At 42.2% G+C, this 144,179-nt stretch overlaps 1 protein-coding gene across 1 annotated transcript; it reads right to left on the reverse strand.

Moving 5' to 3' along the window:
* Window positions 1-11,735: 11,735 nt before the first annotated feature.
* On the reverse strand, window positions 11,736-67,180 carry LOC133026852 (cadherin-12-like). The gene is made up of 11 exons (XM_061093830.1): window positions 66,935-67,180; window positions 52,429-52,723; window positions 48,608-48,727; window positions 46,003-46,170; window positions 42,950-43,137; window positions 30,385-30,638; window positions 25,402-25,538; window positions 21,543-21,664; window positions 18,077-18,197; window positions 16,068-16,319; window positions 11,736-12,244 (listed from the first exon to the last, which is right to left on the reverse strand). The coding sequence occupies exons 1-11, from the start codon at window positions 67,178-67,180 to the stop codon at window positions 11,736-11,738; spliced, it is 2,412 nt and encodes an 803-aa protein (XP_060949813.1).
* Window positions 67,181-144,179: the final 76,999 nt, after the last annotated feature.

Here is a 144,179-nt window from a genome sequence, read left to right on the forward strand (position 1 = left end):
TTCAAACGAGGTCGATGTGAAAAGGCCTGTGATGGGAATTTTGTATTTAGACATGTTTATATGTAACAGATTACATTTATATAGAAAGAAGTTTACTGAAAGATGTATTTCTGTGATTCAAGGCTGTAAGTCAAGGGAGTCGCTAATCACACAACAGGGGTCACTGAAGGAGATGATGCTTCAGAGGCTCTGGGGTGTGACAGACCAGAGACGGGGGTCTTTGGAAAACAGGTTTACAGGCAAGAGCCTCTGTTGAGTCTGAGCAGAATCAACATGCCATTGTGCTGTAAAACTTCAAGGTAGATCATTTGTAGATTGAGGGAGACCAGTTGTCTGGTCTTCCTGTCACGACATGGAGAGAGCTGATAGGTCTGCTGTATTCTGATGTGAAAGGAGGGGTCAAACTTGTATAAATGTATGCATTTCCCATTGTTCATTGCATTTGCTTGAATCTGTCTGTGATGATAGCAGTGTCCCCAGCCGCAGCTGGGTTAAAGAATTAAACTTCCAGATTGAGAATTATTTGCTTGTCCTTGTATGAAAATATTCCATTACAGTCCTTAAGGTTAAATCTCGTGATGCTCTTTAAAGACTTCATGGTGTCAAACATCAAGTTATTAAAATAATTGACCTATAATAACTCTTCTCTACATTTCAATGAGTTAATCCACTGTCTCATGTGATCACTGGTTTCAGCGCCTGTGTGTGTGTGCTGGTGGAGTGGACGGACGAAATGTTAACCCAACACGCTGATTCTGTTTTAATGTGAACCAACCAGAGGAGCAGGTGAATCCAGTGAAGCGGACACGTGAACCAGTGGAGCGCTCGTGGTTCGATACCTCTCGTCCCACCAGACGTTATGAGATCATCGGCTCCGGTGCGGTCGTCCATCACGAGACCGGCTGGTTAGTTTCACCCGAGCGATCTAACCAGCTAACTTCGATTTCTCCCATCCAGTCCAGAGTGAGACTAATACGCTCTGAGCCAAAATCAAAAGGTTTTTTCCTTCACTTCAGTTTGTGTAAAGGTCTCAAACGCCATTTAAAAAAAATGATATATGTTTCATTATGAGATGATCCGAGCAGGTGTTATTTAAATATAAATATCACCTGACTGTGAGTGTGATCGATTTCTCTGCTGACTCGGACGAAAGTGAAAAGACAAAGGCTTCAGTCGCAGCTCAGCTTTGGGATCGGACACGAGGAGGAGACAGAGAAAGAGATGAGATCATCATACCCAGGATTTCTTTTCATTACGTGGCTTCGCTGCTCCTGATATCACCTGGATCACCTGAGCTGTGAGGGAAGATATCACCTCCCTCTCTGCTCTCTATTATTCAGCTACGAGCTACGTGTGGATAGAGAAGAGATGCAGCTGTTAATAGAATCTAAGGTGACGCCTGCAGCTACATATCGTTAAGGTGATAATCAACTAGGTGAAATATAAACAATACAATCACACGCTTGAAATAATTAACAGTTGTTAATTTGAAAAGCTAAAAATAAAGTTTAAATAATTATCCGAGTTCTGATTAAGTTTCTTACAGAGTGAGTTTTTTTACTCGTTCATGAGCTGGAGAACAAACTCGTGTCTGATGAGTTCAACGTGACTGAAATGTTCATTTATAATCATGGGAAATATTTAAGAGCGTGTGTATATGTTCTATAAAAAGACATCAACGTTTTATTTCCATCTGCTTGTGTTATTCTGAGCTGCAGCGAGAGAATATCCGAGTGACAACGGCGACGCTGTCAGGAATCAAAGAGTCTTTAATTCAATTAAAATGAAGTTAAAATAATTACTGTGCATTTATTTATTATTCATCCTTTTGTTAGCACGAATCAGAGCCAACGCTGGAAGCTTCAAACAGTTCAACGGATCCGTGAGAGAAAAATCAATTATCTTTAGTATTGATCAGTTGATTGTGAACACATGGATTCTTACTGTGGTGATCCAGCGATCTGATTGGTCGTTAGTGGGGCTGTTAACGAGCTTGATTGTCTGTTGTACCACGGCAGAATGTGAAAATCCACAAGTTCCCCAAACGCACCTTAAAAATCCAACACAGATAACAATAATAACAGTTATAAGAACAATTGCAAATATTATATTTAAATAAAATCACAAAAAATAAGACCCAGAGTAAAACCAAAGCTTAACAATTTGTTATTTGATAATACAAAAATAAGTTTATCTCAGAAAACTGCCTCTGATTCTTACTTTGCTTGTTTCTTAAATCAAACGTTTGTGTTTACCGAAGAGACGGGACAAAGATTCTTGTCAACGCTTCAGTCCCAGAAATCATGAAAACATAATTACTGTTATCAAATCGTTGGTGGACGTCACATGTCACGTCTCCACTGTGAAAAACAAACCTGTCACGTCTCTGGATGAGAACTGGAGAAGTCGAGCTTCACAACACGTGCGTGCATTTACTTATTTTCAATTTCAGTCTGTATTACTGCTATTTCTGATGTATTGGTGTTTATGATTACAGTGATATATATATATGCGTAATATTGATATTATTTTATAAAACACTAGATCCTGTAGTCAGAGAGCACTTAACTCTTATTTACAGCAATAAATATAAACACTGATCTAAGTGTTGACTTTATTATAATATTACTGTATCCACATGCATTAGATTCTAGACAATTTAACCATTCAGTCCATTTTTCCATCAGTATTAATGCATTATTGAGATTTTTGTCAATAACTGTCAAATATGATTTATCATAGATGAGGATGAATAAAATACTTTTCAAGAGTCTCAGGTTTACTAACAAAATATTGCAGCTGCATTTCTTTTCGGTGTCTAATTATGATCATGAAATTACTTTATACCAAAAGTTTCCCTCTTCTCAACCTGATTTAACTTTATTAATACAGAACTGTACACACAAAAACAATTGACTTTAGCTCCTTTCTATTAAAGGAAAACATTTAATCAAAAGCAACAAGACAACCTTAATCTTTAATTTTGATTTGACACTTGAAAGTTTCCGTGAAAGTTAAATAAATGTGAAGCAGGAGGAAGAAAAATTCCAGAGAACTGAAGAGAGTTCCTCTTCACTCGGTCTGGGTTCGGGGGGGCAGACAACAGCCTCCGGCCAAACGACCCCGGGTCTCTCACGGTGGAATAAGGAGCCGGGAGGTCAGAGATGTGAGAAGTGACTGAGACATTTCATATTTTGAAGACAAATAGGAATCTGGACGTGTTTAGACTCATGTTCCAGGATTGTGAAGCAGAAGGAGAATAAATAAGTGGAATATTTATCACCTCTTGTTATTTTTTCCTGCTGCACGACATGCGTCCCCTGAGGGAAACCATCCCTGCCTGTTTATATTCCCAGACCGGGCTGGAACGTCCATTAGCTCGGGGCGTCTGACCGTTTCACCCGGAGCTGAGTGGAGGAGCCCAAGGTGGCGTTTCACAGGGATAATCATAGGCGTCATTACACCCTATTATAATAGAAATATTATTTTGGTTGTTTCTCTATAGAGCTGGTGTTTGCTCAGTGGACGTGGACATCAGCAAATACACAGCATGTTGTTAATCGGTGTCTTCACACAAAGAATTGTGTAATATCACTTTCAAAACATCATTACCATGACGATTGTGATCGAGGTTCTTCATCCATCTTTTAAAGAGGCAGTTCAATAAATGCAATCTGCCTCCATTACGTTTTATTTCATCATCTCCATCATATTACTTCAAATCTTCTTTTCAATCTCTGGCAGTTTGAATATTGACGTGAATCAATAGCACGTCTGCCTGTGGCAGGAGATGAAATTAAAACGTCCAGAAGACTTGGAAATATGAACCTGCAGGAAACAAACAGAAGAGAATACACTTCTCTACTGAAGCAGCTGAACAGCTGAATTCACTGTGATAGCCACACACAAGTTATTCCTTCACCAGGGAGGTTTGTCTTCGCTCCTTTCAACTGGTTTGTTTGTTGTTCAGCAGAATGATGCAACACTTACTTCACAGATTTTTCACAAAACCTGGTGAAAGATTGAGACATGGGCCCAGAAAGATCCAGACAAGGCAGCTTGACTGAGTTCAAGGTTTGTTCTCTGCCAGGGGCCATTCCAGTTATTATTATTATTATTAGATGATCATAGATAAAGAAAAATAATGCATAAGACAAATAAATGATCTCAAGGCATCAAGCAAGAGGAGAAATCCACTGAGTTTCACATAAAGAGATTTGATTGAGATCCTCTGCCTCAGAGTAATCACAGGAATATGTATTGTTCATTTGCAGAATGTGGTGAACAAGAAGTTATGTTTTTTCCTCTCTGAGATACTTTGGGTGTATTTATTGCATCTTTATGTTTTTTCTTCTGATCCAGATAATTATTTGGATCCACATTTGGATCCTTCTCTTGAAGGTTTGTGTAAATGTTTGGTTAGATTTATTTTCTGGTGTCTCGTTGAGGAGAAGATCATTGTTTTGGTTCAAGATAATTACTGAGTTAAGGCTAGAGTAATAATGTTGATGGTTTAAAGATAGTAACGTTTAGTGGAGGCTGCTCCCGTCGGTGTTTCGACTGGAATCAACAAATTCCAATATTCCCAGCCAGCGTTATTAAAACAGCATCGTTAAAGGCTCATGCAGCTTCAGCAGAGAAACATTCTCTGTGTGGGAGCTTTTCAGAAAACTGCTCAATTTCACAGATCTGTGGTCAAATCTTGTCGAGGGATCTGTCTCGTCCACGCTGAATCCTTCACTGTCTCAGGGAGAATCTGAGAGACGCTCTGCTAAACTCAATAAGCTCTCAGCAGATCCACGTCCGAACTGGAGCTTCGGTAACGAGAGTTCCCACAAACCTCCAGCACCGATAATGAGGCCAACTGGTGTTCACAGCAGTTAACGCTGTGGTTTGCCCTCGGTTAATTTTTCACACATGAGTAAGTTGTTACTGGATCTGAGCATCTGCCTCCTCCGAGCCACAGCACCTTCATTCTGGGTTTGTTTGTAATAGTTTCTGCAGATTACTTTTTACCAATATGTCCATAAGCAGCGGTGCAGATGTTAGAGAGCTGCCCTTTGAATCCTCTTGGAGCTGAACATGTTGGAATGAACTGATTCAGGCGTGTTGATGTAGATCCTGAGCTTCATCTTGTACTTTATCAGGACTTTTCAGGGTTTGAGAGCAAAGCAGCACGCCGGAGTCCCTCCAACCGGAAAGATTAAAAGATGTAATGAATGAGATGATGACTGCAGACAGAGAATAACTTCTTCTTTACCTTTTTTAATAGAAATTGCACATTTGTATCTCACCAGGCGGTTCAACATGTTTTGTTTTGTTTCTATATCCTCGAATAAGTAATTAAAACCAAACTTTACCCCAAAAGTTATTAAATCTTAAATCGGTCTGATAAAAACTAGATGAAATAACTGAAACCGCCCAATTTTTTTACCTCTATTTTCACTTTTCAGTTTTGTCCCATCAACGAACATGGAGGAGGTGGCGACACAAGTCTTTAACCAGCCACCAGGGGGCGAGGTCATCACGTTTTGGGGAGAAAATATCACCCTTAACTCTTAAAGTCAGAGGAAAAATAAGTAGATTAACGGCAAACGATTATTTGAGGCTTTTCCTGTGTTACTGTAACATTTCCTCAAGCGTTGCATGAACACATCCGCAGAGTGGGAACCTTTCATTTCCCCCGGTGGAAGTAAAGTGAACAACGTGCAAAGTGGAAACAATTTACCCTTTTTTGCTGTTGATGAGGACCAACTATTCTGTAATCACATCCAGTGAAACCCGTCAAACTAGCTTCTCTCCCTCGTCAGTAACACTTTTTAAACCCGAGGAGACTCATACGTTTCATATCTGTGATTTATTCAGATAAACAGAAGCAGAACTGTGAGATAATTGTTTCCGAGCTGAGGTAAGAGGCAGATGTTACTGGAGGAACTCAGCTGATTCTGTTTTTGCTTCTTATTGTCGTCCTCTGTGTGAATGAATGGTGCATAGAACTGAGCTAGTGAGGTATTTCATGTTTAATGCATTTGTTTCCAGTCCCGTCCGTCACCTGCAGCCGTAACATCCAGGAACCACAGACGAGTACGGGAGGCGGGGCTTACATTCTGACACACAACACTGTCTGTTGCTTGGTAAATCACAAATATCGCTAAAGCAAACTTTTTTATCTGAAACATTTTGTATTCAGGTCTTATTTACCTCTGTTTTGTTTTATTTTCCTCTGTCTCCACATTTCTTCGTCCTGACAAAAAAAGCAACTTGTCTTGTCTTTGTGTTTGAAATGTGCAAAACAAATAAACTTGCCTTGTCTGGTTCTGTCTGTGTAAATATTTGTTTCCCCAGATATTGAAATAATAACTCTGTGTGTAGGTTTCAAGGAAAGAAAGCAATAAGTGCTGCGATGGGAGGTGATACATTTCAAAATGACATAATCTGTCTTGTGTTCAGTTCTTTGACTCTGGAAGTCGCTTGTGAAGACTGTGGAAGCGTCACAGCTTATTTAGGTTTAAGCTTTAAAACTGCATCTTTAGGAATAAGTTATGATGATTTGAAGTCTACGTCCATTTTTATACAAAGTCTATGAATAAGTCATTATAAGAGCTCTGTGTTTTTACAGGAGGAATCGTCTCTAAATCTCCTAAATGTCTTCTCAGCCATTGGATGAGCTGAAGATATAAGACTTAAAGAAACAATCATTTTCCATCACTGGCGAGCAGCAACAAGTTGGAAAACAAAGACAAAACATCCGAGCAGAACGATAAATACATTTTTCTACACATGGGCTTTAAAAAGTTTAAGGATGGATTTAAAACTGAAGTTTGATGTAATTCCTTCAAAGGGAAAACACGATGCTTCTTATCCTCTCGCTGCCTCTTTCCCCCGGTTCCCTTCAGATATTACTGTGTTCCGGAGCTGCCACGTCTTAAAGTGATTTCCCAGTAAATGAGCTGCTCCTGCACCTCGGCTGAGAAGTGTCATCGCTGGCTTTTGAATCACAAAGGAAATAGAATGGGACCTAATTTCCCCCCCGTCTTCACATGAACAACAATGCATCAGAAAACACATTCAGCACCGACAATTTTCCTTCACATCACACGACACAAACACAACAAAAACGTAATTTCAAGCGCCTTAAAAATACAAAACCTAATATCCATATGTAACAGATTCAGAGAAATGCAATATAATATCCTACAAAATGTCTATATATCTCCTTATATGTATAGTAAATACACAGCAGGGGCCTCTCCAAACTGCCTAAAATGTAAAACTATTTTAGGGACAAGATTTCACTGCCTCTGGGAATGTGAAAAGATTCAACGGTTTTGGCAAAACGTATGCGATGAGGTTGGTGAGATAATTAAACAGAAAATACAGCCTAATCCAATATTATGTTTATTGGGTTATATTCCTGAATCACTAAGACCACATAAGAACACTGTACATTTTCTGCTTATGTTGGGCCGGAAGGCTGTTATGACCAAATGGGTAGGAGATGAACCTCCTTCAATATATCTATGGAAGTCTCTGATGTTAGATTATATTTCTCTGGAAAGACTAAGATTTCATATCAACGGTTAGAATGACCTTTTTACAGCTAAGTTTGATAAAGTGGTGAGGTACCTGGGAGCTCGGACTGCAACTGCCTGAAATGTAAGACCTATTTAGGACTTTTGAGATCATTGCTGTAGATGTATTTTGGATTTGCTACATATTTCATATAATCTGTATGTACTGTGCTGGACTGTTATAATTTCTGAAAATGTTCAATAAAAAGAATGCTAAAAAAAAAAAAAAAAATACAAAACCTTTTCTGTTGTTTAGCATTAGATTGACACCATCTACCTGTACCTAATAAACTGGCATCTGGGTGCAAATCGCTCGTTATCATCCCTGTACGTGCGTTAGCTAACGTCTTGCTCGTCGCTCGACGCTCAGTAAACATGTTCCTGGAGAGCTTCGGTGTTCACTTGCACGCCGGCGTCTCCTGGGAACTCACCGCTGCTCCTGCATAATTAACGGGTTGACAAAGGTTAGTGGCCACGAGTGTTTGCAGCTTTGCGCCCGGAAATCAGCACGCCGCCGCCAAGCGAGCCTGTCAGCTTAGGGAGCAGGCGGCAGCAGCGGTGACAGCTTTATTTTCACATGCATAAACACTCTGAGGAAAGAACCTTAGACGCAGCATAATACAAAGTGACTGGTTTTAATTAAAGCGCCCATATGTATCAGCGGCGTAATCCCTAACCGAGCTGGTACACCAGGATTCATCAGCCACGGAGGCAGATTCCTGAGAACTCATAACAAAGAGGGGTCTTTCTATGTCGTGCGTTCGTTCATTTCCCTCTAAACAGATTGTGAAGTGTCTGCAACAATAGGACGTTTGATTCCGAAGGCGAAGTGACAACTCGTCTTTGTCTTTGGATTGTGACAGCGCCGCTCGCTCAGACTCGTGTCAGTCAGGGAAAAAATCCAAAAAGCAAACATTTCACAATCAGAACAATAACTTCTTTGAAATTCTGACGTTTCTATCGATGGATACTGGAAGACGAAGGAGATTTCACTGGGAGTCTTTAGTTTTAGTGGAGCGGTAAACAAGCTGGAGAGCAAAGTGAACAATGAGAGAGGACAGGGCTGCTCGCTGGAGCACGACGGGTTGAACCGGATCCAACACAAACACTTCTCCTTTAGCCCTGGTGTGTAGTAGCGGTGGCTCCTCCCGCAAACGCTGCCAGGTCACTCGTGTTTACGCATTGGCCGACCCCCATTCCCCCCCCCCCCCCCGTTGGTGCCGATGTCTCTGTTTGGTCTGTCGAAGCGGCCAAGTGCCACTAGACTGAATCATAAAGTGCAGTGGAAACAGGGTGTTTGGGGAAACAGCAGGAGGAGGGGGGGGGGGGTAGTGATCACATCCTCTTGTTGTAACGAGTTGTTTTCATCAAAATGAACCGTAACGACCACAAAGCGCAGCAAAGGATGATGGGACGTTGGAGAAATAAATATGAAACTAAATGAGAATCAGGCATTTTTCGAGGAAAGTTGTTCAAGTTCCAAATCAAATCTGTTTCCAATTCACCGTGTGGATGTTTGACTTGTTTACAGGATGGTTAGCTCGGCTGCCTTAGAAATCTTATCACCACTTATCTTCACATTGGAAAACTTGTTTCGTGCAACACTTCCCTGAGCCTTATTGCCTTATTGTCGCCTGTTTTAATAACTGTATGTTTGTCATCGTTGCTTGTTTTTAAGGTTTTCTTTCTTTCCACTTTGTTAGATTATAAGAATCTACTCTCTTCCATTGTGTTATATTCTAAAGCAGCATTATTACAACTTTTCTTACAAGCTTAACAACAGAAAATGGTCTTAAAAGACTGAACAAGTTCACTGGACCTGTGGACTCGCTGGCAGATACCAACTGTTTGATGACCGCCGACCTGGGTTCAAGTGTAGAAGAACATGATGTTGATTAGAAGGTATAATTACAATCTATGAAGTAAACATCATCATTTAAATAACGTTTTATTCTGAAAAAGGTCAATATTAGGGTTATTATTTTCCATGTAAGTGTGGTAATAGTCTGTTTCCTCATTTATTCATAGTTAAAATCAACATCCTCCCCATGAACTTTCTTTCAAACAGGTTTTGTTGCACTCAAGCATCATTTAACTCCATTATTCTGCATCATCTGTTCAGTCCATAGTTCTAACTGCAGGTCTGGACTCAGCTGCAGACTGAAGGTGTGGAGGTAAACTGATGTCCATTCTTTCCTGCTGCTGCCTACAAGGGTCATAAATTACCTGATGACCATTCCAACAGATCAGCGCACATTTACCGGAGCTCGGCCTTGAGGTCCACCTGTAAAAGGTGATAGAGAGAGACAGAGGGGGGGGGGGGGGGTGGCGGTCCGGGCTCTGCTTTGTGTGTCACTGGCTTTCATCCAGACCTTCCATTACGTCGTCAGCAGACCGTGGCCACAGAGGTTTCAGCGCCACTCTATTCAACCACTGTGGAAATTGGGCACATTTCGGTTCCTTACCGGAGCTTCACTGTGACTCTGAAGAAACAATTTTGGCAGAATCTGGAAACACTTTCTCTCCGAGGTCTTTTATTCACTGATTTGCTGAGGATTCTCTCCCCGTCAGGCGGGTCGCAGCGAGCATTCGGTCGGATTTGGTCGGAAGAAAGTGAAGTAAACAGTGTGTGATTCGATGGGAGAGAGTTTTATAAGAATTCTATTTCGTCTGCCGATTAACTTTTGTAGGTCTGGAGCTGTGTGACCCAAATTAGAGGAGTTAAACATTTGAAGAAGACGATAATCGCACTCAGTAGATGGCTCAACTCTGCTAAGGCCAAACTGCACCAAATTTCACAAACGTACAAACATCAGTCCTCTAAATACGTCTGGTTTTATTCAGTTTTTATCAAGTATCATGAATTTATTCCCTGGTAAATATGAATATGTAGAAAAACATCTCATCTCTTGACCAACACATTCTAATGAATTCTTCTTTGACTCATTCTGCATCTTTCCCTGATGTGGTGTGGAAATGGCCCCCGGTACTTTTGTATATTTGTGTCTAAATACAAACAAACAAACCAACAATTAAATGGATAGGGCTGAAAACAAGGGAGAGAAGTGTCCACACTCATGTCAACTCTTTGGAGATGACAAATGCTTTTTTCCATTCCAAGGATCCCACAGGTGGAATCATCTTAGACCATCATATCTCAGGTTTTATTGTTCACAGGTGACTAAGCTAACATGCTAGAGCTGCAGGAAATTAATGATACAACGGTAAAGATGAGACGAGCTGGTGAGACAACTGGGGAAATCCTCCAAATCGTCAAAGTGAATCATGTGAATCCAGAACCGCATTTTGTCCAAGTGTGGTTTATTTAAGAAAACAGTGTTTTAATACACGACCGAACTGCAGTATTTAGCCCTAATTAGTCTTTTTACATCTCTAGTACAAGTCTATTCACATGACCCACCTATAACAGAAACATACACTTTCATGTGGGCCTTGATTAATTACAAAATTACTCGAGTGTCTCCAAAAATAAAAAAAATTACAGATTGATGACTGAGAGATAAATAGATAAATATACACACAAAAATAATAAATCTAATCCAACTCAATCGGCCAATAAATAAATAGAACAATAAATAACATTCAAAAACATCTTTGGCCAAAACTCAGGCCACTTCATCGCCCACCCCCCCCGCGACTGGGTATTGGTGGACGCCCGGGCCAATCACAGCACAGAACTGTCAATCAGCTTCATCCCCTCTGGGGTTCTAAGGAGCAACACTGGATATGTGGCATGAAATAGCAAGTGAAAGAACAATTATATCGAGGCACTTATAAGGATGTTGTAGGACATTTCCGTGTGTATGCGTCCCCCCCCCCCAACAGGAAACCAGATGTGAGACGAGAAACAGCTTCGAGAGAGAGAGAGAGAGACAGAGAGAGAGAGAAGATGGAACGTTGGTTTTGCTCGACTCGTCCTCGCGTTCCCTTGTTTTTTAGTTTTTTTACAATTTTGGGACTGAGCATGTTAAATAAAAACAGAAATCAGTGAGCTGGAGAAAATATGAAAAACAGATAACATGGGAGGAAAACAATGCTGAAACCTCTGTGTGCGTGTGTGTGTGTCTGTGTGTGTGTGTGTGTGTGTGTGTTCAACCAAAAGAACCGTCGTTACATATTTGCTCGTCAAGTCTGTGGACGACCTCAGTGAGTCTCTGTGGTCGTTGAGTCCGACCGAGTTTCCGACTGGTCCCCAAATATTCCCGCCAAAGTCTTGAAGCGCGGCCCCCAGTCGTTGAGGTAGTCGTAGTCCTCCTCCAGCTCCACGGCCAGCGACTCGATGGAGCTCAGCGACTCGGCCACGGAGCCGCCGCCCTCGTAGGCGTACGTGGCCAGCGAGTCGTAGGGGGGGGCGGAGTTGTCCCTGTCGTGCTCCGTGAGACGCTGGTGGATGAAGTCCCGGATGTCGGCGCTGTCCTTGGAGACGGGCGGCCGGGGGTCTCGCTTCAGCTCGGGTTTGACGTCCCTGCGGAACAGGTTCTCCTTGACCACCTTGGGGTTGCGGAGCGTCCCCATGTCGAAGGCGTGCGTGTCCTCCTCGCCGCCGCCCTCGTCGTCGTAGTGGATGACGTTGTCCCGGATGTCCTCCTTGGACGACATGAGGGTCTCCTTCTTCTTCTGCCGCCTCAGGCCCACGTACAGGACCACGATCACTGAGGGGGGACAGATCCAGAGAACTACATGTTAGACCTCTGTCGAATAAATCACTGTAGACAACAACCTGTGAGGAGGGAAGACGTGAAACCCGGTCCAGATGTTCACGTCTCCCTCGGGCTGACGTGGAAATGCTCTGGTCATCCCTCAACATTTAATCATCGGGTCAGAATAAATTACCTTTCCAGTTCTTTAGCGTACAACGACGTAAACTAATCACATTCCCATCAGCCTCAGCTGCGCCTTGTTAAAACCCAATTAGCAAACGTTGGATGGTGAACGTGTTGAATGTCAGCGTGTTTACATTTCCATGTGGTCGTCGGTAAGTGAGTTAGCACGCTGGTATTAGCAATTAGCTCAAAGCAACAACTGCATCTTACATGTTACATGTTATTTAGCTGACGCTTTTGTCCAGAGCAACTTACATTTTTTTTAAGTACACTCAACATTGATGAGGGGCCATTTAGGGGTTCAGTATCTTGCCAAGGACACTTTGGCATGCAGATGGGGAAGAGTGGGGAATGAACTGGCAACCTTCTTGTTGGAGAACGCCCACTCTACCCCCTAGGCCACACCGCCTGTATCTGTACCTAAAGCCTCATATAGTCATGGCTCATGAATCCTCTTGACCACGACCTGATGTGGTTTTATACTGAGACGCCTTCAGGATGAGGTTGTGTGTTCAGATCACTCAGGACAGATGTTGATACAAGGTCTGAGTCCTGTTTCCACATCTAGATTACATAACACCTATGATTTAACATTAACTCAGTTATATACGGCTTCTCTTTGATAAACACGATCAAATAAAGTCCGTTGAAACAATAGTTCTGCAGTTTGCAACCTAGATACCTGAAATAGAAGGGAAACAAAACAGTAGGTTTAATTGCTTTGATGGCACAATGCAAATAATTGTGCAGTGGCAGCAATACACAACTACACACACACACACACACACACACACACACACACACACACACACACACACACACACAGGAGCTGTAACCACCACTGGGGGCTGAGTTCTTACCCAGAGCAACAGTTTACTGCTTTAGCACGCAGCCCTTCAGGGGTTGCGTGAGGTTCTGCATATTCTTTAGGCACCAAGCTCCACTGTGTGATTTCCAACACATAACGTAACAATAAATCTCCTCCTCTCCCTTTCTCCTGTCAGTGCAATCTGTCTCCCTCCGTCTATCTCCCCCTGTGCCTCTCTCACCGTCTCCTCGGTGAAGAATAATGTAAAATATGTGTTTTTCCCCCTCTGGGTTTTTAATATTCGGTTCCACGGGGGAGGAAGAGCAATGGCCGGGGTAAAGCTGGAGTCATTCAAATGAAAGAGTCCAATAAATACATTCAGATGGAGAAAAATAACTCTTGAGCAGGTCTCCTACTTTCATCCTCCCTTCTTTCCGTCACTCCATCCTTCACTGTGATTGTATCTACCTGTGTGTGGAGGGAAAGTGTGTCAGCTCCCCCTAGTGGTTTCCAGGCAGACTTCACCAGCTCAGACTGGAGGTCACAGTGGCTGAGCAGCTCGTCAGCAGCCAGGACACATCGGTGTGAAAGGAACCCGCCGAGCAGATGAAAGTCTCTGTGACGCTCTGTTTCATTCACCTCATCGTTTGTGTGCTACAGGAGAACGACGACAACTGGGTCGTCCTGACAAATCCTGCACAGGAACTAAGTGGCTCTATGCAAATGTTCCTCCGTGTGAGGCCTGCTGCTCGGCGCCACTCTCCTTCCCGGGGACAGCGTGTCGGCTCGACCCCAGGGTGCGAGTCGACTTGAAGCTTTGAAAACATTTCCCTTTTTCCTCAGATGAAGTGAGAACACAGACTGTGTGCGTTTCTGTTTCCCAGCTCGTTAAACACAATGAAACAGAAGCTGATATTTCATATGAATGTGAATGAAAAGAGGATTAATGCTGAAGCACAGTCGCAGCTGCTTGGATGAGTCTTTTTAAGCCATATATTAGCGGCAGAGAGCAAAGTAATTACAGCTCAATTCAAAGGTCACGGCCACCCTTGACTTCCACTGTAAAATGAGAACTTCTTTAACAACCGACCATCCCACATTCATAATTTAGAGAATGACGCCATAAACCTACATTTACTTCTTCCCCTGCTATGCAGATGAGCTCGGACATTAATGGCGAGGAATTAAAGAGGAGTTTTACAACTATGACCTTGTGGGAAATGCCCAGTAAAAGCCTGGGAAGCGGCCACAGGGCAGAAAAATGGGATTTACTTTATGGAGCCAAGCGACCCTCCCTCCATTTTCAAATGTCCAAAATCATATGGGCTCAGTAATTAATTGCGGACCCTCCCAGGGAGATGCCGGCCAACTCTGCTGCTGAGCTCAGTGTGTGTGGATTCAGATTCTGCCAGGAAGGGCAACACATTTGAAGCGTGACTAAATGAAAATTCATCTGCAATTTAAATACTAACAGCTTTTTAGGGGAGTTGAGCTCCATGATTTTACAATAAATTTAAAATTTCACATTTAAAGCTAATCAACATTTTAAAAGCTGCTCCAAGGACTAATCTACGAATTCTAAGAATTTCTGTTTGTATGTGGCTCTGATCCTTTTATCAGCCTTACACTTGGCATGTGTATTGTTATGGCCCTGAGGAAGTGAAATATCAAATATTGTAAGATTTGGAGACATGATACCTTCAATATTATCAACAGGTGACCAGCGCTCTGTAGAATTAACCAGTGATGTAGTTGACAGAACAGCAACAACTTATCGTCTGACTTCTGCATCTGAGTCAAGCTTCACTGAACTTTGAATACTTTGAAAAAGAGGAGAATGCACAATACAGTCCTGGTAATTAAAAGATATACTTTAAGCCAGGAGCTGTAGGGTTCTCTGTGTGCTGGGATTAGGGTTGCAAAATTCCGGGAATATTCAAAGTTGGAAACTTTCCATGGGAATTAACGGGAATATACGGGAATTAACGGGAATTAACGGGAATTAACGGGAATATACGGGAATATACGGGAATTAACGGGAATAAACGGGAATAAACTGGAAATGTTGTGGGTAATTTCTACTAACTGTATTTACCTTTTCATATACAGACATAAATATAAACATTTTGTTTTGTCATAGGCTGATTTGAGCCCTGAGGAAACTTTGGGCACTTGACTATATGCTTCTGCATCGTTGTGTCATTCTTAACATAGGTCTTTGCACAGTATTTGCAAATGTACACAGCCTTTCCTTCTACATTAGATGGGGTGAAATGTCCTCACACATGAGAGAGTGCACGTGGCATTGTTCTGTAGAATAAGATGAGAAAAAAGTTTGTAAAAAAACACTAGTGCAATGCCAGAGATATAAATAGTTAGCCAAACAATTGGAATCATCTGTAACATATTTTACAATTGATGGATAAATGAATGGAAATAGGCTAGATGAACAGATGAACAATCCTCAATCAGCATGCTAATATATTTTCCCCAGTAATATCATGGAAACTTACCTGACTAGTCCTGCACACTACAGCAGGCCTCAATAGCCCTGCTGTAGAGTGAAGCATGCTGGGAGTTATCTGTGCATGTGATGGAAGAATGCACAGTGGAGGGTTGAAACTCAACGTTCCATACATCTTTAAAATAGAGTTTTGAATGATGTTTTTATTGCTCAGCGTCTAATTTGCGTATTTTTTTTTTTTTTTAAATTCCCAAAATTCCCGAGCTAAACTTCCCATGGAAAGTTTCCGGAAATTTACCAGAAACTTTCCACCCCTTTGCAACCCTAGCTGTGATACTGAAACCAGGAATGTTTACAAGCCCGGAGGCGACAGCTCTCACCTAACAGGATGATGATACAGAGAAGGATGGCGATCAGAGCGCCGGTGCTCAGACCCACGGGCAGGAAGATGGCCTCGGCGCTGCAGGTCAACAGGGATCCGTCGGATTCGCACCCACACACGCGGATGGTCAGGGTGCCTGTGCTGCTCTTGGGCGGGTAGCCATTATCCTCAATCACCACGGGGAGGAAGTAGATCTCCTGCAAACGCCGTCTGAAGCCGTTCCGCTTCGTTACGATTCCAGCCGTGTTATCTGGAGGAAGGAAAAAGGGGGAGAAGGTTTTTTCCTTAGAAACGAATGCAGTGTTAGATTAAAAGACTTTTGCAGATTTGTGAGCGGAGGCCCAAAGTGCCGCAGCGAGCGCTTAGTCCTTGATCTGTGCAGGTTAGAGGCCGATCAGACCAAAGCAACAGAACCCTCTCCGCCCTGCATCGCCTCACATCAGTCAGATGTGATCCCCCTGAGCTACATTACAAGTCCGTGGGTCCGAGAGCGAGAAGAGATAAAACTTTTAAAATGTCTGATGACTCTTTACGTTTGATACGAGCTTCTGTGAATGCGATGAGGAACTGCAACATATCAAAGCCTCGGCTCATCAAAGCTCTCGCCACTTTTACACCACTTATCTCAAACGCTGATGGAGCCGAATCACACGCAGAACATCATTCTCTGAAACACTGCAAAGCCTTTTTCCATCTGCGTGCACGGTGAGAGAGAACTACTTATGTTGTTATTCCGCTATCTGCTGGTGCAGGCGGCATCGCTCCGGAGAAACAGCAGTTTAGCCATGATAGATAAAAGATAAACACACACAGACACACGCACACACACACAGGGAGGAACTTGGGGAGACAGCCTCAGGTGAGTGGAAGGCGAGTGGAATAGAGGTCGACAATGCGAGCGAGAGAGAGAGAGGGAACGTGTCGGGTTGAACCTGCCGGGTTCTGCCGGGTTACAGCGAGCCTGTCTGACCTCTGTCGGGTGGAGTTTGTTCCGCTGACGAACCCCTGGCTCGTGTTCCTGACAGGAGGTCAGGCGCAGGGCACACCTCGCATGTTGTGCACAACTGAGATTTGTTTTTTTGTTTTGCTTGTGCTTCCCGCTCCCTCTCTTGCCCAAACCTGTCCAGCGTGCCCGGAGTGGAGTTTGTATTTCCTGTCCATGCCGATCACATCTCGCTCTGTATCTGCAGAGTGTACTCGCAGTCCCCCCCCCCCCCCCCCCCGGGAGTCAAGGAACCGCAAGACACTGTGTCCAAGAGGTAAAAGTGGATCAGAGTTCACGCATTCGATTCCCGGGCCTCGTCTCGCCACGTCTCACTTCTCATTAATCAATCTCTCTGGTGAGACTTCAAAGGGTTTGGCTGGTGCACACCGCAGAGTTCCATAAAAAACATAAAAATCATAAAAACCGCTGCATGTGGTAGAGATATTTTTAGACGTGAAACTGAAACCTGCCACTCTTGTTGCTCAGGTAACAAGCTGTTGATGAGAATTACTGTTGGCTGATGGATAGTGAACAAATTACACAAATATCTATTTATAGTTAGCGAAAGACTAGCTCTTTATAAAGTGATATTTCAATTTTATAATAGATTATTTTAAAATATACATCATATTCACACATAAAACTCATTTTCCGACTTCTTCTTAACATAACTTATCATTTTACATCATATGATGAGGAACAATTCCCTGATCAGTAACATCTGTAGATTAAGCATTGATATTTGTGAACATATTTTGGAAAATGTGTGTTTTGGAACATATTCCTCTCGTCCTTGATTTTTTGAATCAGCTCCAACAGCTACAAACTTTGTTTTCCCAGAATGCACGGCTCCACCAGCGTGCAGGTACAGATTTTGAATCCTGACAATCATATTGTTTCAATTGTGTAGGTGATGTTGCTACATGAACTGTCAGAGGTGAAATCTTCAACTCTCTACTTTACTGTTTCACTCTTCACTGATTCTCCACCTCAGCTGCTGTCAGATTGAGAGAAAAACTTACTTCCAAAGTCTCGGATGGTGAAATTCTTGTTGCTTTTGAAATCTTCCTTTGGCGATTTGAAGGAGAAATGTTGTCCAGACGGCGGGAGATCCTGGTCTCTGGCACCAAAGATTTGAATCACCTGTTGAAATAAGAACGAGACGAAAATTAGATTTTAAATTGGCCCTCGTCTCACTTGAGATCCTGTCAGACTTAAAACCTCTTCCTCTAGTGAGAACTTTTTGTTCTAAGTAGATTTTGCAGGGCAGTTTGTTCCTGAAGAAAAAGTGAAAAAGTTTCAACACAGACGTGGAGTTATAAACTACTCCTGACCCGACTGCCTGTCAGAGCTGTCGGCGCGGAAACGAGTCAGTGAACTGTTCTCTCTCTCTCTATCTCCGGATATACAGTCACTTGATTGATAACTGGTTGAAATCTCCGGATGAACCCGACTCCCGGTGTGATGGATTAAACTCATCTCCAGCGGCTGGAGCTTGTTCAGGAGTCGAGAACAGAAAACTGTTGTTTCTATTTGACGTCTGCTCTAAGCCACAGAGCGACCCACAACAACAGAAGAGAGCAGATGTGATTAATCCCACAACAAACTGGATCTCTGTGTGAAAATGGGTTTATTGAAACAACACCCGGCCGACTCCACACTTCTTCCCGGCGCTCGGCTCAGACTGCTGATTCAGCCGCCGCTGCACCAGACTGCTGACGGCCTTTTACACTTTCTTCCATTTCCCCAAAGGTTCTTTGAGCTTTTTCTGGATCTGTCTCTCCGGCCCAGCTGTGCTAACCCGTCTGCTCTTCACCTTCTCGCTGGGCTTGACCTCCTGCAGACCTGATCCCCCCCCCCCCCCGCCCGGCCCCCCGGATCCCCCCCCGGTACAAGGGGCCAACTCATCAGCCCTCCTGCCCGGTTCCATTAACCCCACCATGTCGCTCCGTGCCTCTCTCACCCCTCTCTGTATTTGAATGAGATTCCCTGAAGGGGAGAGAACGTGACACCAGGTGAGATGAGTGTTTGTTGTTCCCCCCCCCTCCCCCCCCGCGGCAGATGTACACTTCACAATATTGATTTCCTTGCAACGAAATTAGCTTTGTGATGAATAAATCTACAGCAACAATTACGCTTCCGTGTAATCTGTCAAACTTGTTTTTTTTAGTAAATCAATTCTGTCAGAAATAAATAACCAAAACCCCATTGGACTTCACCACAGCCCATAAATCAAAATTGCATGTTTTCTGTTTGTCCCAGCGGAGGAGCAGTTAAGTTGCATCCAATAAAACTGCAGCGCCTCACTCATCATAACCATGTTTACCAACCCACATTCCCTGTTTAATATATTCTACAATAAACACTCAACCGGTGAACATATCAAATCTCTATATACGACACTGGCTCCTATTGTAAAACATATTAAGCAGCTTTCAAAACAACAATAATTGTTGTATTTTTGAATTTCTATATAAATTATCAACATCTTTTATAAAGGATTGTGTATTTTCCCTCCCACTTAACGTGTTTCTCATCTCCTCCCATCACAAGTGGAGCTGCTCCGGCTGCAGCTGCTTATTATCTTCCTGCTATTGTGCACGTGAAATGGTTTGAAGCTTCTTCCTCTCTCGCACTCAGCCGCATTGTAAGTCAAGCTAGATAAGGGCGCCAGCTAAATGGCCTCAATGTAAATGCAATTATTCCAACATAACAAGCTGACTCAGCTGGTTGGCATTCCAATGTGGCATTTTGAAAAAGGCAAAGGAAACAGAGTGAAGAGCACATGATAGCACTGCTGCTCCTTAGTGTAGAAATCCACTGTACTAAGTGCTGGGTTTTCTTTGTGGGAATTTTTTCTCATTTCACACTTGACCAGTTGACTTGTCGGGTCGCTAAATACGGAAAATAAAATAAAATAAATTATAAAATAAGGAAATATTCTACTGTATCTCTGGTAGGTTTTAAAAATCTTGCTTTTTATCCAATTTTGTTGTTGTAGATCAGTTAAAAAGACTTAGAAGTTGTTCAAACATCAGAATTTGTTTCCAATATTCAGCAGGAAACGTTTAAAACGTTAAGAGTTCTAAACAGAGTTTGGTGGATTTATTACAGCTGCAGCTCTTTCAGGTTCAGGAAGCAGAGGATCATGGGTAATCTCCATGTTTCACTGCAGAGGGCGCTGATGCTCAGTAAAAGTTAGTCCCACACTCTTTCCACACATTTCCACAACAACAGTGAATTAAATCTCAGTCCATCTATGATCTTGTGCTGCAGCAGGAGCCTCAGAAACACGTGGTTTGTGTGTTTTTCTGCAGCGACAGTGAAGAAAACCATTAAGGGAGAAAGGTGAAGGATTTTTACAGGAGAGGATCTGCAATTCTTCAACATCCACCAGCTGTGCACAACACCTGGAGGCATCACGCTGTGGAAACACTGCAGGAAAGAGTACACTCAGCACCGGAGGGCAAGAGAGGAGAGAGGAGATAGAAAGCTGGAGATTAGAGAGAGGGAGTAGGAAATAGGACAGAGGATGGAGGAGAGAAGGCGGTGACTTATAAACACGAGAGACATATTGTGTGATAATAACAGCTGAACCCGATATAAGGTGGTTGTTGTCTGTCACTGATTCTGCCTTTGTCTTTGTGTAATTATTGTATTTTTCTAAATGTGTTAACAACGTGTATTTTTCTGCACGTGGGGAATAGGAACAGGTAAAACAGCTGAGTGGATTCAATCCTTCAGCTCATCGATAGAGAACTTGTCTTTGTCCTTCAGCATCAAATTAGCCTCTTCCCTTTCTTCTAAGACTCGACCTTGACGGCCGGGAAATACGGCAAATTCACAGGAAGACAGTGACGCCTCCAGACAGGAGGGCGCCGCCGTCACGGGCGAGAAACACGCCGCGTGTGATGAGGATTCGACAGAGATTTGATTGACTGCCAAAGGAGCTGCTCCCTCGCTACGCTAAGTGCATATAGATGCTAGTTAATGGGCTAATTTACAGGCACAGGTGGTTTACAATGCACACGCCGCATCTCGAATACATCATGGGCAATGTGCTCCAGGTTGCTGATATGCAAAGTGCCGCTGCGCTGTGTGATTGCCTCTCCTGCAGAATCCAAGTATATGACACAATCAGTGGGAGATGTAGATTTGTGCAAAAAACCCTTGAAAAACCAAAAAGGTTTTTATTCAAGCGACCTTGTGTTAAAACGGTGAAACCCGACCCTCTGTGAGGTGTCGATATCAAACCCTAATGGTTTGTGTTTACAGAGAAGAATCAGCTGTTTCCTGCTCAGGTGTAAACAAGGTTCTTTGCCAGCGTTTACATGAATCAACACCTCGCAGATTCAATTTAACACCTTCCCCGTGGATTTCAACAGGCACCTTGAAGCCACCTCGGCTCAGCGAGAGGACAAACAAACAACTCGGATCGACGGCCGTCAACTCGCCGAACACATCAACAGGTGTAAATGCAAACGTTACCTGTCCCATTTTAGCATTTTCACACACGAAGGTCTCGTAAGGACTGGAGAGTTCAGGCGGGAACTCGTTGATGTCCAGGACGTGGACGGTGACGGCCACTCGACTGGTCAGGACCGGGCTGTCTGGAAGAGAAACACACAAAACAGATTCAGGTAATCACATTTTTACAGGTTGGGATTGGACTGAGTTTCAGGAATGCTTGTTTCTATTTTACAGCACTGACATCATGTGGATTTCTTGAGTACTAACACCTCATGAGCTGAAGAAGGGTTATGGTTATGGTTGAGACTCCATAGCTTTACTTCATTCAGTTCAGTTATGAAAAATTCATTTTAAAAACACCAGACAATTTTGTGTGACATTAACAATTATGTCTCTCCCAATTCTGACTTCTTACATTATTGTTAAAACTAGGGCTGGGCAAGTTAACTCATTTCAATCGAGTTAACTCAAGTGATGAGTTAACTCGATTAATTATTTTATCTCGCATTAGGTTGGATTATTTATTGTTTTATTGTGAAAGTCAGGCTTTTATTTTGTGAAAGTCTGTTGCTGACTGCTGCAGAACAGGAAAAAAGAAGATAATTGGCGGATAAACAATCGAGTTAACTCATCACTTGAGTTAACTCGATTAAAACGAGTTAACTTGCACAGCCCTAGTTAAAACATCTTCTACCAGTGGTTAAAGTGGTCTTCCTGCCCTGGCGTCCAATCGGATCCTCTCTCTAACCCTAACCCTGTCAGCATCTGGTCAAACACTAGATCTGGATCCTGTCGCTGTGAACACTGCTCTCTGCTGTTTTTACGACGCTTTCGATTAACGATGAAAAGGAGAATTAAATAAAAACAAACATAAATGCATCCCATGGGTTGCCTACAAATAAAGCAGCCCACCACACCCACGTTATGGAATATGGCTCCACGGAGAGAATCACTTCTTTTTCCTCTGCTTCTGTTATGGGTACTAGCCATAAGATGTGCAGCCCATATTAATTATAGCGTAAAGGCCCCCTTGAGAGGGACTCGCTTGAATCCAGGGTTATTTTTTACAGTGTTTCCTCACTGCAGGGGCCGAGTGGGGAAATGTTCTTTTTATGTGGGAAGCCCGAGTAAAGGTAAACTTTATGGATCCGATGTGGGAATAGGCTTTTCTCTGCGGCAGGGGGCTTTATGTGCACTTATTTGTGTGAGTGCACATGTGCGTGGGTGCGAAGGTTTTGTGTGTAGTCGGCTGTTTGAATAGAATGCAGGGGAGGGGAGCCGGGGGGGGGGGCGGAGGGGGGGGGGGGGGTCTTTGGAGTCGTCTCAAGGGGATTGGAGACGCAGCCACAGCTCAGTTAGTAACCTGTCTCTGACCTTGATGGAGCAGGCAATCTTCCCACAGAGGTAAGAAATGACACTGAGCATGGGATTTGCTGCTTGGCACGGACTGAACTACTAACACCGGTGCTTCGCCAGCGGAAAAACTGATATTTTCTGTCAGCGAGGTCCTGAAGACTTTGGCCTTTCAAAAAAAAAAAAACTGCAGCCACTTCAAATCGGCCACATTAATGAAATCTAAGTCCTGGAAACAGACATTCGTCATCTCTTCCTCCTCGTCTCATCGTTATCAACTGTTGCCTGACTCCCAGTGCATCATGGGTGATTTGTGTTTCAGCCCACTAGATGGAGCAATGGCATCGTGGTTATATCCAGATCTGATGAGCGTGACCATCTCAGCCCAGGAACACATGCTCTGTTTACTTCACTAAAGCAGAATCCTGCATTGCTTACTCGAGCTGTCGGGCCATAAAGTTCTCTGCCTTATACGGCTTTAATGTTGGATATACATTTTGAGTAACATGATTTTTAATTAAAAAACCTCACTCCACTATAAAGTCTGCTGCAAAACAGAGATATACAGATTCCTAGTGGAAGATAATCCAGTGAAAATGCAGCTCTAAGTAAGAAATAAAAAACTCACAACGTAAATGTTAAGTGTGAAATTAAATCAGCTGCTGCAAATAGATGGAAAGTGTGTTTCCTCATCGCCTCCTGCCAAGGTTATTATTGCATTAAATAGATCTTCCTCTTTCTTTGACTCCTAAAAAACTGCCGGTGGGTTTAAATGCCCCCAAAAAAAAAAAGCCGGAGCGTTAATCTGGCCCCGGCTCTTCTTTAACAAGCCTTCTGCTGTGCAGCGTGTCCCGGGGGAGCAACACACACACTGCTCGCATTCTGCTGCATGACTGCGGTGTCGAGCGATGACCGCACAAATCTCCCCGGCTTTGTGTCGGTGAAGAGTCTCCAACTCAGGTGTTGTGCTAATCACGGCTCGGGAGGGGGGGGGAAAGAGAGACGGAGAATGTCATCAGACGTCTGGTATTGTTGGATGTTTCCTTCCTGGGTCTTTGTGCCGGGGAATAAAAGGTGTGGGAGGATAAATGTTGAAACAGAAAAAAGCAGCAAGGACAAACGGCGGATGCAGACACAGGTCAGATCCTGAGGTCTGCAGTAATTTGTTGTGTATTGAAAACTGCTGCCAAGTGAGGCTGCTCCAGAAGACTGTGTGTGTGTGTGTGTGTGTGTGCGTGACCTCTCTTCATTCAAACAATGCATTATTTGGACGGGCATCTTTGTTTTAGCATATATCGATGTTCTTCATGGTTCAAAAGCCGAATAACAGTCAGCGACGATAACACAATGTATCACAGAGGAGCCGTAACAACAATCCAATACTCGGAACACACAAGTTCTGCCAAATCTCACTCAAGGTCACAAACACATTTGAACTGAGTAGTTGCGACTCCAACCCTGGAGTCGGTTTTATCTGCACCAGTGCAACCATTACTTTTTTTTTTAAACACTGGCTCTGGATGGGTTTTGTCTTTTCTTTTCTGTCTCTAGACAAACATCAGTCCTTGGTGAGGAGACGCAGAAAGGTTGTTCTACTGACTTTGGGAAAAGAAAGGCGATAAGAATGCGGCGAGGCGGAGGTGTAGGTGTGCTTCCTGCGTCACGTATGATCGGCTGAACGTGGGATAACCTTGTAAAACCTCCTCCTTCTTCTTTTCACTTTATCTCCTCCTCACATTCTATGGCACTTGTACACATGAGGCACACAACGAAACAACACAAACACACACACACACACACACATTGAAAACAAAATGAGCATGTCACGGCCATGACCTTGAGGGGAAGTGAGTAACATCAGTTTCCAAGGCGACAATGACTGGAGTTTTTAACGGGCTATATTTCACAGTCGATCCTAATGAATATACAGCGTGGGTAATTTTGATTGAGCACCAGCCTGCCTCTGGGATAATGACTTTGACGGTTCTTAGCGGATTTGATGACTTGATGACGATGGATTTGCTTATTTATCCGGAAATTTGCTCCACTTCCTTCATAAAAACGTAATTAGCTTGATGACATGTCTTAGAGCCACGGCTCCACATTAGCTCGCTCCTCTCCGGCTCGGGCGCAAAGCGACACGCTGCGACTCCATCGCGGCTGCATCTGCCGGGGCTGTAAAAACTCTGAAAGGTTCCCGTCTTTACTGCAGTGTAAGTAAAAGTTGAATCTGGCAAAGGGGGGGGAGCTCCCTCCCGATGCCAATGTCATCAAACGTGTTGAGAAAAAGGGCAGTTAAAAAACGAAAACAGAGTTGGCGAGTGTGCTGGAGGAGAAAATGTCCTGGAGATACATTCCTCCGGGGGAGTCATCATGGTTTATAGGCATCTATAAACCTTTCCGGGAAAAATGGGATTGAGTATTGACTTGAGTAAAAGTGAGTTAAATCCTTCACACAGATTATGGCCGGGTGACGGACGCTGACACCTGCGTGAATCACAATCAATCCCGGTGTCATACTCACTGAGTTTGGTGGCCACGATGGAGATGTTGTGCTGGGCGATGGTCTCTCGGTCCAGTTGCTCGTTGGTGGAAATCGTCCCTTCCACCGGATCGATGTCGAAGTAGCTGTCCATGTCGCTCTTCCAGTCGATGGAATACCTGGGGACAAATAATCTGTTTGTTTAATGGCATTCGTACCCAACGTAAACCGGAGGATTTAACCACCGTGATCTCGCCCCCTCCCTCCCCAGAGCTCATGAATTAGATGTAATATAATGTTGGCACAGCCTTCATTACTCATTCCGAATGGTCATTTCTAGAAAATGTGCTGAGGATCGCATATACATTCCAATCTCGTAATGGGGCACATGTACTTTGGCGATGCTGAGCAAACGCTTTTTTCTTTGGGAGCATAAATGAATTTTAGGCACTTTTTTGAAACCATATCAATCTCTCTCAGATCCAAAGGCTTGAGACGCTCGGCTCGGCGTCTGAGAACAGAGGGTGAGACGTCCTCTCCTCTGTGGGACAAGTCTCTGGTCGTGTCCACAGCGGCTCTGAGTGCAAACTGAGACACAGAAGAGATCTGAAACCAAACGGCGTGCCACTGACAGCGCCATTCATCACGCCATGCTACTTGAACTTAAAAGGCGATTTTTCATTAATAATTTTGTTGTCATCATCGGTGGCGCTGCCGAAGGGGAAAAGAATATGTTGTTGTCTTTTATGGGAGCTTCACAGGGAAGGTCAGGGGTTGGGGGTTCGGTGCCTTGCTCCTGGACGATAATTAATTTCTCATGGGCTTGAGGCTCGAGTCTTTCAAATCAAGAACAGACGCCATTCTGCCATTTGATCTTAAAAAGGCTATTTCTGGTTAATATTTATCACGCTTGTTTTTGAGCACAGTAGAAACTGGACTCGGGCTTCTGGAGGAAGATGCCTCATGTTCATTCAGATCCCTCTTCAGGAGAAATACTTTAGCAGCTTTTCGTTCCGTCAAATTTTCTGTTTCAATTCAGATTTGTCCACGTCCGCTCTTTAACGCCGAGCAGCGTGCAGCCTGGAAGCGAACATGATCGTGTCCAAATAGTTTAGTGAGAGTCTCTTTGATAAATCGTGCAGCCAAACTCCCCATCAAGAGTTCAAGAGATCAATGGCTTGCAGTTTTTTCCTCGGGGCAAAACTCTGGCTTTTTTTTGGGGGTTATTGGAGTCAAGCTGCTCCTGATGTACACGTTCACAGCCGGTGTGGCCCGGGCCTCTTAACCGGAATATTAAAGGCTGAATCACAAACACTGTGTGGGTGAACGTTTTTGATATTTCCCTCTAACAAGACAACAAACCCCAGCGGCTCACTCTGCTCTCAGGCTAAATGTCAAAGTGTTTTTACATCTACCTTCTGATTCCACAAATGTCTGCATGTGTGTCTCTGTGTGTGGAATAAACATCTAACAAACCAGTTCTTTAATCGGCTTCACACTCGATACCTTCAATTTAAATACTTTAATACATTTTCTCAGCTAAACTGCAGCAGTGGTCCACAAATAAACGCCACATAATTTTGATAAATTTATGTTTTTGTTGTTTTTGCCGGTGCCTCTATAGCAGGTTGTCTTCAAAGTAAAAGCTCAGTGTTTGTTTGCTGCTGTAATGCTTCAAACCGAGCAGGATTACAAAGCTTTTATTTGGAAATGTTTGAAGACTGTACCGGTTGTTAATCAGACTGGAAATAGCTGAATGCAATGTTTGAAAAAAAAGAAAACCACACAAAATTCAGTTACAATTTATAAAAACATTGACTGCAGTTGAGATAAACCACGTAGGATGCACACAGACTGTATTGTACAAGTGTTCGATGTCGACTCCCAAATGGCAAACAATAATTCTGCAGCTGCACAGGACAAGAGGACAGAACATTACCACCAGGTTTACAAAGGGACACTGCACCAGTTCAAGCTTCCATTAAACAGAACAGTGCTCACCAGCAGCTGTGAGAAAGACGTCACACATCTACAGGCTCCGGACTAAAAGCTGCACACATATTAATTAGTGTTATCTCCTGCTCTGGACCACATTGATGTTAATTCAATCCAGCGACCGTAACACACAAAGCAGGAGGTCGTTTAAGAGAAAGAGACGACACATGTGAGTTTATTTGCCACAGTTATTGATTTTTCGGAGTTGAAGGTTCTGCCTCCGAGCCTTTACAGCCCCGGGACATTGTGGCTCTTCAGGGTTTTTTCCTTCTTCTTCACGTGATTTGTGATATTACCATTTTAGACCGAGGCCAAAAGTGCAGTGTTTAAAACCCATTCAAACTCGGGGAAGCTCCATAGAAACGTCCAACAATGCAGTATTCATGATGCCCTTTTGTCTCCCCGGAGATAACTCGGCACTATACCGCTAAATAGCAGAATCAGTAGAGTCTAAAGTCTAAAAGCATAATTCCCTATGCATGATGGGTCATTGGGTCTATTGTTCTGCAGTGAAGAATGCACGGCTGCTCTCTGAAGGCACACAAATGAACAATGTCAGCTGTGATATTGATGAATATTTAAAGTGCTGGAGACAAAGTGGGGATCCGCAGAGTGGAGGGCTATAAGCTTTTTGTTGAACAAATATCTGCCTTTTTCCATTCTTTTGTTGTCTCCGGAATAAAATATTCATAATAAAACAACTGCGTGCAACAGGTATCTTTGCCATTTGCGTTTGCGCTCCGGCAATACATCTTCCAGGAGCCATTAGCACAAAGCAATCTGCCCCCGCAACAGCAGCTAATAGATTTTAAAAACAAAAGGCTCCTCATTCATTTTTTAATGCACTTCCTTTGTCTTTTGGAAAGACAGGCTATTGTTATCTCAGGTTTAATATCAGGATAGCATGCATGTGCGTGTGTTTGTATGTATTTGTGAGGTAAGGTGCACAGTAACACACACAGATATTGGAAATGACTCGGCCTCAGTATAAATCAGGTGTTGATCAAGGCGTGTCAGATCTATAACATGAAGTAATGATGTTTGAATGTCTCACTGGATAAATACCAACTACAGACCGGTCTGTTTTTAAACATGTGTGTTATACATCAAGGCAGGGGAGCTGGAGCAAAATCACAGCTAACACTGGGTGAGAGAAAACCCAGTGACCCCCACTGCACCACTGGGCTGCCCACGTTTATTTTCATGTGCAATATACAAATTAAGAAGTACAGAAAGCGTGTTTCACTTCCTTTGCTCCTGTGTGGCTACAAATCCACGGCTTCCACTTCTTATCAGCTCTCACGCTCTGTTTAGATTCTATCTCTACGAAACGATGTGGTTTCAATGAGAGAAAAAGGTTTGTGGTGTGCACAATTGAGGACATCCCGCTCTTAATTTAGTTGATCTCAACAACAAAGCTGGAGAACAGAACTCCGACAAGATCGTCTTAGATCCATCTCACTTCTCTGAAAAGCCAAACAACACCACAGCACAGTGCTGTATAGTTCCTAGTCTTAATAAGAAGAGGAACTAAAGAATATATAATTATCATCCCAATAAAGACTGTGTATTAGAACACAGTGTAGACAATAAATCTTAAAAAAGCTTCAAAGACTGAAGCAAGACAACCAACCATTTGTTAAAATGATTAAAAGAATGTGTGTAATTTAAGATAGGATGCAGAAATTGATTAAAAATACATTAGAGGTTAAGCGGAAGTTTTTAACTCTATAAAGTCTCTGTTTTAAGGACTTAAATAATAAAAGTTATGCGAGTTCCCATCGCACCACAAATTAAAAAGAGATGTCACAGCTGCAGCTAAAGAACAGTTTGAATGAATTTGAAAAGCAGGTTTAATACAGTTTGTATCATTTGTCAAACTGAAGCCAGATATCAACTGCACTCTCATGCAGATTCTCATTTTCACAGTGAATACATCAGGTGCAGATATGTAAATACAGGAGCACTAATAACGTTGGTGATATTCTCTGATGCGTGACATCACCAACAGCTCCTGACCTGTGAAGACATGACGCCAGCAGGATTCTACATGACAATGTCAAATGTTCTACATAGATTGATTAGTCCTCCAGCTGATGAGTAAAACTGGCAATACTCTCCAGATTAAAGCCACGATGACATTGATGAATGGAGACTGAGACGTTGATGAATGGATTAGAGTTCTCGAACTTTCAATCACTGGTTTCATTATCGCAGTGCTTTGCTCTTAAGCTCTTTTGTCCTCGCGGGAGTAACCAGGGAGATTTGGTTGAACGGTAAAGTCTCTCGAGATGAAGATGTGCTTTCAGTTCCAGACCCACTTCATTCTCCAGAAGTTTTTATTAGCCACTGTGGATTATATAAAAATGATTTACATAACCCCTGCTTAAATAAACTTGGTTTGACCAACTTTGGATCACAGAGACCTGCAGCTTGTCTCTTTATTCCGATGCTGATCCCTGTGAACTGGACAGGATTCAAGCAGCAACAAGCCCACAACACAATCAGACTTTTCAAAACTCAGTTGGTATAGTTGGTATAAAGTTTTAGTGGAAGATATTCAACAAATAATTAAACAACTTTACTGGGATTTTTCATGTTCGGCTCCTCTGTGAAAGTCCATAATGAGAACGGACTTGAAAAATCCACTGAAACTGCAGATGAATCTTTTAAGATTGAAAATGAATGAAATATGTTTTCCTGCCAGAAGAAAAGATTTTGATGTGTCTCTGCTTCTCGTCAAGCTTTTGTAAAATTTCAACAGTTTTAAACTTTAAAAGGAGATTTAGTTTCCTGCTGAATAGAAACTTAATGTTAAAAATCCGACCTTTGCTGCTGTGGTTTAATAAAACCAACGAAACCTAAGCAATTTCACATTCAACAAAAAAGATTTATGATTATTCTTCTCATGAATAAGATGTAGAAAACCTGACTGAATGCTTTTCCAACAGGTGTGGGTCTGTGTGTGTGTGTGTCTGTCTGTGTGTTGTGTGTGCAGTGATTATTTCAGAGAGAAGAGTTTAACTTTACCTGACTGGACTGCTGCTGGCATCTAAGTCCTGTGCCGTCACCGCTCCGATGATGGTGCCTGCGGGTGTGTCCTCATGCACATCCATCACATACGAAGGCTTATTGAACACCGGGGGCTCATCCACATCCAAAACGTTAATCTTCACGGTTGCTGTGTCTTTGAAGGCCCCAAAGCTCTGGAAACGCGGATCCAGATGAGCATTGGTGGCATCTACTTTAAAGGTGTACGCCTTCTTGCTTTCGTAGTCCAGGGGCTGCAGAGAAACAACAAAGGGGAGAACAGTTAGAGTTTGTTTCACGTCGACAGTTTATTCCTCGAATCATAATCGTGTCACAGCGTAGAAACGTGTCAGCAGCACTCCTGCCGTAATTCACTTCTCTCTGAAGTGCTCGTCCCGTACCAGAGAAGAGCTCTTGAGGAAACACTGTAACTGAATAAGAGCATCAGTGTTGACTGCTGTTATTCCAGCTCTTGCAGGGATGAGTAACTGCGATCAGATGTCAGCCGCGGCGTATCCGACAAATTCCAGGATTTGGGTGATTTCCAATGTTTACGTTCTCTGCACAAATCACATTGTTCTCAGCTGAGTGAAGAGCAGGAACAAAAGAGGAGGAGAAGACACGTGGGGGAGAACAACCGGAAATGTGACATCACAGCTGATGGTTATTGTGTAAACGGAGGTGAACAGCAGAGCCGGGCCTGATGCATGAGAGACTCCCGGTAGGTCCTGACCAGGTTAATGTTTTAACCCCCGACACAGTGAGGAAGTCAAGCCGGTGTTTACATGGTTCAGCAGAACCTGAACCTCCGTACAAGAGTTCCTCAGACAACAGCTCGGGGGGGGGGGGGGAGGTGCGTTCTACCGCTTCAAGCGCCTGACATATCAGCTCAGGGTCAATTAGTCAGAAAGCACGGGGAGGCGTTGGCAGCCTCGGCGTGTTCGGGCGCTGAGCTCTAAACATCCGACAGCAGTGACACCTGTGCTCGTGCTGCTGCCCGTCTCCTGCCCGCTCACGTGTGACCGAGCCCACTTGGCGAGCTCGCAGTCGGCCACGCTCCACCGGCCCCGGAGTCACATGAGAGACGTTCCGTTTGCTGTATTTCAAATTGACTAACATGTTAGCGCCACGGCAGCAATGCTATCTCTCTGCCCCAGGACTCGGGCTCGCCTGGCACGTTGCTCCGGAAGACACAACGTGCAAACAGCTGGTGATAGAGCTACGACATGAGCTCGAGCAAAAGAGACGGCGAGTGTGAGATGAGAGAGAGAAAAGTCGTTTTTCTGCTGCAAGATAAATACGACCAATCATCTGTCCAAATTAAATGCACATGAATTAGCTGTGTAATTAGAGTCCAACTACTAGAAATGATCAGAGACGCTGCAGTCATGATTTCACAGGGACAGCAGATGCTTCTCGAGCCCTCAGTGTCTCTCATCCATCGCCATGGTTTCACCGTCTCTCCGCAGCAGCAGGTGTCCGTTAAAAGGAAAAAAAGGGGAAAAGCGAGTGCTATGTGAAGGCGAGCCAATCTGAAACCAATCACTGACCATCAGACAGCGTGATTGGTTTGATTACAGTGCGCCAGATGCAACTGGCCGAGCGCGGCTCTGAGATCCTTCAACAGGAAACACACTCTGTCCCTTTCAATCTCGCCCAAGAAGTGACAACACCGAGAGAAGAGTGAGGCTCCGGTACGGATAGTGACTTCAGTCTGGGGGCGCCGTTCGAATTGATGATCCCTACATTAAAACTCTCCCCGCCAAGCGACACCTACAAAGTGGATGAAAAACACACGGCAGTCATTATTTCAGGTGTTTCCAAACTCCCTGCTGGTTCCCGTGAAGAGCTGGAGCTCGGCATCAAGAGAAATCCAATATATTTCGTGTCGCAAAGTTTTAGAGACTCCAACGAACGCATCAATCGATTTGGAGTTTTCAAAAGCACTTTGGAAAAGTGAGGAAGGTAAATAAATGCCTGAATAGCAGGAAGTGATGCAGGCTACATCACGCCATGCTCAGATTAGCACGTTTAGACAGACGTGCACGGCTCAGCTGGAACACACGCACAGGTGGAGAAGGAGGAGGGAAGGCGATGGCGAGGAGGCGGACAGCAGGAGGTGAACACCAAGCTTCATTAGATACGAGTCTCACCGGGGACGAGGCGAAGCTGCTCTCCATCTCAACATGCTGCATCACCACAATTAGGAACAAGGCCCAAACTCTCGCCCTCTGTAACTGTCTAATTTCCACGTAGTCCTCGGCTTTGTGAAGACTTGAGGAGTGTGCGGCTGTTTCCACACAGAGCACAACACAGCTCGGACAGAAGTGCCCCTCAGCAAGAAAAGCAGGAGTCCCGGAGTTCCAGCTGACAAATAATTATGTGCGAGAAAAAGCAAATGCCTTCATTTGAAATAATTGGGCTTGATAAGTAATGTAGAGGTGCAGGCAAGTTCAGCAACATTAAAACTGTAAGTTTGAAAAGAGTTTTAGTTTTAACACACAGCTAACTAATTAAAAGTATTTGATCACATGCCCACAAAGCAAAATATATCATCTCTTTTTACCTAATTAGCTATGACATAAACTAAAAATAAAATAACAGATGTGCTCAAAGTCAAGACGTCAACTACACAATGAGCTGTTTCTACTGTCAACAACAAGCTGGTGATTCAGGTTGTTATTGAACTTAGAAATTGCTGCCGATAGAAACTAATTAACGCGGCTACGACAGGAGCGAGCTCGTAAAACAGAGAAGCGTTTGATCCAAGTGAACTGTGGATTGGAAAAAAGCCGCAAATGGGTCAATTTTCTTAATCACGCTGGTTATCCTAAGAGAATTAATTTAATTGGTGGATATGTAATTGCATCCACGAGGAGATAATGATGTCTTTGTCTGTGTTTGTTTGTTTGTTCGCAGTATTACGCAGTTACTACACAACCGGGCTGGAGCATGACCGGAGGAAGAACTTTGGTGCTGATCCAGGATTTGATTTTAAAATGAATTCCACTAAAGAAAACATCACAAATACATGAATGTTGACTTCTCAGTGTTGATTCAACTAAATCAGCAAACCCAGGACAGACTCTTCTTTCTTTAGCTCCCCCAATGTGGCCACCAGGGGGCCGGACTAGCATCTGAGTGAAATGATCATCCACACTTTGAGGGTCTCCAGACCTTTTGTCAGGTAAATTCCTCGATGAATCCATCACTACACGGCCGCTCATTATAATATTTACTTAGCTCTTTTGATTTATTTATCCAGTCTCGTACAGGCTACAGTATTTCATCAGCACTGAAAGGATGTGTTAAACAGGTGATCATTAATTTACAGCAGAGAAAGGAGACGACATCGCAGGAACAAATTGGAGCTCATTTTCCCAGCAGACGGAGGAGGGAGCGGCCCCCCCGACACCGGAGGAGCGCTGCGTGGACCACCACATGATTAAATGTCCTGCAAATCCCTCAGATTAATTCACATACTCCGATTTGGGGCTGCAAAACAAAACACAAAACTGTGGCGTGCCTGGCTGCCTTTCCAATATGTCTGAGATGCAGGACGGCCCAAGTGAGTGTCTGGGCTATGTGTTGTTAAATAGGAATGAAATGAGGCCAGGAGGGGGGGTAATGAGAAACTCCCAGTTAATGAGAAGACGTGCTAATGTGTCAACACTTGACTTGAGGATCAAATCCGATCCGGGGGCCATAGGGGAAATTTCCTGGAAGGGAGAAACTGGTCATTCCTCCTCCGACTGCACGGATCATTTCTCCTTTTTCTCCCCTCGTCACTGGAGATGCCCTAGTTACACAGAACCACTCTCACCCTGTATGCACACATATGTTCCTCTTAAACGCGTCGCAGACACATGTGCATGTTTCCAATTGCCCGTTTGAAGTGTCTCATTACGGCCTCCGGTTGTTATGCACATCTTCTAGGCTGCGGCGGACACAACAAGGAAGTGCAGCAACTGTAGGATGTGTGAGGAGGACAGAGCGAGTTCCTCTCATGTCAGTGCTGCTGCTCTTCAACATCACAACAGAACGCACTTGAAATTCTAGACATGGTGCGGCGCCCTTTGATATGTAAATGTGCACCTTCATTGCACTGCCAGTGATACTGAATGAAGGAACTTTTTTTTTTTTTTTTTTCCTGCTGCCAATTGAACCTGTTATATTCCAAGGGAATTTTGTTAATACAGGACAGGGGGACTAATCAATGCATGGCGGTCTCGCAGGTACAGTTTTACACTTCACACGTCCGGGGCGTGGCCACGTCCTCGTGTGCATGTGGAACGAGGGAGGAGCCTGTTGAGGATTTATAGTGAGGTATAATAATAAGAGCAAATCCATGGACTACGTGTCTCACTTGAAACCTCACCGTCCCTGCCTCACTGCCGTCTCTCCTCTCAGTCCAAAGTGTTCGTTGCATCTGTTTGTTTCTTTCCAGCCTGGTGGTTATTTTGGGGGATGGGTGGTGGGGGGGGGAAGCAGGCTGATATGCATATTTAATAAGTTCTCAGTGTGTTTGTGTTCACTTGAGTAGCACAATAGCACAGTTCGATATTCTCCTCAAACCACTGATACGGGGAACGGTCTTCTACCAACACCCACGGGCCAATCCGTGTGTTTGTGCTGAACCTGGTATTACCTGAAGAGGCTGGTGATTAAAACAGAGGGGGGGGGGGGGGGTTGCAAAAACACCGCAAATGTTGTTTAATCTGTGATGCGCAGGGCGGCCTTAAATCCATTTAACCACAGTATTATATATTTACAATACAACTTATGAATCATTAACACCCCCTCACACCATTTATCCTCCTGAGAGCAAATCAAAGCTCAGCAGAAACATGCCTGGAATATCTCGCACGTTTCTAATTGCGGCCGCCCGTAAGCCCAAACCTATTTTCTCCGAGCAGAAGCTTTTTGGACGTGTCTGGTCGCTTAATATCCGGCGCGAGGGCGAAACCTCTTGATCCCACATGACAGCAGCCATCATCGGGGGGGCTGCAGATTTGCCTGTTGGGGCGCAGTAAAGCTCTAATAGTCCGAACAACGCCCCCGATAAGCTCAAGTCATTATTTCTGGGATGCAAAGCTGCCACAGTGAGAGAATTTCTCTGAGATTTTCCCCGAGATAGGCAATTATAACTCCGGTGGTGTGAGTCCGGACTAATATCAGTGGTGTGAATGAAGGACGTCTCTATAAGGTCAGTGGAGTCGCTGACTGACAGTTTGAGCCTCGGCCAATCAGAAGGAGGGATAAAGACCTCTGGCGGCCGGACTGACCACGGAGCACAATGAGCTCATCATGAGAAGAGAAAAGCTCACAAGCCCCGGAGAGTCATTTCATGTCCCTCTTAATACTCTCGCTTTATTGTGCTGCCATCAGTCACATGGGTTTGTGTCCTCGGCCGCCTCCGAGCATCTCCATCACGCCAGTGCTCACCACAGTGGAATGCCATCGGGGGGGGGGCCTGGCCGGCAGCCTTGGCGTTGGGGGGGCGACTGTGAGAGACTCACTCTGCCACTCGTTATAGGACCGAGAGTTCACCGAGGGATGAGCCCCGAGACACCGGTTTAATCTATTACACCCTCGCCTCCTCGGGCCACCAGGGGGACGTCACTTCATCGACTCGGCCTCCTCTTTGTCCCTCTCTCTCTCTCTCTCTCTTTTTCTACTCTTTTGCTGTCCTTCTCCCACACTCTCTCCCCGCTCGGTTGCTTGGTGACGTGTTATTCCTCTGCGCCGGGCACCTGGAGCTCCTGCTGCTCCGGTGTATTGTTCCTGTCTTCCCTCCTTCGTTTGACTCCTTTTCACACCGAGGCCTAAAATAACTAATTTCGCCTCCCGCTGGAACATTCAGCTCCATAATCAATAGATTAGTTTCAACTCCCGTCTGTGAGCGAGACTCGAGAGTCGCTATCATGCCGCTGGATGAGCTCGGAGATAGAAGGGCTATCAGTTTTTAAGATGTAATATCCTGCAATTACCCCGTGGCAATATGGAGATCACATATGAGTTCCAGAGACTTTCTCGAGGTAAGGACGTCTGGAGATCTCGGAACGGCTCATGTAGCAACACAACAGCCCTTTGTGTTCTTTAGTATTCAGCCAACATGCCTCAGCTTGCTCTGGCCTTCAGTCAAGTTCCCTTGGTCCATTCATTACTTTTGTCATTTGGCCATTACTTCTTTCTTTTTCCCTCTTACTTCCTGGTAGTATCTCATCAGGACTGAAAAGCCCGTAACAGCCTCCATTCTCTGAGATGATTTACTGTTCAAACAGCCCAGTAATGACATTTCTGATAGAGAAATTAAACTGCAGTCACTGTCTGGTTTTAGTGAAATTAAGTCCTTAATTGATGGCAGGAAGGATGAAAAGCTTTCTCGCCTCAACACTGCCAATGGCTGTGACTTTGAGGGGAGGGGAGGGGGGAGAGGGAGTGGGAGTCTGAGGCAATCCAGACAATTAGTTGCATATATTTTCCATGCAAATGTTTATCAGTTTGTCACTCTGTTGGTGACGAGCTCTTTTCTTAAATGTCACCCAGCACCGCGGCATTAATCACCTACTGTGCTGCTCCTGGAAAGTGGAAGAAATGTCACCTTATGCAAGACGGATGAATCACTGGATAGTTATTTTAGACCCTTACCTCCTTTTAAAATCAGTTTCCAGTGGAAAACCAGTTATGTACCTCGAAAAACTTCGACCTGATCATGAGTCAGATATTTAACAACAGAATATGTTTTTGCATTAGTAGACTTGCTCAATAAATCTGTTCTGAGCCCCTCACACATCAATTCATTGAAAAACAGGTTGTACAATGTAAACACCTCAACAACCAACATAAATACCATGGCAACCACTTTGTCAACCTTGTTAAATTGATTATAGCTCTTATGGACCTAAAGTCCTTTCTGTCGTACGTCTCATTTTATCCAAATATGATATTTACCCACATTTACATCCAGTATAATGTATAAACTCATATTTTTGTACATGTATTGACAACACAACAACATGTCCTTGGTTTTGCTTAATGAGATCTCAGTGTGTCTTATGTGCTTTCACACACGTACAACATATGTTCAGGTGTTAAGACCATTGTGTTCAAGTGCATGTGCACAGCTAGAGACAGTTACCTTCTCCAATCAACATCGAGTATGCGACTCCATAGCAACCGCTGTGATCACAGTGGTACTGTAACGCCTTAGCAACAAAGATGGAAATAACCTCATGTCACATTTTTTTACAATTTGACGCCTTCTATTCGACCATTTTAAGTATAAATACAATTCTAATTTCTTTAATTGCACTCCAGCTGCTTTACTATTCATTTCTTTTTTCTTATGTAACTATTTAAATTGTATAGAAATGTTCTTTTGTTTTGTTGTTTGTTGCTTTTGCATTTTGTCATGTTGTGTAGAAACAATTGCCTTGTTGTTGAAATGTGCTGAATGAATAAAGTACTATTAGTCAAGCAAATATAACTTTTCCTTCAGAGTAAATACACAGATGTAGATATGTATGTGTCAGTTTGTAGAATACAAGTCCCTCACACGTCTCTACATTGTTATTTGAATGCCTGTGACACTGTGGGCCGACGGGTTCGGAGGCAGAGCCAGAGGTCTGCAGCAAACGCTCTTTATTTAATGCACTGTGCAGCGCCGGGGGCATTGTGAAGTGAGGGAGTGAGAGATAGTCATGTTTTAAAATGGGATCCCCTGAATGTGAGCCAGCCGGCGTTACACGCTGTCATCAAACAATGCTCCTCATTCAGACTCGGGAGGAGCAAATTTCAATTACGCATATCTTCCATCTCTGACTCTCCCCAGAGGAGGTAAATAAACATGCAAAAGGGACAAACAGCGTTTAATACGACAAACAATTTCCTTTAACGCAACCCAAGGTTATCGTTCCGGGCCCACTCAAGGTGAGGGAGTTCTCTCGCTCGCCCTGCACCGCCTGTACGGCGCCGTTTGAATCCAGCCGTGTGCGTCCACGTGCTCTTTCATGTACTGTACGTCGCTCTGTGTGTGTGCACTTTTTGTCTGCACCATTTCCCGGGGAATTCATCGGTGGATTTACCTATTGTCTGGAATAATCTTGTGTTTTGCAGACGGGCTGAGCAAACACCCTCCATGCCTCCGTGCCTCTCCTCTCTCTCCTCTCTCCCCTTCTGTGGCGGCAGACTGGGAAACAGACGATCATCCTTTGAACCCATTACTCAGCCTGATCCTCTTATCATAACCAACCTTCCTGGAGTCTCTAATTTGGGGTCTGCCAAATTCTGCTCTGTGTACAATGTGGCTTTCGTCTCTTTCCTCCTGTGTGTTGTTTCGTTTCTATCAACGTACATGTGTGTGTGCGTGAGGGAGGCAAGTCAAAAGAAACAGAGAGAAAGAGAGAAAGAGAGGGGGAGAGAAAGACTGTCTGCACACATTTGCACACCTGTCTCTGGGGACCTTCTACCAATCTGAAATAAGACAAGTCTGTGGGCGGGTCAGTATTCTGGGAACACGGTGAACAACTCGTCTCCAGCTCCCGACTCCACGCACCTTTCCCCGGCACGCCGCGTTCCCTCTCTCTCTCTCTCTCTCTCTCTCTCTCTCTCTCTCCTCTCGTTCTCTCTCAGCCGCCCGTGTGCTGCCAAACATCCCCAGCTCACATGTGTAGGATCACATGTTGTTTGGTAAGTCACACCGCAGGGGGGACGGGGGACGGGGCTGGTCAGTTAAAGTGGCTTACAATGTCCCTCGCTAACAATGGCTTTGTGCAGCCGTGTCCCACTGAGGTGGGGGGGGGGGATATATCACACTGCCTCATTGTCGTTATGGCAGCGCATCAAACACTGGAAGTAAAACAATTAGAGGAGAGATGCATCCTGGCCATCCATCCAGGGTGTACATGACACGAACAAATAACTGTATTCATTTACATCATAATTGCTTTCTGTCTCGTGCTGTTATTCCATTAGTGCCAACTGAGAAGGTCGCTATACCGTGATGTATGGCGATGACTATAAGCACCATTCATAAATTCAGGACGTGCGGTGTACACATGCACACACGCGTGATTTACACACAGAGGTGTTGGTAGGAAGAGAACTGAGGGAGGTCTGACTCGGAGCCGGGAATCAATTACCCACTCAGCTGCATATTTTTGGGGGGGGATCAAAGAATTGAAACACCTTTTTGTGAGCCTGTGAGCCGGGGCATGTTCTAAAAATGTACCAGTTAACGAAAATACCTTAGTTTGATAGATCAGAAAAACAAACGCTGATTTGCATTCTGCCTCAACCTCAGCAAAAAAGAAAACACATTTGAGGCACTTGCATCAGAAGAAGCCTGAAAGGCCCAAAACCATACGGAGGTAGTTGCAGGTTTTTCTGTAGAATATAACTTTTGCAATCATATGCAATTATGGTGTCTGTCTGAAAGTGACACAAGTGACAAAAACAGATATATAAGCCACTTTTAATTTGTGTGGAAATGGTCAGATTTATTGAGAAAATACTAAATTTTGAGGTTTGGTGGTGAATACAATGGAATCTTGTTGTTGTCTGCACTCAAATACAGTGCATGGCCTGTTTCTGTACAAGAGCAACACTAGTGCTGCATGATTAAACAAATCAAAAAGAGATATTAGATATAGTTACTGGTAAATATGAATGTTTCCTTTCACAAAACTACTGCTGGTGTCAGTGGTAAAGCAGTGTTAGTCGTTCATAAACGGACACATCAGTTCCTATTGTTGGAAATGATAACACAATCTCAAGATATCATTTATACCTCAATCTCAAATGCTATTTTGTGAAAATAAGCAGAACTCTCTCCAGGAGAGTAAATCCATGGATCCAGGATATCAGTCACCACACAGCTTCACATCCTGACGTTTATATTTGTCTCCTTCATACCGACGTTCTGCGATTGTTGCGTTCTGCAAACGTAGCATTGCTCTGCACTTCTTCTTTGTCCCTCCATTGAACCTAAATAGCACTGACAACAAATGGCATTTAAACTCTCCACGGGGGGGTCTACAGCTTCCTGCCAAAGAAAAGTGCACTGTAGAGAATGAAGGAATCAATGTGCGAGGGCTCGTTTGAGGTTGTCCGTCTGAGAATGTGACACAAAGGTTCGATTTCCACATGTGTGTGAGAGCCGAGGACACAAGGACACGAGGACACGAGGACACGAGGACACGAGGACACAAGGACACGAGGACACGAGGACACGAGGACACGAGGACACGAGGACAAGAGGACACGAGGACACGAGGACACGAGGAGCTCTTCAGGTGCACTTGGGCCGTTTGGTTTCCAGACACTGAGGAAACGGCATTGAGATGTAACAGCTTCTAAAACAGCCGAGATGCGTCTGGCATTCAGATTAATTCCACCAGACGAAAAACAAGAATCCGGCGTGAGGATGATTCTTATAAATACAAAGTATTTAATCGATGCTCTTTGAATCCGACGCTGTAGAAAGTAGATGTGAGTTTTGAAAGAGAATAAAAACCTCCTGAAACCTTGACGAGAACACACAGAGACTCTTTCACTCTCTGCCCATGCAGCACTCATAAATGCACATATGCCACCCACTGTCATTGAGCTGAGAGCGTTGTGTGTCTAAAGAGACAGAATATCCCACTGCACAGTCGAGCTCGTGGGTAGAACAATGATATTATTTCTATTTAGTGTGTCTGTGGCCATGACGGAGCTTCAGAGTCTTTAGCTGTGTGTCACAATGTACACAACTGAAGGAATGCCTTTTAATGGAGGTATTTTTCATTAAATAAACCAATAAATCATGAATACTCTATAAAAGACGACTGTCTGGCTTATTCGTGAAGCAGTTTTGAACCTTCAATGTCCTCTTATCGAAAGTGGTGCAGTCATTATTGGCGTTATTTAGATAAAACCTCCACTATATGAGATGAAATGAAATATCTTTCAGCCATTAATTCATTCCCAAGGTCCTGAGGACATTAAGGTCATGATATTATTTAATGAACTGGATTTTTTTGGAACAGAGCTTTATAATTTTTTAATATATAGGCTAAAGTTAATAATTGATTTCATAAAAAATCGTATTATAGCCGAGCTATTTAGTAGATTAGTGCTCGCTGCAGAGACTGGACCGCTCTGTTCCAGCGTCTAATTTTAGTCCGTGGCTGTATCGTCCTTTTTCTTCACCTCTAGCCGTCGCGGGTCCAGCCCTTGAAAATGAGATGAAAGATCTCAAGGGGATTAACCGAGCAGTAATAAATTTCTCCCTGATATCAACGATGCTTTGGTGCCACTTTGTGAAGTGATATCGAGCCTCCACAGATGCTGCGTGCGGTTGAAAAGTTGGTATTAAATGAGACACTTTCTTTGCTCCGTGCTTCAAAGAAAGTACGACCGCAGACCAGGACCTCTCGCTGTGGGTCACTCCGCGCTGGATGTATTAATCCACGCCGCCAACAGGAACATGCGGCATGGCAAATGAGCCCTGAGACGCTGAGTGAACGCTTCACATCGCTCGGTCGCTCACAGAGACTGATGCCTCCGCTCTGAACTCTGCTTTAAGGTGCGTTCGGCCAAGGAGACAAATAGTTCGAGAGCAACATCACACGACTGAGGGATCGTACGCTCAGTTCTCCGATCGAAGTCTCCTGCTGAGACACTTTCTGCACAGTTATTACAATTTATTTTTGCTATATATAATTCTCACTATCTGTATGTAAATTGTACAAGTAACTGTTACTAAAATACACAGCAGAGGAACCTTTCCACAGGGCCCCAGTGGCACCAGTGCAGTAGCAACACTGTGCAGTTTCTAGGTGTAAATATAACACATGGGATGACAAACCTGTGGGATGAACCCCCCCTCCCCCTGGTGCAGAACACCAGCCTCCTCCAAGCTGCTGAGGTAGGCTGTGTATGCATTTAAAGTTATATATGTGTGTGTGTGTGTGTGTGTGTGTGTGTGTGTGTGTGTGTGTGTGTGCGTACTTTTTCTTCTGTCACCAGCAGTAATTATTCTTCATTTTTCCTTTGTTCTCAGGGATTATTCTGTGATACGCCTTATTGTATTTTTAATTAAATTTTTTCATATTGTCAGATTTGATAACATGCTGGTAGGAAGTCTCGACCTCACTATGTAAAGCACCTTGAGATAATGTATATTATGATTTGCACGATATTAATACAATTTAATTGAAATGAGAAAATCAAGATCTGATGGGATTTAGGTTTTTCTTCTATAACCCGAAAAACGTATTTTTAACCATTTGATACCATGTGTCACACTTACAGCTCCTTTTTCACATTAAGAGCCTTCCATCCTCCCCATATATGGGTGGGCTTTTAAAGTGAAAAGTCAACAGGAAGCTTGGTCTTCATTGACGGCAGCTTAACATCGAATGGGAGGAAAAAAGAGGAAGGAAATGGACATTTTGTGAAAAAGTAGAAATGGAAACGTTGAACAGATGAATTATTGTGAGCTCTACATGACATTGATCTTATTATAGATTTTTTTCCCGGCTTCAATTAACAACTTGCTGACTTCTCTATATTTCTGTACCTTTTTGAGGATGATGATGCCCTCCTGGTTGTGGCTGTTGGTGGTGATGTCGAACATGGCGCCTCCATCGCCCGGCACGATGGTGTACTCCACCTCGGCGTTCCTCCCGACGTCCAGGTCGTGGGCCTTGATCCTTCCCACGGCCGAGCCCAGCGCCGACGACTCGGGAACTCGCAGGTGAAAGAAACCTGTGAACGTTACACAAACACAACATCAGACCGGACGATGAGTCTTTCATTATCATCTCTCGACATCAGAGGGAAGCACAGAGCTCCTCACATCCTCTGTCTTTTATGTATCTCTCTCCCACCAGAGGAAGTCTTATCCACCCACGGGCCTGCAGCGGATATACGCTCTCTGTCTGAAGTCAGGCCTGTAGCTATAGGCACGACATTATTCAATTTTTATGTGTCTGGACATCAAGGCTGCTGAGCTCCTCATAATTGGCTGGTTCCACCTGTAACATCAACAAGCACACGGGGCCCATGGGGCTCTGATATCCCTGATAACAGAAATCGCTGCTGAGGACTGAAGGGAGAGAAATCTGCAAACCAACACACACTGGATGGCTTGATTATCACTTACACCTGACAATGGACAGGGTTTAATCTTCCTCCCTCTCTGCGACGGCCAGCTGTTCACACAATGACGTCTGCCGCTGCCAGAGACATCTCAACATGTGGCAGCTCTATGGATTCATGGGCAGCAGCGTACGACTCCACCGACAGGACTCTAAATGCTTCTGGACGAGACTCGACAAAGCGAATCAGTGAGACTTTACTTTTCAACTTTTAGTTTAAGTGCTGCGATGTCAGAGATCACAGCGCATTGACTGGAAAATCAGTTATGATTAAATGAGAAAGACTTTGAGAGTCTTTAAAGAGGGTCCTGGAGAAAGGAATGAGCTAGTCTCTATTAATCTTTGCTCTTCTTGACACACAAAAGGTGAGTTGGAGAAGGATGAATAAAAAAAATGATGACAAAAATCCAGAGTGTCAGACATTTGGGAATAGACGATTGAAGAAAGAACAAGAGAGGATATTTCTCTGTTTCTCAGCCGAGGACTAAGCTATAGACACTGAATCAAAACCTCAATTCCCTTTTTACAGTCTTTGTCCAAATTGTCTTAATCTTTCATCCGAAAAAAATTCTCACACATAGTAACACTGTTTTGTTTCTAAAATTTGCAGTAGGAGATAATATGGAGTTGAGCCGTGAGGATTATTTTGTTTGTTCTCTCACTCTCACAAAGATATAGTAAACATTTCATTCGATAAGCTGAGAAGCTGTCGGGAACTAGTAGAAGTTCTTCTTCTGATTGAGAAACCGCAAAATCATCCTAATAGCTTCCGAGTCGATTCCAGGACGTCAGAGGTGCGGTCTGATTCGCTACCAGCACATTAGAAAAGGAGAAAACTGAAATATGTGAATAAACAACAAGCGACAAAACGCAGCAAATCAAACCTGTTCCCGAAAAGGTGATGGATGAAAGGTTTGACTGTGGAAAGACCTTTTACATATTTGAAAAATGTTGTATCAAATGTTGTTTAAACTCAACACTACAAGGTCGTGCTTCAACACTAGAGACTGGTATCGCTGTCATGCTCAATTCTCCGGGATATTTCTATTGCCTTATTGGATGGTGAAAGAGAAACAGGAAATGGATAGATAAGGATGGTCGGACCAGCCACCTGCTGCTGGAGCCCGGGCGCCCCCCCCCCCCACTGTCATGTACTGTTTATGTAATTGCGCTCCTCATTTGCCATTCGACCATTTTTCCTGTGGATCTTGGGCTTTTCCTCCGTGTTGATCCTGGGCTTTACCGAGGGGAGCCGAGGCATATGGATGAATTTGGGCGCTATAATTTCAATAAATAATCAAGTACATTCAAGGACATGCATTAATTTTTAAAAAGTCCCTTAAGGTTCATGTCCTTGTAACTTTTCTTTTCAGCAGCTCCGGTGGCAAAGTGGAAAGAAGTGAACAAGCAGCTGCCTCGGTGGCATCAGTCAGTCGGTCAGGAGGTAAACAAGCTTCCGGGATAATCAGGCAAAGGCAGATTAAGGCCCAACACACCATCATTACTCATGACCTCTGCAGGCAGCTGCAGGCCCCTCCGGTGCCATCACGGACGCTTAAGAGATTGACTGTTCTCAAATGCGTAATCTATAACAAAGACGGAGGAAAAGAGAGATGTGTGTGGTGGTTTCTGCAACTATGAAATATGTAAACGGAAACACCGGGGGGGGGTCTGCCGACAGAGGAGAGGACAGAGAGAGGCTTGGGGACAGGGCAGAGGAGCCAGCACACTTGGCCCCAGACCTCTGTGCTGTGACAGCATTATGGAAATATCATCTTTTACACACGGCCAAAAGGAGCCTGACCACCTGACGGCCTGATTTACATTCAGAGGAAAGCACCCGGTGTCACCTCACAATACCAGCAGGGGCCGAGTCAGTGCCGAGCTGCTTTTCTGCTTTTCCTGCTGCTTTTCAACAGGAGACTTTTTTGCCCAGAGTTTAATATTTCTGCTTTTTGAATACGTGTAGAAAGGCCCTTTCACAGATCAATGCGTTTATCGCTGCGGTTCCAGCTGGGGCTTTTTAACGTGACCTGCAGTGAACACCACAATCAAATTAATCTGCTTTAGCTGCTTATATAAAATACGGGATAAAATACAGTGTTTAAATACACTGACTCGAATCCCCGGTGCAGCAGCATCACACTCAGACCGGATCTAAATATAGACAGAAGCCCCACGAGAGTGAAATAACACCAATCCTGATTCATTTGCCCGGAGTAGTAGCTGCAGATGCAATCACGCTAAATAAACAGACCTTTGCTTACGATGAAGCATAATGACAAATAATGAAAAGCAATTACAAAGTGTAGAAATGATGCAGACCCCCTGCCCTGCTGTAATTGCACACTGTTTATCTTGTTATTATAAAATGTGTCAAGCGAACCTGTGAGGTCATCAGATTTATTTCTGTTTTCCTAAAAAACAGAAGTTGATGTTGTCAAACAGTTGTAATGTTTAAACATGCACTTACTTTTGGAGAACCGCGGCGGGTTATCGTTGACATCGCTCAGGGTGATGTTGACGGTGGTGGTGCCGGCCAGCCCCCCCAGCTGCCCCCCCATGTCCTTGGCCTGGATTAATACCTGGTACTGTTCCTTCACCTCTCTGTCCATGTTGGGCAAGGCTGTCTTTATAACCCCTGGTGAGCGGAGAGATGGATGAGAAACACAAATGACAAAAGAGGCAGAAATACAGGAGGGAGAAGAGTTAGAGAGAGACGGAGCCAAACGTGAAAAAAGAAGCAGCACCGATATAAATCCCTCTGATATACGTTCGACGCCAAATGCTCAATTTACTTCAACGTGCACAATATATTTCCTCCAAAGGAGTTTGCTCCTCGGTGAGAAACGTGCGCCTCCGACCAAGGCTGGAGGAGTAGAGGTCATCTCACAAACTGGAGACACTTGACATTCAATGGGGAACTCTGCCGAAGCCATATAATGATTCACCTGAGGATCAGAAAACCCTGAGATCACAGAGCGTTTGTACTGCAAATTAATGGCAGGGTCACCGGGGGGCCGGCAGGGTGAAAGGAAGCCGGCAGCAGAGGTGGGTCGGAGCTTATTCCTCCTCCACTTATTCCATTTAATAGGACGGAAGCGTGAGGACGTACCATTGGATCCACAGACTCCCGACATGCAGTGGTGTATAAAGTACTTGAAAGCCATACTTGAGTAAAAGTACAGATATCTTACCTGAAAGTGACTTCGGTAAAAGTAAAAGTCACCCGTCAGAAAATGACTTGAGTAAAAGTCTTAAAGTAGCTCATATTAAAAGTACTTAAGTATCAAAAGTATCTGGTGTTGAAATGTACTTAAGTATCAAAAGTAAAAGTACAAGTACCAAAATTAAAAATGCAAAGTGCTTTTTATAGTGGTCCTATACAGACACAAAACAATCCAAAATGTTTCTCCTCAAGATTTATCTCAACTGACGGAAAAATTATAACAACAATATGAATATAATGTATGTAATGTATAATTTTACAAATTTTAAACCCTAGAGAGAGAGAGAGAGAGAGAGAGAGAGAGAGAGAGAGAGAGAGAGGTGCGCCGTGCTCCGCTGCTCAAGTAACGAGCCAGTTTGAGAATGTAAGAAGTAGAAAGTACACATATTTTTATTCAAATGTAACAAGTAAAAGTAAAAAGTCGTCAGGAAAATAAATACTCCAGTAAAGTACAGATATGTGAAAAATCAACTTAAGTACAGTTACGAAGTATTTCTACTTTGTAACTTCCCACCACTGCCGACATGTGTGATTCCAGAATAAGAGTCTGTGGTTATTTTTTAAATGGCAGTCAAACTCCCTCCCTCCCTCCCTCCCTCCAACTCACCTCTTTCCTCCCACTGTTTGTTGACGTGTGTTTGGAAATGGATGCCGGCCCAGCAGGGCAAACATTCACTGTAACAGTTTGATTTTTTCCCCCCACCCCTAGCATCAGTTTGAAATGCAGTCACCGGATGTGCTCCGTTTGCGGCATAATCAGCGACAGATTCCACAGGATCTGCCCGTGTGATATGTATGAACCTATTTTCATACGCTTTGAACTGTCCCAGCTCGTGAGTCAACAGCAGCCAAACTGCCGGCGAGCACCGGAGCTGTGGAGGTATTTCAGATTTAGAGCAGTCGTCTGCTCCGCCCCCTCTCGCTGCCACTCCGCAACCTTTTCACTGTCAGTTTTATCCGATGACACCATCCAGCAGAGTGCAGGTATAAATAAAGTGAAAACTAACGCCGACACTGTTAATGTCTCAGCTTCCACTTGGCCTGTTTGCTTAGTAAACTGTAAAACAGGAAGATGGACGACACGTCTCTACCGGAGACTTCTCTATCTGAATCCGTCCGAGCTCAAGAGAAAATCCCAGCACTATCCTCAACTGAAGCCAAAATATTCCAAAATAGATCTTTTTTAATATTTTTTTCAAATTATTATAATTATTACTCAACTTATGCTAAGTTTTCCTGACTGACTCTTTAAAAACACTGACTCCTCAGTATCTTTGCAGCGAACTGTAGCGACAGAACTCGGCCACTACACCAGAAACAAATGATAATGATTATATTGATTGATTGTTATTCCTTTTATTATCTATATTTCTTTCATAAAGTGTATAACAGTGTACATTCATCCCAGTGATAATGGTGTATGCTCGATATCAGTGCTGCTTCATTTTCCCTGCTACAAGTGACCCTTTATTTAATAGCTGTCAAATAAATAATTCACTGTCTTTTCTTGAGAGCATGTGTCCTTCTGTGTCCCAGGGGTCAATTCACCAGCCTGTTTTATTGTCCTGATGTATGGTTCTGCTAGTCCACATTATATTACACTCACTGTTTAGAAGACACTCAATCCTTCATATCTTTCCAGACTAATGGCTCAGATAACCTTATTTCACAGGGAGATTTCCTCGCCGCTGTCGGCAGGTGCTCATAAAACTGAAGAACATATTTTTCTGTCGCGTCCGATACGCGTCGCATATCTTTAAACTAAATGGAAATATGTTTGCGAACCTTACCGGCTAAATCACCATTTTGTCACCTGAGCAGACAACAGGAGGAAGGGTAAGTGGTTTACCTGTTTTGGGGTCGACAGAGAAGTAGGGCTGTCCGTGCAGGATGCTGTACACCACCCGAGCGCTGTTCCCGTACGTGGGGTCGTCGGCGTCGGTGGCTGTCACCTGTGTCACATACGTCCCTGTGGGAGGAGAGTGGGAGGACTTATTGACTTGGACTTAATTGGCTTCCCTCGTGAGATTGAAATCCAAACTCTTTGAAGTTCATCAGTTTGCCGAATGATCTCCGCTGACACTAATGATCGTTGAATCACGACTGAGAAAAGTGCCGATCAGTCAGAGTCCCTGACGGAGTGCAAAGAGGAGGAGGAGGTGTCGAGGAGTTGTTTAATGTTCCTGTCGTGTGTGTGTGTGTGTGTGTGTGTTTCTTTTTTATTTGCACATTTGTAGCATCTCTAAGAGGCTATTTGTTTAAAGGAAATAAATAAACAAACAAGAGGAAGAATGCTCTTTTGCAGCCATTCATTAAACAACGCTACCATTAAGAGAATAAAGAATAGTGTTGAGATGGCCGTCTTCCAAACTCCTGCACTAACGGGGGAGAGAATAATTACTTGCAGCAGGTTTGGCTCATCTCCTTTAACTAGCTGGTGTTGGAAACAACATTCCATTAACACGCTGCTTATTACCTCCGCCGTTGTTTTGTTTGTGTTTTCTTCTGTTTGTTAACAGAACAATACAGAAAGGATCTCCACAAAACTTGGTGGAAGGATGGGACATGAGCGGAGAAAGAAGCAATAGATGTTGGGGTCTGGATCTGTAAATCATTTCATTGATTTCCCAGGGAATAATTCATGGGTGTTTTGTGGTTTTCCGAAGTATCTCATCTTTATTGACGGGTAGGGATGCATGAAATGTGGGAAGAGGGGGAACAGGGGTCTGGACTGAACCTCAAGCCGTATTAATATCAACCATATTTAGGGGACTGAAATCTATGAGAGCAATTTGAGGTGCTGCCTGATAAAAATCTGGATCAAATCGAATTGAATCTGGTTTGAAATATGGCTCCAAACCTGTAACTTACACCGAACTTGTCGCTGAGATGTGGATTCAGTCGGGAATCAACAGTTTATTTATGTCCAAATAAACCTGATGGATTTCGTGCAGAATTTAAAAGGACTGTTGGGCCTTTGCTGGAGGTTTCTGCTCCACTGTGTCATTTTAGTTTGCCATGCATTTATATCCAATCACAAATATCCACTTGGTGTAAAATCCCTGACACTTTTAATGAATTGGTGACTCAGACAGGCAGCCCTGTGTCACTGGGAGTTTTTTTCGTAAAATTGCAGGATGGCCTCGTCATTTTTAAAATCCTGCTAAGCTCTTAGTTGCCGAGCAAATAACTTGCTTACATTTAAAAGGCTTTGCCGTCTGAGCAGATGGTAACAATGGCATTAAAACATTAGGTGACAGAGATTAGTGTCTCAATCCTCGTGTTCAGTATACAATGGATGAGATGGAACATTAACACGCTCTGAGTTCACCAAAGGGGAGAAAATCCACATAAGAGTGCAGATGCAGTGAAAGTTTAAAAGCTTTTCTGCAGCCAACGCCTTCCCTCGGCCACAAAAGGTAACAGCCTTTCTCAGGGTGCGACACTATAAACAAGTCAAATAAAATCTATTTGCATAATTATGGAAATTCAGTTGTGTGAGTAAGGACTGGAAGAGATGCAGCTGCAGAGGTCACTGCTGGTAAACACAGGAGATGAATGCACAAAGGAGTTTTTCGCTTGCTAAATATAGATTGTCTATCTGGCTTCATTAAATATTCTTTACACTGCAGCATTTGGCATTTTATTGTAATATCACAGTGCAATCCAGGGGAAACAAATTAACCTGATGCACGCACATTAATCGGCTCCATTTGAAGTATAAAGCACGTCTTAAATTCAAATCTATGGATAAAAGAATTGCAAAAGTGCAGTATCTGACCTCTGCAGAGATACCAAAAATAAAATGAAAATGCAAAACTGTGGAGAAGAAGCTAAATCAACAAATTCATGAAGCCGCAGACAGCCTGCAGTAATTACACTGTCGTTCTCTGGAATCTCTGTTAAGTTTTTTTTTTATTTGTCACTTCTCTAAATGAATCAGGGCTAAGCTCATTGCTAACAACTCCAAAGGAGCCTCTGGATTATTGCCATTAGCCAGTTTATAATGTTTGGCCATAGATTAGTCTTCATTACCGACCATTAATGCATATTTATGTTCGGCATCTCGCTCCGTTTAGTATTTGTTTTGCGCCGCTCACATAAAAAAACACATCCACTGAGACATTCCAGCAAAAGACAACAACAGTTAATGAACCCATTGATAACACCGGGTCTTGCTGGTAGAAAACAGCATTAGAGACCTGCTTGGTTGGGCTGCATCTCTCCTGCAGTGTTGTTTTGTTGCACAGGAACTAAAGGTTAACTCTCACACACTCTGTGAGGGGATGTTTAAAACCAACAATTGAATCCGAAAACCAAAAAAACTACTTCTAACCAGGGGTGTCGCTCTGCATAATTCCACAGCAATTATCAGTGCTTTTTGTGGAAACAACTGTAATGTGTGACAGTGAAGGTTATTTTCTAAACTCACGGCTTCATCAGTTAAGTTTTCTCATCAGAAACTCTTCGATTGCCTGGCGGAGTACGTGCACTCGGAGACTTTCCAATTCCATCCAACGAGAGCAGAGACAATTTTCTGCATTTTAACTGATTCGATATCAACACAAAGATCTTGATGACATTTTCTCTGATGTAGAAATAACGTCTGGGAATATTCTTTCATCGCTATTTGTTTAGGAGGTATAATTTAAACAATATATACCGTACATTAAAATTTGGCCTCCAATTAAAAAAATAATGAGTCATAATTTGGACCGAACAATTTACACGACTAATTGACTTTATTAATCATTCGTAATAAACTTTATCCCCGATTATGAAAAGGGATCAAAACGTGAAGTTATCTTTGCTCATCACAAGAAGTGCCGCAGTCTTTAAAATCAGGTGAATGATGTTTTCTATTCCGAGTGTGGATTGGTGAATATTTATACATTTTTATTATTTTATGGGAAACAGAGGATCCAGCGTTTGAGGTGCATGAATCATACTCTGCACTAAAAGCCCCCCCCCACACATATTTGTGAAAGTGACAAATAAAATTACAAGAGTGCCTCTTTAAAGTTTTAGAGATAACAACATGTTCCCTTTCATGGAAACTAAAGAGGAGATCTAAGATTAATTTCGCAGACTGCCCAGCATGAAATTCAACACAAATGAAAGATTGAGGTATCTTAATCCACAGCAAGAGGACAATTTGAAGTAATTTCACTTGGAAAATTACAAATGATTATCTGAATCAAAACTCATTATTCTTTTGCCAATCATGTAATTGATCATCCGTGGGCGATGTGGCCACGCCGGATGTGTTTTTGATAAATCTAAAAGGTTCTGTGTGTGATTCCAGAGCAGTTTCACAAAGGGTGCCTGGTTTCCAGGGCTCACTGGGCTGTGTTGCTCCTGCTCTCTACACACACTCCAGAGACTGCTGATTGTGGAGTTTAAAAGGCTTCATTGCCATTCAGATCGAGAGGAACCGTTCTCTCAGCGAATTAGCTTGATCAGTCCTCCCTGGAGGGGGGTGGAGGTGGGGAGGGGGGGAGGCAGGAAACACAGGGAGTGTATAAAGAGGGAGCTGTGAGATTCACTCTGGGCACACCAAGAATAATGTGTTCCCTGCAAATGTTGAATGTTGTTGGTTTAACCCTCTGGTTGTACGGCTGATGTTCCCTGAGACGCAACAAAGCTTTCACTGCACAGATGGACACTTGCCTACTGGGGACATCTCGGGGACGCTGGCCCTGTACGGCCCCTCCAGGAACTTTGGCTCGTTGTCGTTGATGTCTTGGACCTTGATTACAAATTCAGATTCGGGCTCGAGCGGCCGATCGGAGCTGAGGTCGACAACCTGGGCGCGCAGGGTGTAGTAAGGCTTCTCCTCCCTGTCAAGACTCCTTAAGGCATGGATGTCCCCTGTCGTCTGGTCAATTGTGAAAATGGAGCCGGCCCCGTCCCCCGAGAGCGTGTACTTCACCACACTGTCCCCCTTATCAAGGTCAGTGTGCAGCTGCAAGACAAAAGATGGGAAAGACAGGTTGAGTGCAAACACTGGCACAGATAATGATTCATGGAAAGCGCTGGGGAAGAGCTGTCACAGAACTGTATTTCACACAGACAGTCCAGGAAAGTGACTGCGAATCAAAGAGCAAATTCATGTTTCGGCAAAGATCTGCAAAAACACTAAGTCATGGGGAAGAAACTTCCAGAACGTCCCTCAGATTAATGAGGCTAAATCTCAGATAAATAATATATCCCCTGTGAAGAGCAATTATTCTGCAGTGACACGTCTTCAACGTCGTGGACTCATTTCTATTCAAGCTATTATCTGAGAGAGGAGGTGGTAGCTTCTGTCTCAAAGAGTGAGAGAGCTCAGAAAACTGGAGGTAAACATTCTCTCTCCACAGGAACAGTTTCTAATAGATTCACCTGACAGCCGAGGTCTGTGACCAGACGACTCTCAGCTCGGCTGCAGAAATATCAGCACTGCAGTCAGAGAGCAGCTTTGTTAATATAGATCCAGGGCGGCTCTCTTAGTACAAGACAAACACATTCTGTGCTGTTGGCAGAAAGCCTATTGATATAGTTCTGTTTAGCTCCCTGCAGAGATCAGTTATGCAATTCAAAGCATTTTAAATATTTAAGGGCTCTAATGTAAAGTGATCATCACCACAGTATGGATATGGATTTTTTGCCCTCTTATCAATCTGGTGGACTTTCCAACGGCCCTGTTGAGCAGCAGTCGTATTACAGGATGCACACTGAAGCAAAGGCAACGTCTATGGAGTTCTCTCTTTCATAATTCAAAGCTCCTCAAACCAAATCGTCTCAATCACTAAAATATTAAGATCCACTTTGAATTAATCTTTGTAAAAATTGGTTTCTGTCATTTTTCATAGTTCGGGGGTGAAAGGAAAGATGGCTGAGCCCATATCCTGGGTTATTTGGCGTCCCTTCTGTTTTGTTCCTCTTTATAGTCAGTGCTCTGATTCTTCACTTTGTAATTGAGTTTGGGTTCTGTTCAAGTGCTGCTATAACTAGATGGATATGGTGACGGTTTTAGCTTCTGTTGGATGAGAACTCTCCTTTTCCATCTGTTGTCATTTGACTGAATACTAATTACTGTCCTGCAGCCATGATGACTGAGCGGATCCTCCCCACCCTTATACTGATTTTCTTTTTTTTTTAATTCAGTCTCTCTCTCTCTCTAACCCACTAGTATGCAATAATCTGCACATCGCCAATTTCCCACTGAATCCCATCATGGAGCTCCAGCCATGGAGAGAAGAGGAGAGAAAATTTGAGATTCAGCGATAAATTCTCTGCAGGTTGTGGTTCAACCCAACCTGAGAGGAGCAGATGCAGCAGAAACACACTGGGAGTGATCGGTGGTTCAGGGCAAATTGCCTCCAACGACCATAGCATGGGATTATCGTGTTGTGAATTAATTATTTTTAGTACGTGACCTTCGTAGGTTCACAACTACAGCCCAAAACATTTCCTGTAAACACCATAAATGTTTCAAATTTAGATAAAACATTGTCCTTGTGTTAACACCATGAATAATATCCCTCCTCTATAAACCAAAGGAACAGATTAAACACTGAAATCTTTATTCATCCTTATCCAGTTTTATATGTTCAGGCAGATGTTGTTATTGTGCAAACTCATTTCAGGTGATGCTGAAGAATATTATGAATCAGACAATGATGAAGCCCAGTACATGAAACACCATTCACCCCCATTTCAAATCTGTATCCTCTAAAACTGGCTTTAGTTGGGCACCGGAGCTGAAGAGCCACAATTATTACCATAATTACTATTTTAAATGTTCCCTAGCGATGCCCAGGTTTAATGAGCTTTAATATGATGTGTCACTTATGATTAACAATGGGAAAGTAGGGCACTGGCTTATTAGTAAATATGTCCATAAAACAATTTTTATAGCAACATATGATTTACTGAACGTTCTGGCCAGAAAGAAAGAGAGGGATTTATCTCCTGTTATTTACCTGAGTGGCTCTTTCATGGGTCTAGTTCATGACATAAAGTATTAACCTTCCTTAATATGAATATACAAGTATCAACTAATTTAACATTAACAGATTTCTGAAATACCTACAGCTGTAAAAAATGTGCCTAGACCTGCATCTCTCAAATATGAAGCCATATGCAGCTGGATGAGCCTTTTCCATGGCTCAGACATTGATTGTTCATCACTTTAAAAATAAATGCAGACAGAAAAGGCAAAATAATTGCAGCCTGAGCCTCGAAAAACCAGAATACAGCGAGAGATTCATTTTTACATCAACAGGGGATTTACTACAGTGAAACTGCCAAACACTAATTCAATAGAAAACAAAACAAAAACCACTGCCATAACTTTGGGAGCAAGAAGCACTAGATCTTTTTCACAGAAGTTATTTTGACATGAAATAGTAGGTAAATGCAGGTGTAACTTATCACATTAAGTTATGTTCGGTACATAAATAGAAGCTCCATTATTGTTATTAATAAACCCTGCGTTCACCTACTATTTCATGTTAAAATGGCTACTGTGAATAAAGGCCTGTACCGGTAATGCATCGAAGAAGCTCATGCTTGACCTGTTCCATTCTCTCCACGACGCCTAAATGATAATTAATTAGGGCTTCTGGTTTTTTAACGTGTCCTTAATTAAAATAATTCAAAATATGCTCAGGGCCATTTTTCTTTTTATTACAGCCTGTCTACGGTGCCACTCCGGGGAAGTAACACAGAGTAAAAGGTGATTTCAAAATGTAAATAACTTTTGAATTTGTAGGATTATGTTGCACGTTAATCCACCTTTGTAAATACATGGGGTTAAAGGTGAGTTATGGAACACTGTGGAGGAACCGATACTGTTGGACAACTGATATAAGGACATACGATGCAACAAGGGAACAGAGGTTCTCACCCTAACTTTTACGCAAGTATGGGCTTCCCCTGTCCTTCAGAGATTCTACAAGGAGAAAATATGAGGAAACAACGGAACAATGGAGTATTTACTAACTACCCTACTACGTAACTACCTACCTACCTTCCTTAGTAACTACCTACCTACCTAACTACGTAACTAGCTAGCTACCTACCTACGTAACTATCTACCTACCTTCCTTAGTAACTACCTACCTACCTAACTACGTAACTAGCTAGCTACCTACCTACGTATCTAGCTACCTACCTTCAATAGTAACTACCTACCTACCTATGTAACTAGCTAGCTACCTTCCTTAGTAACTACCTACCTACGTAACTAGCTAGCTATCTTCCTTAGTAACTACCTACCTACGTAACTAGCTACCTACCTTCCTTAGTAACTACCTACCTACCTACCTATGTAACTAGCTACTTTCCTTCCGTAGTAACTACCTACCTACCTACCTACGTAACTAGCTACCTACCTTCCTTAGTAACTACCTACCTACGTAACTAGCTACCTACCTTCCTTAATAACTACCTACCTACCTACCTACCTACGTAACTAGCTACCTAACTTCCTTAGTAACTACCTACCTACCTACCTACGTAACTAGCTACATAGCCTAACTAACTAAAGAGCTGTGGAACACTGAGGGAGGGTTTTTTATAGTTTCTTAGAAATAAGACAAAATAGTAGAACTAACTAACTAACTAACTTACTAACTAATTGACTAACTAACAGGTTATCTGTGCTACACATCCAAGGAGGAAGCACACTACCTAGAAGGAGACAAGATGAGGGAACAAGGGAAAGAGACATGCCTCCACAGTCCACTACTAACGTACTAACTTGTTAGCCATCTTTGTTTGGGTCAATCCGGGGTCCCACTTACTCACTAACTTGGTAGCCATCTTTGTTTGGGTCAATGAGGGGTCTCCCAGCTCATTTCCAGGGACATGCCCAGAGTCCAGGCTGTCAGATACTGAAGCTAACTGATGCTAACATTAGCAAAGAACCTGCTCTTAGCATGAGAAGAGGAGAAGCTAATCAATATAGGCACAACAAATTCACACTGCTGGATATTTCTGTCTACATACAGATTCATTTCTATTATTAACTGTTCAAATCTGTTCTCTTCTATGCTTCTTGGGTTGAGGCCATTGGTCAATTATCAGGCTTTTGTCGACCTGTGCCCGTGTTGTTGGCAATGGTTGTAAATTTTGGAATATTGTTTTGGCGAAAAATGGTTCCACTGTCTCCTATTAACGTTCCTGCGTCATGGAAGTTGTGAAGTGCGTGTTTGAGCAGAACTCATCATAGTGATACATCATCGTGTGAATGTGTGAGATAAAAAATCACTGGTTTGCGTTTAACTGAGGCTGCAGAGCGATAATTACTAATTGTGAGTCGGAGTGATAGTTCTCACAGGTCTGCAATGATTCTCTCATTAACTTTTTACTGTGACTCTAGGATATGGGTTTTTATAGTTTATAGCTCTATATTAGATAGATAGATAGATAGATAGATAGATAGATAGATAGATAGATAGATAGATAGATAGATAGATAGATAGATAGATAGATAGATAGATAGATAGATAGATAGATAGATAGATAGATAGATAGATAGATAGATAGATAGATAGATAGATAGATAGAGTACTTTATTCATCCCCGAAGGGAAATTAAGTCGTCATAGCAGCCGGTATATTTGAATACAATAAAATACAATACAATACAATAGAATAAAATTAAAAATAAAAGGTAGAAAGAATAAAAAAAAACAGAAGCACAAGATAAAAATACAATAAAATAGGTAGATAAGGTGCATTGGCAAGATGATGGTAAAAGTACTGATGATATGATGGTAATGGTATTGTTAGACAGTATATAAGAATAGTACAGTATATATAGTATATAATATAACATAATATATATTTATATATGATAGTAATTATATTATATATATTATATTATATAAACAAAACACAACAATTACATTATTCAGTCTCACAAAATGAAAGGGGAACAATTTTTTTTGCGGGGCTATTGCTGACAGCAGTTTGTTTTAAGAATCTCTCGGCCTCAAGTGCTCCCCAGAAAGTTGTGTTTCCAGATTTGCCGTCTTTAATAAAACAAGCTGTCTTCCAGTACTTCATATTTTAGTGAGACAGTCGCTGGGAAATCTGCTCCCGATCGCTGTTGTTCATCAATTATCCATCTTGTTTCCTGTTGTTTCGTAATCCTGTAATCTTCTGCAATCCGGTATCTGCGACCTCATTATACGAGATTATCTCAAGATTTTTTTGTGTGGCAGATTTGCTCAAACTGTTACGTCCCATTAGACGGACGGGACGACACACACAACGCACAACAAGCTCATTCTCAGGCACAGTGAAAGTAGATGCTCTGAGCTCATGGCGTACGAGAGAGAGATCAGAGTGGCAGAGCGACTGCTGCAACACTGTTGTCATAACGGACTCCACATTCCTCTAACTACAACCGGCCAACAAAAACACACAACAGCATCATTAAACACCTGTGTACATCTCATGCAATCCAGTACAAACTGCCAGCAATAAACAGTATTGTGATGATATCATGTTTCATTTGTCTTGACATGTATTGGGAGTGTAACCGGATTATAAAACGAGATGTCCATCCTTGTCCTTCTGCTCACTCCTGTTGGAGTATATAATAAGCAGCTAACATTGAAGTTTACACCTGTAGTGCTGAATCCGCATGTTTGTGACTCACTCTGAAATCTACTGCGGGCCACTTGCTTTCCAACAGTGATAGTTTCAATCATATACGAGGCTGCACAAAGACTTTGAGGCGAATGGCGAGAAAATGACACAGATTATTGAAAAGATAGTAATTTTCATATAACAGTGGTTGTTGTTCACAGACTCTTGAAGCAGCACAATGCGGGACTGGGCCTCGGTGTTCTCGAGCTGCCGGCGGATCATATTTTGTTGACTGAATAAATTATCACTTTGTATTCATGATTAAGCAGGAGTTCACATTGGCCGTCCTTTGACTGGCAATAACTAACAAACAAACAAAAACATGCACCCAGGGGAGGCACCTGGAAAAAATGTAGGGTGAACACCAAATGCAAATAAAGAAAAGAATAGGCACATTGTGTCATTAATTAGAAGTGCAGGTTGACTGATATTAATTAAAAATCCCATTACTCTAACAATGGCAAAGCATTTTATAAAAAGACTTGCTAATAGGGCAGCAGACGACGGATTCTTTTAAACTGCAAAACACCCATTGGGCTCGTTAGACAAGAGGCAGCCTCCTCCTTATTAAAGGTGTCAAAAGAAAGTAAGTGACTTCACACAGGAGACGGAGAAACATGTCAGCTTCTTTTCTTGTTACAGTTGTTCCTAATTTATAAACCACGAATCAACAAAATGGAGTGTATGTGTGCAGAATCTGAATGATGGAGTAAGTGATAACCATGTGTAAATTCAAACAAGCACACCTACATCTGTTTAGCATAAAGCATAAAGCTTGCTCCTGCAGACAGGTGGGATCATATGCACATATATTACGGTTCAAATGTCTTAGCACTCCAATTTTTCATGATACGCATAATGAGCAAGATGCGCTGCTCACGCTACCGGTTGACGTGACGGCTATAAAAAGAAACAGGTAGCGCGAGGAACCGAAATAAGATTCCTGTTACCATCTGAAACTCGTGCCATCTGTTTGAGTAATTATATTTGCATTCGTTAATTAAGTTTTTCAACTTGCCATGAAGCACTGTCAGACATCTTAGGTTAACATTTCAGTTTGTTAAAACTTTGGTCACATGGATGTTTCATTGATGAAGTTGTTTGTAGTTTTCCATAACCTCATTTTGCGAGAGTATCTCTTTTCTGTACTTTTTTTTCTGTATGTTTGTCTGTCTCATCGTGAACGAGATATCTCAAACCTTGAGGGATCTTCTTCAAATTTGGTACAAACATTCACTAGAGCTCAATGATGACCTGATCTGAATCAGTTGAGCAAAACTCAAGGTTTCCTGCTGACCTCAAAAATCACATTGTCTGCCTTTTGGATCCTGATTTCTCAGGAACATCTCCAGCTTTGTTCACTTGGACTCACTGACCTCTTTCACACTTTGAATCGAAGATTAATTGATTTGATTCCAGTGGTCGAAAGCTATGCTCTTGTCCTCAAAAGTTGAGGCGATGAAGACGGCCAGCCATTGCATCTGCAGCGTCATGGTGCAGTGCATCAGCACCGTTGTCAGAGAAGATATCGGCAGGCCCATTATTCATTCGTTATTAATCATCAGTATAATATACGTTTATTGACTGAATTGACTGATGCTACTCAACTACTGGTTGGACTGGAGGAAAATGGAAGCTCCTCTCAGCGGCTGTTGAAAAGCCACAACTTTATGAGTAATGATCGTTCTCTACAGGGAATTCTCGACTCTGAGAGAGGATGGTGTTCCCTTTTTTTTTTTAATACCTTCTTGATTTGCAGCACATGGTCCCTCGTTGACAATGACCACGCGGTAAACTCGCATTTTGATTAATTTGTGTGATTTTCAGCGGAGGACGTAACCAGCCTCTGTAGAAAAAGCTGTAATTGGATTTCTGCAAACCAGGATTATATGGAGCTCGTCTCAGGAATGCATATGGAAAACGCAACTCTTTGCTGAAAGCAAGCCAACATTTGCCAAAGAACCCTCCACCAGCAAGTATATCAACCAGTTTGTTTGGTATCTTTATACAAGGCAGCCCTGACCTCTGACTGGTATCATAAAGCTATTTAATGTATCATCACATTCATGCTGATGATTCTTACACTTTAAGAAAAACTGGGGCACATACTATATATAGTGTATGATTCCCGTCAGGATTCCCGTTGTGTTAATCAGTCAATATCCATGTGTGAGCAGATCTATTTTCATACTGCTATTCATTAGCTCTGGAACTACCCTTCAATCCTACAGCCCGCTGTCCTAGAAACCCAGTGCAGTGATGACAGAGTGGCGGTATGTTGGCATATAGGCTGAATGTTATAGCTCCTTCACCGCATTGCCAGACCTCTCTCTGCGTGTGTGTGTGTGTGTCTGTCTGTGTGTGTGCCATGTCATACCACATTATGACTACTGATTGAGTGGTAAGTTCTTGCAGGTAGTTGGTGTTCTGGTGAGCCGCTGATGGAAAGAAAACACTGTCAAATGCAGCAAGCTTATTATAGCTGATCGATATTGGCTCGCGAGCCATTTCTTAGCTGCTGACAGCTCCGAGCTCGCTATCTGGGTTGTGTCATGCCTCAGTCAGGTAATAGGGATGGAGGTAAAAAAAAGAGAAAGAAGCCCACATATGCACTGGAGTGTAGGGATGTGTGTGTGTGAGAGAGAGAGACAGGGAGGGAGGGAGAGAAATCTTGGGAAGATGGAGAAAGGACAAAATGGAATAGATTGGCAGATAAGGCTCAGGGTGTGTGACAACAAATAGAAACCGTTGCTTATATTCACCTCTAAAGCTGTATTAGTGCAGGTCAGTGCTCTGAACACACTCACCTGCTGCTGTAAACAAGCCACTACATTCACTGTTTCTACATTCAGGGAGTTTCTAACCATGATTGTTGACAGAACCGTTATTTAAGTCTCAAATCGTATGACCTCTGCTTTCAGATTAATTTGGGATATCGTCTTTTGCATAACAACCAACATGGACCACGGCTGATTTGTTGATCTATCACGTTAATGTACATGATTGTTATTGATTATCTCGGAGACTCGGGTTGAGGCTTGATTCCCTTTTTCTCATATCACACTTGATTAAACAATACAGTGATATTGATACGACGTACAGAATGCAATTTTCTACCCAGAATCACAACAATATTCCCTATCAATGTCAAGATTTGAATGGAAATATGTTGACCACGCTGGTAAGTGATACAGATTGGGACATTAGCCAACCATTTGGAAATATGATCCCGGCAATTCAGGAGAAAAGTCCATTACCCACGAGGACAAAATGTATGAAATGTATTACTTTGGCAGGACAGATGAATGGTATCATTAGCTTTTATTTCAGGTGTTCTTTCCTGAATTTCTCGCAACATTCATCATCAACGTGCATTACAATTGTAAATGTCCTCAACCTCTTAATATGTTCTAACGAGCAGCTGAATCACTGGCACACCTCATGCATAATCTTCACGAGAGCCATCCTTTTAAATTACACTTCATTTGACATTGAATTACTCAGGCAACAGATTTCCAGATGACTGAAATCATTTGTGAGGTATTTTAAAGGAACAGCGCTTCTACCAATTCTGCTCTGTTCTTTCTTCACATCGATTTAAGTATTCGATCACGTTGCTTAGTATGTGTTACTACCTTTGTGTCAGATCTTTAACAGGCTTTATGGATCACAGCCTAAACAAGAATATTGTTATTTGGCATTTTGCTCAGGCGGTTCATGTCGCAGCCTTTCTTCGCGATAGGTCACTGAATAAACACACAGCACCAAGCGATCAGGTCATGAAGTTCTTTTGGAGTCGATGTTTATTACCTGCTGGCTTGCACTTTGTTTCACTGAAGTATTTAACAACAGTGGCTATCATCATCACGCCGTGTAAACGGGTTTGCTGCTTTCATAAGGGCCTCTTTAGGTTTCCAAGCATTTTACAGCTTAATTCTTGAGCATTTAAACCGAGCCACATTTAACTACGTGGAACCGCTACCACCAGTAAGGCTGGTAAATTTCATGTGGTCAGATGATGGAATCCTTCTTGGTCGGGCCCGGTGAGTAAGTTCTTGTTGAAAGGGTTTTTATGTCCTTCTTATGGGTCCTTATTGAGAGATTAAATTGCCGACTTCACATCGGTGATAAATCTCCGCCAGGTGTGGGGAGGGGCTGGCGGGAAGAGCCATCAATAAAAAGAAGGATGGCCATTCCTTGTCAGGCAGGAAGCGATGGAATAAACAAGTTGTGGGAGAAACAGGGGCTGCCCTTTCTAGCAAAAGTGGTTTATTGACTTTTATTTAAATGAGCGACCTTTTGTGCAAGTGTAAGGAATGAGGCGTTGGACCGTGCCCCTGCTTGCCATGCACTGTATTGCAGGAAAGGGTATGGAGAAACTTGTTCTTTCCTCTTGTGGGGTCCCTAGGTGTGTGTGACCATCAAAAACTGATTTGGATTTCTCTTTAACCTTCAGTGATGTGATGTTACGGGTACGATATTTGCTCTCAGAACCTAATGGCTGGAGCGTTGGTGATTTTCATGGAACTGATTCCCTCACTGCATATTTCTTGCCAAGTGTATAATTTGTTTAGTCCCCCTTTGAGAGAGGCTCGCTCATTTCCTTGCTATCATGTTTCCAATGTTGAAAGAATAATAAATAAATAAATAATCTCGAGCCTGTGTTGCTCGTATGTCGGTCCAATCGGCCATCAGCGAGATTGCAAAGGATATGACTGACAAATGGTCTCAGGTGTCCCGTCCATTCTTTATCTAGCTCTTTCTTTTTTCATAAACAAAGTGTACAAAATGTATTTTATTTCCTCTTTGCCGTGCTGTTCACTCATACATCACAGTGACACCCTGTATTCTGCGTTTTCTAGCATCCACTCACAAAAGACCCTGCATTGTTACTGATGGCAAACCCGAGACGTGCCTTTCTTCTGATTACACCTCCTCTGGTAGTAAGTGGTCATTATAATATTTATAATGCATCGAAATGACAAGCAACGCTCATTTAAGTGGATTCTGAATTGCCACGTTGCTATAATTCTAGAGAAAATGTGTCAAACAGCAATTCCTGACTCTGACATTATGTGAGAGTGCCACGATGCTGGAGAAGAGCCGCTGAACCCGGCGCAGACTTTAAAAGAGTGAGAGGAAGCAGCTGCCACAAAGCGTAGATTTTTCTTGCAGATAATCGCTGCTCGGCAGAGGAAGGGACTCGGCATTATCTAATTGTGGGTGCAAAGGCTGATCCATTAACCCCCTTAAGCCCTCTCGCTTTTAATTGCTAATCTGCAATAATGTGGTTGTTGTCAACAGCAGATTGTCAGAAGTTTCACTACACGAAGGCTTAAACGTGAATAGTTGTAGCTCAGCGTGTTCTTGTGGTTCCTTTGCATCCCAAATGAGAGAATGGTTATTAATGATTTCTTTTGTTCGTAGAGGAAAACACTGAATTCTAATGTTAATCGCTCTGTTTGTTGGCTGTTAGTGGAACTTGAGCTTGGTCGTCACACAACTCGAACCTGGAATAACTGCTGTAAAACCTTTTCCTAAATATTCCTGCCAGACCACTTTGTCTTTATTTAGTACAGCTCCACTGCGGTATCAATAACAAGCACATTTGATTGACTCTGAAGAAGCAGTTTCATCATCGGCGGTGAAATCTAAGTAGTAAACAGACTCTCGCAGACTCTTTTTTTAAACCGCTGAAGTTCACTTGCCCTTGAGCCTGGCCCTGGAGCAGTTGCTCCACATTAGCGACAGCAGTAGTAGAGCCGAGGACCATGTTGGATCGTGTCGTGACCTTATTTACACCCCAGGGAGTAAAGAGGATAATTAAATAAGTAGTGTAAGTACAGCTGCGAGTTGTGACCGTATCATTCCTCTCACGTTCAGTGTCTGTCACCTCAGCTTCCTTGATGAAGAGGCTGTACAGGCACGAATATATAAATTCCTCCATGAATATTGAGATGGAGTATTGTTTGTCTGTAAAAATCAATATGAATATATCAAAGCACTTCTTGTTTTTCACTGATAGACACTTTGAGGTTTGTTCTTAAATTGGGTCACAGGCATTTAATGGTATAAAAGGCTGAGTCTAAATTAAATCTCTTGCTTTATTTTGTAGTCATAGCATACAAGTGGAAATGCAGACCAGGCATATTTTCCTCTCGCTGTCACAGTAGGAACGAAATGTTGCTTTGCTTGCAACTCATTAATCTAAAAAAGACCAGACAGCATGTAAAGAAGGAGGGTTTTTTTTATCTGCTGTTCTTGCTTCTTCTGCTTTTTTCTTGCCTATATTTACCTTACATTCATATTACTGCATCGCAGGAAGAGGTGTGCACATTGTTTCTGCTTGAAAATGTATGAATGAAGCATTTATACTTTAATATGGTTCACCTAGATCAGACATGTACTTGGTTGTAAACTCTAGCTTTGATTAAATCATAGTTTTGTTCAAATTGATGACTGAAAATCTGTGTATATTAAAATTCAAATGAAGTTAACTAATCAACCAATACAAAAAATACAACTTAGTTAATGCACAGAGACATATTCAGTGCTTGTAATTCCTGATAGGTGCCTCAAGACTGTGCACATCAGTTTGGTGGAGAAGTTAATTGGTATCAAGAAGTATTGGATCATTATTTTTGTGGCGGGGTGATAATTGTGCCTCAACACTTCAGATGGTATCTATTTTAGAATCTAAATGAAAAAGAAAACAGCGGGTCAATCAACAAGATGTTGTTCTCAAGCAGGTGTCGCTATAGCAACGCCTGACACATTCAGGCGAATGCCACCAGTCTGTCGACTAACTTGTTGATCTTTAACTCCGGCTCTCTGACTCCTCACTCCATCTTTAATCGATGAGCTGCTTCCTCTGCTCCACTCCTCCTCCACCAGTAAAACTCCTGTCTGCCAAAACTACCACATCTTGTTAGCAACATGAATTGTGTTTTCAATGGCCCACGCTAATTAGTCGTTAATTGACTGTTGCAATTGCACTTGGCAGAGATGCATTTAATTTTAACACTCTTGAAAGGGATGTTATTGTTTTTGACATGGAAAGACGTCACCGATGTAGAAACCAGCCTTAAAAAAAACCCATCTCTAAACCACAGATGGTAAAATATTATATTTGAGAGAAAGGAAGCTGCAGAGGGAAACCAGTGCATGTGCCCTTCCTCACCTCCGACTGTGAACGAAACGCCGAGACCGAGTAATAACGCCAGGGACAATATTGATGAGCCGCATAACTCTGCAGGTCACTGAACGGAAATCGTGTTCACAAATTACCACAATTAGCATAACCGTATCACAGGCCGACCCGTCCCTGCAGCAGGAGTCACGGTTCATTAGAGGTCATTTATTGCTCTCTGAGACGATGACATGTCACTGGCGTCCTGCCTTCCCCGTCTCTGGGCGTTATTTACCCCTTTAGCAAAAAGCCTTTCCCTGTAAGATAGTCCCGACACAGACGCAGGATCACATCTCCAAATGCTTTTCATATGGCGTAGAATCAGTCAATTATTATGAAGCAGTGCAGCGGCCCAGGATTAAGTGACTTAGGAGGGCAGCAGACAGCCGCCTCCCTCCCTCCCTCCCTCCCCCTGCTTTTAGCCTCAGAGACTTCCACAAACAGCATGGCTTGTCAGGGCTGATTGCAGTGGCACTGGGGCAGATAAGTCAGTCTCACTATTATCCTGTATAAGCTAGGAGTGCCAAATTACAACTTTAAACCTTAAAACCCCCACAGAGGTTACTTTACGACTGTTTTAAGCCACGGGCGGAGAATATATGTATCAAGCAAATCCTACACTAAAAACATCGATGTTCGAGCAGCTCACAGAAAGGAGAGAGTCTGATGGGATGCATGTGTATCTCAGTGTGGATTCAGGTTATTGGTTCTCTCTCCGCTGCCCTTTTACGGCTGTCAGCATCTTCCCCGGCTCATAACCATGATGTTCTGACAGTTTTACAAGGACTGTATAGCTTAAATTTATTTCTACCACACCATCGATTCTTTCACCCTTTCACTGTCACGTGTGTCTGGCTTGTTTAACATGGAGGTGCGGGCAGGGCTCCAGTTAAATATATAGATTTTCTCCCTCCTCGTGACGGAGACATTTATGTCTTGGGACACTAACCAGCGCGGACAGTTTTACTATAAAGAGCATTATTAGATTAGAAGGTGCAGGCTCTAATGCAAAGTCGAAATGAAAATGGGTAACCTGCAGCAATTGCTTTGACAGTGGGGGGGGGGTTATGTTCGTGTGATTGGATAAGAACAGTCCTGCCTGAAAGATTACCCCAGTGTATACATTTACTTATCAAGGTATACAAATGCATTGTTGTTTTTTCGTTTTTTGGGATTTACTCAGAATAGCTTTAAACTTAATCTACATCAGTGTATTGTTCTATTCTTTTTCTACCACTCTCTCCATTCACCACTAATCCAATTTCTCCCAAGCTCCTTTACTATGTGATTCATGAATTCTCACCCACCATAAATAACAAATAATAAAAATAAATCTTTTTACCTTTCCCACATACTGCGGGTCGGACCCCATGTACTCCTCCAGGACGAAGAACTGGTTCCACACCCAGCCCCTCTTGACCCGCTGGTATCCGGCCCCCCCATTCCTCATGGAGCCCACCAAGCCCCTGGCGTGCTCCCTGCCCGCCCGGCTCCGTCCCAGCGGCGGTGAGGGGGGGCGCGAGGACGAGACTGAGCCTGCGTTGACGAGGATCCACAGGAACAGCAGCAGGCAGTCCCTCGTTAGCATTGGCGGTCTGTGAGGTGCAGGCCCCCCCGAGTTAAAGTCCAGTGACGGGAGCTGAGCCACGCTGAAACCACTTGTGAAGGTCGTTATGACGGAATGGGCGGCGGGGGGGGGGGGGGTGGGGGGTGGACCAGATGTGGCGAAACCCCACAAGGCGGTTCTCCCCCGGCTCTGTCAGGATCCCACTCAGAGATTTATGGAGCTCATCACCTGGAGGAAACAAAACAAATGCATCATTTAAAAAAGGTTTTCAGGATCTGGAATGACCTCATTCCGCATTAGCTCCGTTATATATTTATCATGCAGCGTGATTTGTCTGATCAGGGACCGTCTTGCAGCACATGTGCTCATCATGCACTGTGACCATGAGGTGTTGGTAACAACTCTCAAGCTGTTTCTGGCCCATATTTAGGTATTACCTAAAATGGTGGACAATATGTTCATATTCCCAAACATCAAAACAAGCTTTATAATCCTTTAACCGCTGCATTATCCAGATTACGTGTCTTGGTGAGAACACTGACCTTATATTTGCCGTCACTGACACAGACCTGTCAGAGTGGGAGCTCTTCTTCGATTGTCAGCAAAGGGCTCGTCATGTTTTATTTATGACACTTTAATGAGAGAATGCGGACGAGCTTTTTAGCTTTTGCCGCACTTGTCGTGGTATTTGACTGAGACCTCATTTAAACCCTTTTAAAAAATATTGAAGTTACCATTGTTACATCAGTTGCAGGCGCCCATTTGACGGTATGGAGCGATGCATTGGCAGTTCATATATCAAAATGACAGGCCGGCTGTATGAGATGTCAGTGCAAAGCACCAGGCTCACACTGATTTCTTTGAGATACTTTGCTTTCTCTCAGACATCACTCTGCTGCGGAGCACAACAGATTTGACAGCCGCGGCCACAGGAGATTGTTCCACTTGCTGCGGCATGTCATCTGACAGACTCCTCTCTGTCAACCAGGGGGACTCGTTCAGAAGATTACCAACATGTAATCCAGCTCTCGGGCCGTGCAATTGAATATTTAATTTGTTCATTCTCTTTCAATATGCATTGTATATGTCTGTGCTTTGGTTCAGTGGTCGTAACAATGAGATGTAAACATGAGCCGGGCCGCTGCGTTGTCATGTCTTGGAATCGTGTCTGATTTTGCATGCATGAGTAAAGCATGAGTAAAGCATGAGTGAAGCATGAGTGAAGCATGAGGGTTGTCACGGAAAGAAGAAAGTCTGAAATCTGAATATAAAGAATCTGATGAATCACAGTCTTGTTCATTACTGAGCAGACATCCTTTGCACTGTTGTTGTTCACACTGTGTTTTCAACATCAACACTCAAGCATCCAGCTGAGGAACGGAGCTGCTGGTTTCCACACCTGCTTTATTGTTTCCTCTCTGGCTCTCAGTGCTCCTAAAGTCAAACAGTAATGGAAGACAGCTCGCTTCTAATTTCATAACCGGAGCCCTCATTGACATCACATTCTCTGCGGTTAATCGTACAGACTTGGAACATCGGCTTTCGGAGGGAGACGGCTTCACCAAGGTCACGCTGTGCACCCCGCATCCATTTATTCCCCGTCACCGCAGTATCTTAAAAGTCAAAACTGATCTGCGAAGTTCTCCGTTGCAAAATTGGCAGGAACTATCTGGACACGGGTCAGACAGGCCTCCCCGGCGGGTCACTCCTCATTTAACATTGACTTAATGGAAAATGGCTGTTCCCATAATTCCTGCAAAAACCCACGCGGCTGCCACTGTACGGCCCTGGGAGAGCGGGATGCATATTTTATGAGAAGTTCATTAGCATGTGTCGGGCCTTCGGTTGTGAGCCTTGACCCGCGTGTCTACTTCAGATAACACGACACAGCGGGCTGACAGCGTTCCCGCACACCACCTTCAAAAAATCAAAGAACATATGGCGAGCCGATCTGCCGCTGCAGATTGCCCGCCCACGAGAGACTCCCCCGGAAAGTTATTAGTCGTCAAGGCTGCCATAAACATGACAAACAAATAAGTAGGCATTGACTTCTGGATTGGAGGGGAGTAATGAGTCATCTGGATTCTGGAAAGACTTCTTGTTCTGCATCACGACCTGTCATTCAGAGACTTGAACAAGTCACAGTGGTTTCAACAAGGTCACGCATCTGCCTACTCACGGTTAGGAAAGGAATTATTCATTGAAGAGTTTTCAAAGAAAGCTTTTGAAATGTTAAAAATAGATGTGATTCTCAATATATACAGCGTAAGGTGTAAATCTGAAGGATGCCTGGGAATTGTATGAGTCATCACCATTGTGCGTCTGCTTGTGTGATGGGTTTTTAAACAGAAGAGGCAAAAAAATCGTCTAAGGATTATCTAAGCAAAGCAGCGGAGCACTTTAAATTAATAAAGATGACTCAGTCGTTCATCTTATTGCATCATTTTGCATAAACAAGCTGAAACATTTGAGATGATGGATGTGAGGATGGGATGTGTTGAGGTGTCCTGGACTCTGATAGCCGGGGTGTGAGGAACAGACTTTGGACATTATCTACAATGCTGAGAAAAACACAACTAGAAATGATAGAATGAATCTTTCTCACACAAAGGGATCTATATCTTTTGCTGTTTATCTACTTTTAAAAAACTTTTGAGTGAACAGGGAACAAAAATGTTGATTTGTGAAGCTGATTATTATCCTCGAGGTTAAGATAGTCATCTAATGAAGCTATGATACAATTGTATTGATGAATTCCTTCCAGTCTTTCCACTCGTCTTAAGGCATTGGGGGTTTCTCTAAACTTAATTTAGTCCAGAAGACATTAATATAAAGGAGTATGTTGGCATTCACTTGTATTTAGTGCTAAATCTAAATTTCATAAACATTAAAAGTGCTAACCCATCCATCAAACATCTACAATTACAAGAAAGATGAACCAAAGACGTGTACAGAGGCATGTACACACAAGGGTCAGTATCATACTAGTACAGATCATATGATTGTGAGCATCTGCCCGTAGAAGCAGTAAAGTCTCGTCTCATAACAACAGATTTGTGGATGTTCAGCTCTGTGACCTCAATGATCACAGCGGTGACCTCTCCTGAACTGCAGCTCGGACTGATGAGAAAATATGTGCAGCGAGCAGATGATGTTAGTCACTCGGGTAGATCACTGCCAAGACGTTTCCTTTGTTTGGCTAAGACGGAGAGACGACTGTAATATCAATGAAGTCCTACAGGAGACGAGTGGGAGGAGAGGAGATGGAGGCGATGTAATGAAAATGGGAGTAACAACACAGCTGGGCAGTCGGGCTAAATTATCAGAGAGCCCTTCGTGCGTAGGTTACAGCACAAGCACAGTAATGAATAGTGAACAAGGTGGCTTTGTTAATTACTTGTATGCATTCACTCATTTACTTTACAGTTTAGCTTCAGCCAGTGTAACAACAACGTGCCTCGTCCACATCTCGGTGCAAAACAATGACACTGAGATGCAAAAGGAGCTTAAATCCGATTTGTTTAATTCTCTTTATGGTTTTCACCGGACGGCTCCTTGCAGGCCTGGGCACGAAACCTGCAGCCAACGGATTGTAGAGGCATTAAGATGATATGAGGCGACGTGGTCCTCTTCTTTTTCTTTCTTTTACATCCCACCGCACATTATGTGTGGGGAGAGCCAGAGGATGCCTTCAACTCCCATTACATCCGGCCCTTTGTTAAACTTGCTGGTGGATGTGAAATGCTGTGGGCACTCAAGCTCGGAATATGATGAGTTTCTACCTGGCCAAAGTCACCCTTCATTGTGTCACTGATGCCGCCCCATCTATAAATATAATAACATTGTTCCCTCCCACTGGGATTCCCACTCAGACCTTGAAAACAGTGGTTGTGTGTATATTTCTGAGTTAAAGTCCGAGCGCAGCAATGAGATGTTTTCTCTCTTTTTATTTGTCCCACAGGGAGTTAGGAAGTTTATTTTCTTTTTTTAATATATCATTAAGTGTTTGTCTTAATGCTGCTATACCCCCTCCTCCACATAGAAGGGGTGCAGACCACCAGCACAGCATTCACAATGAACTTTTCAGGCCATATATTAATCTTGGTGGAGAAAAAGAGATGATACCAGTGTTGAATCCACGTTTTCTGGAGCCATAGATTTGTCCCGAGCAACACTTCTGTCTTTCATTGATTTCATTAGGGCTCTAAGACAGGAAGCCAAAACACATTCTTTTAATAGTGACAAATGGGGACGTCTCCTGTTGCCAGGGCTATTTTTGTGATAAATGTGCCTTGATGCTCACTTCACTTAAGTGCTGTGTCAGCAGAACCGGGACTTTGCAGAGGGTTTGGGGTTGTGTCGGGGGAAAAGCTGCTTCTGAAGTTTACTTTTTACAGCGTGCCAATAATGTATGAAAAGAAATGTTGGACTAAATGTTACCCCTCAAGAAAATCAATTTTAGTATTAAAAAGTTTGCAGTTAAAGTCAAAAATGGTCATTTGAAATATATCACCGAGCCATTTAATCGCAGCTTTTGAATAGGTCGTTAGAAATTGAGACGTAAAATAGTATTTCAATCCAAGCCTTGGCATCACAGGGGGATATATTAAAGGATCCATCAAACGCCATCATATCAGTAGAACGCTGATTAATGCTTATTCTGTTGGTGAACTGGTGGCAGGCCAAAGTGAAACCTGTTTGTTGACCAGATAAAAAGTGAGCTGGAGTCAGTCATTAGTGAAATCTCCTTTCCAGAGGAAGCTCCAGTTCGGTCTGTGCCTTTAACAACGTACAAACTTTTAATCGCGTAACTCTTGAAACTCGTCTACATTTGACATTTCATTGTCGGATTCATATTTATATGTTAAATATAAACAATCGTCTCACCCTAGGAATCAGCAGCTGTGTAAAGTCAGAGGAATTAGATCTGGGCCATAATAAGTTGATCCCGACATCCTGAGTTTGGGCAACATGCAAAGTGTTCGACATGCAAAGGGCTTTGACAAGTGAGTCAGAGACCCAGTCTGGCAATAAAAGCAAACGAGACAAGGTTAGGTTTGTTGCAGCGAAGAATACAACAGATGTCAACTCTTTTATTTATTTTTTCTTCCTCTATATGAAACGTCTGTCTCTCCCGTCACTCCTACGGTTTCCCTGTGACACCTTCCTGCCAGAGACAATAGTTCCAGACTAAACCCGAGACAATGCGATGCTGATTTGCATCAAGAGGAATCACTGAGGACGGGAGAGAAACTGACTTTACTTAACGTGATATTAATAATATTCAAACATCACGTCAGCTCTTATGAATAGTTTACTCAGGCCTTATCATTTTTACTCAGTTAAACCAAGAGATTTCAGCTCATTGAAGAATCAACACTACAAATCTTTCTTCCCATCCTTTTGGCTTTACACTGATCGGCTTTACACTGATCATCCCGTGCTCGGATGTCTTTCATCACATCTTATCATATCTTATCGTGACATCTGAGGTTTTGACAGAGACAAATATTCAGTCAGGAGACATGATCTTCCTCTGCAGCGGTGAAAGATGAAATGAAGCAGCCCTGCTCGCCCCGAGGCGTCGAGCAGCATCGGTTCACGGGAAACAGTTCTCATCCAGAAAGACGGTTCTCGAGCACGTACGGCTCCAGATCATCCCTGACCCGGTGACTTATGCTGCTTGAACTGTTTGGAGTCGGCTCCTCTCTCGATGAGGGACTCTTCAGTTCCTTCCTGTGGCATTTGGTCCCTTTTTGTTTAACATAGCTCCAGCCTTACACAGTCTACAAGGAAAGCAGATATTCACTGTCTGTTACATCTGGTTTTAAACCCAATGCAGCTTATTCAAAGCACGTCAGACCTGCGGCAGGGTCAGTTCTCTCTCTCGACACTGGAAGCTTTCACTCAGTGCTCCTGTGTGTTCGAGGAGGAACACAACACATTATGGTTGTAGTTGCTCTGTGTGCAAGTCGGAAGCAAATAGATGGAATTAAAGATTGTAGCTGGAGGTGAAACAATAATTTGTGATGATTAATGACTAAACAATACGACTAAAAAATGGATCAGTGTAGACCTGCCCATCTATTCACACTTTGTGTAGCAGGAACACATTTTTTACACCAATATATAATGGTATGATTTGATCTTTAATCAAATGCCGATATACTGTGAATAAAGATCGATCTAAAAGGGAAAGCAAATCATCTTGACTCCCGCTGGTCGCTGGCTGCAGTAACGGTTATAAACTGTCTTTCCTCCATGTTAGCAGATGAGACTGAAGATGCTTGGTTTCCTTTGTCTTCACAGACCTGTCCAAAGCAAATGTTCGTAGTCAGGAAGGATTGGAGAGGTTGTAATGTGATTTCAAGAGATGTAAGCTAGAATCCATAAATAGACAGGAACACATTTGACCTTGATTTTTTGCATTTTGCATTCTCCCTCCTCGCTCTCGCTGGACGCTTCATCAAACAAGGACGATTCTTTGAAGTCCCTTGCAAAGGTAAACGGACATGTCTCGATTCCCATGGGAAACTCAGACGTACACAGCGATTTTTGATCTTAAAGAGATGAAATTCTGCTTATGCTGGTGTCAGATGTTCTGAAGGAGAGATAATAGGATTAAGAAAGTAACTACAATACCAGAAAGAAGTATTTACTCATTTATATATTTATATTTTTACTTTTGAGACTCTTCAAGGTCGGGAGGTCTGCTCCTGATGGACGTGGGTTTAAGGAAACAAGACAGATTATTAGTGAACCAGAATTTTTTAAGGCCACGACTTAATTTACCACTCAAGAAACTCTCCAGAGGTTATTTTTCAGCCACAATCACTAAATGTCTGCCATGTCCCTACTCTCTTTAAATGTATTCCTGCAGGACAGAGGAGCTGCTGTTGCATCTGCAGATTATCTATATTATTGTACTTATTCAGAAAAAGAAACACATCCCAGATCCTGTTCTGACAAGATACGGCTTCTTAGGTTCAATTTTCTCCAACAACATCTCATATCAGTGAGAGTACACACCCTGAGATGGTGAATCACCTTGAGTCTAATCCAGCGATGGTGATAAATAAATTAGCCGTGTATTCTACCGAACAAAGGAGGGCTCACTGTTGAAAAATGAACTTTTCCCCCTGAAGATATGGAAGGCTTAGCTCGGGAGACAAAACCAGCCTGAGGCAATAAAGAAGCACCACACTGACTCAGCTCTCGCCAGCGTGAACACATCTAAATCCCCTGCCAACAAAGTCTGTGATGCAACAGATATGGCTCTGTTGAAAGGTTATGATTAAGAAGGATATGTGAACCTTCAGCGAGGTGCTCGGGATCTGAATTAGAGATTTTTCTTCCTCTTATTTTGGATGCTATAAATAATCTGTGACACGTTGCACACTAAAAAAAAAAGATATCCCTAAATTGGAACTGCTGAAAACCGAAGCCTGGTTTCTTGAGCTGGAGCTGCCACTGCTCTTCTGATCTGAGCTGTGTGAGCGAACATTAAACTAAAAGGTGTGAACGCCGAGGCCTGTCACCGCACAGCTTGACTCCGATCCCACAAGCCAAACCAGCGGTGGGGGGAAATCTCGCTTTACCTGCAACTGCAGGGTGTTGCTGTGCAAACTCAGATAGTGCTCCGGCCCCTGCTGCTTCCGTTTGAACTAAGAGAAGACAGAATATAACGCCGAGTTCTGAACCCTGTTGGCATTGTACAGTGTGTGTCATTAAATGTTCCTGAAGGCAATGTCATCTCTTTTCAGAGGAGGTAAAAGATGGCGAGTAAGATTATTACAAGAGCAGTAGCATTGGGCAGAAGGTCAAAAGCCGATATGTCTTTTCCCGGTAGAAAGGAAAGAAATGTCTTTCAATCTTTTATCGCGATACATTAATAATTTTCCAGTTCTTCAAATACCCTTCGCAGAAACTGAAATGGATAAAAGGGTTTTAGGTCCTCAATGGGAAAATAAAGTAAAAAATAATCAGAAATATCCTCGTATAATAGTTTGTTTTAATGTCACACAAAGGATGGATCCGCACTGCAGTGATTACACCTCATTTCCAGGAGAAAACGCACTATTGATTAACCATCAGTGGATGTGAGTGTTGATTGGTGTTTTCTGACAATCTGCCAAATCACGTTATAATTTTATTTTCTGCAACAAGTGACGCAGACGTGCGTTGATGTTTCACAGTCCCACCAAACAAATGATTCACTCAGTCAATTAAACCACAAATCGTCGTGCAGCTTATTTAATGGAGTGAGTCCCAAATTTCGGGAGACACCAAAGTTGACAAGGGAGTAACGCTCTTTTTGAAAAAGCCAGTTTCAAATGTCTTTATTTTCCCTAATGCACTATTAACCGAGAGGCCTTTAAATGACTGCATTTAATGCATCGGTTATCCCTGCACTTTGTGAGGGACGGGGGGGATTTAACGTCCCCTTAAATGTGGAACATTAAACAAAGTCATTGGTTAAACCCCTTAACGAAGGGATAAATTGAACTAAAGTATCATTGAGGGGTTAACTTTGAATTACTTTTCTTTATTGTGAATGTGTATATTGTATTATTGAGTGTGCAGCATATGTACAATCCACAATAATCTAGAGACAATGACATAATTTTGGCCCCAACTGTCTTTAAGAGGTTTGACTTCTTTGGGTAAATTATGATTTTAATTTTACAGAACTTAAATTTTACACATCTGTTGTAACTGTTCCAGATAAAGTTGCTTTACTTACTACAAAAACATGATTACATACATATTCAGTCATCCAACATACAGTAAATGTACTTTGCCTATTTAACCACCATGCAGTATACAACGATAATCTGGTGTTCAGCTGTTGTTGCTCCCTTCTGGTTGCTGGAGGATCTAATGTTTACTTACCAACTCTGCATTGAGCCAAACTTAGCGTTGATTAAGTATCGTGGATCTGATCCAGCGCAGCTAATTAGTATTGTTTTTATCAGATTATCCAAAGGAGTATTTTTAGGTTTTAATCAAGCCCTCAGTGGATTTGGTGAATGAGGAACATTTTTATAGGTATTTTTGTATTCGTAACCTTCATCAATCATCTGCACAACTGGAATTTTATGAGAAAACAATTGATGTGCTGCGAGTCGGGCTCTTTAATCACAGATGAACAGCTTTCGCCTATTACAGCTGTTGTGTTCTTCTAATTACCCCTGATCTAATATGTGCATTCCCTGGCTGTGACAGACATATATCCCAAACCGTTATGACTGTCATTATTCGGCCGCAGCCTTTTTTCAGACAAACACGTTTCAATTTTTTTTGCTTAATTAGACATTGCTAAATGTTAACAGATAAAGCTTGGGCGAGCAAGTCAGCCCGCGTTCGGATTTACACCCAGACCGAGCAGATGGCACTAAATTAGATATGAGACCGAGAGAGCGAGAGAGCGAGCGAGAGAGCGAGAGAGCGAGAACAAACGGGCAGCGTTGCATTCCAGTTTAATGGTAGAAAAAAAGAACTTGCCACGTTCACTTCTGCCGCAGTTTGAAAGTGCCAGTCCGTATTCTAATCAACAAGTGTGGGAACTTCCTCTCATCCCGAGGGGGATTTAATTAATTGTATTTTTTTAGATTTTTCTATTCTCTTCTTCAATTGTCTGCCGAAAGCGAATCTATTGTACGTGGCAGCTTTGATATTCTGTCTTATATTCAACATTCAGATCAAAAGGTTCTCGCCCGGTAACAGTCTTCACATCAGCCTCTGTTACTCATCATGTTGATGCAGTGAACAGATAAGTCCCATTTTCCCGCAAAGTGATAAAACTATCACCTGAGGGTTAGTGAGGTAAAGAAAGAAAAATAACTCTGCAATCACAGACTGAGTAGAATCGCTCCACTGTTCATTTTGAGTTCTCACAAATAGATGAATAGTGAACACATCAAGATATCTACAGATAAAAAGATGGTTATTCACTGAAGCTCAGTCGGGCGGAGATCTTCACCTCGGCTCTCGGCTGAATCCCAACCACATCTGACACTTTCGGTGTTTGCCATTCACGAGACAACTTTGTCTTTGTCGGAGAAATTAAAAACCCCTGACAGCGCCATGTGTGTCAGCATCGGTTGGCTAATACAAACAGTGCCGAGTCGCTGCCAGCTTGTTGTTATGCAGCGCTGCAACACACAGCTCTCTCACAGCTTGAACAGTAAGTACAGAATAAGTTAATACCGAATGCATTTTCTTTAGCTTCCATTGTGTGGGTTTTTTCCTCCTTTTTTTTTGCATTTTTGCTTCCACAGTAATGAGTGTAGTTGATGGGGGAACTCTCACCTGATGAACGCCTTTTCATTTGATTATTTCAGACAGCTCTAAAAAGTGTCTGTGCGTGCCGAGGCCTGCCGATGCTTAATTAAGTGGCTGTGATGCCGAGGAGCCGTCACTCGGGCGATTGGAAGACGGAGAGAACTGAAAACAAATGAAACCTGTTTGCTATGCACTGTTGACAGCATGCAGCTCATGAATATGAAAATCACCACTTGGCAGGATGTGTGGCAAATACTTTTCTGGACTTAGAGATATAGGAAGTGGTATATCTCCTGTATTTCGGTTATAGTGTATAGTACACTTTAATTTTGACAGATAAGGTAGATATACAGATTCTGATATTCCAAAGAACACAACCTATATAACTGTATTTTTACAGTCAGATGCTACTTGCCCTTTATGGAAGTGATGTTAACTATTATTGTTATATAGCCTGACTCAAGTAAATCCTTTGAAAAACAAATACAAATGACATAGAAATCTTTTGTACAAGTTTTACCTGTGGGATTTCCACCGTGAAGTAAAACATCGGAGTTTAGCTAGCTCTGGCTAATCAGAAACTTCTTCTTTGCATGTTTTGGAGAAGTGAAGTAGTGAAGTAGTGATTTAGCAGTACAGGGAAATTGCTGTTGTATCTGGGTTACCTCATAGATGAGGTCCTGGATGAGTACTTGTATTTTACTCGCCACATTACTTCTGATACTTGTATTCTATCAGAACATCTCTAGAAGTAATTTCAAACCTCAAACTTTAGGTGAGCAAGACATTACTTCTAATAGAATAATTGATCATTTAATTTAATAATAGTTCATTACGCCCTTCTCAAACTACTTCACATGACCTTTTCCACATGTTAGCCGTTGTTGTTTAATAAAGACGGGTTGATTATGATTGTTTTATTACGCATCTTTTCATACATATTCGCCACCCGGAGTGTTTAACTTTACCATTGTATTCAAAATACAACCACATTAGTCTCTTTTTCAGAAACAGGATTCATCGCCATGGTTTTTCTATTACCACAGTAATCTAAATGCAAATTTTAACTGTCCCGTTTTCCACCAGGATGATGCTTCTGGCACAGCATGTGCACTAGAATTGAGATGTGTTTTTTTTTCGCCTCCTCTCCCTATTCCACCTCTGTTGCAGGGAAATTTGATCTGGGATGGAGACTCCTTATCATGTTGACATATTGTAAAAGTAAGGATGTTCCTAACTGAACAGATATAAAGTCTCAGACTCTAACGCTGCCTCTCGGGGACGAGACAGTCATCTGGGGTAAAACTGTGAGTTGAGTTATGGATTCACGGTGGAACTCTACGATTGATCCAGATCGTAATTTGGAATCTAATCAAATTGCTTTATTTTCTTACATAAAATTGTTGTAAATTCAATCCTCGTGGGATCTGCTGCGTTTAGCATGTGGAGCAAAACGTGTCGGTCCCGTTACTTTCATTGCACAGGTAGGAGGAAGAAAATGCATCTTACACACAGTCTGTACCCGGTGTGATGCCACAGCCATCCTGGATGCACTGATATGGATTGGTGGCAGTGAAAGGCTTCATCATTCCTGCCTCCTTCTTGCACCTGCCATCAATTTTCTCTGCATGGCTATAGTCCTGAGTGACACCTGGCGAGCTGCTTTCTCCTATCTGCGCCCCCCCCCCCCCCTCAGGACAGTAAATTCATCCACAAAGCCGAACGTGTCCGTCCTTGTGTCACTTTAAACCCACGTGTCGCTGGGTCTGATACCGATAATCTTCTGCTGCACATTGAGTCTTTGTCGTTGCCACTCGATTTGTGGTCTTTGGTCGTGGTCAGGGTCGCTCGCTGTGGCCCTTGTTCCCCCCCCTCCTGTTCATTACAGGAGGGAATGCTCTGGGATCTCTGCACCCACATCATTAATTTCTGCAGTGTCTCTCAGAGGAAGCCAACGTTTATTCAAAGTAAAACTGAACCGCCTCATGAGAGTCAGCGAGTTTAAAAACCTTACAAATAATTACCTCATACCTTTATGTTTGCTCAGATAAAATTAACGTGTCAGGAAATGCACCTGGAAGTACAGAAAGTGTCCAGGACAAAATGCTAAATCATCAGCTGAGCCAGAGGAAAACAAGCTCTTGTATAAAGGCTGAACACACAGCAATGAAGATATCAGGTGAATACAAGCGTCATATTTTTTGGGTGAAGATGTAACAAAAACAAATCCTCCTTTCAAGGACACATTTTATCTCCAGTTAAGTCTTTCTCGCTAATGGATATGTTCAAACTGAATTTTGCACAACACAACTCTGTCCATTCCTTTTACTCCTCCAGTAAACTCACAGAGCTTTGTTCAAAATTGTTTTCAAGTTTTCTATGTAATCACAGCCACCAATAGGTTGAAAGACCTGATTAAATCCACCTCTACAGGCTTTATTATTGTTGGTACCTGATGATAAGAGAACAGCAAAGAGGTCTAATTACACATCTCACAGGCCCCGCTGCTTGTATGTGTTGTTGAAACGTAAATATTGATTTAATACTTCAACATTTTGAAATGTAGTTGCAAACCAGAATTGCTGAGGAATATACTAACGTAGAGTAAACATTGATCAGAGAGATGTGCAGTTCCAAGAGCAAACACACTCCTACTTCGTGCACTGGATACTGACTCGAGCAGAGCTGTGAGAACACGAGGACTGAGATCTGCTGACTTGAGGATATGGATTTAATATACTCGCAGGAAAAGGGTAAATTGAATATTCCTGCACCACAGCAGTAGCCTGACATGTTTAAAAAGTGAACTGACAATTAAATGAAGCAGAAGCTTAATGAAGTCAAGACTTTTCAGAGGCAGAGGAGGAAGTGGCTGGACTGTGGCTGGTCTGTGTTATTGAATATGCACATAAATGTAATGTGATGATGGACTTTCTAATCTGAAAAAATATGTTATTGGTCTGGCAGTATCCTGATGAAATGTGTTTTTTAGTTATTCCTACCTCTTTGAATAAGACGAATAACTGAAAACATCACTTCCATTATTTTCCTCATCGGTCACTGTCCATGGTGCTGATTTGTCTTTCTAGCAGAACTGGCATCATTGATAGAAGCGACAAATATTTAGTTAGTTTGTTTTTTATCATTGTTTTTGAATCTCCACTCTAACAATACCTAACAAAAACTACCAGGAAAAGTATTTCTTTGCTCTCTAATATGAACAATGCTTATAATTTCAATGGTCAATCTCAAGGCAACATTTAGAAACATTGAATTGAAACAGAAACTCTGACAATGTTATCTTAGTTTCTGTTAAAAGCGTGTTTGTCAATTTTTGACAACATTGCAATAATCTTTATTGGCATAACCATGTTGAGCTTCCCTTTCCCCGAAAGAAACATAATTAGTGTGTTCAAACATTTTAATAATTTCTCATGATAATTGTGTTTGAGAGCATATCTGCTGTACTCCATTAAGCATTAAGGATAAATCTTAACTCAGAAAGGTCCGCTTAATTATTTAATGCCTCAAATGGATTCAGTCGTCGACATCAAATGGACGAACATCAAACTGAGGATAAGGAGTTGAACAGTTTTGTGGGGTAGAAACCCTTCAGTTGTCTCACATGAAAGTAATCTCCAGAATTCCATATCTGTTTTCTGTTTATCAACATATGAACAACTGCACATTCTTGGAATTATAAACAAATGGCAGTTTACATGCATGTTTGGGGACTTTCCAATGTTGCTTTACTCTGCTGCAGATATTTGTTTTGCCTTGAGAAGCTTCACTGATTCAGAATGAGGTTAATTTAATATGAGGATCATTGTAATATGGAATATGTCCCAGGACATGAATGTAGCATGATGTCATGTGCACCCTGAATGTCAGGCACACATACAGGTTCTGGTAAAGATAATTTCCGGGACAATAAACATGTTAATACTTTCATGACGGCCCACCAACCCAATTCTGCTCTGCTGCTCCTAATAGCCAGTGGGGTTTGGCAATGTGTGGCATTCAATCTTAATATTATAGGTCACCGCAAATGAATTGATTTATGGGGCCATGTACTAGATGAACTGTAAATAACTTTAAATAAGCCAGCTCCACAGGTATCGCTGCTGTTGGACCACATCTGCTGCGGTGAATGGTCACGAAGACGCATAGTAACTGCAGGGAGTCCATTCTAATCCTGACAGCGGGAGCAGCACATTACCATGTTAATTCAGTTTACACATTCATTAATCAGCGTGTATGTGGGTTCAATGTGTTTCTTAATTACTCCCTGTGACAAGGAGGCCAAAGTATTACATGTTTTACGGATCAACTGAGAGAACCCCGGCACCTGCAGCATATTGAGAAGAGGCTTGACCCTGAACTACTGTACAACCCCATGCAGACGTTTGATGGGATGGATTACTGTCGTTAAATGTGGAAATTCATACCCTTAGAGAAAAGTATACACATCGAAGGAGTGTGGAGGTTTATAGAGCTGCAGCCAGGTAGAAATCTCCATTCAATCAGTGGTAGATGACACGCTTGGCTGATAAATGATAGAAGCCAGTGTAACCCAGAACTATGCTGCTTCCTTGGTTTCTGCTCTAATTACGTGATTGAGAATCAAGCAGGTTTTTCGTGCACTCTAAAGTTTGATAGATTCCAGAGTGTGTGCGGAGGGTGGATAGTCAAACCGATGCCCACTGAGTCTGAGAATCGATATTCCTCCCAGAACAAAGTGTCAGAAAGTCAGCACGGCAAATTTGTGTCTTAGAAGAATCAAATGAAATCACGAGGATTTGTGTGTTATGTCAATCTTGTTATTCGATGAAGTCTTTTGTAGGAAATTTCACGAATGCTTTAACATCCACCCTTCTAAAAGTGCTATTGAGTTATTTTTTGTATCTTCGGTATAAAAGGCTCAAACACTGGAATGAGGCTTTTCACGGTTAAATCTTAGCATCATTCTTTATTGAACATATTTCTCCAATTAAACAATGGGAGTCATAACACATTTAGCTTATTTATTTATTTTAACATCATATAGATCTCGGTTGGATACCGAGGAACTGATCCTACAAGTGCGTTTCTATCCAGAAACCAACTGAGCAATTACGTTTTTCAATTTTAAATGTTTGTGAAATTGATATAAAAGCAATAAAAACAAATTTAAATTGTGAAAGCCAAGTCTACAGTGCATTCAGGAATTAATCAGATCGCTTCACATTTTTATGTTGCAGCCTCGTGCTGAAGTAAAAGATATCCCACAATGACAAATTAAAAAACAAACTTGAGAAACCTTTTCGTTTTGTAAAGTCAAACCTGATATTGACTTAGTATTCAGATCATCTGCATCTACACTCAGCTTCGAGATGTTTTTACACCTCAACTTGAATCCGTCCTTTAGTAAATTCAACAGGTTGGACACGATTCAGAAAAAGCACACGCGTCGCACATCAGTGTTTCCAACAGGATTCGGTTGAATGTGTGGTGGCAGCCGGGAGTGTTGATTATTGAGATTACCCAGTGAACACGCGGCACGCTCCCGTGAACTCCTGACAGGTGCACTGGGGGGTGCAGGTGTATTGCTGGGGTCCGCCTGCCTGCTGAGAACTGCCCATCATGGGAATGCACTGAGCTAAACTTCTTCATACCAACGATACGCAGAGATCCGCCCCCTCAACGCAGCAGGATTTCTCCTGGTGCGGCTCATGGCCAGTCGGGTTGATGTGTTTGAAAGAGAGCGAGCGCTGGACAAAGAGGGCTGCAATCAAACTATGGCAGAATAAATTAGACGTTGGCAATAATAACACAAGTTCAGGTTGAAGGAACTGCCTGCAGAGCTCAGAGAAAGGATCGTGTTCAAGCACCAGACTGGGGAAGGCTACACAAAAAGTAAAGTACTCAGAAATTTGTCGGGAAAAATAGCTGGATTTGATTCTGAGGTTTTTTGGAGGAAAGAATGTAGAACAAGTGAAATAACTCCAATGATCATTTCTAATTATCTCACTTGTATGCTCTACTATCGACTATGCACAATAATATTCAACACTTTACATCTATATTTATATCATGGTCACTTATAATGGTTACATTGCAATATTTATATTTTCCTTTATACTATCTTGTAGTATTATTTATATTATGGTCACTTACTTTTAATTATTTTTTCTGTATCATGGTCACTACTGTTGCAATATTACTTATAATACTTTTGTTTTCATTACAATAACACTTACATCACTCCACTTTCTCCCCAGTACCTGCTTTTGCACAGTGTCTGTTTTGCAGGTTGTTTTTTGTTTTTGTTTTCTGTATATTTTTACTCTCATTATGTGTAGTTTAGTAGTGTATATATTTTGATCTTTCTTTTTTATTGTTGCTTCGGCACTGTTATTTAAATTCTGTTTTTCTCTTTTTTGCTGTAACAAGTGAATTTCCCCGTTGTGTGGATAAATAAAGAAATCTAATCTAATCTAATCTAATCAACACACGCTGCCCAAAGCCAGTAAACAATCTGCTGACAGCGTTTGACCGGTCGACCATTGGTCATCCGCATTCGGCTGCTGAAGCTAAAGGTTTCTACAGAGGTTCTACTACTGAAGACAGCTGGCCCGTTAACTAATACACTTCATAAACACTGTGTATTTGCAAGGTAGCTGCTCTAGTTAAAACTCAGTTAACCTAAGGAAAAATAAATCCCTCTTGCATGCGTGATCACATTTAACAAACTGCCAGGAGCCTGATTTGTTCTCTTTCTTCTCGAGTGCGGCGTCGCTGTGTGCATCTGCTCTAATGCTCTTTGTTTTTACCTTTTTGCTCCAGCTGTGTTTGCTCCTGTCTGTCAGTCCCACGCTCGTCCTTCTCTGAGACGTCAGCAGATACAACGCACAGCCAAAGCAGCTGTGGAGTTTATGTGCTTTTTTAAAATACTCTTCCTCAGGCCGTGATCATTTTTAACGTGTAGAACACATTTGATATTACATTGATTTGTCCATGAACTTACAGTTCTGTGCACTGATGTGTAAAATGCTCCTGCAGGGAGTTTAACGTATTTCTTCTGGATGTGGAAATCCCTTTGACAGATGGAGCATATTTTATCTTTTAATAATGAGAAAATGAATGCAAAAGAATTTGAAGTGGTTGCCTGCATATTATATCAGTAGCACAGCCAGGTTTATTTCTCCTGTATTGGAGTTATGTCCTTGAAATAAACCTCCAGACGAAGCGCTCTGGACCTAATTTCATTAAAACGATTTTGCCAAGTCAGTGAACCTAAAATGATGCAGTTGACCTCTCTGACCTCTGTCAAGGGGAGGGGGGGGGGGAGTGAATCAACCCCTGAAAGGTCACCAGGCCTCCAGACAACCTCACCTCCTCCTGAACCTGCTCTTTTTTAACCTTGTGTTTAACTGGCTTCCTACATGTTGTCCATTTTCCGCTCAGCTGTGCTGCAAAACAAAACTATAGGGGAGAAACAAAAAAAAAATGTTTTTGTTCCGGGTTATTAGGCACACAGTCACATTAAGCTGAGCCTCATTATCACAGCAAAGATAAACTCAAAAAGCATTAGGGTTCACTGATGTATAGCTATGATCATCACATTGGTTATGCTAATGGCTGTTGGTGTTTTTCCATGTGTATGTGATGCCCTAATGGCCATGTTCATCAGCGAGAGCATCCCAGTAAGTACGTGTACATGAATAAAGTCCTTTAGAGTTGGAGAGCTTCTGCAGTCTCACTCTGCTGAATGACAAACATCGTCCTCAAAGTCTTTCCAAAAGACTTTGCAGCTGTTTAAAAAAACCAGAGTGGCCCGATGTCCTCACCTCAAACTAATGGTTCATTATGCACATCGCACACACTGGAAATTATAACAGTAACCCTATTAATTAATGTAGATTAAAGAATTGCCAGCTGCAGAGACTTGTGTTTAGGATTTGGCCTGAGGCAGCCCTCGGTGACCACGGTGTTTGATATAAAGGATACGCCTCATGGAATCTCATCTTCCTCCCCTTTAGCAATCAGCGCCGGGAGCTATTGATGTTTGCAGCGATGCACTCGGTGCTGCCGGGCGGTATCACTCTCACTGCCGGCAGAGGAAGGCCCACTCTAACCTGGGATACCTTTTGTGCAAATGGGAGAGGAGTGTCTTTGAGAGCCAGACTTTGAGGTGGAATGTTCTGCCGGATTAACGCTTTGAAACGGTTGTGATCTCATTTATTTGCCACTTCCACTGCCTGCTGTCATCTGCCTCTGATTACTGGAAACAATATGTGGCACTGAGCATTAGGAGAAGCAAGGGTGATGTGCTTTCAATTAGAGAAGGAAGTATTTTTTTATATTTAGCACGCTCCTCGCTCGGTGGAACTTGCACGGCCCATAAGTCTGATGTTTGTCTCCGAGTGAAAACAGATTTCCTAAGTAAATAAGACGCCACAAGTCGTCTTTGTTTATCATCTGATTCCTCATCCCTCCGAGAGCGTTTGCTCTGTGAGCCGAGCCGTGGCCGTCCTCTATCCACGGGGTTCCTTTCTCCTGGAAGTCCTGCCCCCCCGTCTCAAATCACAACTAATCTAATGGACCCTCGACTGAGCCTCACTGTGACCTCCACAGCATTCAGACAGCCACTCCAGCACAGCACTCCTGTTTTCCAGCACTTAATTAATGTGGCACTAGCTGTATTCCCAGAGCGTTTAATCAAAGCATTCTTGAAGGTATGACAGTCTCTTCATTTCACTGAAGTGCACCACTTCCCTTTCTCCCCCCCACCCGTGCCGCTCAGTGTAGTTTTCAGTGCAGACGAACGATACAACATGAAACGTGCCGTTCTGAAACGCATCCTCGCAAACCTACATCAACGACTTTTGGAATGAAGCAAACAAACGGGCAGAGTCTGTCTCTGTGCTTGCTATTAAAAAATGAATTGGCAATGAGATCCAGCTTGTACTGTTCGGGAAATATTAATTTGCTTTGTTTATTGATTCAATATTTGAGAATTCTGAGGGCTACCCTGTCACAGAGGGCTCATCAGCATTCGGGATCGAGCATCGCAGTTCAACATTATTAGCCTCGAGCAGCGCTGGCATAATCAGTCAGCCAGGTAATATTAAAAGGTGGGCTCTTCCAGCCTCTCAAGTGACATAACTGCCTTAATCAAACAGTTATCACGCAAGAGGCCAGAGGGGGAGAGAATAATGAGAAAGCAATATCCTAGATTAAGAATTAGTCTTTTCAGTAATGGCTCTGTCTCACCGGGTCAATGGTGCGTAATGGCACAGCATACAAATTTGGGGGTAAATAAGATTTGAGGTCCGTGACTCACTATTTATTTGTCCCGTGGAGAAGTGAGGATTTAATGTTTTTGCCGGCTCATAATTACAGAGGCTTCTTTTCTGTCTGATGTTGTGTCTGTGCCACTTTGTTTTTTCCTGTTGCTAAAAGCTCTTATTTCATATCGCTGCTGTCTGCATGCGTGAGGAAGTGAGAGCCACTCTTTTAAAAACTACCGGGGACAAGTACGACTCGTTGCAACTCTATATTTAACAGTCCAAATATTGGCTGCCGAATTCGAGGCAGCGTATTCGGTGAAGGAAATAAGTCTTTATTATAGTTTTTGAAATGGAAGCAACGCTCTGGTTGAGTTTTAGAGAGGATTATTCTGTTTTTCAGATAGTGTGCGATATCTTTGGTCTGTGTGGCAACAATGCTGGTCCTAAAAGTCCCACCGGGAGGAACTTTCTCACTCAGTCTCTTTCCATTTGTACTTTATTCTCTGCAAGCTGTATTGAAATATTGAATAGATGGAGTCTAATGCTGACAATGCCTATAAAAGGCTTATGAATAACTTCACATACTGCATTTTTTTCTCGTCTACATTATTCAGTTCCAGTTAGCAAGTAAACTCTGAGAAGCTATCGCTACGTATTTAAACTGGAGCAGGTTATAAGAAAAAAGCAAAAATCTACCCCCAGAAAATTGAAGTTGTTTATCCATAATTGTGTGAGCTGAAGTGAATACAAAAATCTGCTTAGATATTCACAAACTAGGAGGCAAGGGGGTAAACCATTTTTATTTTTCACCTTTTGTTTGAAGTAACGTTATTTCACTATTCCTAACTTCCGTTCCCAATCTTTTCATATTTATTCCTAATTAATCTTCCAGGATTTTAATCAAGTTCCTTTAAAACACCTGTGAAGAGGAGCATAAATACAGTGAACCCAACGTGTACAAATTTATAAAAATTCCTAGAAAAAGGTGTTTATAAATACAGGAAAACGACGGCATGTATAACCGGCTGTCTTGGATCAGTGACAGTCTGCCGTATAAGTGGATAAAAATGAATCTATATGCAGATTTCTTTATGCGCAAGGAAAAGAAATTGATTAAGGCCTGATGAGCAGCTTCCGTGAGACATCGTCTGTGTGACGTGACGAAGCTCCACTGCCTTAAAGCCGGGAATCGTGATTTCCCCAAAGCAACTGTTAATTATGTAATTCACGCTCATATGTTAAGATGCCGGATCGTCCAGGTGTTTCTCCAACGAGTCACACGTCTGAGTTATGTGTCGATTCACGCAGATATCAAGCATGATGCTGTGATGTGTTGATTTCTCATGCATTACCATCTGCAGTGGCTTTTTAACTATATTTCCTCTTTGGTAAAATGTTAATGGTTTGACGACGAGTGAAGTAAACAGTGGAAACCAATATAACGAATGTAAAATGGCTGTTAAAACAACAATTTATATACACATGTCTTTTTTGAATCTCATTTATTCAGTTTGCTCTGAGTTCTGAATGGTTTTCTGTGAATGTCTAGTTAATGCATGAGGGATTAAGAGTCAAAGTGAAACCTGGTAGAATGCATTAGCCATTAGAATATAAAACAGGAAAGATAATTATCTTCATCTGTACTTCTGGAGCGAGGTCAAACACTTATTTGCTGAAAACAGAATCAGGAAATTGCCTTTATCTTTTGGTTTGGATAGAAATTGAAAAGACTTGACTAACAAATACTAAATTGACTGTTTTGAATCACTGTAAAACACGCACCCTCAGTTTCATATACACATCCAATCTGTTCCGAATTGACAATGTAACACATTACCTTTTAAATTCTCTAAATTAAACTGTATCAAAACGAATCCATTCCAGTCAAGGAGTTTCCTGAACACAACCTGAGTGATTAATGGCTCCGTGTAAGAGAGATGATAGATCTGTCAGTGGCGTTCGCACAGGAGCGACCGGCCACGTTGTTGTTTATGCTCCGCACCCTGAAGTCGACGGGACCCTCACTCATCAGCCGGGCTCAGCAGACTAAGTCACAGCTGTCAAATTAAGAGCCCCGAACCCTTTGGGGGGGTTTGTCTTGAATTTTGCTTCCTCTGACTCATTGTTCTGCTCTGATGAAGAAAACTCAAACAGCCTGTGGAGGTTAAGTAAGAACAATGCGCTCTCCTGTGATTGTGTGTGTGTGTGTTCATCGTGCAGCAGCTTCTTAGCATGTGCATGAACACTTACAGACGCAGATGTTTACTCCGGTAAACGCAGCATCCTGCACTTTGTGCCAAAGAACATCAGCAGCCATCCGTCTTACAGCAGAGGTTATATTCCCAGGTGCAGCTGGATTTAGAGCTTGATGTTTCCTACATGAGTTCTAACCAATTAAACTTGTTTTTCCTCTAATTGTTATTTCTGCTTTATTTGATAGAGACAGTCGAGTGACAGAACAAGCAGGTCAGGGTTTGAACCCTGGGCTTCTTCGTGTAGTGGTACATGCACTGCCACTGCTTCTCGACTCCAGTGCCCCTTCATAAATTAAACTTTGACCCCGAGCAATGCGGGATGATGACACAACTACACCGCGGTGGATAATATTAGATGCAGGATACAAAGTGCTGTGCAGCACCTGTGAAAGCAGCACCATCTGCATGAGCTAATGCATTCAGGCTGGCGCCCCGAGTATGCAGACACAAAAGCACAAAAATCAACAGAGTCATCTAGTTTCACCCCTAAACCACAAGCCTTACATCTTACTCTCTGTGCTCGGCCAACGGAAGATATCTCTGGAATAAACAGACCTTTTATTTCTGTCCATTTTTTGATTCAGTTCCCTGCCGGTTGCCGTGAGACCGGTGATACTCTCCAGTTTGGTTGTTTTCAGTTGTTGGGGGCTGTCCCATGTTGCACTGACCAAAGCCTTTAAAATTTTACACTTCCCTCTTTTTCAAAGTCAGTCTTCACCTTCTCCTGTTTCTGAGGCACACTAGAAACGTATTTCCAGCCCTTCACAGTGAGCTCTGGCTTCCTGAGCCCTGGAACTCTTTGGTAATATTCGAAAATTGACCAGTGTTGCTACTTCACTGACTTTAAGGTGAGGAGAAATGCTCCCATGGGAACTGGAAGACTTGAACGCAGATACAGCCGGAGCCACGGTTTCCTCTTGAGACGGAGATTCAAGATGAACGACATGTAAACAGAACCTCTGACATTTCTCCTGCTCATTTCACTGTGGTGTCTGATTCCTTTTCACAAGCTCATATCTCACCAACCTCAGAACACAAACTCTGACTCTCTGTATGCACGTCGTGGTGATTTAAAGAAGTGAACTCTCCCAGTTGGGTTTACCTTGATATTAAATACTGCAATCTACACTTTTGAAGATTATCTTTAAATGAAATATCTTTCTTGAATTCTATGAATCCTCAACCTCATGTACAGTAACAGAAATCAATTGATTCACGTTTACTTTTGTCAACTGTTGTCAGGCTCATATCTCATTGAACTGTTTTGCAGAGTCATCAAACTAATTCAAATCTATTAAAGGCTGCAACAATATCTGAGAATTTCAGGTCCTTTGATGGACGCTACATTTATGTTTTCGCCACTGCACTATTATGTTAATGCTACCAGCATCTCAAACTTCATATGCAGCAGTTGACATTAATTCAAATGCACGGAATGAACATCCTCGTCGGAGGAGAAGACTAAAAACAAATGAGCAGGCCTGACCAACTTAGTTTCTGGAGAGAACTCTTCAACTTGTTCTTCTCTTGTTGAACGCCACCTTTACTTCCTGCAGTTAGTCCGAAAGTTCCCAATTTCATCCCGGACTGAGACCACCTCTTTAAGTTCGAATTAAATGAAAGGTCCGAGTCATTTGTTATTTCGGTTCGGGACAAATTTCAAAAGTCTGAAGAACCACAGCAAACAAATAGGAAACGGGGCGCTCTCTAAATCTTGTGACATTAACAATTGAAAAGCCACTCGGCTCTTGTTGCCTCTTTAATCTTAGTAACAACTGAGAAACACTCTGTGTGGCCTCTATTTACAGGTAAACACAATACATTAACCCCCACTGGATCTCCACCCCCCCCCATCTCCCGTTACACCTCGTCCTATTCATCACAGGCACTGCACACACTGAGCAAAGTGCGATCATAGTGACCTTGAGGAAGTCTCGCTCATGAGAAGACTCACCCAGGCCGAGATCTAGGGTCTGTCAAGATGATTTCTTATTCTATTTAATCGAAGAAGTGCTATGCTTTATCACTCCCGGGGTTCATGGTTTATACAAGGCGGGGGGGGGCCCGGCCCGTTTGAAACGGTAAAGCTGTTAAGTCAAAAACCCCTGTACACAAAACAGATGTCCTTAAGAGTCAGTGTGATTTAGCTGTGAGGGGGAGTGAATGGGTGATTTTATGTTAAATGGGCACTCTTCTGAATAGTAAACTAAGAAATAGATGACAATGTCCCCCTATCTCCCCAATGACATTTCCCACTAAGGCATTTGTTGGAAGATAAGCATGAATGAATACAGAGGGAAGTGTTTCTTTGTCCTTATGCTTTCATCAAACACAACAGTTGCACACTTTGATTCTCTTCCTCCAACAAAACTTTTTGACTGGAGTCAAGGTTTGTTTTTTTACATTGCAGGAGTTGCGTAACTTTAGTGTTTTCTCATGTTTCCAAAAATCAGATTTAATATTGATAAGAATACTAATAGAATAAACACAGAAGCATAATGGCCTTTAGATACTTAGAGGAAACCACTATCAGCTGAGCCAAGATGGCGCCCAGGCTTATAGGAAGATATAATATTTTTATTTGAGTTGTGTGAAGTCTTAAAATTCGTATATAATCCCAAATCAATAAACACAAGCCAACAACCGGTGTCACAACAGCAACACTGGTACTTAAGAGTCTACTCCAGCTAAGTCTCACTCACATAATCGGATTTGTGCCACTTTTTATTTCCCAAATAAGCAGTAAAATAAATTGCATTGCAAAAAACAGTCCAGTGTTATTAAACGAGTGGGTCCAAAGAGCAGAGCCAGTGCAGTTAATGTAACTCTGGCTCATATCAGCAGTGGGTGACATGACTGGCAGCCTGACCCCGGCGCCGACTCCCAGCCTGATGATGATAATAAAAATGAAACTGATATTTCACGGGTAAGAGCAACAGAGTTCTGCGGTGCCGTCCTCCCATATCAAACGATTGCCTGCTGTTGTGCTAGCTCAGCCTCTGTTCTCCTCCAGTAAGTTATGATGTAATTTTCCTCTGTGCCATGATAACGATAAGAGGAGGAGATACCAGGAGGAGCGACTTCCTTTGGTAAATATTTCAAATTAAACTCCGGCACCTCCACGCGCCGTTCTCTGCACACACTCGGAATTACACCTCACATATTGTAAATCAAACGGAGCGGTTCTCTAATGTGTAAATCCTCTTTTTTGTCAGTTGTAGTAACAACTGTGGTTTTGTTGAGTTTTCTTTCCTTCTACTTAAATAATAGAATAGATTTGCTTCTTCAAAATACACCATCACGACCGAAATGATGCTTAGATTTACCACGCTGATGTCCTAACTGAACACATGGGGTATAGACTATATAATATACAAATATTAATGCTGCACTGGCTGCATTTAAACTACTCTATATGCCAGGGAGGGCAACTTGCTCAAGTGTGTTAAGCAAAATATGAAATGTAACATTTGGTGAGCGGTGCTTCACAGGACGCTGGTGTCTGCCGCACTGGGAAATGATGTGATTTAAGGAGCACATTTTCCTTTAATGAAATGAAGATGGGTTTTGACGTGGATGAATAAAAGTGGAAATTTTATGTGGCATACGGCGGAGGACAGAATTAATTGCAAAGGCGTCTTGGAAAAGTGGAGAAGGGAAACTGTCACTACTATAGAACGGTAAGCAAACTGAAATTGTTTTTATTTACTTGAGGGACATGTCTATAGAAGTTTATTCTTAGCAGAAATTAGATGCTACTTTCAGTGTCAAAAACACATTTTACGAAATAATCACACGTGGTATTTACGTTTTAACCTTTAAAGGGACTCTTACCTTTGTTGCATTTGAGAATTACAGCACATTCAAATCATCCCGCCTTCCTCCAATGCCCCACCCCCTCGTTCCTATCCGCGGTGTTTTTTTGAAGAAACTTTATCTACAAGCAGACTTACAATACTGCCTCCGCGCACGCACGTGAGTTTTTGTTTACCAAAGCAATGGATTCGGATTCAGAAGCACCGGTAAGTTATATACATTTACATTCACATATATATTTTTCAGTTCAATGGTTATTTGCACCATTTATTTGCGCCACAAGAAGCAGACGGAAAACCTGCATGTCCATGCAACAAAACAGACAGGTCTGTCGGCCAATAAGGTCCTTCGGTCCGAAGAATTTTATTGGTTGAAGTTTTCACTAAATATTATGAGAGTGAAATAATTGTTTGTTTTTACTCCTGGTGGGTCTGTCTTGCATTTTAGAGTGTCATTACCTTATTAATACCAATTTAACCTTATCCACAAAAAGTGTAAAAATGCAACAAAGGTAAGAGTCCCTTTAATGGACTTCATGATTATTAATTCTTAGAGGGATAATAAGGAATATACCCTTCCAAAGACTTTTAATACATTTCATACATGATATTGAAGAGATTGTGAAAAAGCTAATGAAAAGGCATTTATTTTAATTAACTATTTAACTATTGTTTAAGTCATTTATGAAACAAAAATGCTATTTAATTTCACTAAAAATGTCTTTCTGTCAACTGATGAACTTGAGTTTTGGACTGTTTTTCATAAAGCTTGCTTCATCTCTCTCAAATTTCCGTCACTATTTAGAGACTCAGCACGTAATCGTTTATTCAAATAATAATCACATCATCTAATCAGTAATAATTAATTGCATCCCTAATACCAACCCCCGTAATTAGTTCTGTATCACCGTGGTCATCTCATATTAAACCCCAACTCGTATAAACATCTATGAATTTTTATCGATCCCTCGAAGCAATTATCCCTCATAAAAAAAAAAGTCATGTTAATGGTCCTGAAGTCTCCTGCAAGATTTAATCAATTCACCGAAATGGAGTATTCCATATCTATTTCGAACTCGCACTTTCCTGCCAGAGAGCTGCAGTGCTGCTCAGCCCCTGTAATGAAAGGCCCCCCAGCAGCCTCTCAAGAAATCATTACAATCTCCCTCTACCTCTAGGGTCCGTAAACTAATAGTCATTCACCTGTGTGACAGGAAATCTTTCCCAAGTTGCCATTGGGCACCGGCGAGGTTGTGTTTAAGGTTATGGAGTCCAGCCCGAGATGACGGCTTATTGTTTGGATGAGTCCCAATGATTAAATGTGTGTCACGTGGAAAACGTTTCATCACAAATGCAAAGGATCGGGGATTAAGTTTATAACCTGCTTGATTGCCCGTCTTCCTCAAACTGGCGAAGCTATGGAGACCTGCTACTCAGCGCCGGGCGAATATATGGAGACACAACAAAGAATAACTTCATAAATAGTAGAGTAAACACATTGGCAAAGAAACACATTCCATCATCCTCGTGTACTCGTGCCTGTACATGGCCTCCAGTGATTTCAGGGTTTTTATGACCACAGCCATTCCTGCCCACTGTCGGCTGGGAACGTGTGCTGGATTTCTCACAGAGCTGGCACAAATGAATTCAAAGGCACAAAGGCCCCAAGGTCTCTTTGGGGTATTTTAAGACTTTTCTCTGCAGTATTGAAAACAGTTACGTTGGAAAATTCATTAATAAAGTCCTGTTGGAAAAGAAGCAACAATGTGCTGACCTCACTGAGGAGTTTTTCTGAAAATATAGCTCTGAATGTGATTTGTAAAAAGTTTAATACACAGATATATTCAAGTCAGGTCTCTTTCTCTTATTCTCATGGCTCTTCAGGTAACTGTATTCTTCCTTCTTTCCACTGCTACTTCAAACCACAGACATTTGCCACAGGGAAGGTGATGTGTGTTTGCTTTCCAGAGAAGCTTCAGCATCAGTAGGCCGCAGAAACTGAGGTTTAATCTCTACGGGGTATTTCTGCAACTCAGAGGAAGAAACACTGTGTCCAAAAAAACTGACAAACGAACAGAGACAAATCTATATAAATAATTGCTGAGTGGAGTGAGGAGGCGTTGCCCATCATTCAGAGGAGAAGCGTGTGCAATATCTCCTGGAGATTGAGAGTCATCCATCACTGTACGACTTTAATTTGGGGATGTTTAGGACTTGCTGGTGATTGTCTGAGAGCAGCCTTGTGTTAGAGGTGAATGTGGGAGAATCCCGACACAAAGCACGTTCACACCAGTGCAACAGCTGAGATTGGCCTTGAAACCACACGGAACAAAAAACAGATCCACCGTCTGATTTGCATTTTCAAAATTGATGTTGGTGCAGCAGAATTACACACACACACCTTTTATGCACACACTGTGAGACACACTGTGAGACACACTGTGAGACACACGTGTGGGCGCTGCAGGACACACCTCATTTAGAGCGGAATGATGTCAAGTCCATCGAGTGGTGGGGAGGAGATTGAAGAGCCCACGGTAAAGAGAGTCTGGAGACTCCAAATAATCTCAGGTATCGATTCTATTTAAGCCCGAGGCCGTTGATGGACACTTGCTTCGGAATGCGATGATAGCCGACACGTCTCTGTGACTGATCGCCGGAGCTCTGCCTACGATAAAGGCTACGGACCGTCCATAAATAACAGCTCACCCTAATCAAAGAGACGCAGGGATGCTCTGACAGCCGGGCGGACGTGAGCTTTAATTCAGACACAAAGCTCCCGGTCCTGTCATTCAAAACACACGCACACAGTTTGTGGGTCGACTTTACAACCGCATGACAAGTGTTGAAGATTTATGGATGTCAGACGAGGAGGTCTAACATCATGTTTTACTTTGTCTCCAGGTTTTTCCGAATAGAAAATGAACCGAATACGAGTTGAATCTCATTCGTCACAGACTGAATCGTAAACACGGGCTTAATAAAAAAGTAATTTATGAGCTCGTAACAAGAATCCAGCTTATTTTTTTTGACACAATGCTAAATTAAAGCCTGGAAACGAATCAAACCTGATTGCACAGTTGGATAATTAAATACCGGCTGTTAAAAAACGGCACGTTCTCTCAAATCCCTCCATCCTTCTTGATTTAACTTGAATGCAGTTTAGTACAGTGTGGAAGGAAGTGACACTGCTCAGGGTCATGCAGTACAATAGGCGGCTGCTTCCTGTCTTGGTAGAGAAGCTAAGAGTGATGCTGACTGACCACACCAGTCCACACATCACAGAAACTTCTAATATCATCAAGAAAAGTTGGTCAACAAGTGAAACTAACCAAGATGTTCTCTCCCACTTCCTTCTGTCCTCAGATAAATTGAATTCCCTGAGCCCGGCTCCCACACGGCCGTCATGGAGGAGAGCACATGCATGTCTCTTCATTTCTCCTCGTCTAATGCAGTTATAATACCTGGCTGGTCGGCCGGCTGCCTTCTCTGAATGCTCATTTTCTGCACAGTAGCCTCTGTGTACTCTGGGAGCGTCCGGCTCCTCTTCTCCTCTGGAAGTGGACTCCTCGCAGCGTAATTTGATTATTCCAAAGCAGGTGTTTGCAGCGGCGGGCTGATAAGAGGACTCGCTGCCTCTGACACTGAAGTGAGTTACATTAGATGTGCTTAAAAGCAAGGGGAAGGCAAGAGAGGGTTTTTTTTTTTTTTTTATTATCTAATCTATAAGTGAGGACGGGATTGACTTTGAAAGGCGGCGCTAGCATTCACAAGGTATCTCTTCAGTCCGAGGGAAATAATGTTCCACACAATCACGTTACTGAGGAATGGGAAGTGAGCAATCTGCAGCGTGCCAGGTATAAGAATAGGAATGCACGCTGGTTTAAAAGTCTTCAAAGTGGCAGCATGTCATCGGCAGGTGTTGCTCTCGCATTCGACGCATCACAGCACTCGATGTACAACGCTGCCTCGGGAACATTTGAAGGGGAATGCAAATGTGATGCTGTAATAACTTGCAGTGGGTTCTGCGGATGTAACAATCAAGTGTGTAAGTTAATAGCAGATGTAGCTCAGCAGCGCTCAGGGGTGCATCTCTAGATTCGGTTCCCTCACAGATCCTCTCATCTGAATAAGCATCTGCTGCTGCGGGATCGGGGGCAAGGTTGCATCTGTGATCCCCACGTTTCTCTGCAAATCTGATTCCTGTCTGCCCGCTCTGATATCCTCCCTCTATAATCCCTTTCCCCAACCACAAGAATGGCCTCTCCCACTAATACAATTGCTCATATACAGTGTGTGCAAACAAGGGGAATAATCTCCAGGCTGTGATTGAGCCGTCAGACCCTCGGTGCCTCTGAACACACTGGTTCAGTCCTGCACCGTGTCAACAGACTCGGCTCTATGTGATACATGCAGAGTGAACACATCCTGGCGTCCTTGAAGCTGCTAGTTCCATGCGGACCAGACTGTTAATGGATAATGTTCCCGTTTTTACATTATCAATGTTTAGAGAGAGCGAATGGAAACGTTTGTGCCGTCTTATCCACGCACAGCTTAGCTCAACAAGCCAAACACCACTTGACGTGCCGCGGTGTGATAGTCAGACACAGAGTTGAGAAGCGACATCGCCCTTTTCACATGCAGATGAACTCGAATAACTCCAGGAACGGGGTCAGCACGTTCGGAGAGTGTTGCTTGACATGTGAACCAATCGGCTTTAATTGACACTTAGTGAATTCTCTCACTTGAGTCGACAAGCCACGACAAGAGAAGCACACGAGAGAGAGAGAGAGAGAGAAACACACCAGCACTCGAGCATCTTGTTTCTCACAACTCCTTTTGCTGAAACACGTTCAAGGACACAGCACCCCCCAACCCCCCCCCCCTTTCATCACTCTTAACCAGCTGTTAGAAGCAAGTGTCTACAACTGTGTTTGCAAAGAGAGAAATCACACACACCAGTCACACAAAGTGAACAGCGAGCTTCCTTCTGAGCGGTGGGATCAGCTGAACGTCTCTGAAGGTGAAGAGCAGCGTGCATGTGAAGCGCCTGCAGGCTGAGGGAGAACAGGTTAGAGAAGGATGCTTACCTTCAGGTGGGACACGAGAGAGAGCAGAGACGCAGCCTCAGTTTAATCCAAAAAGATATTCACTGAATCAAACTGTCCTCCCACCTTCTCTACGCAAGGAGAGAGGAGAAGGAGACTCTTTCCCCCTTTGGCTGCTTTTACTCCTCTTTTTAATTCCCTCTCTCACCCTGCTTGCCTCCTTGACGCCTCTCTTTCATTATCCCGCTCTCTGTGTACAGTTTGAGCCCACGCTGGAACGGAAAACAGACGCCGGTCGGTTGGTGCAAGAGGTGCAGAGAGAGAGAGACGACAGCTTCGGGGGGAAGAGCCGGAGAATAATACACACAGAGGAAAGTGTGGAGTGTGTCCGTGCGGCAACAGAATGACGACTGAGAGAGAGAGAGAGAGAGAGAGAGGGAGCGAGGGAGGGAGAGAGCAGTGAAGTGAGAGAAGGGAAGCTGCATGTATTAGAGAGTGAGCGAGTAAGTGAGAGAGCAAGTGTGTGAGAGGGAGAGAGAGAGAGAGGGAGGGAGGGAGGGAGAGTGGGGAAGAGGAGCTGCAGGTTCAGTGGCAACACTGGCAAACGACAGTCGTGATTGCATTAGCGTGAGGCAGGAGCTGCAAATCCCCCCCCACCCCACCACCCTCCCACCTCCAGCTCATCAGGTCCCATGAGCACTGGGCGAGCCCCCCCAAACCCCCAAGTCACACACACACACACACACACACAGAGAAGCAGTGGTGCATGCTGTGGTCACCGGGGAGGTTCTAATGGCACGGACGCTCGGAGAGGTTTCTTTTGTCCAGAGCTCGTGTGCGTGTGGATCCTTTGAGGTCCGACTGAAATTAGAGAACTCCCCCCCCCCCCCCCTGTGCAGATGAAAAGTGAGTTAATTCATCTTTTTCTTGGAAAGGATGAAGGAAGGAAGAAGAAATGTGCTTATTTTTGGACTTCATCCAGTAAAAGTTCAGTGGAAGGCTGTGCGTCAGAGTGAAGCTGGTCTGGTCTGCTGTGGTTATGCTAATTGGTTCTCCAGTCTAAGTAGGTAGGAACCCAGTGGCAAAACCTCCTGGAAGACGCACACAGGGGGTTCCCCTTTTCGTGGAACAAATTTTTTTAATTTGAGGTTATTTAATAATTTATTGCTGTTGAGAAGCAGCTTTATTTCATGTTTTGTCCCTGAAGCGAAGCGTCGAGACCTTGTCATTAACGCAGCATTTAGAAACCAACAAAGAAAGAAATCTATTTCAATTATAACTCAACTTAAAAGCCAGAGTAAAAGTGGTGGGATATTCGTAAAAATTGTACATTTCTTTGTTAATGTGAGAGTCTCTCCAGGAAAAACATAAGTGGCGAGGAGGTATAGTTATGTTTAGTGAAGTTCTCACGAATCTCAGGAATCATTGACAATTTATATCGTCATCAGAAAATATCTTCGCTGACAGGAAGTGGATTTTAAATGGAGAGGCGGTTATGGTTTAAACTAAGTATCTGGATTAGAATTAGATTCTGAACATGGCTAACGTTAGAAGATGGTTAACGTCAGAGCGAAGTAATGGGACCCCCGAGTGCACTTAGTGTGAACGTGTGCGTGTGCATTATATATATTGAGGTGGTGAAATGTGACTTTTCATGTGTGTGCTGCCTGTGAAGGACGTGATAAAGCACACAGGCCTGAGGGGGGGGGGTGTCTGGGGGGGGATCCAGGTGGATGAGGAGGCCTCAGCTGGTTCCTGCTAATACCGTAACCTCTCAAAGCGAGAGAGAGCTAATAAAGAATCCCATCAGCCCTCAGCCCCCCCGACTATTCCCAACAGATATTACCACAGAGAGAGAATTACATCATCTAAAAACATCAAAAAAACTTCACGGGTTCCTCTGAAGTGTGGCAGTTGTTTCTGACTGTGACCTAAATTCTCTTATTTTCATGTCTTGCATGATTTAATGCTCAGCTTCTCCCCCCCCCCACCCCCCCTCACTTGGTCATGCAGAGCACAGATGTCCTCTCGTCTCTCCTCGGCATATTGAGGTTCAACCACCAGCTTTAACCTTTAAAATTGGACCTTGATATGGTGGGGGGGGAATCAAAGGTGGCACACATCACTCTCTGGAAAAGGTTATTGCGGCATTACCATTTAGTCATCTCTCTATATTTCATTTTGACCATTTTGAAGTCGGACATGGCTCGGAGGGAAAACACAGATTCCCTTTCTTTCTTGAAAAACCCCTTTGTTCCTTTTCAGGACAGAAATACATGATTCATTTTCTCTTTGCCATTTACTACAAAAATCAAAATCAAAATGAATATTAAGAGGGCTTGACAACGATAATGAAAAAAGTACAAATTTGAAATCAGGAGACTTCTCCCTTCACACCCACTGCCCCACTTCTCACACGGCAGCAAACTGAAGAAATACTCCACAGAAAATTAATCAAACAAAAACAAATCATCTCTTTTCGCTCCTCAGAGAAAAAAACATATGAAGAGAAAAGCAACGTGTGAAAGCCGAGCACTAAATCATATGAAAATTATCCTCTTTTTTTTGTGTGTGTGTGTGTGTGTGTGAAAAAAAAAAACCATGTAATTCTCTAAAGCTGCATTTTGAATGTAGTTATGCAGCATTTTATACACTCAGCAGTCCTGGCTGACAACCCTGCTCCCAGATCAACCCTGTCCAGATGGCATGCCACGGCCCTAGAGGACTCCATCTTTAATCCTCTTGGCACAGGCTCCGCTAAGCAAGAGGTGGAACGGATGCTCGGAGTCAGGCGTCAATCAGGCCGCTGCAGAGTGGCCCGCCCGCCGCCGCACGGGACACGGACATGTCCCGCACAAGTATAAACACAAGAGACACAACACAGGGGAAGGGACGGATGCTTTTGGCCGTTGTCCATGCAAAAAGACTGGCTGACATTTGAATGAAGGTCATGACACATGCTGGCCACACATGCTGCTGCAGCAAATCTCATTCTAATAAATGGTCGAATGCATCGTAGCGTGGATCCACAGCTCGCCACACATGTACGCTTCACGAGTTCAGAGCACAGAGTCGAGCGTGAAGATGGACGACGTGGTAGCTCCACGGAATCCTAATTGCCCCCTGGTGGCTGGTCAACGTCTCCTCCATGTTCGCAGATCGGACATGCACCAAACCAACACAAACAGGCAAAATACACTTACAATTATTTATATTCTCAAAAAAGGGTTTCTGTCATTTTAAGTAGTTTTTAGACATACATTTTTTTCCATTTGGTTAAACGTATATCAGCCAGACCTTGCCTTATTGACATCATTGATGGAAGTGTTTGTATCAAGGTTCTTTCAGTTTCATATCTGGAGAAAGGGGGGAAATTGGGATATGTATTCCGTCTTTATTATCAGTCAGTGGTTCAATTGAATTAAAAAAATTAACAAGTAGCATTTATATAGACCGAGTATTCAACATAGACGTTTTGAGGTAGAAGTAGAAAGAATTAAATCGACATAACGAAGATTTGGGAGAAGATTCCATACTTTGGGAACATGAAATCTGGGAAATATATGGGTTTCAATAAAGCTGCAATAAAAGAAAAAAGCTATGAAAATACCTGCTTCCTAGAAGGGGTTAAAAGCGACGTAGGCCTACTGGTTTAAATAAATAATATTGCTGCATATTAGATTGTGAAGTGTGTAACTGATTTAAAAGCTCCAGACTGGCTTGATTTCCTCAGTACATCCACAGGACAAACCTTCCCCCCCCCCTCATTTGATTTGTTATTCGTAAGCAATATTTCAGTATTTTAATCAAAACACACTGTGTGGTGAATTATGCCTGTGAATTGTTAATAAGCTCAGGGAGCTTTTACAGTGTCAAACTAATGCACAGTAATAATTCTGAATTAATTGCATCTGGTTTATCTGTTAACTTTAATTGGCCACCAGAGGAGAGCGATGGCTCATTCTTCTTTTGTTCTAAAAGTTTTATTGAGTGACTCCAGTAGCTGCTGGAATACAAACTTAATTTCCAAGTTAAATCAAATATGAAAGTAGAAGGCAGCAGAGATGCCCATCCTGAGTAGATATGGATCTCCAGTGCCATAAATAAAGATATAGGTCATCATATGAAGGGCAATGCAGATTCTGAAATGATGAGAGATCCAATTATTTGTTTTTCATCTTCCTGGAGCCTGACTGGAATGAAGGGGGGTGAATATGAGCTGCTGGACAACAAGGACCCAGGTGTAGCTCTTGTTAGCGGCTAAGCTAATGCAATCAGTCTCTCTGTGGATCACGCAGCGGCTCAAGACAGGAGCAGGCTGTCCTGAGGGAGGTCTGGCCCAGAAGAGGGCATCTGGAGCTCCGGTCTGCTGCCTCCTGTCTGACTCACTGCAATTACCAGCGGGAGAGAGACCGGCATTATCCTGTAACAAATACACCAGATCGCTGGCTCGTGATTTCTGCTTGTGGATCCACTTGGGCCGAGAGAAGCTCGGTCACCTGCAGGTTTCACACAGAGATCCTTCGTGACACAATGGTGAGAAGATTCAGTCTCGAAAACATCCAGTGCACGTTACCTCAAATTACCATATTTAGTGACTTAAATAAATCTTCATGTGCATTTTCCTGTATTTATCCCTTTTTCCCAAGATATTAAATTGTTTATATTAACATCCTCACACACATATGTATTTTCTCTAGATAAAGCCTTTATTGTCATTTCATTAAACCAAGGTAAGGGTAGAGTGTAAGAGTGATTCTCCTCGTTGGTGCAAAGTTCAATAGAACACATTTCATACATTATATTACACAGTTAACCCATTGAAAGCAGCAATAAAAATGGCCGCTCGTACCTGCAGTGATATTAATGCTGCATTTCTTGGAGAATCTTCAACTGCCTCATATCTCTTGACTCTGTGCAACCTAAACTTAATGGATATAGAAATGAAATCCTAATAAATGATAAAAGAAATTACATTTTTGCAACATTAAAACACATACAAAAGTAAAAAATAATGCATGTTCTAATCAAGATGTTAGCTTTAGTGTTATTTAGACTGATTTAGAATGCTGAGGTCCACAGATTGTAAATCCCCAATCAGAGGGTTAAAATAACCTAACTGTTATCCACATTTAGATTTCCACAGCTCTGCTATTCCTGGTTGATACAGTTGTATGAGGTTCAGGTGTTGATTCCGAGCAGAAGAAGCCTGCTAAGATAAACACATACTTTTCAAAAATCAAGAACCTGACTCTCAACGTGAATAGCATTTTTCCACGGAAAAAACTAAAATCCTGGAATACTGATCAAAGGACCGGTTCAGCATCGATCTGAATGGAGAGGTAATTACAACAGCCATGTGTTCCAGAGAGTTGCATGAACAGAGTGAGCCAAACACTCAGTCTGACAATGCCCCTGCAACACAGGTTGCCATTAACAACAATCAGTGCAGGCACCAGGAGTGAGACATCTAATCAGTTACTCGAAGCTGTAGTGCCGACCTAATGAAAGAGATTAAAAACGTTTATTTGAGAGAGGCCTGGGCTTGTTTTCATGATGATATTTCTCTCCTCCATCTCTGGCGAAAACAAACTAACAATGCGAGAGTGATTATTCCCAGCCACAATTTAAGATATTGAACGTTGATTCCTTCTTCATCAATATTGGGTCGTACAAGAGGAGAAACCCTGTAGATGGATTCTGAGTTGCATCAGGTTCTTGTCACACAACTGAAATGGGGTCACATATCTCTTTTTTGTTGGTAGGAATGAAAACTGTCTCAAAGTTTGGACGGTTTGGACAATTTGATCAGCAATCTTTGCAGGTAATCAGTTCTGGCAGACACGAGCCGATCCTGTCAGAGCTCCGGGCGGCTGCAAAACGACTCCTTATTACTCGTCCGCCGCAGAAAAGGCTGAGGGATGTGTTGTCGGGCTGGAATTTTGGCAAAGCTTTGGAGTGGGAGTGGGAACGGGACCGAAGAAACACATTAAATGGTGTGGAGATATGAAGCGGCCAGTATATGGGCTCCCGCCTGCAGAGGTGGAGGTATATATTGAATGAGTGAAGGAGGATGGGCTGAGGAGCCAGCAGGGCTGTGGTGCAGAAACTGCCTCCACTCACCGCAGGCTCTGAATTGTGCTCTGCAGCTACAGTATATTACCTTTTCATGCTGTCCACCTGAATGCAGCCCACAGCTTCACACTCGAAGCTACGGGTGTCTTTTAGTAGATCACTCAGGCGGCACCACTTCACCTGCAGCGGTGTATTGTGCACAAGGCTTTTGTGTTGTTTTGCTTATTTGTAAAGAGGTAATACAGCTAAACATCCGGCTGTGTGCTGGCACTGCAGGGTTGCATGTTGTGCGTTTGCAGAGACCCGGCATTGTGGAGGTGACACAGTTGCCCCGCTGTGGTCTGTCCCTTTTTTTTTGTCTGGCCGTGGCGACGTGATGGGGTAAGTACTGAGGTCTGTCCTATTAATGGTGGCAAGCCAACTTGGATGTTGTGATGAAAACGAGAGACATGTAATCTCCGAGGGAGGAGCGGTGCCAGGGAAACGGCTTTCCTCCGTGTCCACAGCACAGATTTAGATCCCTTCATCCCATCTCTCTCCCACTGGCTTCACAGGGTTATTATTCTCTGAATTCCCATGGTGTGGCCAATCAACAGATGTATTTAAACTGAATTGATCTCCCGTCCCCGACAAGCCTCCTCCCCATAAACCAGGGACAGTCTCACGTGTAACCGGACATGGACAATCCGTGGTGAGTGCCAAGGTATTGTTTGCAGGTGAGGTTTTCATGGGACCCGACACTGAGCAGAGGCTTTGTCCTCAAATATCAAACAGACACCTTTTTCTTCATGTTGGCTAAAGCTGGGATTGTAATTACAATCAAACCCCCCCACCTTGCAGGCGCCCGTCATCGTGGTGGCAGTGTCTGCACAGTTTAAACAGAATGAGGATTTTTTAAATGTCAACACAGAGTTTCTACATAGGCCTGGGAAGAAGTGGAAAGCATTTAAAAGGGTAAATAATTCATCATTGTGTATTTTGTGGGGGATGTTGGTTTTTTAAGTGGTTGTTTGCACATAGGTTAGACAGTCACGTTGCATTATGACTAAAACATTATATGTAACAGGACAGACCATTAAAAATCAGGTGGTAAAGTTTGAGAGTTGAGTCGACAAAACTAATGTCAACAAACCTATAACAGTATTTGCTCTTTCTCACTCGGCTCTGGAGCTGCTGTAACATTCTTCATGCAGCAGTAGAGTTGTTGTTTCAGGGAGAAATATTTTCCTCAATGTCACAGAGAGCAACAACATGAACACAATGTTTGTGGGTTGTATATTAGAGCAGGTCCATATCATATACACTGGAAACAGCTGTAAGATTCCATCTATTATTGATTCTGGTTGTTACCAATTTTTACCAAAATCTTTTTGTAAGGAGCTCCATGCTTGTTGTTTGATGTCCCAAAACTTTGTGTGATTTGAAGTAGCAAGACAACTCTATTGTGTACTTTTTAAATTGGTAAACACAGAAGCACCTTTGATTTGTTTAGCACATTTCAAAAGAAGCCAATTCAAAGTGCTTTGAATTGTAAAACAGCAACTTAACACTGAACAAAAAAGGGTTTACATATAAACAAATGATTGAATAAACAAGCATTTAACAAATAAAGTAAGAAATAAAGAGGGAAGTGCCGTGTAAGGAGGGGTAATTATAAAAAGATATGATATAAAAAGCGTTTCAGCAGACCTGCAGTTCTCTGGGAACAGACGTAAAACACAAATGAGTCAAAGTCACCTAAGAAACATCATTTAACATTTAAATTTCTTATAATATTTTTACTTTTTGATCATACACAACACTGGGAGGGAGATTTCTCACTCACACTGTGTGGCCTCCGCCTGTGATTTCACAATCTTCAGGATCATCTCTGATATTACAAACATTTAAGATAACTCCGCAGCGTTTCCTGACCCAAAGCCTAATTTTCTTGCTAAAGATGATTCCAGCAATTCATTTAAAAAAACAAAACTGGGTCAATAAATTGCAGTCGGTCTAATTAATTTGGCAGTGTGTCATTAAATCCAGAATGATGCTGTTGTAGTGCTGCTGCGTTCGCCATCCTTGGCAAGCGCGCCTTCAATTAATATTCAGCTGAATTGGTTTGCATGAGTGCGTGCACATATGCACACACAAAAGAAAAAATTGAGTGTGGAACACAAATTATGTAAAGACTTATGGTTCCAATACAAGCAAATTACTGCCTTCACCTTCAGGAAACTTCAGCGTGAATAAAAAAGGGACTTTGAAGTATCGGGGATACACAGAGAGCTTCATAAACTTGAATCACCTGCTGTAATTCATTAGTGCAACTCATAAACACATCAGAGCGAGTGCACTGGCTGGATCTGCCAGCTGTTTGTTGTGTTTTATTTAGAGCGACATCTTAAAAACCATGAGGTTGTCACGTCCCAGAACACACTTTCCCCACACACTCATCCAGAAGCATGTGCTGCTCCTTTCACACCACATGTGTCATTTAGGAGATTCACGGAACGAGTGGTGCAAATCCAGTTAGGCATACATGGTTTATCAGTGGTCAACATGTGTAGTAAATTAAATAAAGTGATATTACACCATCGGATAATTTCTTCAGGGAAATCAAGAATTGAACGGCCACAAAAGGGGGTAAATTCCTGCTAAAAATACCACCGATTCCTTTCTGTAATCTGCACCATGGTCTACTGGGACTTGCTGTTGCCTCTGAATGTGTAAGCTAATAGTGGAATATCATTCGACATGGTCCTTGGCTGTGGACATAATTCATAGGACTTTTCCTTTCCCTCTCCCCCGCCACATATTTGTGCATCATAGTCGGAAGGAAACAAGCTTTGGATATTGAGAATCGGGCTCTTACAGTCTGTGATCTTCTTACATGCAAGGGCATTTTCAATTTTCTCGTTTTTGCCAAAAGGGAATCGAGTCTTTTTTAGATGTCTTGTGTGTTTTTTGTGTGTTGCTGGCAAGAGAAATCACAGACGTGCTGCATTAACATCAGCCGGCTTTCACACGACAAACAATGCAGCTCCCGCCTGAACGCTCAAAGCGACTTAGAGATTTAATCTGAACTTGTTTTCCCCGTTTAGACAAAACTGAAGAACAACACACAACATACAAACACACTTCATCGAAGGTAGACCACACAAATTGGTTGTGCTGTGAAGCCTCGCTGCCGAGCTGATTATGCGCCGCACTGCACAACACCTACGACCGGGGGTTTGAAGAGTGATTGTCATTTTACAGCATCTCAACACACACTCTTCTATGACCCGTCATAAAAAGGTCCAGCCGGCTCGGTGAGAGGTCCCGTCATTATTGGACTTGGCTTATGGTGATTCTGAGAGTGGAATCATTATCAAAAGGTTTCTTCCAACAGGCACTAAAAAGTAGCGTTGGCAGCCCCAGGCCTCAAGCTGTTCAACCTTACGCTCACTAATTGCTCTCTGTCAGGAAGGCCAGGATGTGTCAGTTAGTGTTGGAGGCTCAGGGAGGAGCTCGGGTAATGGGACAACGTTAAGAAGGGGGGGGGGAATAAGGGGATTTGCATGAGGAGGAGGAGAGAAAAGAAGCAATGTCACGAGTGAATAAATGCGATACGGAATATTAATGACGTCTGTGTGTGGCAGCAAAGGTTGTTTCTGTAAAAATAGACTCTGTGTCGGCAAAGTGAAGCCAAGAGGGAAGTGCCCCAAAACCTGTGTTCTGTGGGACGACCAGCAGAGGGCGACTCTAACGGCAGTAAACATTTTCCTCGTAAGATTATAATCTCAATCTCTAGTTTCAAATTTTCTCCGATACAGATTAATGTTCATATCGTAAATTATGATCTTCTTGCAACCCGAGGCCAAGATGGCGCTGGTCAAATTTGGCAGCTTCCAAACCAATGGGTCACGTTGCTGTGGCAACAATAAACCATATTTACCTGATAACTCAACATGAAGAATTCCCACTGCTACGACTGATTCCATCATCAATTCATCTACATTTCCTCGCCTAAGAAAATAATTAATTTATCCATAAAACTGGACTTTTTTTAAGGTTTTGCTTAAAAGGTTATGTTAAATGATGAATTGATTGTTTAATTTTCTAAGTTAGCGGCTGAACAACAATTTCTGCTCCAATGATCAGATTTGGAAAAAAGCTTCAGTTGATAAATCTGTTTGTAGGGAATTAAACTTTTCTATTTACCAAACAAAGCCGCCTCAAAGTAAGTAAGTATAAAGTTTTTCTCAACTTAAGTCTGAGATTAAAGTTTTAGGGTTGACAAAAATAACACAAAAGTAGAAGTTCACCCAGAAAAACAACAGAAATGCCAATCAGCAGCAATTGATTGTGTTTACTGTAATACTGCCCTAAAATATCAAACAACACAGACACACAGGCACACACACACACACACTCACACACACACTCACAAACACACACTCACTCTTGATGTGTAGTATTTCTTTCCTCTAACGATGTTCCCAGACCCTTTGACTGAACTTCAGTTCACTTCACTTCTTCTGGAACTCGCTCCACTAACGCTGGAACTCGTGGTTGAGAATGAGTTTATCCGCCGACTTGTGATCATGACTTATGTGCGACTGTTTTTCTTTGCTGATTGTGTTGTTGAGATCAGAGCGAGAGAGCGAGAACAAACACACCTGGTTAATATCTGTGGCGTTTCTCTGTGGAAGCTGCAAAGCGGGCAATCAACACTTTCCTCAGGCACATCGAAGGGAGTTAATAATCCGATAAACATAAATCAATAATGCAAGAGTCCAAGGGAAGAGAGGGACGATAAAATTGAGAATTTGCCTTTGGTGAACATTCATGCACCAGAATGTAAATGTCCTCTTTCCCTTTATTTCTTTTAAAAAGGAGGTTATAGGCCAAACAGAACATCAATCCATCAGCTGCACCGCTCCCTCTCTCAGGGTCACATGGGGGACGGGAGCCAATCCCAGTGGACACTGGGTGATTCACAGGAGGCTAGAGAACAAACTGGGGTTTGAACCCAGAATCTACTCCCACTGAATCCTTAATAACTGTCTCTCATTCAAGCCCATTAAACAAATTTTGATCGACAAGTATTGAAAATCGATAGTTCTGTGATAGTGAAGGTAACAATACATAAATACAATGAATAATGAAGATATAAAGATGTTAAATTTCTCCTGGACTTCAGTGGGTTTAAATATTTATAGCTATTTACAGACTGTGTGGGGCAAAACACACGAGAGCCCTCATTCTCCTTTACAAGAATCCACTCCATCTTTACAACCAGGTACACAAGCCCATTAAAATATGCAAATATTAAGTATATATGACACCAAACGCCACCAAATTTGGGCTTTTATGGTCCACATTTTTCTCTCGGCGTAATACCCCTCGACCCCCCTCCAGCTGCCTGATTCCCCCCCCCCGCTGGCTGCTGTGTAAATCCAGAACGGCTTCCCCTTCACGATGTATTAAAATCATAAGTCTTTTAAATCTTTACAAAAAAGCTGCGTTGTGTCCACACAGGTCTTTGGTGTTATGAATGTTCTTTTTTAAGGCGTGTGCTGTTTTGCATAACGTTGCAGCGATCCGCTCCTCGGGCGGTCCGGTGGTCCGGCGCCTCGGACTCGGTTCCGCTGATGGCCGCTCATCAGTTACCTGCAAACAACAGGGAACAGCTCGCCCCCCCGCTCAGTGGAACACGGCCTGTTGCGTGTGATTGCTTCTCTGAAGAGGACTAAGATGGACACAGGGTGGAAATAGTAACCTGCAAAGAAGTAGTAGCTCAGAGTAGCTGTGGGCTTTGATTTGAATGCAGCTCAGCGGCGGACCACCAGCTTGTACATGTGCAGAGTGAACGGGGGTCTTCTCATGAGACGTTCACCATCACTGCCCTTTGATCACCTTCTCCTTTCATGGTACTGGAAACAAACGCATTGCATTTCCCATAGCATAAAACAGAGGAGGGAGTATGAAATATGAAATAAAGAAGAACAGCTTGTGCCTTTATGACAATTTCCCCTTTTCACACCCCCGTGTTTCCTTTTTGGTTTCCACCCGCTTGCACATGAAGAGGGAAAACGTCCTCGAAGAAAAGACATCCATTCATTTTTTAAATAATAAAAAATCACACAATCTTTTATTTATGCGCCAAATGTCCAGCTTGAGATATCAGATGCACTTTTGAAGTCTGGAAGGGTAAATCTTTTTCCACCTTGTTTGAAGCTATAGTCCCAACAATATGAAAGGAGGTGGGCGTGCACAGGCCGAGAATATAAAGCTGAGTGTGTGTTTACTTATTTATCTGTTTCATGCATTTAGTCTTTCAGGGCTCGGTTCACTGGGAGTGCAGGATGGACATCTGAGCCTTTTGGGTGAAGATATTTCATAAACTGCAGTAAGTGTTGTGTGCCAGCGGAAACGACTTCCTCTCTGAAGACGATCCAGAATTCCTGGAGGAGGTGGGTATTACTTTTTCTAGTGGAGCTGGATTGGCAGGTGATTTCAAGCATGGACTCAAGTGACAAAGTTCCAAACAGAAGTTGATATTTGATGGTAAGTATTGGTATAGAGATTCTCCAAAGTTGCCTTGAGACATTATCATTGTTTTATTGGGTTTGTTCCCTTGACCTTTGTTTTGATTGAAGAGATTTGACCTTGAAACTTTAATCCAACCACAAAGAAGTAAAGTAGTAGCTGATGTTTTCTTGCATGATACTGGTCACTAAGCTGTTTCCCTTATTGAACAGTTGATATTAAACTTAATTGCATCTCCATAGCTCAATGTATTTAATTTCCAGTCACCTTCATTGTGTTGTATTCTTTTGCAAAAAACAGAGATTTCATAAACACAAATTTCATCTGCAAATAAAAACCTGACTGATGCTACGAGAAATAAAATGCACCTCTTCTTTGTGACAGTATTCTTTAACCTTTACAAACCTGGGGGGGAATGTATGGAAGCCCATTTCCGCCACTGTGATGAAAAAAAAAAAAATTGGTATCTCATTATTATGAGATACTATCTCATAATTATGACTTAGCATCTCATTATTATGAGATACTATCTCATTATTATGAGATAGTATCTCATAATTATGACTTAGCATCTCATTATTATGAGATAGTATCTCATTATTATGACTTAGTATCTCATAATTATGACTTAGCATCTCATAATTATGACTTAGTATCTCATTATTATGAGATAGTATCTCATAATTATGACTTAGTATCTCATTATTATGAGATAGTATCTCATAATTATGACTTAGCATCTCATTATTATGAGATAGTATCTCATAATTATGACTTAACATCTCATTATTATGAGATAGCATCTCATTATTATGAGATAGCATCTCATTATTATGAGATACTATCTCATAATTATGACTTAGCATCTCATAATTATGACTTAGCATCTCATTATTATGAGATACTATCTCATAATTATGACTTAGCATCTCATTATTATAAGATAGTAACTCATAATTATGACTTAGCATCTCATAATTATGACTTAACATCTCATTATTATGAGATATTATCTCAAAATTATGACTTAGCTTCTCATTATTATGAGATAGTATCTCATTATTATGACATAATATCTCATAATTATGACTTACCATCTCATTATTATGAGATACTGACTGCAGGGTCTGTCATGCAAGTCAAATGTTGTATTTCTGTTACAGTGGCGGGCGTAGTTATCATTAACTCAAACCTTAACTTGACTTCACTGAGTTCCCAGCCTCTCTACCACTGCTCACCTGCTCTGCTGCAACCCGCCCACAGTCAGACACTAAGTCATAATTATGAGATAGTATCTCATTATTATGAGATAGTATCTCATAATTATGAGATGCTAAGTCATAATTATGAGATGCTAAGTCATTATTATGAGATGCTATCTCATAATAATGAGATACTAAGTCATTATTATGAGATACGGATTGTGGGCGGGGCGCCACAGAGCAGGGAACCCGAGGCTGAGCGGGTGCGGGGACAGCAGCCTTACTCGCGGAAGTGGGCGACTGTGCATCGATACAGAGACATAACAGGATCGATCCATGTTTTCTGCTCCGTTCATTGTCTTAGCGATGTGCTGCCGCTGAATAATTATAACAAGCGCTGCTCCAGCATCAGAACAGACGCTCATTAAAAGTCCGGTCGTCCTGTGTGTGTCTGTGTCTGCTTCCGCCTCACTTCCCTCTGACCCGCGCTCACTTCACACTTTAACAATAAACACCAGCACCGATCACAACTTATTAGGACACGTACAGGACTGATGTTTACTTTGTGTTTGTTTGAGTTCATGAAACACGTGTTGTGTGGAGCTGGGGACTACGTGCACACGGTGTTTAAACATGTGTTTCGTAACGTGAGATGTAACGTGACGCGCACAGTACAGGACCGTCAGCGTTAAAGTGACGGAGCGATCCGAAGTCTTGATCGGTCATCATCGAATAATTACTAAAAAATACATGTGATTATCAGTTTTAGTGAAGAGGAATAGAGACAAGCATACACACACACACACACACACACACACACACACACACACACACGCAGACTCGCATGACAGACCCTGCAGTCAGTATCTCATAATAATGAGATGCTAAGTCATAATTATGAGATATTATGTCATAATAATGAGATACTATCTCATAATAATGAGAAGCTAAGTCATAATTTTGAGATACTATCTCATAATAATGAGATGTTAAGTCATAATTATGAGATGCTAAGTCATAATTATGAGTTACTATCTTATAATAATGAGATGCTAAGTCATAATTATGAGATAGTATCTCATAATAATGAGATGCTAAGTCATAATTATGAGATGCTAAGTCATAATTATGAGATAGTATCTCATAATAATGAGATGCTAAGTCATAATTATGAGATACTATCTCATAATAATGAGATGCTAAGTCATAATTATGAGATACTATCTCATAATAATGAGATACTAAGTCATAATTATGAGATGCTAAGTCATAATTATGAGATACTAAGTCATAATAATGAGATACTATCTCATAATAATGAGATGCTAAGTCATAATTATGAGATACTATCTCATAATAATGAGATAGTATCTCATAATAATGAGATGCTAAGTCATAATTATGAGATAGTATCTCATAATAATGAGATACCAATTTTTTTTTTTTTCATCACAGTGGCGGAAATGGGCTTCCATAGGAATGACAATTCAATATGATGAATGTTAAATAATAATATGAATCTGACATGTCTTTAAGCAAGAAATTAATAATGTTAAATGCCTTAAATCTGATTTAAGGCCACGTTAAACATGTTGCTTCTCCTGCAGATTGTGTTTGTTCTACATAAAACAATCTGGCCATACACTGAATATGTTTCCAGGACAAATGAGACATTTTCTCATGTGGAATCATAAAAAAAGATAAAACTTTCTTTTATCCAGGGTTGTTTTTTGTTCATTTTATTATGCAATTGTGTGATTCACAAACCACAGAGGTTGTTGATAGTTCATTAATTACCTGAGGTCCCCACATAATGAAGGCCCCGTGAGAGCCGGGCTTAAGGCTCACTTCTGTTGATATATTTATCTGGCACACTTACGCTTCCACACACACACACACACACACATTGGGAATACAAAACATGTTAACTGTGGGAATCTGTGTCTCCTTCATGCCAACCTTAAAAAGAAGAAGCAGACGACAAGAGATGTATTTCTGGAGGTTTCAAGACAAACAGTTGGTTTTAGAGTATGTTCCGTCAGAGAGCTTCTGCTGCTCCTCAGCCTTGTTAGCTGGAGCTCACTTGGTTTTTCCTCTTCCACATATTCCCCTGATCTGATGAGACATAAATCCTGTTTTGCTTGAGTGTCATCAAAGGGAAAACAGACCCATTTGCTGTCCATCTGTTGTGGAGTGAAAACATGCAGGCAGTGTAATCGCCGGTTTACCCCAAATAAGTCTCTGAGTTTATAGGCGTGGCCCGAAAAAAAAGCCATGACAGTAATGTTTCATAATAGTCCTACTTGGGCTAAGCTGTGACAATTTTGGTAAATCTAAGTTTGAGGCTCCCTCCCAAAAGCGCAGATTTAAAAAATGTGAGCGAGCCCCAGCTGTGAGTTAGTGGGTCCGGAGGATGGAGCTCAAAATGAACACAAACACCTTTTTCTAAATAAAGTGATACTTCACCGACATCAAGGGGTCTCAGATAAGAGGAAATCAATTCTTAGTGGCTTTTCAAATGTAAGAAAATTTCCACTTACACATACAACCCATGGGATTCCACTAGTATAACGAGGCGTGTCGACCTTCACTAACAATAAAGTGCTGTGATCTGAATTCCAAGCTCCCTTCAGCTGTTGCTTCAGCATTTGGAAAGCAGGCATTAGCTTACACTTTACACCGTGTCTCCGGTGATAAATCCTGATAGCGACACCTATTACTCACGCCCGGGATGAGTCTGTGTTCTTCACCGTAAAGGGATTCGATCGACTCTGCTTCCAGGTCGAACCAGTAATGCGCAAATGAAAGAAAAGGCGAGAAAATGCTGCAAATTAGAGTCCGTGCTTCCTGTCAGAGGCCGGACCGCAGAGTTGATTTCACTCAAGAAAATGATAATTAAATAATGGAGGCCCACGTCTCGCAAACTCCACAGTATGGATTCAGGATTTCTCAGCACTTCCACCTTCCCTACTGTGCCACACAATCAATATTTGATCAAGGTCCCAGTCATGAGAGCCCACGCATCCCCTGTTTTAACTTCAAATCCCCCCCCTCAGATGTGTAATTCCCTTAAACTGGGATGGCAGCTTTTGCCAATATTTGACTTTCTAGGTGTGCAGCCTCAATCGGTGCCCCCGTGAACTGTATAATTTCAGGCCTGAGTGGCTTCCATGTTCCTCGAATTGACCAGAGATAGTGGTCTATATAAATGCATTCAAGGCATCTGCCCACACATCTGCCATATAACGGGGGGGAAAGAACATTCAGCGCAGGAGATGCTTGAAATCTTATTGTGGCTGCGTGGAAACATGTCAAATCGATTAATGCAAAACTGCAACAAGACACAAAAAGTCCTTGTAAGCATCAGGGAAACACGAATGTGACTCAGTTAAACTCGCGGACGGGAATATGATGAAAAGAAGCTCTTAGGGAAAACCAAGCTATTTCATATTTTACACATGTTTTTATTGTGTTTGTAAAAAGCAAAATATTGATTTTGGCATTTCATGACACGAGATATATACGAACACACGGAGGGAAATGTACGTTCGAGAAAATAAAAGTGAATAAATAAACAATGAAGGAGGCAGAATGGATGCGTGTCTCGGAGGTTCTCTGAGCCAGTGGGTGTTAAAGTGACTTAAAGCTGTTTTCAGTCGAGGAGACAGTAATAAGTGAGCGGAAGTTTCTGCAATAGTGATGAACTGGAACTAATTAATTTCTTTATTTTTTTTTAGTTGTGCTGTTTTATGGGAGGAAATGCGGCCGCGGGAAATCACTGCGGATTGCTGAAGGCGCTCTGTTCTCTTTTAGACAAGCGCTCGTGTGACACTTGAAATGGGCAATAATTAAAATCTTATTTGCATAATGTTCCTCAAAAACTTTACGGACAGCAAATATAATTAAACCACCCGACTTACGCACCATGACCTGGCGCTAACTTAAAAAAAAAAAAACAGATTGCTGTTTTTCCTGCTAATTATATCATTTGAAAGCATTTTTTTAACCCCACTCGCTTCTAGAACTCAATGACGTCCTTATGTAAAGAATCAATATGGTGCTTTAGGTTTGAAGTGGTACGAGGGACAATTAGCAACCTCTCAGCGGTAAATATCAAGTGGATACCGTGCATTTGACTAAAAAACGAGGGATTAACTACTTAAAACGTTCTGCTTGATCCCCTGACTGGACTTCAAAGTGGAGTCATATTGGACGGGGAGTGTTTAAGAAGACAGGGGCATTATCTGTGGCGCTGTCGTGTTAGTGACACTCGGAAGTCACGGAGCGCCGCGGAGAAAGTTTCAAAAGTACACTGTGATCACAATGAACCCGAGCGAGTGGTTCATTAGCTGCACGACTCGTTTAAAAACCTGTCATTTGGGGTTAAAAATGTCAAGAAAAATCTCTGCTGTGAGATGAAAATACTTTTATTTCGGTTTTTGCTGCAGAATAACAGATTCAAAAACAAGGTGTTTTTTGTCGACTGGGTTTTACCTCCTGCATTCTGCTGGACGCCCTGTGTCAGCAGCACTCACGCTTTCTCTGCAACACAACACAAATAACGAGTGCTTCGGTCTGAAAAAGTTCATATCGCTCAGTCACATATGGGCAATAAATACATAGCAACACAGGGTTTTTTTGGGCGAAAGCCGGGTTTTCATCAAACTGTCACTTTGCCTGCTGGTTTTTCCTCTCGCAGCCTATTTGCTGTCGGGGGTTTGAGGCAATCATGCTCGTTACGTAGAGAGCTCGCTGCCCCACATGGTCCCTGTGATTGCTTCTTTCTTGGCCGAGCACAAGTCAAATGGTGGCGATGCAGTTCTCTGCTGGTTCTCACTGACTGACTGACTCATGGTAAAACCAAATATCCTTCACTGGTTGGTTTATTTCCAATGAAACTGAAAAGAAGCTGCAGAGACACAAGAGAGCAACAGGGTTTATTGTCTCCTGTCAATTAATTCTGAGAGCACAAAACTTAATAAATCCTGATTAAACGCTTGAACGCCAACCTTTGCCAGATGTGGTTCTGCTGAACAGAATTAATCATATTTAGTATTTGACAACATACTTTCAAAAATAATTAACTTGCATTCAAAGCGCCAGTTCATGAAAACACTTGAGAACATGATGTGGAACTTTACAATAATTACAACTGATTGTTTATTTTTTTAATTAATTCACCAAAAGCTGCAGCTATAAGAGAGCTATTTTTATATTGTATTCTTATGTATTGCATATACAAGGATTATAACAGTCATATTAGTGATTTCTGTTTTTTTAATTGCATTACTTACTTATTCCTTCTTTTAGAGATTATTTTTTCCTTACGCCTTTTGCTTTGGGACTAGTAGGGACCAGTTACATTGAGTTGAAGCACTTACTACAGAAAAGTGCTTGAACTTTCCTTTTCTGACTGGCTGTTCTTTCTTTGTCATTCTGTTGAGAGGTTTATTTAATCTTGTCTTCTTGCTGCAGCCACTCCCTCAACTCGTTCCAGCAGATCAATAACTCTGGTCTCTTGGTGTAAGCAAATAATCACAAGACTTTAGATTTGGTTCTTCTGTTTTTGCCTTAAAGGATGGGAACCCAACAGTTTGACTCTACCAAGATTCACAGGCACTATGGGTCATTTTTGGTAAAAAGAAGAATCCTCGAGTTGGTGACATAAACAGACTTCCTGAATATTATTCTCAATAAATATATAATTAAGTATCTGAGTGTGATGTAGCGCAGGTACAGAACCACAGTAGGAAACTAAGGGCGTTAGTCATTTTGAACAAGTCAACAGCAGCAAACATCTGGGACACAGTGGTGTGGTGGTGGGGGTTCCAGATGTGGATCATTTTTGGCAAATATGGCACAGAGGCACGTTTAAGCTCCATTTGGACCAAGAGCCGGGTTGTTACCTGTGATACCTCTTCACCAGGAAACACGTATTATTTCATACCTACAGTGTTTGTTCAGGAGAGAATAGAATCGACTCAGTACCGGAGGGAAGGGAAAAACTAGTCTAATATTGATACCATCAATTTTCAGAATTGTTTCACTGTGGAAGACATTATTGCTTTCCAGAGTGGTAAGTCAGCTGTGGTAAATATACATCAATGACACTTTTTTATTGCAAATATGCTACAGCATAACCGTGAATAGATAAATAAATAAATCTTGTACTCGGTTGTTATTTTCTCTCTTAACAAAGCAGAACAAGAAGACAAATTGTCCCCTGAAGGCTGCAGTTGAAAAGCCCACGTGATTGATTTGAATATTCTCAATGCAAACATCTCCTCGCTCCTCATGTCAGCTCCTCCACATTCTGCGATGGTATTTTAATTTCATTATGTATACAACCCCAATAAAAACCTAAACGTTGGTTTACTTAATTTTACGGACGTTATTAACTGTCATTACTCCTTAGGTTAATTTACGCCACCTGCTTCCTTGGCCTCTCGTAAACTCTTTAATCGTGTCCTTTTGGAGGACGACCAAGAATCCTGTCCAGGTGTCTCCGTGGGTTTATTCACTCCCATTGTTTACCTGCCAAAAGAAACCAAAGCAATAAAGAAAACCATCTATAGTTGAAACAAACTCTTCTCAGGCTCCAAACATGCCTTTAAATTACAGAATTAAATCTCTGTTGAGTCTATTCACTGACTCCCATTCGAGCATCGCCACAGCTGAATCTACTGTGTCTGTGAATAATGACTCTATACAGCAGCTTGGAGAAATCTGTGGACTGTAGAAAGCAGCTTTTAATCAATTATCACGTAATGAAAAAGGTTTTTTTCAGCCTGGTTTTTGGAAGAAAAGTTTTTAAAAATGTATCAGCGTTGAGGATGAACTCAGAATCAATATGCAGTTAAAGGGATAGTTCGGAGGCCATTGGGACCAAAGGAAGTCTTAATGGATGAGTGAGGACACAGAGGAGGTTGTGGAGAGCTCAGGTGACTTGGTGGTCCAGATGTTGAACCGTGAGCCTGAGGACTCGATTACACAACAACAGGATGTGTACACAGTCAGAGCATGCCATCCATCCCCCCCCACATCTGCATCATCAACCACCTGGAGTTCCCAGCCTTTCTAGATGTTGGACTTTCTTCATTTTTACACAGAAAACATAAACCGCAGATTTACAGCATCTGATGTCGATGCGGCTGCGTTTTAACACTGAGTGGAGAACTAAAGGTTTGCTTGTGCATAATAATAATAATAAATTAACGTGTCGGTGCTGAAGGCGAAGCTGGGAGCTGTGTTCTCAAGTGCCTGCGGTGCTTTACATCTGAAATTCCAATAAAGGAACAAATAACCCTTGAATCAGCTCGAGCAAAATGAGCAGACTCATTGTGGAGTTTTTCTAAACTCAAAGTGAAACTGTGGTTTCTCATATCAACCTCAGCATATTATAAAACCAAAAATAGTGACTAATAAACTGCTGGAATGTTGAAATGAATTTAACTGTAATCTTCACCTCCACCGAGGCCCCATTAAACCCAGTCAAGCTGCATTGCAATGCTCATATATATCAGTCCGCTAAATATGTAAGATTCCTCAAAATCACTGGATCATTACCAAGAAAAGGTCAATGAATATGTCAAAAAATGTTAAAGATGGTGAAAAATACATTTCCTGGATCGAGCTGCTCCTGCTCTAGGATTTAACGAGTTCCTTCTCAGCTCAACACATCTTATAAGCAAAATATGATGAAGTCCAAGGCAAAAATAATGCTCACAAACAAACAGACAGGTTTAAAAACATTACCTCTTTGGAAAAAGTAATAAAATGCTGGGCTGAAATGTTCCGTCGGACTTAAAAATAAACCAGCCAGGGAGCAGGACCCTGATTGGCCCTCTGAGTATCTTATTAAAATGTTAAACCTCCAAGGACGAACCTGTTCTGAAGCAGGAGTTTTTTAGATTTTAATTATGTATGTACTTGATAACGAGAGCCCATGATTAAGCTTATGGCAAGGTTCTGCTACCCCGGGTCAAGGACTACTACAGCCGTTCACTTCCAAGTATCAGACCCTTCCCTTTATTATTCATATTTAAAAGTGGGGCCAGTTAAGAGCTAAAGGGACGCTGCAGAAAGAGAGCAATGATGGAATTTAAAAAGGAAAAAGACGCATTATTTTAACATCATTAAACGTATTGTTTTAGGACCGAGTCTTCTTCTTAGAAACCGTATGTCTGAGGAAATTGGCACATTCCAAAAGAGGCGAGGAACAGAAAGAGACTTGGCTCCAGCTACAGAGATAAAGCGCCTTCCTGCTGCAGCTCCATACAGTAGACTTCTCTGCTGGAGATCTAATTTCAGTAATTAGAGCCATAAAGGAAGTGAAATCTCATCACAGTTAGAAGATCAGATCAGACACATCTAAGGCTGCTTTAGATCTTCTATTGAGCTGCTTTAGACAAAGAGAGCCTGAGTAATTAAGTCTGAGAACCCCAATGGCTTTGGCTGATTCTCTGTTATTAGTGAGGCCTGCAAGAGGACAATGACTGGAATGATAAGTCTGCCCTGATTATTTAGCCATATATTAAGGCATCAAAAGGAAAAATGGACCAGAGGGGCAGTGCATACCATAATGCATCTGCTTTTAAATGCGTTATCAGTCGAACCCTCTGGCTGAGCAGCACTTCATGGTATTCTTGCATACATCCTTGAGCAGCGTTAAATGAATAACAGGAGATAACGTGGAGGAGTGTGATTTGTATTTGCTGTGAATGGGACCATATTTCAGAGATGAGAAAGTGTTTCATTTCAAAGTCGACTTCCCAAAGAATCCATTCTGCCTTTTTTCCAATAGCGGGATGACTTGCTCCGGCTTTGTGAGCCCCAGCTCCTTCCTTCCCCTTATCCCCTGCAAATATATTACTGCGGCACGTTCAAGTTTTCAGACATTCATAATTGAGTAGCGCATGATGAATAGCACGAGGGTGTTCCATTTGAGGCTGACTGGGAAACAGTGGCGAGAGCTGCATCGAGCCTCCACTCTCTTCCAGCTCCCGAGCCCCATGCATCTCAATAGCCGAGACAATCTGCAGCAGCCGGTGCATGAGAAAGAAATTTACAGTAACGTGACTCTTTCACTTCTTGCACATCAGTGTCACACAGACACTGGAATCACTTCTTACGCCTCTTGGGTGGTTATTTCTGTGTGTGAACAGTTATATTTGGATTTAATACCTTTAAAATTAATCACATTATTGCAGTTTATTTAATAAATTCTCATTCACGACTCTTGGGAAGTATATTGACATCTTTATGGATAATAAAAAATGTGAAGGAGTTGGCATTTTTTAAAGTTTGGGACTTTGTAGTATAAAAACGATTTATATTAACGGTGCTTTTGTTGAATTCCTCTTCTAATCCGCCCACCGCGTTCAGCTGGGGACAACGAGTCGGTCGCCTCATTGATCGTCAGCATTTTATTTCGGATCCAGTTTGTGAGAACTCCTCTCTGCATATTTTAAAGCTTTTATCGGCTCTCTCTTTGCTTTGCTGCCACTCAACACTTTGAACCTTCTCACGAACGATTTGCTCCCAAATAGAAGCTAATGCTCGATTCAGATTCAGTGTTGTGTCATCAGCTGGGTGGGTGGCGAGGCACTCCACTCAGGGATGCTGGCAATACTCAATGTGGGTGTAAAACTGACAAAAGCCTCTTTTTACAGTGTGTTCCTGAACCTGACACATCTGACCTCGACTGCCTTCCTGTCGTTTAACTTAGACGTATTTTTACACCTTTTGGATTTGACCTTTTGAAAAGGAGATGGTACCAAAGGGAAGCAGGAGGATGGTGACAGGTAATCAGCTCAGTGTTATTTTTGTGATTCCACCAGAATCATTGAACTACTTCGGGGTCTAAAAATGTAAATTCACGTTCTCAAAATACAAAGTTTACTGTGTCACTCGTGTTTTTAGCAGCGAGCCTTGAATGTTTGGAAATACTCTGATTATTCATACGTGGTATTTGGGAGGAGAGCTTCTTCGTGACTTTTGAATTATCACCATAAATCGAGCATAATTTGTTGTAATAAATTCAAACTTTTGGATTCTGCCTTAGGAAATATTCAGGTCTGTGCTCCTAAAAAAAAAAAAGTGTCCTGACATTAGCTGCAAGTTCTCTCCACTCGTGACATTTGCCGAAGTATGCCGGCTTATCTTGTTTTTCCTTTTTAAGCACTTTAGGCCAAACATCCAAAGTGTCATTGCACAGTCCTGATACCCAAGTATTTAGTATAGCCAATTTATGGCAAACTATTGATTTATTATCAGTCATGCAGTGTCTGCCTTGGGGGAGTCTTAATAGCCCCATTGATGCATCCCTCTTAATCCACTAGTCATTAAGCGATGGGCTATTTTATATGGTTTTGTTCCTCAAGCTCATAAAGTCGTCCCTACCCGCTGTCAGGTGACAGTTAAGTCTTTTCAACATGACTGCCTCTAAAGTTTAACCTAGGATTTATCGGGGCGTGATCGTGAGATAGCTGCATAAATAAAAGCATCGGCGGACACATCGGCACCCGAGGGTCACACACAGTCTCGCACTTCTCAGCACAAGTGTTTATTAGAGAGCGCACTCACTTGATTAAAAAATGATTTAGTCTGGGATCTGGGACGAGGCACATTTAGCCAGGTTCATTATTTCTATACAACATAATGGGAGGCGTTAAAACAATAAGGTCCTATAGGAGGTGAGCGGATTTGTTATGAACGGCTGAACGTGCTGCGGTGACATAAATTAACTACATGGCTCCAACCTTCATTCTGACTCGTGAATCACTCATTTTAATTGGGGCGGGACTCATCATTTCCAAGTGGCGGAATCTATAGGACACGACGGGTCAAAGTATACGATCTGCTCGTGGATGCATATTTCATATCACAATAAGACGTGCGATATATGGATGTGCACTGAAGTGGAAAGAGGGTTTTTAATCGTTTGTTTTTCTTTTTTACATTAAATCAACATGAAGCTTTTCTCTCAGTGGTCTCACACTTGATCCGAGAACATCTCTCCCAAGTTTAAAGTCCCCGCAGGTCGAAAGTGAAGTTTATAAAGCGACCGAGTGTTTTGTTCTACACAGACTCCTTAAACGCAGACGGATTAGACACTAGAAGGTGAGAGAGAGAGAACTCTTCAGGGCGCTTTGATCATCGGTTCAAAATCTATTTCTACTCGGAGGAGACGAGCAGATTCCAGCTGTATAAATTAGCATCAAAGCCATATCATCTAATGGGGAAATCCATAGTCCTGGCTCCCGACTCGTGGAAAGTAAAATTATTGCATCGGTATCTTACCTGTTCTAATTATTCCGGGAGAATCAGGAGCATGCCTTAAAGCTCACGTTAAAATTCAGAAAATGTAATTTTTTTCCATTCTTTTCAATAATTAAGTCTCGGTCTGATTTTTTAATTATTATTTAAACAGAAAGTCGAGCACATACTTTGGCTTTCCTTTTGAACATGTAGCATGAAGACCAGCCAGGGACGTAGATGTTCACTTGGTGCCAATGCAGCATCAAAAAATGAATTAAAAATGAGGAATCTTTATTTGTCTTTCAAGCTCCAGTATATAATTTGCGAGCATATATTTGAGAATATATTACAGTTTGATTATCATAAGTAGGACATGGCAACTTACTGTATGGTCCTCATTTAATGAAACCTTTCCGAGTTCCCTGTAAGAACCAAGATGTTAGCTTTCAGGGAAATGTAAATATCACATCATTACCATACCATTAACATAGTTCATTTTATTGTTTGTTTATAGCAGCGCCTTAACAGAGTTATATCTCAGCAATGAAAATGACCCAGTGTGGGTAAAATAAATAACAAACTTAAGTTAGTGTGGATACAGGAGGATAGAGATAATGAAGTTGAAACTATAGTAAAAGTTCCTTCTCTTCAGTCACTGCTCTTAGAAACTGTTTAACACTTTTTGAGTGTGAGCTCGTCGGAAAATCTTCGGGGGGGATTCTAACCATATAATACTTCTTTGAGCTTAATGTGTTTGCTTTTCTTTCTTCGTCCAATTAAAGTTATGAGCTGATTCCATGCCGTGAGTGGGGCACAGGACATATTCATATTGAGAATCCAGGTCTTCAAGAAAATACACAAAGGTACATTTTATGGGAGTTTTTTTATGTTCAACATCAGGGATAGTAATCTCAAATGATTTTTCCATCCTCTTTTGCTTTTATAGATCAATCCATAATGGTGAATTCCCTGAGTATTCCTCTGAAATCAAGACACACGAGCTGTAGCTTCCTTTTAGATTTTGCTTTCCCCTCGCAGGGCTGTGATTGGCTCAGTGAACGTGAGGATAGATCCATTTCCCACATGACAGGACCTTTAATCAACCGTCTTTTATCATTTAACCGGAGCAGCCAAAAATCTCCGTGGCTTGCGAGGAAAAAAAAAACAAACTCTAGCCTCCATTAGCCGTTACAATGCCTTACTCATGCAGTGGAGAGTGTATAAAACAAATGGGAGCAGGAGGAAGAGAGAACACAGAGCATCCTAATGTCATGCATATTAAACCATCCAGCCCTGCGCTCTCCTGTCCTCTCTCTTCACTCAGAACTAATGAGTTACCCTTGGAAGTAATTGTCGTATCAGTCTCATTAACACCGAGGCTATTTCTTTCAAGTGCTTCTGCTCAGTGAGATGTGTTCGAGGTCTGCTCCAAAGCAGGTAAGAGGACTTCATTCATAATGGTATCAATTCCTCATGGCATCTATAGTATTTCAAACTAAAAATGAACACATTTAGAAATTGGTTTCATATTAAAGCTGGAATATGCTAACTTTTATACTGCGAACATATGCAAATATAGAATCTACTGCCCTACTTCTCAACATTAACCAGTTCTAAAGCTCACAGATCCCTGCTGTATATGTTCCAAAACAACAGTGTGTGTTTAAGTGGATGTGACACAGTGCTATCGTACCGAGTGGAAACTCTCAGGGTGATTCCCCCTCCATCACTTGTGGTTTTACCGTCGCACACTTGGGTCCAAGTCTCCACCGCTACCTACTGTGTCACGCTCAAAAAAAATTGCAATGAACGCAAACAAGAGGGGACGGGCGCGGGCGCAAAGGGTGAAATCATGTTCCGGTGGTTTCGTGTCAGCGCGAGCATCTTCCTGGCTCTGACAGATCGGCCAATTAACCTTATTTACTGCGTCTCCCCTCATCCTCTAACGAGCTCCACTGGGCTTCTTTCTAATGAGCTGCTGAGGCCGGGGACCGGTGGGCTGTTGGTACCAGTCGAGCTTGTCCTGCAATTATTAAAGTGACAGGATAGTGGCGCCTGCTCTCCTGTGCTGCCAGACCGGCCACGCTGTTGTTCCCGTTGTTTTCCAGTGATTGGTTTCCCACCAAGTGGAGTTGGTCGGACTTTAATTAGTGAAGCATAGTGTGATGCTCATTCACTCAATTGTCACATGCTTTTGGTTCACAGGGAGTGGACTAACACCAGTATAATGGGATTATCTTCCATACACAAATAAAACATGATGGGAGTTCTTAACGTGGTGTTTACAAGCTTGACTAAGCGTGTGGTAAACTGCTAAGTGCAGTGTCTACACATTGGCACTGATTAAGATGTTGGTGAAAACAATGTAGATGAATGTACCTTATTTACATTTTAATGGGTGTATATTTTCATTTAATGCAGTATTAAAACACAAATCTATGCTAACAGTTATACAAACTGTGGCTCCTAAGAGTTTACAATTTTAATCAGAATCAGAATCAGAATTATTTTAATTGCCAAGTGTATTTGCATATACAGGAAATTGCTTTGGTGTGGTTGGTGCACATAAATAACAATCCGACATTAAACAACAATATATATATATATATAAATATATATAAAACAATATAAAACAAAACATTATATACAGTGAGAGAGTTAATGGTACGTACAGTGCTAAGGTGCAGAGATTTTCTGGAATAGGCGGTGACCGTAAATATTCATTGACAAGGAAAACAGCTGTGTGTGTGTGTTGTTGTTTTTAAAGAGAATAAGCATTAGCCTCCACCTCCATTGAAGCATAGCTCATCCACCTAAAGCTTCTCTCACAGAGTTAAAGTACTTGTTGGTCGCACCAGTCAAGGTCCGGCGCTACATCCACAACCGTCAGCGATTGAGTAAGTTCATTGTCAAGCGAGACCGTTCTTCTCCTGAGAGATTTGTCATTGACTGAAGTGGCATCATCGCTCGGCCAGCTGAGAGTTGTGTTTACCCATCGCTCTTAGAAAATGAATTGAAAGGGGAATAGTTTATATGATTGTATAAACAACCTGGTGACAAATGTAGGTAATTATTTTGACCGACCTTCCGTAGGAGCCGGTCACCAATCGTCCCCTGCTGGAGGGAGACACGCCTCTCTCTGCATCCTCTCTCTCCGGCGAGTGGCAGGGCGGCCGAGCGGCAGTTTGTTAGAAAGCAGGCGGAGGCTGTCCTCTTTGTGACAGACAGACAGCTTTCAGATATCTACTGCAGCCCTGAACCTCCCCAGACATTACCCAGAGGAGCTGTATGTGAGACACAAATGTCCGAATCAATTAAATCAATCACACCGGACATTAAACAGATTTCACCCTGCCAGCTCCCTCGTACAAAATCAGAGTTATTTCCGTTTGAGCCGATGTGCAAACAGATAAAACATGAAACAACGATTTGGTCTGTTTCTTTAGCTATAGCAGGCTATGTCTACATTGTTTATAAACCTTATTATGCAGGATAACTGAAAACATCATTGTGAACTTTTATTTCTTTGTCCTTTTTGCAAAAAAGACGGATATATAACCCGACTTTGTACTTGGGATTCATCTATTCAAGTTAGCCTGCCTCATACACTCTCCGCTCCATGACCTTCTCTGGACAAGCATGGGTTTCAGGCCTGTGATTTCCAGGTCCCCACTGTGTTCGGTGTGGCTGCCTGTGGAGAAACCAACACAACCCATAGTTTTAATATGATTCTCTGAGCAGGCGTTAAGAAACCTCTTCTATTCAACCTTCAGAGCTTTAGAGGCACTTCAACTATCTTCGAGATTTGTAGCAAGCGAAGGAAACCGTTGTAAAAACTGAAAGCACAAACATTGAGAGCACTTAAGTAAAAGAAGATACCACCGTCGTTGTGTGAATGGCTGCAAGTGCATTATTTATCCTCATACCTTTCGTCCAGTTTATTACACTAAATGCCTCTCGGGCCTTTTTACTCACTTATAAACAGTCGTTAACCAAGTCAATATTCCCAGTTAATGTTCAGTCACAAAAGCCAATACGTGGCCGTGTTCAGCACCAAGACATGTGCTTAAGAACCTTGTATTGCTTCGAGGTTGCTGCGGCAGCAGAACTGTCACAAGATGTGATTTAAAAAAAGAAAGAGGCTCATGTTTACCTCGTATCCTTTAAGCCACATTCATCTCCCTCCTGTGTTTGGAATACGTTATTTTTAAGTAGGTAAAAGCTTATAAAGATTAACTTCAGTGTGTAGAACAAAGAAAACAGAAACTCATACATGTGCTGCTTCTTCTTTACGTGTGTTTGTACATCATCATCATCACGTACCAATTAAACAGGACCTGAAGTAATGTGTCTGTTAATCAAAACGTGAAGTGGAAGAACACTATTTAAATGACAAAATGAATTAAAGTGCGTGCTGATACAACATTTTGCAGCAATTCTATATATATATACATAACATAATTTACTTTGAATAATTACATTATGTGTTGAACAGGACATTTTGATCACTTAGCAAAAGGGTTGATAGCTAATTTGCTCTTAAATGTCCAGAGTTACACATAAAAGAAAGATTCACGACCGACTGTCAAACACTGGAAGCACTTGAACTTAAAGACCAAAAGCACTTCAGCTCCAATCAGGAGCCTATGGAAAAGTGTGCCTCGGCTTCTAGTTAATAGTAAATATATATTTGCCGGCCGTGACACAGAGTGCACTTTAATCCCATCTTCAAAAGACCAGTGGTTCCCAGGCAGTGCGGAGACATCAGAGGGAAATATAGCATGTCATCTTCTCTAATGCAGCAGGAGCCATCTGATAATCAAGCTGGCAAGCCGCACACACTTTTATTTGAACTGTAGAAAGTTGATGAATCAGACTTGGCTGCACAATTACAACCCCTCCAGCTCTCTCTCCTTTGTCTGAAGCTCGGCCAAGATCCGCGCGCCTCGTCCATCCTATTAGGATCCTTGCCCTCCAATATGCTGCCCTGCAGAATCCGCACAGGGGGATCAATTCTAACCGTTTGAATCACGAAGAATGGAAATTGCATTGTGTTTGCATAGTGCCTTTATTCACCTAATATTTGTCCCGAATGGCTAAAATGTGCATGTGTAAGCTAATGTTAACACCGTGCGCTTTGTTGCTGTTTGGCCCAACATGGATTAGTGAATTAGTTTTTATGGTTTAACAAAAGTAGGGCTGCAAGTAATGATTACTTTCAATATCACTTCATCGCCAATTATTTTTCAATCATCTGAGCAGTTAATATTGGCCCGTCTGACAAAAGCACAACAACAGCAGTGGGAGGGGGGGGCAGAGCTTGGTCCGATCCAGTCAATCAATGACCCAGTTTGGCACAAGCAAACTAAAATGTGTTACTAAATGTACTTGGATGGTCAAGTAAGTTTAATTTACTGTTGATCGACTAAACAATTGTTCTTTTAATCCATTTCCAATCGATTTAACACCTTCTCCCATGAGAATGCTTCTTTACTTTCATCAACTTGTTCATTTTTCAGATCGTTTTCTGCCTGGCCCGCTTGTAAACTGTAAAGAAATTGAGAGTGAGCTTATGCGGAAATACAACAGAGAAATTCACTGTTGATGAGGTTTTTCAACATGCGACAGAGGAGATATACAATAAAACACCTTAAATATGAATACAACTGTCTCAGGATGAAAAGGGTTGTTGTAGAAAATGGCAACAAATGACAACTGAGAAACATAACAAGATTTAATAACTTTTGGTGATAAAGGCCAAAATGAGTTAAAACACTCCCTCTGCTCTATACCCAGGCTCCGCCCCTTCTGTGAATGTTACGTTTCCCTGTTGTTGTGAATGGGAATTCTCCTGCTTCTTCTTCATAAAGTCCAGAAAAAGTCTGGATGTGTGAAACCAGCTCAACACATTTGTGAAGTCGTCATTGTCGTAGTACTTCTCAGTTCCGTGCAGTTATATATATATTATATCGTTCACCTACTCCACATTGAATGATGAGCCGAGCAAAGTATCCACAAAGAAGAATTTACTGCACCTCTCAAAAGCTGTGAATTTAACATTGAAATTTAGGAGAGCAGAGACACCAAATTCAATAAAGTTACTTTTCAGAATTGCATACAAAAGAAACCATTGGAGCCAACTGCCTGTGTTGGGATTCCTCGAGGCTTTGTGGGCCTTTTACAACCCGACGCCTGGAAGGTATAAGAGAAATCACTAAAACCCGTCCAGCCCCACAATGTGTGTAAGCTTATTTAAGACCGTGGCTCGTTCCCAGCCCGGTTATTGTCGTGCACCTGGGCTGAAGAAAACAACATCCTAATATTATTAACCATTGTATAAATATAGAACTAAATATATGAGTTTTCCGTACTGTACTGCCTCCCTGTCATTGTGCCGGCTTGTCATTTGAAAGGGAGAACAGCACAACAAGCGACCGCACACAAAAGGCTGATACAGCAAAGTCTCCTGAAGCCGAGGCAGCGACTTCACAAGGCAGAATTCTTATTACAGCACTTTGCATCATGATGCGACGCGACGTCCTTCCACGTGTTCGTTGTATCTCGTGTCTAATTAGGTTTTTTTTTTCTTAACCATGGCGTTCATGGGGGGGAAAAGAAAAGTGTTTTTGTGTCAACTCCCGGCTGCGATACCTCCAGGGGACGGGATCGGAGGAGGAGGAGGCTGCAGCACGGAGACGTGTCGGAGGAGACACATTCTGCTGATGTTGTTGCAATTAGTGCAATTATTAGTTTAACGGATATTGCAGCGTTCTTCACACCTCTCACCTGAAACTTTCCAATAAGCTTCAAAGCCCCAGAAATGTCAGGTAGCATAAAGCTACGCCACCGATTTATCATTTAAAAAAAAAATGTCTAGAAGCACCTTTTCTTTTCTGTTTTACACACATTTCACTGTAATTCAATCCGGCCTTTGAGTCTATCATTTACATTTAAAACGCCTCCCTGACAGTTTGAAAGTGGCCTGGTTGTTTGTGGCTGCTCCTCCACCCACTTCCCCCTTTATTGCCAGGAGAAATTGCATGTGTGTGTAATGGTGAACCGCCCCTCCCCATCCCCCCCCCCAACTCCACCAGCAGCGGCTAGAACACATCACGTTAAGAGTCTGTTCATTTTCTCTTACACAGGCTTGAAATGTGAATTTAAGTCGCCCTGTGTGGATTTAAAACGAGGTTGGACAACGCACAGTATAACCATTAAGTCCAGCGTGTGATGTGCCAGATTCAACCATCAGGAGTTGGAGCGGATCGTCCATTAAGGTCGGTGGTTCAATCCCTGATGCTGAAACGAGGAGACCTTCCTGCCAACATACTGTGAACGCCAGGACGCTGAACCCCAGATTGCTCCGGGCGGCTGAGCTGATAGAAAAAGCCACTGCACGTAGATGAATGTGTGTGTGAGTGTAAAACAAGGTTGGTGGTTAAAAACATATAAATAACATACAGATACACATACAAACACAGAAGTACATACAGGACACAGAGAGTCAATGTCAAATCAAATCAAATCAAAGGTTTATTGTCACATGCTCCAATGACATACCATATAACAAATACCATATGTATTTGTATTTTTCTTATTTATTTTTTATTTTTTTACTCAGATCACTACTATGGACAATAATATTCAACACTTTACATCTATATTTATATCATGGTCACTTATAATGGTTACATTGCAATATTTATATTTTCCTTTATGCTATCTTGTAGTATTATTTATATTATGGTCACTTACTTTTTAATTATTTTTTCTGTATCATGGTCACTACTGTTGCAATATTACTTATAATACTTTTGTTTTCATTACAATAACACTTACATCATTCCACTTTCTCCCCAGTACCTGCTTTTGCACAGTGTCTGTTTTGCAGGTTGTTTTTGTTTCTGTACTCTCATTATGTGTAGTTTAGTAGTGTATATATTTTGATCTTTCTTTTTTATTGTGCTTCGGCACTGTTATTTAAATTCTGTTTTTCTTTTTTCTGCTGTAACAAGTGAATTTCCCCGTTGTGTGGATAAATAAAGAAATCTAATCTAATCTAAACATATAACATATAACGTATAACATATTAAAATGAAGCAGCAGTTTACAGGGGGAAAGAGTGGGGAATATTAAATTAAATAATATGAATATATGTGAAGTAAGTACCTATTAAGTGACCTGTGATCTTGTGACCTGGCAGTCAACATCTACTTAGTAGACGGGCTTTACAAAATAAAAAAAAGAACATACCATATAACACAATATTTGACATATGAAGACAAAGAGACAAATGCAATTCTGATAAATGCACTTTATGAAGGTGATATTTACGACCACACCAGAGTGTGAACGGAGGAACATCTACTTGATATTGTCCCAGGATCAGTGACCTTCTCTGTTCTCTGAATCACAACACTGTATTTAATATCTGACGCAGTATGCCATCTTTACAGCCGTGGCTTACGGGAAACCACAGATGGCCTTCTGTTGGCCGCCTTCGTTCCTTTTGTTTCTTTAGTTTTTCTATTTCTGTCCTCCAGACATGATCCTCATTGTCTGTCGTGGGCCTCAGCGAATGAATGGCCTCATCAGGCGTCCCCAGAGTCCCCTTCTCTGCAGCAGTCTTGGCAAGAGAGGGACAGCCGAGGTTGCCCGTCTCTGCCTTTTCTCTCAGAAAAACTGTCGCCGCCGCCATCTGGTATGACGACAGATTCCCCAATACATGGTTTGATTTGTTGGAGCACTTACTGGGTTCAGGACGGTTAAGTCACTGTTGCAACATCGACGTCCCTGTCATGTCCTTGGAAGATGAAGCGATGTTTTTTGGAAAGTTTGATGCTGAGTGTTGTCCGTGTCTCTCCGCCCTTTGCTTTTGGTTGCATGCTACTGAAATAAGGTGCAATTGTTCTGTGGAATAAGTGTCAGCGTGTGTCCCATCCATGCAGAATCTTTAACATAGCTGAAATATAAAGAAGACAAATATCTTCTTTCCATTAGATTAGTCTTTTATATTGAGATTAAAGTCTTTCTAGGACAGTCTCTCTGCTAGTTTCATCACCTCGGGCATTCAAGCTTTGCCTTTGTGTTTTAATCTCGAAAAAGACTTTCTTCATTTTGTCTTTTGCTCTGATTTCCTCACTGAATATTCGTCTGGCATACGTACAAGGGACTCAATAAAAAATCCTTATATCTACTGTCAAGACTCTCTGGCTTCTGCCCTTTATTCATCAATCATTCACCCACACAATAACTGAAGCGTGTGTGCATTTGTGTGTGTGTAAGGTGTGTGTCTGTGTGTCTGTGTGTCTGTGTGTGTGTGTGTGTGTGTGTGTGCGTGCAGGAAGACATTCAAACAAGTACAGAGCAGTCACTGCTGTGGTCAGATGTTTATACGTGCCGCTGGCAGATCTCTTGTGGAGCTCAGCACTCTTATAGAACATGAACCCCTCTTTGCCTGTCACTGGTGTCTACTCGTGTAAGTGCAGAGGTGGACAGATTGTGTCTGGCCTTGCGTGCCCATGCCCTTTTGTTTTCCGTCCCTGTGGACCTCCCTTCCGTGACAGGGCCTGTGTTCAGGTGGAAACCCCGCCGAGCGCCCTGCTGGCAGGTTAAGTGCTCTTGCACATCACCGAGGGGACTGAAGACAGACAAGAAAAGGTGTTCCTCTATTCTCGCCTTAATGGTTTCTGGTGCAGCAGGCCTTTGTGTATTGCTAATATCCAATTCTATGTTCTGATATATATTTATTTATCTTTTGTCGGATATTGGAAGCGTTGTACAATCCCACAGGTTCGGAGGGACATTTTAAAATCTCACCAGATGTTAAACATCCTTAATGTCGGAGAATCTTATTGTCCTTCTTGTTTGTTGTTTTATAATAACAAATTAAAACCCAACATTCTGGAGCAATGGAATCTTGAAAATACATCAGTGTGATAACAACTTCCTAAAATAACAGAATCAAATACTTTTTGATTTTGGTTCATGTCCCATCCACCAACGTGGAAGAGGCAGTGTTTATGACCTGTACTGCAGTCAACACCAGGGGACAATCAGGATGATTTGTCTTCACTTTTAGGGAGCTATCATGTCGTCCATCTTTATGTACTGTCTCTGGTACATGACATAAAACATAGCTTGGAGTCCCGATGCTTCCCCATCAGATGAGCTCAGGACCTTTTTGGATCTAAGGACCCCTCTGGAAAACTGAAAGTAGCTGAGGACGAGCTGTAAATCATGAACCAACTCTGCCGGGTTCATCCTCTTGCTCCTCTGTTGTTTGCCGTGTTCTCCTCCTTTTGCCGAGCGAGCAGCTTTCTCTCTCACAACTTCTCGACGTTTGAAAATGAAACCGCTTCAAATGTTTCCACGAGATAATTCCCAGAGAGCAGAGGTTCAATTAAGTGTGCTCGGTGTATTCTCCGGATCTTGTGTTCATCAGCGTAGAGCGAATCAGAGAACTAACCCGACGTGCTTGAAACATTTATTTAAATCCACTTGAACAGGCTCTGTCGAACCGTTGTTTGATGGATGTCATCAGTGTTTATTGAGGGATTTCTTCCTCTAGGATTTCAGGTGCTTGACTTTGCAGAGTGCGAAGCTTGAATTGCTGCTTTACATGAAACAGTGACAGCTAAAATAACATGAAGGCAATATCCTTATTAGTTATTAATAATACCATTTAGTATAGTGCATACATGACAGTGAGAGCCAGTGGACACCACATCCCCCTTGAGGTCATTTCTTCAAACTGTCTCTTGGAGTCGAGGATGAACTGAAGAGAACGCACTCGATTCCGCGACACGCTGATCCAATAACAAAAGATCATTCTCAAGAATCAAGGTTATAATCCAAACCTTTTAATAGATGACGGTGACTCTCACACTTGCTGCAGCTACGCACACAACAGACTTTACGAGTGCTCTGAAAACACACCGCTATCAAAATCCTCCCACCTTTCAACCCCGGCCCTTCCTCACCACCCACGTCTCCCCGGATCCTCCTCATTATCGACCGCTCCTCTCCCTGCGCAACTCGGCAATACATGCGACTTCAGGGATCTGAGGGAATTTTCATTTACCTGAGAGTCAAACACGTACTTATTTTATTTCTATTTTTTTGTAGCTCTGAATGGATGCTGGTATGATTGCATCCCCACTGACCTTATTATAACGGGTGAGAGTCATGGCGAGCGGGAGAGACGGAGGGGGGAGAGAACAGAAATGGGTCGGCTGCATTCATCTCGGCAGGTTCTCTGTCAGACAGACACATGAGCAGCGATGTGACTAATGCTGTAAATGTGCGGGTGTGCTCACACTATCGGCTGCATGAGCGAGCCAGGTCGGTGGGAGCTCGGCTGCCTGTCTCCTCACCTGCACGTCTCCAACATTCATCGGCAGAAGCAATTTAAAACGATCGTCTGACATGTTTTCTCATTTATACTTAAATATCATAGCAGGATACTGGGATGAAAGTGAATATCACAAGTACTGGCTGCGTTTTTGGGCCGATTAAAAAGATATTCCGTGTCCTGGCTGTTTGTCTTTCCTGTTCCAAATGAGAGCGGTGGGTACAGCTGGGGCCGTGGGCGAATCCACAATGGACCAGCTAACACCCTTCAAATGATCCTCTCAGTGTCACCATGGCAGGTTTAAACACGAGCCTCCAGTTCGCCGTGTCCCTGCTGTCGGATGAGCTCTCGTCAATGTGTTCAAGCACGGGGGAAACTTTCCCATCTGGAAACTGTTTCAGCCACTGTCCTGCACTCGTGTCTAAGAGGTGGCCAGACATGTAAAGAGACAAATTCATAAGAGTAACTGAAAATAAACACAAAATAAAGAATCTGACATTATTTATTTATTCTAATTTCCTTATTCTGATTTTTTTTCCTCTCAATTTATCTTTAAAGTTGGATACATATTCATCCTTTTTGAATCCTTTTGCCTTTTTTAGTCTTTCATTTTGCAAAATACTTTCAAATCCTCCTCTCAGATTTTTAATTGATTTCTTCTAATCGTGTCTCTGTGATGTTTTTAATGTCCCTGTGCAGCTTCTTGAATCTACCTCCGAGTATGAAAAGTTGCTTTATGAATAAAATTGACTTTCATTATAATATTATCATGTTTACTTTTCCTACCTTTGGAAACATATTCAGTGATAATGGACAAAAAACAGATTCCTCAAGTTAAAAACACATTAACATTGTAATAGCCCTTTTTATTTTCCCCTAGTTGATGCATTGTCAATGTCTCCAGCTTAATGCATCAGCTTTACACGTTTCTTTAAAATAAAAAAACACGTCAGCGGCATGTTTTTGGAGTGAGAAGGATGAAATGCATTAGCTGTATTAGGTGTGTGTGCGTTTAAATACATGCAGCCTTTTAAGCGGGGAAACTTACCGTCTGTGTCCACGCACATTTATTATTAATTCTTCTTTGAGAGCACAAAAGTGTTTTTGGTGACAGGGGCCAATATCTAAATGGGTTCTGTGAGTGCATCTAACCCGGGTTCTCCCCTCGCACACTTCAGGGCCTCCTGTCACACTAGATTTGCTCAAAGAGGCATATCGGTCCCTTTGTGACAGTTACGCTTTCTCCATTTACTCTTTGTTAGGCTATTAGGGATCATGGACCACATTACTAATCCAACCTTAACAGTTCCCTCTCATATTCCTTTAATTCCTGAATAACATATAGACTGTTTCAATGTGAGGAACAACCATAGTTTTATTAAATACTGTGCATGTGCATTATACATAAATCTACACACAAGGTGCATACTATAACCAACCAAACACAGATATGTGCAATGATTATTCTATATTAACAATGCAATGTGAAGGATATTCTACACATTGCAAAGAGAATATCAACAAAATCCTACTTATTTCAAGGGTGAGTTGTAGAATCTGTCAATTGGTTTTAGTAAAGTTGGTTTATTTTCAGTATACCTTAAAAAACAGGTATAACAAGTGTGTGCTGTGAGTACAAAATAAACAAACAAATTGTTTCAATGAAAGCAAAATGAGGCAACAAGATATAAAATCCAACTTGTGTGACACAACAAATTACCTCTAAGCCTGATTTGAAAGTTTGTTTGACAGGAGCGTTGACAGGCAGCTGCGCTCTCATGAATCCAGTCAGTCAAGACAAATTTGTGGAACATGTAAATGATGTGCAGATCTTGTATTATTTGTGTCGGATAGTGAATTTGAGATTCAACTCAGGCTGCTACACACGATTCCTCAATAAAACACAGGTAAAATATTCGTTTATATTGGAAAAGGAAAATTCAAGGTGGTGTTCAGTCCGACGAATATTTATTTTGTTATGAAAGTATCACAATAAGGTTTTTGGAAGAAGAATCTGCTCATAACCTAAACTGTGGTAAATAACTAACAAATGTAATTAATTGGGTGAATATCAATATTTTTGAGAGAGAGACAGTTATTTACAAAAAGAAACAAAATGTATTCATTTTCTTAGAGACAAGATAAAAGAACACAATTATAAAGCAGTTGTAACAACTTGAAAACAACACACATATTTGAATGCATACATCTGTTTGTCTTCTATTATTGAGGACACTGTGCTTCCTGTTTGAGCCTCACACGGATGCAGACATCGTCCACAGGCTCCTCCCTCTCCGCGTGACAAATGGCCGATATTACCCTGATGAAGTTCAAGGAATGACACCATTATGATGATGTAATAATGAGTCCAGCCCACCTGACAGGCTCTAATAGGAAAGTGCCGATGGACATTTGGGTGATGAATGAGAACCCCCCTTGTGTATCGCCCTGTCAGATTCAACTATAACCAGGATCTAAATAAACCTTCCCTCTGGGCTTCGAAAGTCCAAAACGCTCACGTCTGGACTGGAAGAAAAACCTGCTCCATGAAAAACTTAATATCCTGTTAGCAGATACTTAGATTAGATTGTGAAGGCCTATCTGTTAAATTGGATTTGAACCAAACTCTTAAAAACTGACCTCTGATGGCTGAAGAGATGCCGTCAGATTGAGTTAGAAACACATGGATTTAATTAAATTGGGATACACACAAACATAATTTAAGAATTGATTTATTCAAAATACTAAAAGTCCTTCTAGGATATATTGCTGCTTGACAATTCACTCAAAGTCCATTTTCAAAAAAGGCTCAGCAGCGTTCCCCATGCAGTTGTGTAACCTCCAAAGTGTTCACCTTTACGGAGTTGCACTAACAATTGCAACGATATCTCAAGTCCATTAGCGATAGAGGTTTGCTTAAATTATATTAGCTGCACTTGAGAGCCCCCCTGCTGAGCCGGGGCCTGCAGTGAGGGCTGAGAGCGTGGGCCGGGCAGCTGGTGGCCAACCTCGGGACCCCTCACCGCTCCTCTAATGGCCCCGCCGGCCGCCTCGCCGTCACAGCCTGTAACACAACCTCCCGGGGGAGAGGTGGCCTCGGCGAGACGACACAAATGTGTATAAATAATCACCCAAAAAAAAGGGGAGAAAGCCACTGACATCAAATATGAATGGTCCACTAATGTCTTTGTTCATAAGTGAGCACATTAAGATGGTGAGAGCTGCCTGAAGGATTTTTCCGTTTTCTTTGAGTGACTAATGAATGGTCATTGAATAGATTTTAATGCCATGGTGCATTTGCGAGCCGAGTCAATCTCCACTCGAACACGTTCCACTTTAAAACCCACAGTGTTTTTCGCCTCTAGCCTGGTGTGTTTTTTAGTTTTTTCATTCATCAGCTTCAGGGTAAAACTACTACGATTGAATTTGATTGAGCCTTAGAGTGATTTAAAAGTTATATTTGCAACTTTCATACTTGGTCCGGCAATTAAAGGAACGTGCTGGTGGGGGGGGGGTATCGAACATCCGGGATGTGGAATGGACATACCCGTACGTCGCTGAAGATTTAAGACCTTCCAGCCAGCACTTGAATGCATTACACAAAACACGAGTCAAAACAATCGATACCTGCAACTGCAGGACCGCACAAGGATAATGTATCTAATGGGAGCTATTCATCAATGTAGAAATGTGGTGTTGTGTGATAGAGGAAAGTGGGTGAAGCCAGGGAAAAATATAAATACATAAATATCCCCAACCTTTCACAACAAAATGTAAAGCCTGTCGGATTACCATATTAATACATTTGTTGATTGGCAGGAAAATCATCCGTCAACTATTCGGACAGTCACGATTTCAAAAAGGAAAAATATTTTTGACATGCATGGTCTCAACTGTTAGAATTTTGCTGCTTATCTTTGGGTTTTGAACAGAACTGAATAAAGTTTGATGCAGACCCAATGTACAAACTCCCGTATGGATAATATACATATTAGTGATATTGCCATTCCCGTCTTTAGAGTCTCAAACACAAAAACGAACATTAGGAAATGTCCTCATGAGCTGTTAGCTATTGGCTGTAGAACATTTTCCAATCCTGCTGCTAACTGAAAAGATAATCAAAATCCAAACATCATAAAAAGTCCTATAAAGTTAGTTTTTTTCCTTATTTGTGTGAAGCACAGAGGATGTCTACCTGTTTATTTTATGAATTGCATGCAGCATTACTCCGCTGCCACCTTCGTGCCTGAAGACAATTGTGCTGTCAGCAGAAATACTTCTTACACCTCATTGCTTCCATCTGCACCAGAACTCCGGCAGTTTGCTGAACACAGAGACGCCAGATGCAGCCATTACTGCTGGACGGCCATTCCACCTGTTCCACCAATTTATTTGGGTAATTTCTCCCCTTCAGATACAAGTTCTATCTGTGAAAGTAGAACACACACGTAAAAATGTAATTAGTATGTTTTTCCAATGTCCTAGGTGAAGATATTGCTTTTTGTATAATGCAGAATAAATAAAACAAGATATATAAATGAAAAATCTCCCAACTTCACCCATTCGGAGAGTAAAAGTAATGGAATAAAGGCGTCCATCATATTATACTCTGTAATTTGAAAGCTTCCTACGCAGCGTTGTTTGTGCAGCAACTCTAATTGTCTGATAATCCACAGTCTCGTGAATCATAACCTGAGCCTGTGTGTCATTTGTCAAACTGTGTATTTAAATCCCAAGGTGCATACTATAACCAACCAAACACAGATATTTGCAATGATCATTTCTATATTAACAATGCAATTTGAAGGATGTTCTACACATTGCATATATAATATCAACCAAATCCTACTTATTTCAAGGGTGTGTTGATGAATCTGTTAATTGTTTTTTAGTAAAGTTGGTTTATTTTCAGTATACCTTAAAAAACAGGTATAAAAAGTGTGTGCTATGAGTAAAAAAAACACACAAATTGTTTCAATTGAAGCAAAATGAGGCAACAAGATATGAAATCCAACTTGTGTGGCACAACAAATTACCACTAAGCCTGATTTGAAAGTTTTTTTGACAGAATAAATAAAACAAGATATATAAATGACAAATCTCCCAACTTCACTCATTCGGAGAGTAAAAGTAATGGAATAAAGACGTCATATTATACTCTGTAATTTGAAAGCTTCCTACGCAGCGTTGTTTGTGCAGCAACTGTAATTGTCTGATAATCCATATACTTGTGAATCATAACCTGAGCCTGTGTGTCATTTGTCAAAGTGTGTATTTAAATCCCATCGGAGCAAAGTGAGAACATGTGCATTAGACCTTGCTGGTTATCTTCTAAAGCCTTTGTGTCAACACTGTAAGGAACAAGAAGAGCCGGCTCCGCGGTGGGTTTTCTTCTTCATAACGAGGGGGATTTTTATCTCCGAGTGTGATATTCATCAACTGTTCAGACATGATAAACCCTCGTGTGTATTTATTATGCAACAGGGGACCCTTGTTTTTCTTTGTTGAGCGGCGGTTGAATAAAGTCGGCTGCTTTGGGCGGATTATCCACTGATCGATCACCGGAGGATTCTCGGTTGAGTCTTCACGTTACATGTCAACATGTTGAGAATTCAGCTCGGCTTAAAACTGTCCAGACATAGTGGGGGGAGGGGGGACAGCTTTTATCACAAACACACCATGTACCCTCAGTAAAAACGTTCCCGTTAGTTGGATTTGGTAAGTCTTGAATATTAATGATATGATAAACACAACCCAAAGCCTGACAGGTAGTACATCTCCTCTAATTGGAGGCATTTTGAAGATGTGACTCTTTATCTCCTACTAGTGATTACAAGCATGTTCTGCCCTGATCCATTGACTTTAGAATATCGCTTGAACAGGGCGACAAGATGAATGTTTATTGCCACTAATCCCTGACTGTGATATATGATTGCTGCCGCTGCCTTCATTTCCCTCAAAAGAACCTTGTATGCAAACCACTGCTGGTTGGACACATCACACTGTCCCATTGACATGAATCTTCTTTTTTTTAATGCTCCAGTCGCTGTCAAATAATGTTTTCACCTTCATAAAGAATTTCGTATGGGGCCATTGACACCTTCTTAAAGGAGCATCAAGGCTGTGTCCGGGTTAGCTGTCACCAAAGAGTAAAGGATGTCATTGTAATCTCTTTATAGCCACAGGAGCCACACGGCTGTGTTACGGAGAATGGCCGAGTGTACTGTACGTATTTCACTCCTGTACAAATTAGATGTCTTGATTTATTGAGGTGCCGAGAAGAAATGTTGTATAAATCACCGCAGTTCACATCTTACTCCAACATAGAGATAGCAGGGAATTCTCAACTCCCTGGCTCAGTGTGAAACCATAAATCATCCTGCTGCTCTGTACCAGCCCGGGTTGGAAGGTTATCTTCACAGAGGAACTCCAACGGCTTTTTAAGATGGCTATGTAAAATATTAACTTTGAGGAAATCTTTAAACAAGCAGTATTTCAATTTAGATTTGGCTAAGAAGGAGCCCAGAGTGCCCTTTCTGTTTTGTTTCTCAGTTTTATCACCATGCAGTTTTCTTGGCCTTGAGCAGGAGCTTCTTTTTTCTGGATGAGTACACGATGGACTCACTGTCACACCCTTAATGGCTGCTGCACATTGAACTTCTTCAGGAATAACACCCTCTGCTGAGCGAGTCAATAAGGAGCCAGTCGATGATCTGATCCATTTACCGCTCTCTTCGAAAGGGGGTGACTCATTTGCAGCACATCTCTATTTGTTTGGCCTGATACAATATGTGGGACTTTTTAATCACATCATGTTTTTATTCTCAATCCTTCAACTAACAAGGTGAATTCATTGACGTATTCAACATGTTTTTAAGGAAACCTTGGCTATGAGACTAACAACAGACAGGCAGCTGGATTTGTTTTGAAAGAAAACTTAAATAGCGATTTCTAATATATCATGGACACATTTCCGTTGAAGCTTTCCGGGAATGTGTCTTTAAATCATCTGACCACAAGAAATGATTCATTTACCAAAGATGAAAATCAATGAAGTCATCTCTCCAGACTCAGAACACTTGAATTTAATATTTCCACGAAGATTCAGTCGCTCAAAGACATATTGCCTCAGACATATTGTCAGGATGCTGACGCACATCTTTGTCTGCAGCTCGAGTTAAACCAACCTCCCAGGGCGTCTGTGACACGTGTCTCTGTGTGTTTCACTCAATCCCAATACTGCAAACACTGCCAGCGTTTTGCAAGATACAAATCATACATTTTCTTATCAAGGCTGTGAAACAGGTGTTATCTAAATGCTGCAACAGTTATTGAGGCGATGTTGTGTTTAGCAAACTGCCACGTTTAGTTGCTCTTTGCCAGTGTACACAATGTGTTGTGATTATTTTCAAGGCTTTTCCCTCGATGCTCCCTGTAATACAATCACGACTCAATTTGGGCTCGGTGTTACTATGACGATACCGGTGAGTGTGCGGTTATGATCACGGTGAAGCTTCTTTTGCCAACATCTGTGCTTCACTGTTTGTGTTAACTTTCCATTCTGTGTCCAAACTTTTGTCTAACAACCTAGTAAGTCCTGTTTGTTTCTCACCCGTTCCAAGTGGGCCTGCTGGTGCCTGACAGAAAATAACCAGATCGGGGCAAAATGTGTTCTATTGACAAAGTCACAAAACAAAATTCTGTGATTTGAGAGCTGCACAGTCAAAGCGAGAGCAACTCTGCCCCCCCCCCCCATTCAAAGTGTGCCCGTCGGTCCGTGGCATTGTTGCCAAAAAACAGCCCGATGAAGGTAATGGCTTCTATTTAGAAAACTCACAAAGCAACATTCTGTGGTGCGACTGATGTTGTCACAGTTGGGCACAGCATGTGCCATTTAAAATAAATTGGGGGGGCTGGTTTGGGTTTGGGTTTGTAGAAAACCTCTAATACAAAACACTTGTGTTGACACTGCATTAACCCTGGGGTCCTAAGCAATACTCCCATGTCAGTCAGTCTGTCAAACGGACATTTCTGGATTTCTCAGTTGGACGAGTGTGATAACAGTTGAAGCTGAAGTCGATCGTTCAACAGTGATCAGTAAAAACAAAAAACCAATGTAATCATGATAACAACGAGTGATGCAACAGATGCATAACTATAACGCTTTTACATATTTGCCCAGATCTGGACAGTGGGACGGATGTAGTATTATGTTTAATCCGTCCTCTATCTTCCTTTGACATTGTTAAACATTTTCACCTATTTCCCAGGGATAATAATGAATGGATTTCAAATTTACTTCCAATTCACGCATATTCAGCAGAACGATTTCTGTGAGGGCAATTTTGTGCAGTTTGGAGATAAGGGACTGTTGCTCTCTGTGTAATTCTACTCGTGGTACGAGAGGATTAGCGACGTAATCTCAGAGATCAGATGCACCTGCCGTCTGTTGATATATCTGAGAAATCTGTCAAATACTTGCAAGATTTTCATCAGGATCAGGAGAGTTTTTTGTTCTCCTCCAGTTCTCAAATGAGTGAACACAATTGGCATATTTACTTTGCTTCCCGTTTAAGCTCAGAACACTTTCTGAATCAAATGTTAAATGATGAAAAAGCTTAATATCTCCAGTTTCTCATTTTCTTGATGCAAAGATGAGCCGTTATTAAACAGGACGTCTGCACGCGTTTGCTCAAGGTCACCGATGGAATAATCAACTTTCTTTTTTTGAGAGTCCAGGGCAGACATCATCCAGATTGCTGAAGGCAATTTAATTTAAAGCCTCTAAAACTACGCCACAGTCACATACACTCACACAGACACACACACACACACTCACACACCGAGAAATAGAAAAGAGACAAACAAACAGGACGTGCTTCTCTATTTTCTAAATAGTCCAATGCAAGCATGCAAATGAGATGCCCTGAATTCATTGTATTGCCAGTCTGTTATTGAAGTGAGATAAATAATCTAAAAATAAGCAAAGAAGCTGAGGAGGGAAAAATAAGATTTTAAAAGTTATTGTCCGTTGCAGAAGGTGCAGCGTGTGAAATCAGATTTCATCAAGTGAGACACAGTATAAACATAGTTCCATCACTTGAAAACAATGGAATCGCTGACATGTGTTAACCCACTTGGCGAGATGCTAATGCCGGCACCTTTATTTGGATTTCAACCAATTTGATTTTGACATCAGATAAGGATAAACAAGGCTCATTAGCATCACTCTAATTAGATCTCTGCCACGACTCTGTAATTAGCTCAAAAACACTTCTCACATCTCCCAAGTTACTTCAAAAGGGAAGATTTCTCAATTAGAATTCAGAGTTCCATGCAATTTCCCCCTTTGTTTACCTTTTTCCCCGAGTCTCCACAATATACTGCGGTTGACAGCTAGCATCCGTGAGATTTCCATATTTTCCCTCCCCCCTAACCAGTGGTTCTCTGGCTGCTTTTTTTTTTCAAAAGGCATGACACACTTTGCCAAGACTCCCTCAGCAGATCTCATAAAAGTGGAGCTAAGACCTGAAAACAACAAAAACGCTTGTTTTAACACATTTATAACACAAAGCAACCAAGTCCAAATACAAAGGTTTACCGGTATTCAGAAAAATGTTATTTTTTGGCAGCTACAAAATCCAACCGAACGACTAAGCTGAGGTGTTTGGATCATTGAAAACCAAATCACCTTTTAGCTTTTTTAAGCTTGAGCTGGTTCATGGTCGTTGGCCTGTGAAGTTGCTGATGGAATATCTAGCAAATTAAGGGTTTTCAATAAAAGTGGTGGAGCAGAGATCAACACAAACACTTGGATTTGTTTGGTCCCACTTAGAATTTCAACATATTTATTGGTAATTAAGCCATTTTGTTCGAAATCCTTTGTCACGGACCGAACCGCCGGTGAAGCAGATACTTACTCACAGTTGTGCCGGACA

Source organism: Limanda limanda, chromosome 20 (genome assembly GCF_963576545.1).
Source record: "Limanda limanda chromosome 20, fLimLim1.1, whole genome shotgun sequence".
In the NCBI taxonomy this organism is placed as follows: domain Eukaryota; kingdom Metazoa; phylum Chordata; class Actinopteri; order Pleuronectiformes; family Pleuronectidae; genus Limanda; species Limanda limanda.

Bases quoted from the DNA above. Each gene is read 5' to 3' on its own strand.
- LOC133026852 (XM_061093830.1), bottom strand. From the start codon at position 67,180: ATGCTAACGAGGGACTGCCTGCTGCTGTTCCTGTGGATCCTCGTCAAC. The intron at 52,724-66,934 runs GTAAAAAGATTT...TTTGTCTTGCAG, and splicing joins ACCCGCAGTATGTGGGAAAG to CTGCACACTGACCTTGATAA. The intron at 25,539-30,384 runs GTAAAGTTAAAC...ATTTGTCCCCAG, and splicing joins GCCAGCAGCAGTCCAGTCAG to GTATTCCATCGACTGGAAGA.